The sequence below is a fragment of the Trichomycterus rosablanca genome, chromosome 24, assembly GCF_030014385.1.
Source record: "Trichomycterus rosablanca isolate fTriRos1 chromosome 24, fTriRos1.hap1, whole genome shotgun sequence".
Classification (NCBI taxonomy): Eukaryota; Metazoa; Chordata; class Actinopteri; order Siluriformes; family Trichomycteridae; genus Trichomycterus; species Trichomycterus rosablanca.
Genome location: NC_086011.1, coordinates 6,102,200 through 6,220,200, shown reverse-complemented (window position 1 = coordinate 6,220,200; position 118,001 = coordinate 6,102,200). Strand labels below are relative to the sequence as shown.

The 118,001-nt window shown below is 39.9% G+C and overlaps 9 protein-coding genes across 11 annotated transcripts; 3 read left to right on the top strand and 6 right to left on the bottom strand.

Annotated features, from left to right (window-relative positions):
- The first annotated feature begins 20,610 nt into the window (after positions 1-20,610).
- On the top strand, positions 20,611-33,230 carry LOC134301584 (bactericidal permeability-increasing protein-like). 2 transcript variants are annotated; one of them, XM_062986364.1, is made up of 16 exons: positions 20,611-20,785; positions 27,045-27,165; positions 28,011-28,125; positions 28,301-28,432; positions 28,512-28,667; positions 28,861-28,924; positions 29,000-29,060; positions 29,181-29,272; positions 30,499-30,675; positions 31,335-31,394; positions 31,670-31,837; positions 31,938-32,005; positions 32,092-32,134; positions 32,752-32,815; positions 32,903-32,979; positions 33,071-33,230. In XM_062986364.1, the coding sequence occupies exons 1-16, from the start codon at positions 20,708-20,710 to the stop codon at positions 33,107-33,109; spliced, it is 1,515 nt and encodes a 504-aa protein (XP_062842434.1). In that variant the 5' UTR covers positions 20,611-20,707; the 3' UTR covers positions 33,110-33,230. The 2 variants fall into 2 exon arrangements, with proteins under 2 accessions (XP_062842434.1, XP_062842435.1); XM_062986365.1 differs by having other exon boundaries at positions 20,744-20,785; positions 27,031-27,165.
- On the bottom strand, positions 32,062-38,657 carry cdk5rap1 (CDK5 regulatory subunit associated protein 1). Its single transcript, XM_062986363.1, has 14 exons — positions 38,435-38,657; positions 37,276-37,379; positions 37,157-37,191; positions 36,585-36,685; positions 35,939-36,143; positions 35,289-35,409; positions 34,965-35,198; positions 34,777-34,874; positions 34,627-34,682; positions 34,411-34,541; positions 33,878-34,027; positions 33,521-33,661; positions 32,880-33,403; positions 32,062-32,554 (listed from the first exon to the last, which is right to left on the bottom strand). Exons 1-13 carry the CDS (start codon positions 38,643-38,645, stop codon positions 33,287-33,289), a joined length of 1,704 nt encoding a protein of 567 aa, XP_062842433.1. The 5' UTR covers positions 38,646-38,657; the 3' UTR covers positions 32,062-32,554; positions 32,880-33,286.
- Positions 38,658-40,726: 2,069 nt separating this feature from the next.
- Positions 40,727-47,817, top strand: ghrh (growth hormone releasing hormone). The gene is made up of 5 exons (XM_062987015.1): positions 40,727-40,806; positions 43,362-43,466; positions 44,437-44,541; positions 47,148-47,279; positions 47,703-47,817. The coding sequence occupies exons 1-4, from the start codon at positions 40,727-40,729 to the stop codon at positions 47,269-47,271; spliced, it is 414 nt and encodes a 137-aa protein (XP_062843085.1). The 3' UTR covers positions 47,272-47,279; positions 47,703-47,817.
- Positions 47,818-49,276: 1,459 nt separating this feature from the next.
- Positions 49,277-62,107, bottom strand: rpn2 (ribophorin II). The gene is made up of 17 exons (XM_062986298.1): positions 62,078-62,107; positions 60,723-60,910; positions 60,472-60,567; positions 60,178-60,353; positions 59,477-59,552; positions 59,188-59,322; positions 58,919-59,095; positions 58,239-58,357; positions 58,018-58,123; positions 57,269-57,360; positions 56,264-56,378; positions 53,574-53,768; positions 53,362-53,448; positions 53,113-53,208; positions 51,779-51,854; positions 51,302-51,431; positions 49,277-49,804 (listed from the first exon to the last, which is right to left on the bottom strand). Exons 1-17 carry the CDS (start codon positions 62,088-62,090, stop codon positions 49,789-49,791), a joined length of 1,893 nt encoding a protein of 630 aa, XP_062842368.1. The 5' UTR covers positions 62,091-62,107; the 3' UTR covers positions 49,277-49,788.
- Positions 62,108-63,597: 1,490 nt separating this feature from the next.
- Positions 63,598-73,704, bottom strand: mybl2b (v-myb avian myeloblastosis viral oncogene homolog-like 2b). 2 transcript variants are annotated; one of them, XM_062986703.1, is made up of 16 exons: positions 73,622-73,704; positions 73,432-73,541; positions 72,277-72,364; positions 69,705-69,776; positions 69,089-69,181; positions 68,384-68,604; positions 68,045-68,192; positions 67,902-67,958; positions 67,605-67,805; positions 66,719-66,991; positions 66,090-66,232; positions 65,893-65,992; positions 65,685-65,792; positions 64,840-64,956; positions 64,598-64,756; positions 63,598-64,343 (listed from the first exon to the last, which is right to left on the bottom strand). In XM_062986703.1, exons 2-16 carry the CDS (start codon positions 73,449-73,451, stop codon positions 64,215-64,217), a joined length of 1,929 nt encoding a protein of 642 aa, XP_062842773.1. In that variant the 5' UTR covers positions 73,452-73,541; positions 73,622-73,704; the 3' UTR covers positions 63,598-64,214. The 2 variants fall into 2 exon arrangements, with proteins under 2 accessions (XP_062842773.1, XP_062842774.1); XM_062986704.1 differs by having other exon boundaries at positions 64,598-64,753.
- Positions 73,705-74,753: 1,049 nt separating this feature from the next.
- On the top strand, positions 74,754-75,506 carry si:ch73-303b9.1 (uncharacterized). Its single transcript, XM_062987186.1, has 2 exons — positions 74,754-74,769; positions 74,875-75,506. Exons 1-2 carry the CDS (start codon positions 74,754-74,756, stop codon positions 75,504-75,506), a joined length of 648 nt encoding a protein of 215 aa, XP_062843256.1.
- Positions 75,507-76,144: 638 nt separating this feature from the next.
- ift52 (intraflagellar transport 52 homolog (Chlamydomonas)) lies at positions 76,145-84,461 on the bottom strand. Its single transcript, XM_062986524.1, has 14 exons — positions 84,186-84,461; positions 83,917-84,076; positions 82,212-82,299; positions 81,857-81,986; positions 81,690-81,765; positions 81,518-81,589; positions 79,938-80,064; positions 79,672-79,758; positions 79,521-79,589; positions 78,635-78,789; positions 78,453-78,540; positions 77,748-77,856; positions 76,804-76,949; positions 76,145-76,714 (listed from the first exon to the last, which is right to left on the bottom strand). Exons 2-14 carry the CDS (start codon positions 84,033-84,035, stop codon positions 76,670-76,672), a joined length of 1,311 nt encoding a protein of 436 aa, XP_062842594.1. The 5' UTR covers positions 84,036-84,076; positions 84,186-84,461; the 3' UTR covers positions 76,145-76,669.
- A 6,955-nt stretch (positions 84,462-91,416) lies between these two features.
- On the bottom strand, positions 91,417-96,234 carry srsf6b (serine and arginine rich splicing factor 6b). The gene is made up of 6 exons (XM_062986596.1): positions 96,069-96,234; positions 94,592-94,737; positions 93,031-93,233; positions 92,710-92,912; positions 92,505-92,582; positions 91,417-92,348 (listed from the first exon to the last, which is right to left on the bottom strand). Exons 1-6 carry the CDS (start codon positions 96,173-96,175, stop codon positions 91,925-91,927), a joined length of 1,161 nt encoding a protein of 386 aa, XP_062842666.1. The 5' UTR covers positions 96,176-96,234; the 3' UTR covers positions 91,417-91,924.
- A 1,239-nt stretch (positions 96,235-97,473) lies between these two features.
- acot8 (acyl-CoA thioesterase 8) lies at positions 97,474-100,798 on the bottom strand. Its single transcript, XM_062986754.1, has 6 exons — positions 100,653-100,798; positions 100,091-100,227; positions 99,320-99,545; positions 99,072-99,229; positions 98,657-98,848; positions 97,474-98,071 (listed from the first exon to the last, which is right to left on the bottom strand). The coding sequence occupies exons 1-6, from the start codon at positions 100,790-100,792 to the stop codon at positions 97,956-97,958; spliced, it is 969 nt and encodes a 322-aa protein (XP_062842824.1). The 5' UTR covers positions 100,793-100,798; the 3' UTR covers positions 97,474-97,955.
- Positions 100,799-118,001: the final 17,203 nt, after the last annotated feature.

Sequence of the window (118,001 nt, the reverse complement as noted above, 5' to 3'; positions counted from 1 at the left end):
CCTGCTTTTTCTTTTATGAGCATTTTAGATACTGCTCTAGCTATTTTGCTGGTAATATAGTGGGTCTAAAGGGATCTGTACCACTAAAATAATAAGTGCTTAATTTAATGTATCATCTGAGTCACAGTAGAGCATAGTCTCCAACTTTTCTGGTGCTAAGTAATAAGATTTTGGATGCAAGCAGGAGGCACCTTGGTACAATTTGAAGTGACAGAGCAAACAGGTGTAAATACTTTTGTGAAGTTTTTGATTTGTAATAAATTTTTTATAACAGAAAACCAAGTATTTTTGCTTTATCATTTTAGTTGATTAATGGATAAAAATGGCAGTTATTTCCCATATCAAATGTACAGCTCAAATAATGTGCAAAACGTCAGGAGGTCTGAATAGTTTAAGTACTGTTTTGAGCCTGGAATGTATACTTTTTAACCATATCAAAAACCATTGACCAAAAATGACCCAATGTATATTTTACATTCAAATATTGTAGTATTAAAATAAATATAAATAAAAAATAAATAAATACAGATTTACACTGATCAGTCATAACATTAAAACCACCTCCTTGATTCTACACTCACTGTCCATTTTATCAGCTCCACTTACCATATAGAAGCACTTTGTAGTTCTACAATTACTGACTGTAGTAATTCTGTTTCTCTACATACTTTTTTAGTCTGCTTTTTACCCTGTTCTTCAATGGTCCACTTTGTAGATGTAAAGTCAGAGATGATCACTCATCTATTGCTGCTGTTTGAGTTGGTCATCTTCTAGACCTTCATCAGTGGTCACAAGAGGCTGCCCAAGGGGATCTGTTGGCTAGATGTAGAGAAACAGATGGACAACAGTCAGTAATTGTAGAACTACAAAGTGCTCCTATATGGTAAGTGGAGCTGATAAAATGTACAGTGAGTGTACGTAGAAACAATGAAAAATTTAACATTGGAAAGGCAGGAGAAATCTACACAAACAAGCTGCTCCAGCAGTTTAAGCCTTCAAATTTGAGTGTGTAGGGTTAATGCAGATTGTGTTAGTCAATCATTTCCTTCTATCTATCTATCTATCTATCTATCTATCTATCTATCTATCTATCTATCTATCTATCTATCTATCTATCTATTTTAGTCATGAATCAAAAAAGTGGCATCATATAAATTACTTTTAACAGTTATATAACTGGCCGGGTAGCGCAGCATTCTATTACTTTAGCTATCAGCCAGGGTGTCTACACAGATATGACTGGCTATGTTTGGTTGAATGAAGGGGGGGGGGATTGGGTTTGGTGGCTAAAGCCCTTTGATGGATTGGCACCCATGATATTCCTGCCTTGCACCATCGATTCCCAGTTAAAATTTCATCTTTCACAATGCTTCATTTGCTTGGTTTAGTTTAGTTTAGTTTAGTTTAGTTTACAGTTTGGTTTAGTTAGGTTTGACACCAAGACACGATTGGCTATGTCTAGAGGGATGTGGTCTAAACCCTGAAATAGACTGGTGCCCTATTCCTGCTTTGCGCCGAGTCTTTTCCAGTGAAACCAGATGGCAGATCAATGGCAGATCCAATAGGATTCAGAAAATCTGGATCTATTACTGTGCAACAATAACATAAAGGAAAATAACGTGCATGCTGATGCCTGATAATTTCCATCTATATGCGGTACATGAATTTCAGCTGGGACAGATTGTGCACGGAGCAAACAGTTTCAAGTGTCTGTGTCCAACAGTTTAGCCTAGATGCGTCACCGCATGTTTACCTACAGATGGCTCTTCAGTGGAAAAGTACAGCATGAATTAAGTGAATGTGGCCAAGGCAGTGGACAGAAGAAGGATGTAATAATTCTGGACTGTTCTGCAAACGGTTTTGCATTTTTAGCCTAAACAAGTGCTGCTACCCTTACATACATTTATTATGTGTGTTTATGATAGAGGAGCAGATTTACATGCTTTTAACTGTCCCAATATGGGCAGAAGTGAGAAGATTTTTAAGTGTTACAAGCATGCCAAACTCATACTGTCATAGTCACGCTACATTCACTGCTTACACTCTTACTGCTTATTGGTCAAATAATACAAATATACACTGATCAGCTATAACATTAAAACCACCTCCTTGTTTCTACACTCACTGTCCATTTTATCAGCTCCACTTACCATATAGAAGCACTTTGTAGTTCTACACTTACTGACTGTAGTCCATCTGTTTCTCTACATACTTTTAAGCCTGCTTTCACCCTGTTCTTCAATGGTCAGGACCCCCACAGGACCACCACAGAGCAGGTATTATTTAGGTGGTGGATCATTCTAAGCACTGCAGTGACACTGACATGGTGGTGGTGTGTTAGTGTGTGTTGTGCTGGTATGAGTGGATCAGATATCGATCGCTCATCTATTGCTGCTGTTTGAGTTGGTCATCTTCTAGACCTTCATCAGTGGTCACAAGACACTGCCCACGGGGCACTGTTGGCTGGATATTTTTGGTTGGTGGACTATTCTCAGTCCAGCAGTGACAGTGAGGTGTGTAAAAACTCCAGCAGCGCTGCTGTGTCTGATCCACTCATACCAGCACAAAACACACTAACACACCACCACCATGTCGGTGTCACTGCAGTGCTGAGAATGATCCATCACCCAAATAATACCTGCTCTGTAGTGGTCCTGGGAGAGTCCTGACCATTGAAGAACAGCATGAAAGAATGCAGAGAAACAGATGGACTACAGTCAGTAATTGTAGAACTACAAAGTGCTTCTATATGGTAAGTGGAGCTGATAAAATAGACAGTGAGTGTAGAAACAAGGAGGTGGTTTTAATGTTATGGCTGATCATCTCATTCCAGAACCATTGCATTTGTATGGAGTTGGTTTCCACAGATATCTATGAAAAGCCGTTCCAGTAGAATGAAAACTGCATGGATTTGGAATAGGACATCCAAAAAGCCCATGGAGAGATGTCCATATTGTATTTTTGTTCATTGTTTTAGTCTCTTTGCACCTCATTGTGCACACACACATTAAATCCGTCTCTTCTCCCCATGGTAAAACTGATATATACTTAAAATCTCATTATCTAAGCACAGAGTACTAAATGTACCATCTCGTAGCTATGAAACTGCTGATGAGTGCTCAAAAAAGTCTTTGTTTTTTTCTCAGCTTACTGTAACGTAGCCCAATGACCCACTTTTACGCATACACAATGTTACTCGTGATAAATGAAGGAATATTACTGGGCTGAAATAAAACATTTGGGGTTTTATAGTAGCAGATTGTTGCATCAGCAGCTCTTAATTCCCGTCGCCTCCCCACACAGTCTGACTACGTTAGCCATCCTAATTAAAATCCCCTGAGAACCGAATTCAGGATTTAAAAGAAGAGAAAACAGACACAGCCAGGATTGCACATACAGTAGATCAATGCTCGTAAGAGCAGAAGGTTCGGGTTCAGCACTTTACCATGAATCACACTGTCATGGTAATCTACAAGCCGCACTGAGGCGGCACTTCAAGAACGTGGCAGATTTATTTATTCTCCCGGTAATTGCATTATCCTGGTCACAATAAGTAAGTCTGGAGCAAAAAATGCTGGACACGGTGCTAGTTCATCATTCACACTCATTAAAATACCAACTGGGGATAGTCAGAGTAGCTGGTCTGGCATGTCTTTGAGGGTTGAATGGAGAGCCAAGAAGAAACGCATGCAGACACACAATATACATTTGCATTATGAGGATTATCTAAGGTGGATGGAATGCCTTAATTTGTCATAATATATAAAAATATGGGACAGTGGTAGAATAGTGGGTAGAGCTTTGGGCTGCCAATCGGAAAATTGTGGGTTTGAATCCTGGCTCTGCTATGCTTTCACTGTTGGGTCCTTGAGCAAGGCCGTACAATAGCTGACCCTGCGAATTTCATTGGACTGTACTCATGTATATGTATACATGACATAAAGGCATTATATTCTATAAATATGAATTAATACTCTTCTGGTCGAATATGCTAGCCCACTAGCCTTAAGATCTGGGAAACCATGGTTGGAATCTCAGTCGTGCTATCAGACAGTCGGGCGTCTGCACAGTCATGATTGGCTAATGTTTGCCATAAGATATTTTATATATACATATAGATGCAGTTGTAGCCTGGTGGTTAAGGTACTGGAATAGTAATCAAAAGGTTGCTGGTTCAAACCCCACCACTACCAGGTTTCCACTGTTAGACCCATAAGCAAGGCCCCTAACCCCCGATTGATTAGACAATATACTGTCACAGTACTGCAGGTCACTTTGGATTAAAGCGTCTGCTAAATGTCAGACATTTAAATGTAAATTTTGAACAAAAGACTAAGGCAGAACACACAGTAGTGTTGGTGCTGCACAGCTCCAGGGACCCAGTTCTAATCCCAGCCTCTGTTTACTGTCTATATGGACTTTATTGTGCTCACTCTATGTCTATGGATTTGGGTTGGGAACTTTGATACGCTGGTTCAATTGGTGCAGTGTTAAAGCTGTGCTCCCGCCCTACGTCCAGCGTTCCTGACATAGGTACCAGACACACTGATCAGGATCATTTAGATTGGATAAATTGGCTACTTTAAACTGTCTTTATGTGTAACTAAGGGAGTAAATGTATGAGAGTGTAATATCCTGCACCGGACAGACCCCCTGCCCAGGGTGTATTCCCACCTTATGTGTAAATTAATGAATACATGAATGGCATAATTAAGACTTAGACTTAACTAAAATTAGCTTCCAAAATCACACCTGACAAGTGATGCTCTCGTTTACTGTGACCAGCACACTGATCAGCCTCCCCTGCTTGAATCTTTACTTTGTTCATAATGAATGATAACAGACTGGTAACACATCAGTATTAACAGAAACCTCTTTCAGCGAGGAGCATTTGGCAGTGCCGGATGGGTGCAGTGCACCATGCAGAAGTGCTGAAGCAGGGCGAATACTGATTAAATGCATCAGCCCCCCTCATACCTTTAATATTTCTCCAGTGAAGCTATTTCACTAAACTCAATGACTTTCAATCGCAGGCGTGGATGAACAATCAATGCTCTACCCTTCAGAGGGCTTGGATAACAATTCATGGGCTGTTTAGTGTCACTTTGCACAAAGAAAAAAAGCATGAATGCAATCTCTTCACTGTCCTCTGCCAACAGATTTGATTTGCTATAGAAAACTATGAATATAGATGGAATGTTCCGGTGTCTTCTATTATAAATGTATTATAGAGCAATTATCAACACTGTAATGTCACATTATATTATATATATTACGAAAAGTCAGAGACGATCTAACGAGGCGCTGTTTGCTGGATGTTTTTGGTTGGTGGACTATTCTCAGTCCAGCAGTGACAGTGATGTGTTTAAAAACTCCGCTCAGCGCTGCTGTGTCTGATCCACTCATTCCAGCACAACACACACTAACACACCACCACCATGTCAGTGTCACTGCAGTGCTGAGAATGATCCACCACCCAAATAATACCTACTCTGTAGTGGTCCTGTGGGGTTCCGGACCATTGAAGAACAGTATGAAAGGGGGCTAACAAAGCATGCAGAGAAACTGGTGGACTACATTCAGTAATTGTAGAACTACAAAGTGCTTCTATATGGTAAGTGGAGCTGATAATATGGACAGTGAGTGTAGAAACAAGGAGGTGGTTTTAATGTTATGGCTGATCTGTGTATATTAAAACTATGCAAGCACAACAATACCTGCACATCTCATCTTACCTACTATTAAAATGTTTCTAAAATTTCCAATCAACATATTTTGTTAAAGCCAACATTAAAAGATTCAACTCTTCAGCTCTTATAGAATAGCTGCCTGAATGATTTATAACAGGGTTTTTCAATCACTGCTCGACGTGCCTACACTTAGCAGAAGCCGATGGGTCTAACTGGGTCAGTGACCACAATTTCTGTCATTTATCATACAACAGTGATTGGAAAAATGAAGTGAACAGTGTTATTATTGTGTCTACGTTCACCGAGGACTACTCATACTGCACTCAAGTCTGAGCAAAATAAATTTTTCTTTACTTCTTTAACACAGTAAATTTGACTTTTTAATTTTATCATTGAGAATTTGTTTGACTGGCTGACTGAAATGCCTCAAAGATCCACCCCCACCCTCCAGACATACTCAATCACGTGTGCATGTAGATGCCCAGCTGGCCGATAGCACAGCTGGGAATTTGAACCCTGGATCCCAGCAGCAATGGGCTAGCATAATTTACCACCCATTTACTGACAGTAGTTTCATTACTTTATTATTCTTATTATCATTATTAATACTAATATCAATAAAGCTGCTGTGAAGTCAGAACAACTAGGAGCAACAACAGCTCAGCCACAAAGTGGGAGCCCACTGACATTCACATAACGTGGCTACCAAGTACTACCAAGTCCATAATTGCAGCACTAAATACGGGATTTCAATCTCTGGAAGCAAAGTTTTGATATGAACTGTCAAAACCGTTAAAAGCCTTCTGGATCTAGCCCATTCTAAATCTTGTTGAATGCATAGTAATAATAATAATAGTTATTTTATTGAAATCATAATTGTATGGTTTCTGGGTGGCACAGTGGCTTGGTGGGTAGCACTGTCGCCTCACAACAAGAAGGTCCTGGGTTCGATCCCGAGGCGGGGCGGTCCAGGTCCTTTCTGTGTGGAGTTTGCATGTTCTCCCCGTGTCTGTGTGGGTTTCCTCTGGGAGCTCCGGTTTCCTCCCACAGACAAAAAACATGCAGTCAGGTTCATTGGAGAGACTGGATTGCCCTATAGATGTGTGTGTCTGTCCTGCGATGGACTGGCACCCCGTCCAGGGTGTTACTGTGTGCCTTGTGCCCATTGAAAAGCTGGGATATGCTTCAGCACACACCACCCCAGTTCCAAAAACTCTATATGTAGAGTTCTATATAAATTCACATGGGTTTGGAATGGTGTCCATATGTAGATGTCACAATGTGTATATGTGGAATCCACAAACTGTTAGAAACTGTTCTATGAATGGAACGTTATGTAAGAGCTGCTACTGCCAATTTGACATACAATGGCAGCCCCTAAACTTTAACCCCATCTTCCTTTCATTTGAGATGAATGAAAAAAATCCCCAAAAAACCTAAGGGATTAATTAAGTATATCAGGAAAAATCACTCTGGTTGCAGTAGACACCAGGATGACATTCACCGTCCCCGACATCAGTTGATGTGCAGCTCTTGGCTCTCATCCACAACTGCTGCTACGTTAGGGAATTTTACAGAAACCTGGCAGCCATCGATAAGGACAGCTGGGTCTCCTAATTTGTACTCATTTCAAAAGACTGAAAGGCAGTCTGGTGCATCTGGTGTCCACCCTGTCTGTCCTCCTGCTTTCCTGTGCTTCATGACCTGACATTTCCTGATTCCTCCATTTTCTACCTGTGAATCTCTTTTGGTTTACTGTTTGCTCTGAGAAACCAGATGTTTCCTTTTACAAGGATGAATGTAATATGTCCAAATTTAAAGGACAACACAGCTTTTGTGTGTAGCTATAAAAAGAGCATCGCTGCAAATAAATATGTTACTGGCTTACCAAGTCTGTCCATTTCTCCTGGTGTGGGCTGCAATGGCGTCAGCTTCAGGAGATTAACTCTTTCTAGAGGATCCCTATAGGCACTCCTAATTCAGATGTAGGCTACAATCCCTATAGTGGACACTGTATGAGCTGCAGCTACATTCAAGGTTCTCCCGAATAGCCAAACGTTTCATTCTATCACGTCAAGAAGATACTTAATTTCTGCCATTTGTGCTTAAGGTCTTATTCATTTAGTCTGTTTATCCAGTTCATGTATTCTTATTGTCAATTATACACAAGAAATTGAGGAACCTAAACTCCAAGTGTCATTTCCACAAATCCTAGAGGACAGCATTCAAAAACAGACCACACTCCACCATATTTTACAGATTAAATGACACGTCCAGAAAAATAATCTTTTCCTGGCGTCTGCCTCAATTAGATTTGACCACAAGATGTTAAAGGAGAATGCATTACTTATGATCTAGTGTCCAGTGTGCTTTACACCCTAACACCCAATATAATACATGGTAATTTAAGGATTATGTGCAGCTGATTGGTCATGGAAACCAAGTTTATGGAAACCAAACTCCTGTCTAATGATTCTTGCTTTCTTGGGCAAGTAATGCAGCAGAAAAAATTATTGTTTTATTGTTAGGAGATCAGGAGGTTCAGTCCTGACTATACCATAGTTCCATATCCATTGAAAATCAAATGCACAACGTAAATACGTGTGGCAACCTGGCAGTAGTGGGGCTTGAACCAGCAACCTATGGATTACTAGTCCACTACCTTAACCACTAGGCCACAACTGTCCCACAACTGTAGTTTTAATATAATGTTATTAATTAATAAATTAATTAATAAAAGAGTGTAAATTGTTTTATTACCATGTTTTACTATAATAAATACGTCACAAATGTATAAATATAAATGAATACACTGCTGTTAAGGTGCTAGATTGTTTATCAAATAGTCAAGTTGACACTGTTGGACCCTTGAGCAAGGCCCTTAACCCTTAATTGTTCACCATGTATTCTATTAGATACAATACACTGCTTAACGCAGTGAATGAATATGTTTCTACAGGAACAACTAGGCAGGAAGTCTGGCAGCATGTCTGTCTGGGCATGTAGATTTTGGATCAGTGGGATTATTGGAGCGTGGGAAATCTGACCCTGGAAAAGCTTTAATAAATATCTACCAACATTTGATACAGTTTGACTCATCCTGGCATCCGCAAACGGCTTCAAATTCACACTACAGCCATAACAGCTATTATTTTCACTTCCACATGTGCACACACCTGGCATGAAAACAACTAAGCATATAAACACTTTGTACGTCTGTGGCTATTAATACTACAGAGCATAAGAGACATTAAATATTCAAAAATAAGAACTGAATCCACCCTAAATTGTTGAACAAAGCTGGAGGTCATGGCATGGACACGGCTGTGTATGCAATAGTGTGTGTCTGTGCGTACACTGTACTGGGACACACCCTGCCATGCGCCGGCGCCCATGTGTAACCCAGCAGTGTTGTCTCTATTTCCACACAATGACCTGATGCCCTTACAGCTGAACAGGAAGTGAGCTCATTCATCCTGAGCTCAGTCCTCTTACCTCAGAGCACATGACCTCAGCCAGCATGGCTGGAAAAGTTGAAGTGGAACTGCTGGAATTAACTGGATTCTTGCACAATTCCTTATAAAATATAGTTTGATTTTTATATAAGTCATAAAACAACAAAATGTAAACTCTTGTATTAAATACCTGATAGAATTTCTTTAAGCAGCATATAGTTGAACAACACTACGAGCACTACAAGCACTACAAGCACTACGAGCGAGACTGACACACGTTTTTTCGGATGCATCTTTTCACCTGCACCAGGTGAGTTCATATGCCGATCAGCTTTGTGTACAGAGAGCCCCGCCCTGATCCAGAAGATTTTGTCATATGTTTAGCATATGTATGAAAGAGCTCAAATTTGTGGTAGTGACAAACAAAATATCTCTAATATATAAATTATATCAGAAATAATAAATCAAAGATGGACATGATGGACGTTTGTATCAATTACATGGCCACAAATTTACATGCTAGTTACAGTGTATCACAAAAGTGAGTACACCCCTCACATTTCTGCAAATATTTCATTATATCTTTTCATGGGACAACACTATAGACATGAAACTTGGATATAACTTAGAGTAGTCAGTGTACAGCTTGTATAGCAGTGTAGATTTACTGTCTTCTGAAAATAACTCAACACACAGCCATTAATGTCTAAATAGCTGGCAACATAAGTGAGTACACCCCACAGTGAACATGTCCAAATTGTGCCCAAATGTGTCGTTGTCCCTCCCTGGTGTCATGTGTCAAGGTCCCAGGTGTAAATGGGGAGCAGGGCTGTTAAATTTGGTGTTTTGGGTACAATTCTCTCATACTGGCCACTGGATATTCAACATGGCACCTCATGGCAAAGAACTCTCTGAGGATGTGAGAAATAGAATTGTTGCTCTCCACAAAGATGGCCTGGGCTATAAGAAGATTGCTAACACCCTGAAACTGAGCTACAGCATGGTGGCCAAGGTCATACAGCGGTTTTCCAGGACAGGTTCCACTCGGAACAGGCTTCGCCAGGGTCGACCAAAGAAGTTGAGTCCACGTGTTCGGCGTCATATCCAGAGGTTGGCTTTAAAAAATAGACACGAGTGCTGCCAGCATTGCTGCAGAGGTTGAAGACGTGGGAGGTCAGCCTGTCAGTGCTCAGACCATACGCCGCACACTGCATCAACTCGGTCTGCATGGTCGTCATCCCAGAAGTAAGCTGACACACAAGAAAGCCCGCAAACAGTTTGCTGAAGACAAGCAGTCCAAGAACATGGATTACTGGAATGCCCTGTGGTCTGACGAGACCAAGATAAACTTGTTTGGCTCAGATGGTGTCCAGCATGTGTGGCAGCGCCCTGGTGAGAAGTACCAAGACAACTGTATCTTGCCTACAGTCAAGTATGGTGGTGGTAGCATCATGGTCTTGGGCTGCATGAGTGTTGCTGGCACTGGGGAGCTGCAGTTCATTGAGGGAAACATGAATTCCAACATGTACTGTGACATTCTGAAACAGAGCATGATCCCCTCCCTTCGAAAACTGGGCCTCATGGCAGTTTTCCAACAGGATAACGACCGCAAACACAACCTCCAAGATGACAACTGCCTTGCTGAGGAAGCTGAAGGTGAAGGTGATGGACTAAACCAAATTGAGCACCTGTGGCGCATCCTCAAGTGGAAGGTGGAGGAGTTCAAGGTGTCTAACATCCACCAGCTCCGTGATGTCATCATGGAGGATTGGAAGAGGATTCCAGTAGCAACCTGTGCAGCTCCGGTGAATTCCATGCCCAGGAGGGTTAAGGCAGTGCTGGATAATAATGGTGGTCACACAAAATATTGACACTTTGGGCACAATTTGGACATGTTCACTGTGGGGTGTACTCACTTATGTTGCCAGCCATTTAGACACTAATGGCTGTGTGTTGAGTTATTTTCAGAAGACAGTAAATCTACACTGCTATACAAGTTGTACACTGACTACCCTAAGTTATATCCAAGTTTTATTTCTATAGTGTTGTCCCATGAAAAGATATAATAAAATATTTGCAGAAATGTGAGGGGTGTACTCACTTTTGTGATACACTGTATACCCTAATGGCTCTACAGAGTTTTAAATTCTACAGAGTTTTTAAATCTTTGCATTCTATGCAACCGTGGTGTCACCAGAAACCTTAAAAATAGTTGTAGTCAAAAGAGCAGTGGATTACACAGAGGATTATGAATGCAGCATCCTTCCACACTTCAGTACTAAACTCAAAGGGCTCTGATGTCTCCAGATGAAAAGGAACTGTGCGGTGTAGAATTTAAAGACACAGTACATCTAAAAGGGGACGACCTCACATATAAACTGCAAATACTGAGCCTTCCTGAATCTCATACTGCATTTGCAATGCAAATGGAGCCACTGGGACCTGGAGCAAACACGCCTGCTGTCCTATTTGAGTACTTAAAAATTTTGGAGTGATAATCATGCATGCTTCTGCATTTGCTTTCAACCCTCAACAAACATCTGAACTCATTGTTTCTTTCTTGAATTGCTAAATTATATTATTTAGATAAATATTTAAAACTAAAAATATTTTCCTCCCTTCCATTGAGTCATATTCAGTTCCCTAATTGTAAGTTCCTACCCTGAACAATAATAGACACTTGTGTAGTCAGCCACCACTTCTTTACTCCTGCCAGAGACGGGGTTTCATACCTAGAACTCAGTAGTAGTGGGCTAACTAATTTAACCACCACGCCACCCGAGTGCTATAGATTTTTTGACGCTTGACTTCTGAGGATCATACTACAGTATATAGTCACCCCTCCTAATTACTGAGTTCAGGTATTTTAGTTACACACATTGCTAACAGGGGTATGAAATCAATTATACAAAATAAATGAAATGCTTCGAGAACATGTGAGATGCATAAACGCAGGGGACTACTCAAAGAGCTGAGCTCAACGTCATTTAATTCCTTGATGAATTTAAGTGTCAGTTGTGAGCACAAACCCACAGACACACTCCAACATCTTGTGAAAATGTTTGCCTCTCCAGAAAAAGAGGCTGGAGGCTGTTATGGCTGCAAAGAGGACCACCTCAATATGTTCAAACTCAAGCTGTTTACTAAGGTCGTGAATGGGAGTCAATATTGGCCCACATTTTGGTCCAGATTTGTTGTTTTTTTCTTATATAGTGATATCACATAGACCAAAAGTCACATCTGGGACAACTTCAAATTCCATGTTTCATCTGGGACAACTTCAAGTTCCATGTTTCATCTGGGACAACTTCAAATGTACATGTTTTCTTGATTTACCAAGTTAAAAATAATACATCCTGTACAGGAAACAACATTAAATACGGATTATTGTCTGTGACAACAATGCAGCTCCTGCTAGATGTGATGGAAACCTGGCGTGTTGCACAGAAATCGTCCAGAACTCTCTACGGACTTTATCAGAGACTTGACTGAATAATGAAGAACTCACTATAACTTTAAGTTTATGATTTATAGGTTTATGAAGTCTAACTCATTCAAATTATTCCCCCCTTGGGTGGCCTGGAGGTACCTGCTGAGTTTTTACTTGCTAGTGTCGCCCTTGGCTCGCTCAACAGGGGATTTTTGGTCTGTAGGTCTTGGATTCTATAAAGTTGCTTTGAGACAATGTCAATCTTGACCGAATACAATACAAGCAATTGAGGGTTAAGGGCCTTGCTCAGGAGTCCAACAGTGCCAGCTTGGCAGAGGTGAGGCTCAAACTACTGATGGTGAGGCTTGAATGTTGAGGCTTGCATCCTATGTAGTGCACTAATTAGACATACTGTTTAGTACAGTTGCATGCGATTTGGGACACAGTCCAGTTCAGCTGTCTTAGTTACTTAAGGTCTTCATTCAAGTGGTGTACATTAGCTAATAACTGAGTTTTGTCTTATCCAGTGACCCTCCATGGCCATCAATTGCCCATTCAGCTATCCAGCACCAATGGCATGCCTAAAAACCCACATGTTAATAAATAAATCAGCAAAAGAACCATTTATTATTGCACCTTATGTATGTGATATATGCTGTGTAAATTGATCACATTGAGTCCCACCTCCTCTTTCTGCAGCGACAGGTGTCCTTGTGTGTTCATCAAGAATCCGAATTCCCAGCAGGACGCATTTCTCTGCCTCAATCTCTCTGTCAAAAACACTCACATACTAGTGGTACTCATCCATTTTCACACCCCACACCCCACCCACCCGCCTCTCATGGAGCCATTTTGGTTCGAGCGGAGCACGCGGATCCTCGGCCAACCACAGATCATGGGCACAGAAAGGCCTTCAGCAACACACATTGCTCTCTTTATCCTTCATACACTGAGGCATTGATCATGACTCCACGTGGCATCGCTGCACAATTCAGTGAATCTTAACGCCTCTATGTTTTTTTTAAACCATGACTGTGAATATAAAGATTAGATTTAATATTTATCTAATGATCTGATGACGTAGTTTAGAGGAGAAAAAGATGGTTATTGATTTTTTAAGCTTATTTGAAGACTGGAGAAATTGGAAAAACCAAAAACAAAGCACAAAGCCTGGGTTTCTTAATCTGTCTAACAGGGATTAATACATTTTATGTCTGTTTCTTTCTTTTGGTTCTTTCTTTTGTGCTAATTAGCTTTTGCTTCTTCACAAAGCTTTCACACCATGCCACATCCCTCATAATCAACTCTGGAGATTCACTTACATTCAGCTCAACAGTCCAGCACAAAGTTCCACCCGCTGTTGGCCTTCTGATTCATCCCGGGAGTAAAATCAAAGCTCTGAACAGGCCTGTCAAGTACTACCACTCTAAACATAAGGCACAGTGTCTTTATAAACCTCAGGGCTTTGTCATATGGGCCTTTAATAAGATGTTGCCTCAAGGCTCCAGGCACACAATGTCATTGATTTCTGTAGCATGAAGATTTCCTTTCAGCCCAGATTAACCCATAAAAACAGACCTCACCGTTTAGTATGCTTCCTGGCAGATATCAAAATCCAGATTAATTCATCAGACTGCAAGATTGAGGTGTTTTTACTGCCCCAGAGTCCAAAAGTGGTCCAAGATGTGCTTTGCGCAAAATACCACAATGCTTGGAACTGTTAATCTTATGGTTGTGTGATGCTGCTTAGCTTTTAAAATCCAATCCATAAATATCATAAAAGCAGCAAGGTTTTCATTCCATATATATCGGTTTTCATTTTATATATATCGTTTTTCATTCCATATATATCAGTTTTATTTCATATATATCGGTTTTCATGCCATATATATCGGTTTTCCTTCAATATATATTAGGTTCTTTACATATAGATCAGTTTCATTCCATATATATCAGTTTCATTCCATATACATCAGTTTCATTCCATATATATCAGTTTTCATTCCATATAGATCAGTTTCATTCCATATACTTCAGTTTTCATTCCATATTTATCAGTTTTATTTCATATATATCGGTTTTCATTCCATATTTATCAGTTTCATTCCATATATATCGGTTTTCATTCCATATACAGTATATCAGTTTCATTCCATATTTATCAGTTTCATTCCATATATATCAGTTTCATTCCATATATATCGGTTTTCATTCCATATACATCGGTTTTCATTCCATATATATCAATTTCATTCCATATACATCAGTTTCATTCCATATATATCGGTTTTCATTCCATATACATCGGTTTTCATTCCATATATATGCAATTTCATTCCATATATATCAGTTTCATTCCATATATATCGGTTTTCATTCCATATACATCGGTTTTCATTCCATATATATTGATTTCATTCCATATATATCGGTTTTCATTCCATATAGATCAGTTTAATTCCATATATATCGGTTTTCATTCCATATACAGTGTATCACAAAAGTGAGTACACCCCTCACATTTCTGCAGATATTTAAGTATATCTTTTCATGGGACAACACTGACAAAATGACACTTTGACACAATGAAAAGTAGTCTGTGTGCAGCTTATATAACAGTGTAAATTTATTCTTCCCTCAAAATAACTCCATATACAGCCATTAATGTCTAAACCACCGGCAACAAAAGTGAGTACACCCCTTAGTGAAAGTTCCTGAAGTGTCAATATTTTGTGTGGCCACCATTATTTCCCAGAACTGCCTTAACTCTCCTGGGCATGGAGTTTACCAGAGCTTCACAGGTTGCCACTGGAATGCTTTTCCACTCCTCCATGACGACATCACGGAGGTGGCGGATATTCGAGACTTTGCGCTCCTTCACCTTCCGCTTGAGGATGCCCCAAAGATGTTCTATTGGGTTTAGGTCTGGAGACATGCTTGGCCAGTCCATCACCTTTACCCTCAGCCTCTTCAATAAAGCAGTGGTCGTCTTAGAGGTGTGTTTGGGGTCATTATCATGCTGGAACACTGCCCTGCGACCCAGTTTCCGGAGGGAGGGGATCATGCTCTGCTTCAGTATTTCACAGTACATATTGGAGTTCATGTGTCCCTCAATGAAATGTAACTCCCCAACACCTGCTGCACTTATGCAGCCCCAGACCATGGCATTCCCACCACCATGCTTGACTGTAGGCATGACACACTTATCTTTGTACTCCTCACCTGATTGCCGCCACACATGCTTGAGACCATCTGAACCAAACAAATTAATCTTGGTCTCATCAGACCATAGGACATGGTTCCAGTAATCCATGTCCTTTGTTGACATGTCTTCAGCAAACTGTTTGCGGGCTTTCTTGTGTAGAGACTTCAGAAGAGGCTTCCTTCTGGGGTGACAGCCATGCAGACCAATTTGATGTAGTGTGCGGCGTATGGTCTGAGCACTGACAGGCTGACCCCCCACCTTTTCAATCTCTGCAGCAATGCTGACAGCACTCCTGCGCCTATCTTTCAAAGACAGCAGTTGGATGTGACGCTGAGCACGTGCACTCAGCTTCTTTGGACGACCAACGCGAGGTCTGTTCTGAGTGGACCCTGCTCTTTTAAAACGCTGGATGATCTTGGCCACTGTGCTGCAGCTCAGTTTCAGGGTGTTGGCAATCTTCTTGTAGCCTTGGCCATCTTCATGTAGCGCAACAATTTGTCTTTTAAGATCCTCAGAGAGTTCTTTGCCATGAGGTGCCATGTTGGAACTTTCAGTGACCAGTATGAGAGAGTGTGAGAGCTGTACTACTAAATTGAACACACCTTCTCCCTATGCACACCTGAGACCTAGTAACACTAACAAATCACATGACATTTTGGATGGAAAATGACAAGCAGTGCTCAATTTGGACATTTAGGGGTGTTGTCTCTTAGGGGTGTACTCACTTTTGTTGCCGGTGGTTTAGACATTAATGGCTGTATATGGAGTTATTTTGAGGGAAGAATAAATTTACACTGTTATATAAGCTGCACACAGACTACTTTTCATTGTGTCAAAGTGTCATTTTGTCAGTGTTGTCCCATGAAAAGATATACTTAAATATCTGCAGAAATGTGAGGGGTGTACTCACTTTTGTGATACACTGTATATATCAGTTTCATTCCATATAGATCAGTTTCATTCCATATACAGTGTATCACAAAAGTGAGTACACCCCTCACATTTCTGCAGATATTTAAGTATATCTTTTCATGGGACAACACTGACAAAATGACACTTTGACACAATGAAAAGTAGTCTGTGTGCAGCTTATATAACAGTGTAAATTTATTCTTCCCTCAAAATAACTCAATATACAGCCATTAATGTCTAAACCACCGGCAACAAAAGTGAGTACACCCCTAAGAGACTACACCCCTAAATGTCCAAATTGAGCACTGCTTGTCATTTTCCCTCCAAAATGTCATGTGATTTGTTAGTGTTACTAGGTCTCAGGTGTGCATAGGGAGCAGGTGTGTTCAATTTAGTAGTACAGCTCTCACACTCTCTCATACTGGTCACTGAAAGTTCCAACATGGCACCTCATGGCAAAGAACTCTCTGAGGATCTTAAAAGACGAATTGTTGCGCTACATGAAGATGGCCAAGGCTACAAGAAGATTGCCAACACCCTGAAACTGAGCTGCAGCACAGTGGCCAAGATCATCCAGCGTTTTAAAAGAGCAGGGTCCACTCAGAACAGACCTCGCGTTGGTCGTCCAAAGAAGCTGAGTGCACGTGCTCAGCGTCACATCCAACTGCTGTCTTTGAAAGATAGGCGCAGGAGTGCTGTCAGCATTGCTGCAGAGATTGAAAAGGTGGGGGGTCAGCCTGTCAGTGCTCAGACCATACGCCGCACACTACATCAAATTGGTCTGCATGGCTGTCACCCCAGAAAGAAGCCTCTTCTGAAGTCTCTACACAAGAAAGCCCGCAAACAGTTTGCTGAAGACATGTCAACAAAGGACATGGATTACTGGAACCATGTCCTATGGTCTGATGAGACCAAGATTAATTTGTTTGGTTCAGATGGTCTCAAGCATGTGTGGCGGCAATCAGGTGAGGAGTACAAAGATAAGTGTGTCATGCCTACAGTCAAGCATGGTGGTGGGAATGCCATGGTCTGGGGCTGCATGAGTGCAGCAGGTGTTGGGGAGTTACATTTCATTGAGGGACACATGAACTCCAATAAGTACTGTGAAGTACTGAAGCAGAGCATGATCCCCTCCCTCCGGAAAATGGGTCGCAGGGCAGTGTTCCAGCATGATAATGACCCCAAACACACCTCTAAGACGACCACTGCTTTATTGAAGAGGCTGAGGGTAAAGGTGATGGACTGGCCAAGCATGTCTCCAGACCTAAACCCAATAGAACATCTTTGGGGCATCCTCAAGCGGAAGGTGGAGGAGTGCAAAGTCTGGAATATCCGCCAGCTCCGTGATGTCGTCATGGAGGAGTGGAAAAGCATTCCAGTGGCAACCTGTGAAGCTCTGGTAAACTCCATGCCCAGGAGAGTTAAGGCAGTTCTGGGAAATAATGGTGGCCACACAAAATATTGACACTTCAGGAACTTTCACTAAGGGGTGTACTCACTTTTGTTGCCGGTGGTTTAGACATTAATGGCTGTATATTGAGTTATTTTGAGGGAAGAATAAATTTACACTGTTATATAAGCTGCACACAGACTACTTTTCATTGTGTCAAAGTGTCATTTTGTCAGTGTTGTCCCATGAAAAGATATACTTAAAAATCTGCAGAAATGTGAGGGGTGTACTCACTTTTGTGATACACTGTATATCAGTGTTTGCTATATATTTCCTGTTTGGCTTGCCATTATATATATATAAGATGTGTTTATATCTGTCATGTTTCCTCCACCATGCTTCACAGTTGAAGTTTAAATTGGATTCTTAATAGGAAAGTTTATCCTGGCTGATCAAAAAATTAAAATACAAACAAAACAAGCAACATACCAACAACAAGAGAACAGACTGGTAAATAAACTAAACTTAACAGAGTAATTGTTCTTCTTATTGAATTTTCATTCTCTACCACTTAATAAAGAGTGATTATTGATCTCTACAAGCTGATACTGTGCTTTTATTTTTTACACAACTAAGTAACAAATTTAGAGAAGTTTGCAAGCTGATAAATGATGGCATGTCTATAAAGTCCCAGCATCCTTCACATGCTGCTGTCATTCCCCTCACTCTAACAGCACCCCATCATCCATCAATATGCCCTCTCTTCCTCTGCAGCACTGTGCATTAACTCTGGTTTTTTTACTGCCTCTCAAACAAAAAGACAAAGTCATCCTAGTGCCTCGATTACACTCTGTATTATACTGCACCTCAAAAAGCAATCGATGCACAGGAATTATCAGAGATATTGATTATGTTCTCCACAGGCCTAGCGGGGAACGTTTCAGAACTCAAGTTCAGACTTATGTAGAAAAGGATGTCATTTAGGTGATAGTGGCAATCAAAAAATGTCAAATTCTGCATCCATTTGATAGTAACTGAGCTAAAAAATAAAATTTCTGTGTTTTGATAGTTCCTCAATGGCTTAGCTGGCGCTATACTGCAAGGAACGTCCCCCTACTGCCATCTGCTGGTGCATACATGCTTCCTCATTCCTTTATTTATTCATTAATTTATTCGCCTTCATACACTGATCAGCCATAATATTAAAACCACCTCCTTGTTTCTACACTCACTGTCCATTTTATCAGCTCCACTTACCTTATAGAAGCACTTTGAAGTTATAATTATAATTACTGAATGTAGTCCATCTGTTTCTCTGCATGCTTTTTAGCCTGCTTTCACCTGTTCTTCAATGGTCAGGATCCCCACAGAGCAGGTATTATTTAGGTGGTGGATCATTCTGAGCACTGCAGTGACACTGACATGGTGGTGGTGTGTTAGTGTGTGTTGTGATGGTATGAGTGGATCAGACACAGCAGCGCTGCTGGAGTTTTTGAATACCATGCCCACTCACTGTCCACTCTATTAGACACTCCTACCCAGTTGGTCCACCTTGTAGATGTAAAGTCAGAGACGATCGCTCATCTATTGCTGCTGTTTGAGTCGGTCATCTTCTAGACTTTCATCAGTGGTCACAGGACGCTGCCCACGGGTCGCTGTTGGCTGGATATATTTTTGGTTGGTGGACTATTCTCAGTCCAGCAGTGACATTGAGGTGTTTAAAAACTCCAGCAGCGCTGCTGTGTCTGATCCACTCATACCAGCACAACACACACTAACACACCACCACCATGTCAGTGTCACTGCAGTGCTGAGAATCATCCACCACCCAAATAATACCTGCTCTGTGGTGGTCCTGTGGGAGTCCTGATCATTGAAGAACAGCATGAAAGGGGGCTAACAAAGCATGCAGAGTAACAGATGGACTACAGTCAGTAATTGTAGAACTACAAAGTGCTTCTATATGGTAAGTGGAGCTGATAAAATGGACAATGTGTGTAGAAACAAGGAGGTGGTTTTAATGTTGTGGCTGATTAGTGAATGTGTAGATATACAGTATTTATACAGCAGTGGCTGTCAGCAATATGAGGGATAATTAATAATTAGGAGGGGTGTCCACATACAATTGTCCATGTAGCATGTGACTTTAACTGTATATCCTACAAGGCTGCCTAAACTGACTTTCCAGTTAAAATTGGTGAACTGGTTGATTGTGTAACCAAGTGGGCAGTTACATTTAAAGGAGTGATATTGGAGTTGGATAACCTTCCTATTAATAAAATGATGTCTCTATCTCTTTCTGCAATATCATGTTCATTTATTGATCTCTGTAATCATTCAGTATGACAAATATTCATTTAGAGATATCAGAAAAGGCCTGGAAAAGGACACAACTGTGAATGATTTATCAATTGTTTGTATTAATCTAGACAATGCATTGTTTATGACTGTATACCAACACCAGGATTCTGGAGATTAACCGAGTCAGACATTACACACAGACTGTGAACAACACAGGAACCAGTTGTCTCAGTTGAATTATTGCATTACATGCTTTAACTGGGTTGGAGTGAAGAAAGCACGAGCTGCCTGATCTGCCTCTTCCTGGTGAATTACATACAGGCCATGAGTTTCACTTCTCCTTCACTCACTGATCCTGCACTGAGAGTGAGACCACACAGCACTTTACTTCAACAATACAAGGTAAATCTGCATGTAAATATTTTACTGTGTTATTAATATCATACATTATAAGTATGTATTATTAATAATGCATTGTGGTTCAATTATGGCTGACAAACCACAACATCAAGGTTGTGAGGCTCTCCTGATGAATTTGGAACTTCTAAATCCTTTCTTAAATTTAGACAAGGTAGCATGTTTTTATTTGCAGATTACATTTCTAGAACATGATTTGTTTTGTATGAGGCACTCAGGTGGCACAGTGGTAAATAACACTAACTCATTAGTGCTGTCCACCGGATATGATTGGCTGTGTCTGAGAGGGAATGACCGAGGCTCTGTGATTGATTGGCCTCCTGTCCGGGGCGTACAAATTATTTCTATAGTGTGTAAATTTGTAGTAAATATGGACATTGGAAGTTGTACATAACAAAAGCGAATATGGTTGAATACTTGTGTTTATCTGCAGCCAACATCTGTGTGTATTTTATAAAGCAACTACTCATACAGTGAAGGTCAAGAGTTTCCAGACATTGTAATTATTTCATTAAACTCTGGGATTTTAATTATTTCTTCAAGTGGTCTTTTTCAGAACGCCTGGAGCTTGTAATTTTGCCTGCAGTGGTTTCTTATCAAGGTCAGAAAAAACCCAAATCTCTAACCTCATTAGGGTAGAACATTTGACTGCATGGTCCAAAAATCAACAAAAAACAGGTCTTCCATTAATTAAAAGCTGTGTCAGATGCTGCTGCACAAGAATTAAGCACCTTTGGCCATAATATGCACCTTTTAGAATGAATAATATGGTTTGCATTTATCTAGTGTTTAGTAGAGGATACTGGTCTATGTTAAGCAGCAGCTATCAGATCAGATATCTGAAAAAAATCCTTCACAGACAATCACATGTCATGGTTTACCAGATTATGCTTGTAATCAGATTAACTGATTCAGTTCATTAAGACCAGGGTTAATTCAATATCAAGCCAATCAGCCTGATAAAATTATCATGTGGTTTCTAAATACACCAGTGTCATGCAAGGCTTTTTTTTCAGCTCTAACTATACTGTATATCAAGACTTCTGTTTAAAAAAAATCAATAATAATGTAAAAATTATTGGATTGTGAGGGGACGAACTTGGGTTGGAGTTCTGGACAATTTTACTATGTGCTAAATTGCCAAAATCCCTTCAGAGTCAGTTATAGTTGTGGTGAAGTAGGTGACTTTTCAAGTGTGCTTCTTCTTCCAATCTCCATTTATTTCAGAACCTTTTTTTGCGTTGACCCGTTGGAGAAGCCATGAACAATAAGAACTCAGATTCCACTTTATTTATGCTAGCCAGCCAAAGCCTTAAACATTTCAGAAATATTAAAACAGAAGTAAATTACATTAAAAGTCATACAGCTGTGTCTAAGTATAGCTAGGTTAGGTTTTAACTTGGTGCCAAGGAAGTTGGATGGTCAGCGGTAATACACGCTAGCACACCAGAGCTGACATCTCAAACTCGTCACTGGTGCGGGCGAGGAGCCAGTAGAACATCATGGGTAAACATTGTCACATGGTACAGAGGATACAATGAGAGTACATACTGTATATGGAATGGAATGTTATGTAGAAAGTATTCAGACATGTGACACTGATCTTATAATTGAGTTTAGCTGAATTAGTTTAAGACAGTAGAAACTATGATTGCCGGTCTGCTTTAATAGCTGGAAATTAGCTGTATCAAATTGTTTTTCTCTTACTAAATACAATAAGCAACAAAACAAAAGGTAACACATGTAAATCTTCCTTCCAGCTTTAGTTTCTCTTTGGGGAAGTTTATAATCAGGTGCATGGCTGCACTTACCAGACCTGTTTACAAGCAGGGAAGTTCAACTATCACAAGAGGAAGTTCCCTTCAGTCAAGAAATTCCCAAAGGTCACATACTGGAATAGAGGATGTAATTCAATGACTTTAAAATGAACAGGCTTATTTAATGTGTGAATAATGTACACATATTTCAGGAGAGTTCATTATTAATTGTTGGATGTGGGGGTACAGCTGCGATCTTACTGCTGCCTATAATATACAGTGCCTTGCAAAAGTATTCAGCCCCCTTGAACTTTTCAACCTTTTGCCACATTTCAGGCTTCAAACATAACGATATGAAATTGTAATTTTTTGTGAAGAATCAACAACAAGCGGGACACAATCGTGAAGTGGAACGAAATTTATTGGATATTTTAAACTTTTTTTAGAAATAAAAAACTGAAAAGTGGGGCGTGCAATATTATTCAGCCCCCTTGCGTTAATACTTTGTAGCGCCACCTTTTGCTGCGATTACAGCTGCAAGTCGCTTGGGGTATGTCTCTATCAGTTTTGCACATCGAGAGACAGAAATTTTTGCCCATTCTTCCTTGCAAAACAGCTCGAGCTCAGTGAGGTTGGATGGAGAGCGTTTGTGAACAGCAGATTTCAGCTCTTTCCACAGATTCTCGATGGGATTCAGGTCTGGACTTTGACTTGGCCATTCTAACACCTGGATACGTTTATTTGTGAACCATTCCATTGTAGATTTTGCTTTATGTTTTGGATCATTGTCTTGTTGGAAGATAAATCTCCGTCCCAGTCTCAGGTCTTTTGCAGACTGCAACAGGTTTTCTTCCAGAATGGTCCTGTATTTGGCTCCATCCATCTTCCCATCAATTTTAACCATCTTCACTGTCCCTGCTGAAGAAAAGCAGGCCCAAACCATGATGCTGCCACCACCATGTTTGACAGTGGGGATGGTGTGTTCAGGGTGATGAGCTGTGTTGCTTTTACGCCAAACATAACGTTTTGCATTGTGGCCAAAAAGTTCGATTTTGGTTTCATCTGACCAGAGCACCTTCTTCCACATGTTTTGTGTGTCTCCCAGGTGACTTTTTATAGATATCTTTGAGAAATGGCTTTCTTCTTGCCACTCTTCCATAAAGGCCAGATTTGTGCAGTGTACGACTGATTGTGTCCTATGGACAGAGTCTCCCACCTCAGCTGTAGATCTCTGCAGTTCATTCAGAGTGATCATGGGCCTCTTGGCTGCATCTCTGATCAGTCTTCTCCTTGTTTGAGCTGAAAGTTTAGAGGGACGGCCGGGTCTTGGTAGATTTGCAGTGGTCTGATACTCCTTCCATTTCAATATGATCGCTTGCACAGTGCTCCTTGAGATGTTTAAAGCTTGGGAAATCTTTTTGTATCCAAATCCGGCTTTAAACTTCTCCACAACAGTATCTCGGACCTGCCTGGTGTGTTCCTTGGTCTTCATGATGCTCTCTGCGCTTTAAACAGAACTCTGAGACTGTCACAGAGCAGGTGCATTTATACGGAGACTTGATTACACACAGGTGGATTCTATTTATCACCATCAGTCATTTAGGTCAACTTTGGATCATTCAGAGATCCTCACTGAACTTCTGGAGTGAGTTTGCTGCACTGAAAGTAAAGGGGCTGAATAATATTGCACGCCCCACTTTTTAGTTTTTTATTTTTAAAAAAAGTTTAAAATATCCAATAAATTTCGTTCTACTTCACGATTGTGTCCCACTTGTTGTTGATTCTTCACAAAAAATTACAATTTCATATCGTTATGTTTGAAGCCTGAAATGTGGCAAAAGGTTGAAAAGTTCAAGGGGGCTGAATACTTTTGCAAGGCACTGTATACAGTAGATTCAAAAAGCATTCAGATCTTGACCTTTTGCACACTTCTTTGTATGGTGGATTTGATAAATGGATATAACTGCCATTTGAACCATGATCACTCATAATAAAGTAAAAAAACTTGAATTTTTTATTCACAAAAGTATTCAGACCATTTGCTATGCCACTCCACAAGAACTGTCTATGGATATCAAATTGTGGCAATGATATAAAACAATATCCAAGGCTGGGATGATTTTTCCCAGGACCATATTGGCCCCAATCATTTCAAATCCAAGAAGCCTGGCACAACCTAGAATCTTAATTGGCTGTGCGGGAGGTAAGAAAGAACACAGCAGTCACACAGCTAATCCAGTTGGACAGACAACCATCTTCTCTGCACTTCATAAATTAGGTCTTTATGGCAGAATAAAAAAAGCATATGACAGCTCAATTGGATTTTGCTAAATGGTAGGTAAAAAAAGACACTGGCAACATGAAAAGATTCTCTGGTCTGATGAAAAGATCATTGTTCTTAAAAGGGGGGGGGGGGGGGGGTGTTGGCATCAAAGGATACAATCCAGCAAAAGAAAATCTACTTTTTTTTTTTGCAGGATCAGAAATAGAAACAAGAATAATAAGCATTACACTTTCCTTTCTTAAAATACTTTCTTGCATTGTATACCAAACGATATCAAAAACTATGACAATACATTGTAATATGTTAATACACCTAAACTAGTAGGTCTGCAACAGTGTAATGTATTAGGATTTCTTTTCATCCAAAATGTGTTAATTATAAACAGATAAATCAGTGTTTACCAGCAGAGCCAAAGGTACACATGGCTGCAGCATATGTTAGCCAAGCATGAGTAAAACTGGCTGTGTGATTAACACCTCTGACACAGCCAGACTCATAAGAAACACTTACATACAGTGTATCACGAAAGTGAGTACACCCCTCACATTTCTGCAAATATTTTATTATATCTTTTCATGGGACAACACTATAGACATGAAACTTGGATATAACTTAGAGTAGTCAGTGTACAGCTTGTATAGCAGTGTAGATTTACTGTCTTCTGAAAATAACTCAACACACAGCCATTAATGTCTAAATAGCTGGCAACATAAGTGAGTACACCCCACAGTGAACATGTCCAAATTGTGCCTAAAGTGTCAATATTTTGTGTGACCACCATTATTATCACTGCCTTAACTCTCCTGGGCATGGAATTCACCAGAGCTGCACAGGTTGCTACTGGAATCCTCTTCCACTCCTCCGTGATGACATCACGGAGCTGGTGGATGTTAGACACCTTAAACTCCTCCACCTTCCACTTGAGGATGCGCCACAGGTGCTCAATTGGGTTTAGTCCATCACCTTTACCTTCAGCTTCCTCAGCAAGGCAGTTGTCATCTTGGAGGTTGTGTTTGGGGTCGTTATCCTGTTGGAAAACTGCCATGAGGCCCAGTTTTCGAAGGGAGGGGATCATGCTCTGTTTCAGAATGTCACAGTACATGTTGGAATTCATGTTCCCTCAATGAACTGCAGCTCCCCAGTGCCAGCAACACTCATGCAGCCCAAGACCATGATGCTACCACCACCATGCTTGACTGTAGGCAAGATACAGTTGTCTTGGTACTTCTCACCAGGGCGCCGCCACACATGCTGGACACCATCTGAGCCAAACAAGTTTATCTTGGTCTCGTCAGACCACAGGGCATTCCAGTAATCCATGTTCTTGGACTGCTTGTCTTCAGCAAACTGTTTGCTGGCTTTCTTGTGCGTCAGCTTCCTTCTGGGATGACGACCATGCAGACCGAGTTGATGCAGTGTGCGGCGTATGGTCTGAGCACTGACAGGCTGACCTCCCACGTCTTCAACCTCTGCAGCAATGCTGGCAGCACTCATGTGTCTATTTTTTAAAGCCAACCTCTGGATATGACGCCGAACACGTGGACTCAACTTCTTTGGTCGACCCTGGCGAAGCCTGTTCCGAGTGGAACCTGTCCTGGAAAACCGCTGTATGACCTTGGCCACCATGCTGTAGCTCAGTTTCAGGGTGTTAGCAATCTTCTTATAGCCCAGGCCATCTTTGTGGAGAGCAACAATTCTATTTCTCACATCCTCAGAGAGTTCTTGGCCATGAGGTGCCATGTTGAATATCCAGTGGCCAGTATGAGAGAATTGTACCCAAAACACCAAATTTAACAGCCCTGCTCCCCATTTACACCTGGGACCTTGACACATGGCACCAGGGAGGGACAACGACACATTTGGGCACAATTTGGACATGTTCACTGTGGGGTGTACTCACTTATGTTGCCAGCTATTTAGACATTAATGGCTGTGTGTTGAGTTATTTTCAGAAGACAGTAAATCTACACTGCTATACAAGCTGTACACTGACTACTCTAAGTTATATCCGAGTTTCATGTCTATAGTGTTGTCCCATGAAAAGATATAATGAAATATTTGCAGAAATGTGAGGGGTGTACTCACTTTCGTGATACACTGTACATAAGTGTGTCAGTGTGCTTTTCAAAATAGCCCCAGAGGTTTATAGTGCAGTAGATTACACGGAGCTGATTTTGACCTGACATCAGTGTGTATGTCCCAGATCAGACTGGATATGGTGACTTTGTGGTGCGTGTTGACCTTGCTGAGCTTGCATTCGCTTGAGGCTTCAGGCACCAACGCTGGAGTTAAAGTGAGAGTGACTGAAAAGGGACTCGAATATGGTGAGTATGACACACTCATAAGAATATGTCTGGATTACGTGGGGTGAGGTCAGGGAGGTTAAGCTTTTTGGCAGTAATGCACAGCACTACCAACATCTTATTTCAAATGTGAAGTATGGTGGGGGAGGCATCACGGTTTAAGATTGCGTTGCTGCCTTAAAAGTACTTAAAGCTGGAAACAATCTGGACTAGGCAATGACTTAAAGGCAAGGTATTGTGCAGATCAATTTCCAGTTAAGGTCAAATGTTTACATATACTTGTAAGGGTCATCTAAGTCATGACAGACTTGGAATTATAAAGATGGATTTATTGGGACACACCTCATTATTCAAAGAAACAAACCCACATTCCTAAATGAGTTCTTTTATATGTTTATTGGGTGGGAAGTCAAAAATATACTGTACAGCCATTTTTGCACAGCCTCAACAAGCTATCACGGCCATGATTGACAGTAAGTACACTGTAGCTGGGTTAAAATCCCATACATTTACCACCCTAACCCTAGATTCTTCTGGTAATTAAGGCCTTATGAATCAAACTTTGTGTCTTCTGCCAGATACCCTCCAAAACCATGTCTGTTGATCTGATCAGCAACAAAATTCCGTCAAGCTTGGAAGCAAGTTGGAACCTGAAGTTGCTTGGAATTCCATGGTCAAGAATCCTTAACATCCCAGTACTGTCATGATATTAATATAAATGTCCCTTACAGGTGTGAGTACTCTTGACCTCAACTGTGGGAGCCATGGCATGACCTAAAGCGAGCTGTTTATGCACAAAAAATAGATGTTCTAGCTGCTAAATTATACAGTTTTTGTAACTGTTCTGTTTGGTAACATGATCACAGGTCGCCAGATTGGCATTGCCGCACTACAGGAGAAACTCAAAAGCATCAAGATCCCAGACCTGAGTGGCACAGAGGAGGTGTCTCCTATTGGAAAAGTCTCATACAGCCTTACAGGGTGAGATGAGTCTCACACCATCATTTCTTAATTCGCACATCTAGCTCTACTTGGGATTTCCAAGAAAATTACTGCTGTGCTTTTGAGTACTTACAACTACAGAGGCTGTGAAATAAATGTGCAAAAAAATAATACAGATAATCGGCATTGTAGCTTGTCATTTTGTTCCTAACAGGATCCAGATCCTAAACCTTGGGTTGCCCAGTTCTGCTGTTGGGTTGGTACCTAACACTGGAGTGAGCTTATCCATCATCGACGCCTATATTAACCTTCACGGCAACTGGCGAGTCAAATATCTGAGAATCATGTAAGCACATGCAGTGCAATTATTCAGTTCTGTGTACCTTAAGATAGAACAAGTACCAACCATGCTTTCAATTCTGTAGAAAGGACAGTGGCTCTTTCGATTTGAACTTGGGTGGACTATCCATTGGTGTGACCATTGGCGTCAAGAGAGATGATACCGGCCGTCCGATGGTCAGCAGTACCGGCTGTACAGCAAGCGTTGGCCATGTCAGCATTAAATTCCATGGGGGTGCCAGGTAATCAGTTAACCTTTTATACCTTGGACACAAATACAACAAATCAACTGAATTGACCATAGATCTTTAAAACATCTTGACCTCCTTGACACCTTCTAATATGACCTACCTTTTGACATGTAGGAAAAAAGACGGCATCACGGTTAAAATAGAGTGACAATAAAACCAAACTTGACTTTATTTTTTTATTCAGCTGGCTGTATAATCTGTTTAAGGAGTACATCGATAAAGCTCTGCGTAGTGCCCTTCAGAAACAGGTACCTTCAGACTATAAGGAAATTAAAATGAATTCTATATGCTGCTTTAGTTTCATTAAACTGTGTCATTTTCAGATCTGTCCTCTGGTGAATGAAGCAGTAGATGAAATGAATCCCCAGCTGAAAACCCTAAACGGTTTGAATCTTTAATCACTAGACAAATTTGATGCACGTACATTGTATAAAACCTTCTACATGACTAATTCCCCAGAAGACTGATCCTCCATCCTCTTTTTCTATCCTCTAAATCCATTAGTTTTAGCTCAAGTTGACAAGTACGCTGAAATTGAGTATTCCATGGTGGAGTCTCCGGTCGTTTCTAATTCCAGCATTGATCTGAGCTTAAAGGTAAGTCAAATACAAGTAGCTGTAACTGTATACTTTCAAATTAAGATTTAACAGCATGACTTACCTCAAGCCAATATCACAGGCTCAGCCATGGTCAATTCTATTGACGGAGCGATTTTGGCCAATTTCTTCTCATGAAAGTTCTGCCAGTTCATTCAGAGGTTTGGGAGTCTTGCCACAAAGGTTCGATGGAGTCTAAAACTTGAGAACTTCCATTTTTTTTATTTTTAGCCAGTGTTCTATCGCATCAACATTAACTTTCTCCTTCAGCATGATTATGCCCCTGAATACAAAGCAAGCTCTATAAAAACATGGTTTGACTAGTTGTTTGCAAAGGAGCTCCAGTTGCCTGTACAGACGTCTGGTTAAAATGAATTAAACTTGGACTTCCAACATTAGTCCCTGACCGCACTGATGCTATTGACTAAATGGGCACAAATTTAACACACACTCCAAAATCTTACTAAAAGGCTTCCCGAAAGAGTGTGTCAATATTTCACTAAAAGACCAGATTCCTTTCCAATTAGGCTTTCTGTCAGAAATTGACCTGATTGCTAGTCCCTGCTGTTGATGCTTAAAACACCCCCATTGCATTATGCTACCACCACCATATTTTAAAGGGATGATGCAGGACAGCTGTAGATAGCATTACGGAGCTGGCTGTTGGAAATCAAGTGTATGTTGGCACATTTGGCCAAAAGTCTTGCCAACTTAGTACCAACTAAATTCACAATCTGAATATTTATTCATTCATTTATTCATGAGGCAGGTCCGGATTTCTAGGAAATGCTGAGTGCAAGGAAGGCATACACTGGACAGGACACTAACCCATCTCAGACATAGCCAATCATGTCTGTGTAGACCCGACTCCCCCCCTCCCCGCCGGCCTCTGGCACTGCTGGATTCAAACTCAGATCTTAGTGGTGGTGGATTGAGAACCGGGTTTGAATGGTGGGCTAGCATAATAGATCCAATCACCATCATCTTGCTACCTGCATATTAAGATGTATAAACTGTTAAGACTAGGCTAAGACTCAGCGTGCATTGTACTAAATTAAATTTCAGTTACTCTCCCACCAAGGGTGTCAATTATACTCATAATACAGCACAGCCCCATGAACCATCCTAGTTTGTCTAATTTTTATAAAGGTGCAACTAAAACATCCTACTAATAACACTAAATTCTTTCAGATATCCCATAAGGCATCATTTTGCTTATTTTGTAGGGAGAATTCTACAACATTGGACAGCACAAGGAACCCCCTTTCTCCCCCACACCGTTCTCCCTGCCCCCTCAGGACAGCAACATGCTGTATATTGGATTATCAGCTTTCACCCCCAACTCGGCTGGATTTGTGTACAACAACGCCGGGGTTCTTAGCCTCTACATAACAGATGACATGGTAAGTTATGTTAATGTTATTCAATATTAAAAATGGATTGTTTATATTCAAATTACTGGAATAGATATTTATTAGGGAAGATACACAATATGGTCAAAATATGTGGACACCCCTTCTAATGATTATTACATGAATATAGTTTTTTCTGCCACATTTATTGCTAACAGGTGTATAAAATTATATAAAGTAAATGATATGCTTTAACATTGTGGCAACAGTTTGGGGAATCAACTTTCTTTATCAGCATGATTATGCCCCTGAATACAATGCAAGCGCTATAAAGACACGGTTTGACCAGTTGAGTGCAAATGAGTTTCACTTGCCTGTACAGAGCCCTAGTCTCGAGATAAATTAAACTTGGACTGCAGGCCACGCCTTCTCTTCCAACATCAGTGCCTGAGCTCACTGACCCTGTTGACTAAATGGGCACAAATTCCCACAGACACACTTTAAAATCTTGTAGAAAGGCTCACCGCAGGAGTGGATGACTAAAGCTACAAAGAAAAGACAGAGCAATTCAATATAAGTGCTGATAGTTTTGGAATTGGATGTCCAACAAGCTTATGGTCAAGTGTCCAAATATATTTGGACATAGTGTATTTGTATCCCTGTATATTTCACATTTAATTGTTTTCAACTGTTAAAATGTCTTCTGCCAGATACCCTCCAGTTCTCCCTTCCGTTTGAACACAAAGACATTTGGAGCTTTCATTCCACAGGTATGAAAATTCACTTTCTCTGCAAATATGTTAAGTTTCTATATTTTTCTCACTTTATAACCCCATCCAGTCATTTCCAATTCCTGATAGTGAACCTGCTGCCACCTGCACAACCTCGTGCTTCATTTTCATCATCCGCATTATTCTGGACAGAGTTGCAGGAATACCCTGGACAGGGCACCAATTCATCACAGGGTTTTGGCCTTTCAACACCTCCCTCTCCAAAAAATCATAGCCTTTAATGTCTACCTCTGGCTGGTCTCTGTCTGTGTCAGATTGCTAAACAGTACCCTGGCCTGATGATGAAACTCCTGGTGAAGACGGTGAAGGAACCAAAAATCGTGTTTGAACCCAACAATGTGACGTTGCAGGCGAGCGGCACAGTCACAGCCTACGCTATCCAGCCCAATGCTACACTGTCGCCTCTCTTCGTCCTCAATGTGGTGAGTCATACAGACACCATGGACTGGAGGGCTTTTTTGAACTAAATGGACTAAATGTATAATAATAATTTTAAATGCATGACATGTCTTCTGCTGTCAGGATGCCAGCGTGAGTGCTAAGATTTACGTCACTGGAGTCAAAGTGGCTGGAACTCTGACCCTTAACGAGTAAGGCTCTGCATAGAAAGTAACACAGGACTAAAAGTAATAAAGCTTGCAGAATGTATAATTAATTGTGTTTATTGTTTGTACAGACTTGACATGACCTTAGGAACAAGCTACGTGGGACCATTCCAGGTATGAGAATAAACCAGCCAGTTTAAAAAATGGCTGCTAAAAAAACTCTGGAGTTCTGACTGAGTTCCTTATTGCTGCTGTGGGTGCAGCATATGCTGGTTGGTGGAGGCGCCTGTATGAGGGGTAGGGGAAGTCACAGAGCAGCATAACGTTCCTCACAGTAAGCAATATGGCTCTCTGGGGGTCTGTGTACTGGAAGGTCAGAAGAGGCTGCAGGCGACTGCACGGGTGTCGGAGGGTCCGTTTGAGAGTCTGCAGCTCTCCTCGGCCAAGACAGGGTTGATGCAGGCACAGACAGAGGAGATACAGCTATAAAAGAAATTGGAAACGACTAGATTGACTAGATCATAATGAATATGATCGAAAAAAGAATCTTCTTTACTGGTCAGGGCGCCAATTTATTGCAGGGCTTTTGAATGCCTGGAAAAAAATAATGCATAATGTAATTTTTAGCAATAACATAGTAATTACATGAAATTAGTGTGGCAAAACATGTCAGATGATGATATTAATAATTGAAAAAGGAATCCTGGTAAATTCTTCCAAATGTTGATACATTTTTGCAGTCATTCAATTTTAATAATCTAATAACACTTGATGTGCGCCTAATTCAACAGGTCAAATCCCTTGACAACGTTTTCAGGATGATTTTAAAAGCTGTTGTGATCCCCAAAGTTAATGGTGAGTACACTGTGATCTGAACGAATCTGATGTATGTTGTGGAAAATCATTATTGATTACTAACCTTTTGATATCTGATCTGGTCAGCTTATCTGGAGCAAGGTTATCCTTTGCCTGCCATTGGAAAAATGAACCTGATCAACACACAGCTTCAAATTCTGAAGGTATGATACTGTGAAACCACCATTCGCAGTAAACTAGGACAGATGCCATCTGGATTCATTTTAAAATCCCCACGTGTTGTTTTTATTCCAGGATTACATGCTGATCGGGACAGACGTTCTGTTTTCATGATGACAGTGTGTGTTTTTATTTAACTACTTTCCAGACATGACCAATAGATTTCAATTCTTTGATCGTCGTACCACTTCAGATATGATTTTACATGAATAAATAAATGATTTCTGTTTTTAAACTTTGCTTAAAGTTCATTAAGCACATAGACCGTATTAGTCCTATGAATCTTACAACTTAAGATACAGCTGCTTGTTCGATAAGATGCTGCTCCGAGGTCCATGTGCGGTGGTTACTCAGCGAGGTTAAGTGGAGGGCATCACCTCGCAGGCTCTGAGAGTTCGCTGAAGTGATCTATAAAAGCAAAACAAGCATCACAGTCAGTGGAACCTTGTGATAGTAAATAACAGCAATGCGTTATATATATAACAGAAGTGGTAGATTTCGACAGAAATGGAAGAGAACATTCACCTTCACCAAAACATAGTCTCCAGCTTTAACAGGGACGGTACTGGGGTCTGAGGGCTCAGATGGTATATCCTTTTTGGGAAAAATCACTTTGACGTTGCCATCATTCCGACCACAAAGCTCCTGAGATGATCGTTTACTCTCCTGGAATATATACAGGAATAAATAATTAAGTACAGGAATCAAAAAGTACAAAAGATGAAAATAAAACAACAAAAAGGATAGAAAATAGGAAAAGAAAAGGGATAAAGGAATGTGCGAAGTGGCAGCAGCTTTCTCCCAATGTGCCATCCTAGTTTCCGACCCCCTGAAATTCAGTATAGTTTAACCTGCACATCACTGACTGACTATGATACTCACTCCTTCCACAAGGACGAGCTGTGTGCTGCCAATAAGCGCTGTATTCAGCTTAGCTGCTTCCTCTCTGAACACCGATATGAGCTCCTCCAGGCGCCTCTGTTTCACTTCAGCAGGAACGTCATCATGGAGACGGTGGTACGCCTGAGTTTTCTAGAAATAAAAAACAACTTCTTAATCAAAGTCGCTACTTACAAAATGTGCAGCGGCATGTAATTGGTAAATGTGATGGTTCATCTGGGTGCTAATTTACACACCTAATCATTGACTCTGACACAATTTATAGCAACACTGTGAGGACCCTTTTCTGTTCAGCACTTCTGTGCCCCAGTGCACAAAGCAAGGTTGGTAAAAACATGGTTTAATGTGTTTAGTATGGAGGAACTACAGAGCTCATGATCAGGTGACCACATACTGCTGGTTATATAGTGTAACTAATAAACCACATCAGTCTGGGATTATCCAACACACTACATGGGTTTCTTTCCTCCAGATCTTTGCCTATATTGAAACAAGTGATGAAACTGTGTTCTCACCTTCCTCATGCTGTAGGCAAACAGGAATCCCATATTGTAGCCCACCTCTCTGATCAGGGACAACGTCTGCTGATGGTCGTCCTCCTTCTCCCCGCAGAAACCAGAAATAAAATCGCTGCTTAGACTGACCCCTAGGAGCAGAAATAAGCCCATTTAGAAAACAGCTGTGGGATTGATTGATTGACTAATTAGCTCACTTGCTGAGTGCTTAATGACCTGGAACTATCTTTCGAACGTTCTCCACCAACTCGAGGTAGGCCTCCCTGGTGTAGCTGTAAAAATGCACAGTAAAACTGGTGTAAAGCAGGTTTCTAGGCACAATATGCTGGTTCTGTGCTGTGGCAAGTGTTCGTACTGTAGCCTCACCCACGTCTCATGGCCTGTAAAACCCGACTGCTGCCACTCTGAGCCGGCAGGTGGATCTGTTTACAGATGTTCCTCCTCTCCTGGATCAATTGTAAGACCTACAAAAATGATTCGCATACGCACTCAAAAGTCAAAAAGGATTGAGCACATGGATTGTTTCCTTTCCTCTTAATGACACATGAACATACCTCATCTGGGAAGTCTTTGGGATGTGGGGAGGTGAAGCGTATCCTCATGTCCGGGTCAATAAGGGAGACTTGATCCAGCAGATCAGCGAAACGTAGGCCCCCCTGCTTGGCACGATACACAGTGCTGAAACCCCGACTGAGGTGTGAAACCCCATTTAAGGTGCCGTGCTGCGTCTCTGAAACATCCCGATAGCTGTTCACGTTCTGTCCTAGCAGAGTGACCTCCTTTACCCCCTGTCCACCACCAGAAATTGACATTATTAGATTTTATTATGATTTTTTGTTTTGTTACTATGAGTAAGATCAGTCTTTGAAGTATGTTACCTGATCAGAAAGCATGCGTACTTCTTCCAGGATGGAGGACATGGGTCTGCTTCTTTCTCTTCCTCGAGTGAAGGGGACAATGCAGTAGCTGCACATGTTGTCACAACCTCGCATGATGGATCTACACCAAACAGAAAAGGACAGTGTCACTCAAACAAGAACAACATAGCATTAATGACATAGGGATGCTGTAGTAAGCAAGAATTCCTAATTCAGCTATCTATCGATTTGGTGTATACACACACCATTGGCTATGTCTGTATGGCCGAAGCCCTGCAATGGATTTTAAAAAATGGATTGACTCCATGTCTGTGGTATTCACGCTTTGCACCCAGTGTTTCCTGATAGAAATGCCAACTTAGCAGCAGGAGCAGCCACAGCAGTGTGTAATGGGAAAAATTCTATCTACCCAATACAAAAGCAATTCTGTTCATAAACATGTGGGTATTTGGGCAATACCCAGTGGGTACTGAGTGTTTGAACCCTGGGTTTTCGTGGTAGCATAACTCAATTATATTAATTCAAAATCAAATCCACCAAACACAGTGTGCAAAAAGTCAAAATATTGTTACAGATACCGAAATGGCCTAACTTGCAAACACACTTGCAAACACACCAATGTGTAAAACTAGCAAAACCCAGCCTCTCACACAAAAGCACTGTGTCCGGTGTGATGGACAGGCATGACATCAGCATAGGTTTCCTCCAATGAAAGCAGCACATTGCTGGCTCTCTGTCCTCCATGAGCGAGAGACAGAAGTCGTGGAAGATCTCTGTAGGCGTCGGGTCCTGCTATAACATCAACAAGCTTCTCTCTATCCAGCAGCTCCGTCTTTAGTCTCTCGGCCATGCAGCCTGCACAGACATCCACCGCAATATTACATCACATGATTATGCCCATATAACTTTTAATATCAACATGACCTGTGAGTGTTGTGAGCTTGAATTCTAGTGCTGTGTTTAGAAATTCAACTCGAGTGAACCATTTAATTGCAAGTACACTGAGAAAATTCTTCTCAGCCAATCATGTAGGTTCATTTTCTGGCTATTAGATAAATCACCTAATCATCTCTGCCTGAGGTTGTAAGGTTTTTCTCTGCTTGTGTGAAATACTAAGCAGTAAACAATGCAAACCGATAAAGCACAATACGCTAGCTCACCACCACAGGGATACAGGTTCAAATCTCTACAAGTGGTATCACCCAGTTAGGTGCCTACACAGACGTAACTGGTTATGTTTAAGGATGGAAAAGGAGGCTGGCATATATTAAAGAAAATGGCTCAGGTTGAAGTTACCAAGTACTCCAATTTTGAGGGGCACGTCTCCCTTTAGCCGCTTTTTCTTGAGGCTGGTGAGTTGTTTGAGTCTGTTCCAAATGGTCTGCTCGGCTTTTTCTCTGTGCAGAAAAAAAAACAGCACCAGTCACATAAGAACAAGCAGATCGTTACATTGTAGAGCTCAAAAGAATGCTAAAAAACCTTTTTAGTCTTTTCCTACAATATCACAAAGGTTTCTAGGAGTGCCATTAATTGTGGCACATGTGGTTTTGTTAAAAAATTAATTATTTATTGATGTTTAAATAATAAATACACTTAATTCAGTTAAAGGTTGGATTTGTTTCATTATTTTAGATTGAAAAGTAATCAAGTGGTGAATTTCTTATAACCCTTTTTACTCATCTTTACTAAGGGTGACAGTAATTTTAAGGGAGATTGTATAACTATTAAATATACAACATTTCATAACAATGATTGAAATATTTAAAAACAATCGTTTCCAAAAAATTGTTCCGTTATTGGATCCCTAAAGACTAAATCACGGGATCGGAAATACACCATAACCACCACAAATACAGACTGTGTCCTACCTTACAGAGCAAGTGACAAGCAGCACGACATCAGCCTGAGAAAGAATTCAGAAAAAGCTAAGAATCAAATTCACATTCAAGTATAATGAGTAAGTATTAAACAGAAGGCCTAAAGTTACCTCAGAGAGCTCAGATGTTCTTAGATAGCCTCCCTTCTGGAGAATCGACCACGCAATTTCTGTGTCGTTCACGTTCATCTGACAGCCGTATGTTTCAAAATACACTAAGGAAAAAGTGCTCACAGAAATTACTTTATCGAATGACGCTTTAATGAGAAATGGTGGAACACCCAAAACCAACAACACTGTACCTACTGTTGAGCATGGTGGTGGTTGCATTTTGCATTTTGAAAAAGATTCTTAAATGACCTTGATTGTTTTAGCAGGACAATGATGCATCCGAAATAGCTATATCAGACTAAAAATGGGCTTTTAAAATGTGTCAGAAGTTTGTTGATGGATATTAAAAGTGACTGACTGAGGTGAAAAGAGCTTGGTTGGGTATTTTCTTACAATTCACAATAAATTTATAAATCTAATTACAGTGGTACCTTGTAACTCAACGCCCCCTAAACTCAAAATCTTTGAAACTCGACGCCCTTCATTGAGAAATTTGTACCCTTAAACTCAACGTTTCCTGTGAACTCAGTGTGTTCATTTTGTCACTTTGTTCAGCGCTCAGGTTGAGCGGTGCAGTAATACGCCATCAAAGCGTGCATATGAGACGAATCTGCATTTGTGTGGAATAACAGTCAGATTCACTCTGAAAGCGTCCATATGTATCTGTGTTTATCTGGACTTTCCTCACTGTTTCACTTTTAAACTTGTGTTACAGCTCGGGGTTCTGAGAAATTGTATGAATCAGCTTTTTATTTCAGTGTTTTTAGATTATATTTGTGTTATTTTCTGTGTATAAGTGTCAAAAACAACCCCATTATTTTACAAGAGCCTAAAATAAATGCAGGTCCACTGAACCATGGAACACAACAGGTTTCCTATACATCCTCATGGGAAAAAATACCTTGAAACTCAACACCTTTTAAACTCAACACCACTCCCAGAACCAATTGACGTTGAGTTTCAAGGTACCACTGTACACCAGTTTTGAGTGATTGGCTCAGTATGAACAGCATGCTACAAACAGCTAGTACACTATTACATGACGTAACACACAGTGCATACTATTACTATTCTGTTAGGTAGTATGTACTACTATTTGGTATGTATACAAGTCTAAAAATCATAGTTTAATTTATTAAGTATAGCAGTGACCACAAACCTTTGCGTAAATTTGCCAGAGTTGGATTTTCTGGCACATATGGCTCGTCATATTGTTCATCATTAGTTGGAAGCCATTTTTCACCAGAAGAAACCTTTATAAAATCCTGAAAACTCGGACCTGATGATAGTTTGTTCTTTAATGCCCTTACTTTAGTCTCTTTAGCAGCATTAACAGTAGTTGAGCAATAATATTTTTGTATTTTGAACATAAAGAGTCTGAGACTGCACACAGGTCTCATTTTGAATAAATAATCTAAACAACTAGAAAACTAAAGCTAAGCTAAACCTGAGTAACACAAGGACAACATTCGAATTCACGCGCATGCTGTCATTGCTATTGAGTTGATCTTTAAGAGTCGATTCTCCGATTCTTTATTCGATTCCACATTGTACACATGTAAAGAATATATGAGATCGGGAAAACATTGTTTTTTATAATATCATAAACACATAGTAACACGTCTCGTACATAGATAGATCGTATTTCATTTAAAGTGTGAATTATAGACATTTCATTTGACAAATAAATTAACTTTGAAGTGATTGAGTCAGAATCTGTTTGGAAAAGAACATTAAGATCAACTCCTCTGGTCAAATACTTGACAGAGTTGGAGTCGACACCACAATTCATGGAATCGAAACCTCTGCTTTATAAGAGTCGTGTTTGTGGTTTTCAAAATAAGAGTTTTTAAGTACTTTCGTTGCCAATCACACAATGTTGGTAAAACGACTTCATAAATAACTACAGTTTAAAAAACATGCAATTTAAATTTAATATGTGTAAGTCATATAGGTTACGCGAATCAATGTTTTTACGCTATTATACTTGTTCAAATACCTGTCATTAAAATGTGTAATACCTAATGACCCTATGTTCAGTCTATAGTGTACTACTTTGTGTACACAAGGGGGCGTATTTTTTACTTACTGTAGTGCACTTGTATAGGTGTCAATGAGTTGTTTGAAATTTAGCCACACACGTTGATTTAACGTGTAAGCCTATAGTTATATAGAATATCTATATTTTACAGAATTTATAACAGTTCTTTGATCATTCACAGTAGTTGAACAAGGCATAACTGCAAAATAAACATGTAACCTATAACTTGCAACATAAACCTGTGCTTCCTAGCAGAAAATGTCAAATATATTCCTAAAATAAAATGTGCACCTTCTAATGTAGATTAGCAGGTCTTAGTGTTCACCAGCATTTGTGATGTTTTAATGAGATGGATGTTGTTTTGTGTTGGTCACCTACCAGCATGTGTTGTGTTTTTAAAGTGTTCACATATGCACAAGCACAGCATTAAAAGAGGGTAATACTAGGCTGGGTGAATGGATGGATGGGTGAGGTTTCTGGGGTTATAGGGAATAATATTAGGTTAGATGAATGGTTGCACTGAAGGACAGATGGAGATGTATCTATCCAAGCAATAGGTGTCCATGGTTGTAGGGGTAAGATGGAGAAACGAATTGATATGGGTGGAGGAATTGAAGTATATATAAATGGATGGCCTGAAAGATGGATGGATGAAATGACAGAGGAATAAAACTGGGTTATTAACAAGTCACCAGTCAAATCTGAAAGAATAGACATATATAGAGTGAAAGACAAAGGGTAAAATAAAACTGTCAGCAATTATGTAGCCACTGTCAGAAGAACAGGTAGGCTTTATGAAACACTCGTCACATGGTGGAGCCGCAGAAGCCTGTTGCTGCTGATTCTCCTCCACTCATACATTCTCTCATCAGCAGCTCTTCTGGAGAAAACTGAGGATGAAACAAGACTGTGATCAGGAGTAACCTGGCTTTGCTTTGTGTGATTTTTTTTTTACACCAAGACTATAGAAGAAAACACTCAACACCTACACTTCAGCATATATCCGGGTGAGCTGATTATGTTTAATCTCATTGATCTCATTCAGTCTGTGCTTTCTTCATTTTAATTGCCTTTTACATGGATGCTTGTTTTATATTGTGTTGTATCAATGTGAGAAGCGATGATTTGGATGATTTGGAGTAAGTTTAGAAAAAGATGTGAAATACCTTTATAACTTTTATTTAAAAGTGTAGAAAATGTTATGCAAATTTCCAGCAAGAATAAAAAGGTGCCAAATGAAAAACTTAAGATCAATAGAAGGATGTTATTTTTAGCAGCTTTTGCAATTTCCACTGCAGTGATCAAAAACAAGCCACAGAGTGTCAGATCAGCGTTTTTTAAATGTAATTTTTAAGCTGGCTTTCTCACTGTCACTGTTCTCACTGTCTTCTGTATTCAGGAGAGTTGAGGATGATGGAAAGAACTGTAGTGTTGGCACTCTGCTGGATGTTAATGCCTTTACCATGCATGCCACTCTATCCATCACTACGGTAAGTCATTAAAAGCATAATTTCAGATTTTATTTATTATAAACAAAACTTTGTTTTTATATATTTTTATATTTAAGTGTACAGATCTGCCTTACCTGATCATATTTGTATATAGATACTTAAAGAGCATTAGATTGCATCTAAATATCTATGCTACCATTTCGAAGCTTGAAGTCTCTCCTTTCTAATTAGTGATTACAGCTTTTCTTAGTTTAAGTTGGGTCATTTTGTAAAATACAGTAAAAACAAAAATTTGTAATTTCTTAATTCTGTGGAACTATTTCTTTTTCTTTTGTACTGAAAGTAAAAAGAAGTGAATTTTAATGTTTTGCCTGACCAACCTGATTGTAATTTGTAAATATAAATAAATTTTGATTGTTGGGACAGGGCCAGAATAAGAGTTTATTGATAATTCCACGTCAATTGGTAATTTGGAGGGTATCATTATTGGGTATCAAATGATTCAAGTATTACAGATTTGTATAATACAATGTTTTCAATTAATTAAGCTTTATATAGTCTTTTAAATATTATTTTATTAATTTCATATTAATTAGCAGCCATTTATCCTGGTACCATCTCTCCTGCAAGTAAATCTTGCACCCAGGCCAAGTCGTACACTTGGCTTCCATTGTTCCGATGTCCAGTTTCAAAGTCTGTGTGCCTACTGTAGGTGTTTTTGAAAGGGGGCAGGTGTTACCATGAGTGCTGTGACTATGCAGCCCTGTACACAGAAGGGTTCTATGCACTGTGTTGTGATGCATTCAGCTCAGTACCAGTATTAAAATGATCTGCAATTAAAGCCACAGTAGCTCTTCTATTGGTCTGTACAAGGCACCGTAACCTTTATGTCCCCTTGGCCACCTGACAACCTGTGAGTGGTTTGTGTCTTGTACCTTCTTAGACCACTGTCGAGGGTCCCCACCCCGACTGCCTGTGAGAATTTGCTATTTCTATAATACTTTAACCCAGTCGTCTGGCCAGAACGATTTGATACCTATAAGGTCCTTATCAAAGTCCTTCAGGTCTTTGACCATCACATGCATAATTGTTATTTAATGATATGTGAGTGAGACATCAACGAGCAACATGGACTGTTAGCAAATTATGTTGCACATTCTTTTGCATGTTAATCCAATAAAACACTTGAACCCCACTCAACAAGCTGGCCAAGGTTTTCACTACAGCAAAACCTACACAAAAAAAAACCAGCACTGTGCTGTACTCCAAATTAGGATGTTCCTGGTCGAAAGGTGCCTAATTACTGCTATGTGACTCATTTCGGATGTCCATATTATTCTGCTCTTACACTTCCATTTCCAGCGTCCTCATACAGTGAGGTGAGAATGAGGTAGCACTGGCAGACAAAGCCTTGTTCCCTCTTACAGGCTGGAGAGAAGCTGCACAACACAAGTGCTGCTAATTAACAACCAGAGTCTCACACGGGTCACATTACGTGCCAGAGGCAATGTTCGGCTTTTGTTGCAGAGACTAGCGTCTGGCAGTTTGATTACTTTATAAAAGCTTTTAAAAAAAATTTTGTGCTTTTCGCTGAAGCGGTGACATGTGACTTGTTGGAAGTCAGAAGAATGAATGTAGTGAGGATGTCGGATGTGCGAATGAAGTTGTTAGCACATAGATTTCCCAAAGGGATCATTACCAAGTTCTAAAATCAAACCCCTATAAGGACATGAACAGTACAGTTAATTTAATTCCTAAGCCCATGGAGCCTGCTTGACTGTAAAGCTTGCTTGACTGTGGCTATTGTCACTTTTTCCATCAAATTTGGATTGATGACAGATCTGCTTGGTGGTTCTTGTAGTACATCTGATTCTCTTGAGACATTTTCTCTCAGCATAAGGTGACAGTTTACGTCAATGATTTCCGGTCAACTTTCCTTCCTCAGGCACAGCCGATTGTACCCGTTTGGATGCCTGACCAGGTTAATAGCTTTATCTGGGATTCAAACTTACAGACCTTGAAATCCTGGTGGAACCTGAATCTGGCACAATCCTTAGGTAGAAGTCATTGTTGAGGTGAATCCTCGTCTTGCTTTCCCTCCCTCAGACATGGGCAGCTGGGTCTGTTGAGAGCCCGGCCAGGCTGGTGGCACTGCTGTGATTCAAATTTGAGACTGCTGTGCCACCCGAACACCTATTTATGAGCTATTTCAAGTGGAAGTAAATGAGTGCATGGATTAGTTAACACAAACAATGTGTCACAGTTACAGGTATGGTTGGTGCAGAGCATCTCCACTGACCCAGGTTCAATCCTCATTGAAATGATCAGTGTGGAGTTTGGTATGCTTGGAGTGCATCATTGTTGGTTTTCAGAAAGTATTCAAACTTCTCAGTTTTTACAAAAATATGCTAAAGGTTGGATTGTCTACACCAAAGGTATACGTGAGTAAGTGTATGAGGCCTTGCAAAGCCATCCACAGCACCCAGTCGTCTTGGGATTTGACCCTCCACTGCGCTGATCTGAATGAAGCAGATCCTCAAGAAGAATGAATGATTTTTTTTTTTATTCGATGTTTTATTGAAACGCTTTTCTAGGTTTGGTCAGAGAGCTACGGCGATTCTCATGAGCTCCTCTGTGGAGAATCCCCTGCAGCCCCCCACAGGCTACAGATCCGCCCGGAGCCAGCAAGTAGAGTTCAGGTTTGTTACTATGACCTACTGTGATTTTTCCCGCTGTTTGTAGGATTTAAAGGTATTCTGCTTTACAAACTGAGTCTAATCCTCTGACGAAAATCAAAGGAATGTAGACATTCATAAAGCTAGAACAGGCTACACAAGTATTATCAAAGGCCTGGGTATTTATTTATTAGGAATAAAATGAATTCATGTTTCACTCTTGCTACGTTCCCTAGGAGTGGAGAGTAAGTGGTTAAGGTACTGGACAAGTATTCACAAGGTTGCTGGTTCAAGCCCTACCACTGCCAAGATGCCACTGTTGGGTCGCTATTACATTTACATTTTTGCTATTCATGAGATGCTTTTACCCAAAGCGACTTTAAGTACTGTTACAGTATACATTGTCTAAGCAATCGAGGGTTAGGGGCCTTGCTCAAGGGCCTAACAGTGGCAACCTGGCACTGGTGAGGTTTAAACCAGCGACCTTTCAATTACTAGTCCAGTACCTTAACCACTAGGCTACATCTGCCCTGGTCTCTTAACTCTTAGTTGCTTAAATTGTATTGAGTCACAACTTTGGATGAAAAGGTCTGCTAAATGCTGTTAATGTGAAAAGATTACAACAAGAGCACAAAAATAGTGGACGTTCTAATACCCCCAACTAAGACTTAAGATTTAAGATCTTAAGTTTAAGTCCAGGATGTGCTCTGCCTGAAGAAGGAAAGGCTTGGTCAGGGATTCACCAGCTATGCCTGTCTTCCTACGTGCCAGTGTTCCCATCCTTGGCCAGCAAGGTGTTTTAGTAAAATGACCTAGCAGACAAAACCACCAAGCTAAGTACAGTTTCGAATATCTCTATACTGTCGTACAAGTCTGATCAGCAGCTACAGGAATAGTTCCTACTGCAAAAGAAGGTTGTCTTTAAAGAAACATGTTTCCTTAAAACCTTTTACTAAAATGTTTTACTATTTATTATTACTATTAACTTTTTTAGGACTGGAAGACATGCTGATGCAGTCTTCACCAACAGCTACAGAAAGGTTCTTGGTCAAATATCTGCTAGGAAGTTCCTACAAACAATCAGGGGTAAAAGACTAAGGTAAAGTACTTATTTTATTTCTTTTTAGCCAATTTCCACAAAGTATTTTGTTACATTTTAGTCCTCTCAGTTGCATAACAGGTACAACTTTGTAAGAAGCTTCTTTTTGCATTTGAAATGCACGTATAAATAGTGAAATACTAAATGATATGTCCAAATAGTAATGACACAAACTGGCCATACAGTAGTGTTCAAAAATATAGCAGTGACTTTAAAAAAGTGAATAAAGCACAAAATCATTATAATAACTTTTATTTCCATAAATGCAAACGCACTGAAAATACTACACTTTCAATTCTAAATCAAAACATTAACTAAATGTAGCCAGTTTGTGTTAATCCTTTACAGAAAGTTAAGAAAAATGAATATTAGGCTGTTCCAAAAAATAGCAGTGCCAGCATTTTTCTTTAAAAACTAAAAAAATTTATCTATAACATGAAAAAATGTTTGAGGTTTTACTTTACTTTAAATTACTGAACTAATATTCAGTGGCATAACAATTGTTTCTGAGATCTGTGTTGCATGGAGTCGACCAACTTCTGGCACCTCTGAACAGGTATTCCAGTCCAGGATGATTAGACTACATTCCACAGTTCTTCTGCAATTTTGGGTTGTGCCTCAAAAAAACGTGTTTCAGACGTCAGCCCACAAGTTCTCTCTGGGATTGAAGTCAGGGGATTGGGCTGGCCACTCTATTACCTTAATCTTGTTTGTCTGTAACCAGGATGTTTTGGGTCATTATCATGTTGAAACACCCATTTTAAGGGCATTTCTTCTTCGACATAGGGCAACATGATCTCCTCAAGTATTCTGATATATTTAAATTGATCCATGATCCCTCGTATGTGATAAATAGGCGTTACACCATGGTATGAAAAACATCCCCGTATCATCATTTTGTACCACCGTGCTTTACTGTCTTCACAGTGTACTGTGGCTTGAATTCAGTGCTCGAGGGTTGTCTGACATACTGTCTACGGTCACTAGACCCAAAAAGAACAATTTTGCTTTCATCAGTCCACAAATGTTGAGCCATTTCTCTTTGGACCAGTCAATGTGTTCCTTGGCAAATTTGAACCCATTCAGGACATGTCTTTTTCTTAACAACGGGACTTTGCAAGGAGTTCTTGCTGGAAAATTGGCTTTACTTAATCATCTTCTGTACTTACTGGTAACTTCAGATGTTCCTTGATCTTTCTGGTGGTGATCATTGGCTGAGCCTTTGCCATTCTGGCTATTCTCTGATCCATTCGAACAGTAGTTCCACGCTTCCTTCTGCGTCTTTCAGGTTTTGGTTGTCACTTTAAGGCATTTTAGCTGAGCAGCCAATAATTTGCTGCACTTCTCTGTATGTTTTTTCCCTCTACAATCAACTTTTTAACCAAAGTTCGCTGTTCATCAGAACAATGTCTGGAACAACCCATTTTACCCAATATTTCAAAAGGAAATGAGCTATGACCAACCTGTGCAACATTTGCCCCCCTCCTACATTAAATAAGGGCCAAAATTGACACCCGTTCTTCTGCAGAATGAATGACTTCACCAATTGAACTCCTCACTGCTATTATTTTGAACAACCCCCTTTCAATCAATGCTTCAATTACTCAGAATGAGTGGGATACATGTCCTAATTGTTGGGTTTGTTTTGTTTTCATTACTCTACTACACTTTCAAGTGAATTTTTTGCTATATAGAAATATCACTTCTACTAAAAACAGTGATTTATCAAGTTAATGGTGTTGGACTGCTCTTTTTTTGAACACTACTGTACTTCCACTAATTTCAAATAATATTTAGTACAATAGCCTGAGGTTTGCACCACTGTCGGTCTACCAAATTTCTTTAAATAGAAGCGAGATCTGGTTAATGAATTTGCTGTGGATGATCTCCAGTGGCCTGCACAGTGCCCTGACCTTTGCCCCAAACATAAACATAAAAAGCAAACCAGGCCTTCTAGTTCAACATCAGTACCTGGCTTCACAAATACTCTTTTTGACAGCGTGAGTGCAGCATAGTCAATTCGTCTTCCACAGCTGGAGACACCGGTCGTGTCCGAGACGGGTATTTTTTGCCTGCCTCACGCTCCCTCCGACCCCTTCTTATTCGCCCTCACATTCGGTTAATTCCCGCATGAGGCCAGTATTTGCAAGCCACGCACTGATCTCCATGCTCCTTCACTTTCTGTACAGGCGCCTTGGTCTACTAACCAGGGTCCTACACAGCGTCGAAGACCCCACCCAATTTCAGTCCGGTCTTTTCCAACACAGCAGACTTTAATGGCCAATGTTGTATGCTGCAGGCTAGGGGTACCCGGTTGATTGTATCCTCCAGGCCACCCAAGAAGGATGGGCCCTGCTGAGTCTGGTTCCTCTCAAGGTTTCTTCCTGTAATTTTCAGGGAGTTTTTCCTTGCCACAGTCGCCCTCGGCTTGCTCAACAGGGGTTTTTGTATCTGTTGGTCCTGGATTTTGTAAAGTTGCTTTGAGACAATGTCTATTGTAAAAAGCACTATATAAACAAAGTTGACTTGACTTGACTGAGGAGTTCAGAATCCCAGCGCTGGTCCCACCTGGGCGTCAGATTCAAATGCTTCTATTGTTTTTTCAGACGCAGGCCAGAATCTGAACAGTATGTAAAACGCCAGGCGGACATATTTGAGGACACTTTCAAACAGGACCTGATGTCTATTGAAAGACAACACAGTTACAGCAAACACCAAAGAGGACTTTAACACACTAGGTAACAGTGTTCAGTTGGAATGTAAGGCTACGTTCACACTACAGGTACAAATACCTTATTTTCATTTGCATTGTACTGGCCAAGGAGAGCTGAGACTATATCCCAGCTGGGTTCGGCTTTAGACTGTGATCTGTTCAGACTCAGGTTTTTATTTCATTGAGCTGCATTATCCTGGACAGGATTGCGACAGGTCTGGTTCCGACAGGAAACATTAGGTGCAAGGGGGAACCAAGACACAGGTACTTCTTTGTAGAAGCCTGGATGGTTGATGGCACCGGTGAGATTCAAACCCGGATCCAATTGTTGGTGGGCTAGCAAAATAAACAGGATTTAAGCACTTAATCTTGCAATGTGAACGTGGCCTAAATGTTATCATCATGAAGACGTTTCACTTATTGTTTTACTCTCTTATTGTTCTTCCAGTCTCCAGTGCAGCAAGCGTGATCGTTGACACTAACGATGAAGAACGTTAAGACTCAACAAAGAAAACAACCCCTATACTGCTAAGTCTATTTAAAGTCACGCAGCATTTGCTTTCAAGAGAAACTGAATAAATCTGAAAACCTATACTGCTTACCTATACTGCTTTTTAATCAGTTGTGTCAAAATACATGTATCCAACCACCTTTATCACCTGGATTTCTGCAGATATTACTCATACAGTGTGGTCTGTTTTTAATTCAAGTGTCTTTAGTGAACAAAAAAACTGAATATCCATTTATGGTCAAAGCTTAAAAAAGACAGACTGCTAGAACCCTTCACGCAGCAATATCAATTCATGTAGCATTCGGTCAGACTCACATTGCAGTGAGAAGAAATTTATGACCATTTTAAGATTTCACGCATGAACAGCCCTTTTCAGCCAGGGTACATCATCCCAATAACATTAATCTGCTTCATTTCATTGTCTTGTCACATTATCTGACCTTTTAAAAGCTTGATACAATATGTTAAGATTAGTTTCTTTAATGGCGCTCTGGTGGCACAGTGGTAAAACACACTAGTCCACCAGTGCTGAGATCTCAAGCTCTCAGGTTTGAATTTTACCTCTGCTATCAGCCAGCCAGGCACCTACACCGACATATGATTGGCTGTGTGTCTATAGGGGAAGGGGCAATGGCTGAAACAAGGTTCCATGGCACTGACCAGTCAAGGTGCCTGCATGGGGGAGGGGGATTGATCACAGATGTAATGTTGTGGTTTGTGAGACTCAGCCGCTGGCAGGTGAAAAGAAGCGATCGGATGTGGATTAAAGACTAGTTAAAAAAGACACAGGCAATCATGACCTTATCATGACCTGATATGCGATTGACTGTGTCTCTGTATGAAAAAGGGGCAATGGCTGAAACAGGGTTCCATGGTGCTGGGGTAATTATGACCATTGATCATGATCACAGAGCATGGCTCCTTCTGCGATAATGCGTTTTGTGACTCCGTCGCTGGCAGGTGAAAAGAAGCGATCAGAGTTGTGGATCAATGAAAAGCCAAAAAAGATACAGACAATCATGACTTTTATGGACAATCATAACACTTCTGCAGCCTGGACTGTAGACTCTTACTAAGTCTGGTCACAAGTTTAATTATCCACCAGTGCTAAGATCTCAAGCTCTCAAGTTTGAATTTCAGCTGTGCTATCAGTTGGCCAGGCACCTACACTTACATACGACACTGAGGTAATTATGACCACTGCTGACTAGTCAAGGTGCCTGCATTTGGGGGGGTTGATCACAGATGGCAGAGCATGGCTTCTTATGTGATACTGAAGTTTGTGAGACTCTGCTGCTGGTAGGTAACAAGAAGTGATCAGCGTGGATCAATGACCAGCCAAAAAAGACTCGGACAATTATAACCTTTCTCCAGTCTGGACTGTAGATTCTGACTCAATCTGGTCACAAGTTCAATAGTTTGTGTGTTAATTACTTTTCTCAGACATACAATCATAACAATCTCAGCACTTACTCTGACTTAAGGGGGGGAAAAATCAAAACCAAGAAACGTGTGGTGTTGTTTTTTATTTTCTTTACAAAACCAATGATTGCTGGGTGTTCATGGTGTTAAAAGCTGGACGAATGGCACAATCAATAATCAGTAATCAACATAAGTATCAAAATTTGGGAATAGAGTGAAGTTGAACAAATGCTGTTTGTCACTAGAATTCAAATAAAAACGTAATTGATCACATCACCTTCAGAAAACACCAGTTTTTAAACAAAGGACGGGGACAAAACATCAGACAGCTTTCAGTGGGAAAAGCACCTGAACAGAACCAGCTTAATCTTACAGTGCATTCAGTTTTCCAACAAAAAAAGTTAATGAAATTGTAAAACTGCATTCGTGTTTTCAGATTTGTAGACGTCGTCCTTTATTAGAACAGTGGGGTGAACTGTCAAGTGTCAGAGTCACACCAGTTTACTTCCACCAACCTTTGCTTTGCTTGCCGGATTTCTTCACTTAAATAAAGACATGAACAAAAATGAAGCGCCAGTCTTCTCAAGACAGCTTTCCATGATCATTTGCTCTCTTGTCTGAAAAAGAAATCAAAAGCTGTTTAGAACTGTGCAATGAAGCAGTCTTGTTTGTTTTCATGCACAACACACAGTTGACACTTTCTGATTGCAGGACACTGTTGGTATTATGTTTTTGGTTGGTACATGGTTCTCCTCCCAGTACTGACTCTGGAGTGTTGAAAGCTTTGCTGCACACGATACACATATAAAAACTCAGACACAGAAGATTCTTCTCAGCTGGATTGAAGTACAATTGAAGCACAATTGAAGCACAATTGTGGATTCTTACTGCGGTATGCCTTTACGTTGTATGTAAGAATCCACAATTGTGCTTCAATAAACTTCAATCCATTTGAGAAGAATCTTCTGTGTCAGAGTTACCTCAGAGACTGGATTGTGAGCAGAAAAGAGTACTTACAATCCAGTCTCTGAGGTAATACATTAAGGGTTTTTCCACCACAACACACAATACCATGTTATGACCATGTCATTGTCAATGCAATGAATGTTAAGAATGGTACACCACCCAAACATTACATGTTTAAGAGGGACCCTCTCGAGTGATAAATGGGGTATGGGAAAGGGAGGGTGACAAAGTGTACAGAGTGATGGGTAGGCTACAGACAAAGGTCATCTGTATGGTAGACAACCAATGAATGTTTGGACCAGATAGGTATACCTAATAAAGTGCTCAGTGAGTGTACATTTGTGGTACTACATTTAAATTACCTGTAAATACCATGTCATTAATAGCAATAAGACATGCATGCCAACAAGTCTTTCAATGAGCTTGTTTATAAAGATACTCAACAGGGAGTATATGGGACGGCAATGAGGCACCACACAAACAAATAGTAATGACATGGGGGTGCAAACACACAGCCATGCACTTGACACCAAAATTGGCATGCTTTCGTTTGGATGCGGAGTCTTACTTCAGTCTGGAAGACTGGGCTTTGGTAAAAATTAAGGGCATTCACCGCAGACTTCTATACTTAGCCAACCTACTAGTCTGCTCAGCAACAACCCTGGAAGAAGATGATGTGGAAGGAAGGGAAAAGAGAAGCGGACAGGAGGGTTAGATAGCTAGAAAATACTGTAACATTACAGAGGAAGTCTGAGGGAAATATTGTCCTTTCTGTAATTCCATTAAAATTCAGCATGAAAGACGTAGCAAAGAAAGTGAAAGACTGCAAAAGCCAACTTGAGGTAGAATAAGAATGTCAGTGATTAACTAGCAGCTGGATGTGTCATTTAATTTTTTTTATTCATTTTAGGCTTGATTTTGAACTTCAAGATGACATACAGATCTCCACCCAGACACCTAAGGGCTCAGACCACTAATTTGAGACTCACCTTTAGTGTGCTTACATCAGTTTCTTTCACAAAGTGTAATGAGGCATTAAAATCATAAACAGTATCTGTTTTGTGCCGGTACGGAGTCAGACAGCATGTTAAACTCAGTGTAAGACTAATCCTTCAAGATGATGAATACAAGGAGGATGCGCACTGTACCTTTTGACTGCTTTCTGGGCCAGCATGCGGTTCCCAGCCAGGAATGTGAGGCTGCCAAGGATGGCTAGATATTTCAGAGTCTGGAACATGTCCAGTTGAGTCCAGTACACGTACATCAGGCCCAGCATGGCTGAAACGGAGAGAAGAAATAATCTAGAACATCTGGAAGACGTACTTAAAATACTGCATTGTATATAACCAAACATGGCTGTGGCATGAAGAAGAACAGAAAGTAATATACCAGGTATTGGACAAAATGAACACCCCCAACTACCCCAGACAAAAACAAATAATGTCTATATGTAGATGTCCAACCGGCCAATATTACTGGATCCCATTAGGCTAGCGTAATTTACCACTGTGACACCCAAGAGCCCTGATTTGAAGTTTTATAAATAAACATTAACAGCATTAACAGAATTCAAAATGTTTATCCAGTCAGTGGGCAGTTTAACAAGGATGTTTCTTGGCACTCACCTGCATGACCGAGGTGGAAGAGGATAGAACTGGGAGACAGACTGAAGTTGGAAATGTTGGCACCCAACTTGATCCACTACACAGAAATAAAGGGGATGTTTAGTCATTACAATATCTTTCAGAAAACTTTGCTAACACTTAAAACAAACCAAACAAAACCAGTTGGTAGGTTAACAAGCTCGCAACCTTTGAGGCTCCTGGTTGCAACACTGCAACATATTTGCTTTAGTTGTTTAATAAACTATATATAACCATATTTAAAAACTACAGTAGCCGTTAAGGTACTGGACAGGTAATTGAAGGGTTTCTGGTTCTACCCCACCACAAGTTGCTGCTTGGCCCCTGAGCAAGGCCCTTAATCACTCCTATTGTATTCGGCTTTGGATTAAAAGCATCTACTAACTGCTTTAAATGTAAATTATACAACAGGTAGTTCCGACCTTACAATCTGATTGGTTGAGAAGCGTTCTAAACGTGCTGATATTCGTGATAACAGCACGGTCTTTTCACACCACAATGGTATTACTCCGCTGACGCGTTGCCCTTAACGACAAGCTTCATGCACACAAACGCGCACGCAGGCGACACAGACTTTTTTTCCCGGTCACGTTTTAAATCCGTTATCTGATATACAATCTAGCGCACTGTGTAGGGAACATAACCAGTTGTCTAATGCACTCTCTAGTGCACTATGTAGGGAACATATATCCATGATCTGATACACAGTCTAGTGCACTATTTAGGGAACATTAATGTGTTTGTAACGCGAACAGTTAGTTAAGCCAGTTAGCAGCTCCTAGTAGTTCTGTTTTCATCCAAAGCCTTTGGTGTGTGCGAGAGGTTTTTTTATTTCTTTTTTTCCCTTCGGAGGTTCTTGCTTTCTTCTTTTTCTTCTTGTTCTTACCTCCCTGAAATGAGTTTTTGCAACTTGGGATGTCTGCTTTGTAGTGTTAAACTTTATATTCGTTGTGGAACTACTTTTTGGCGGAAGGTATTGTCAATATTAAAGCATATTTAATATGAAATTCAGGGCTTCTTTGATTTATTTTCTTTCTTTATTTTGTAAAAACTGTTGTATAAAAGCAATAGAACACTCAAGGTCATGTGTTATCGCACGATACACACTCCCTCTCGTGTTCTATTGCTTAATTGACCCGCCCATCCTCTGTGTAGGCGCCAGGCTGTCTGATAGCAGAGCAGAGATTCGAACTGAAGAGCTCGTGATCTCAGCAGAGGTGGGCTAGACTGATAGACCACACCACCACCGGAACTCCAAATATTGGTTAAAAACAGTAGCCATATGAGGTGCAAAGCAATAATTGTAAAGCTCATACCACAATAATCAGTAGCAGAAGGGGTGAGAGAACAAGTGCAGTAAATGTGTTGGACAGGACAGTGGGAGGTCTCTTCTCGGGCTCACGGAACAGATGCTAGAAGCACAGAAAACAGGTTTTTCAGTACTGTAGTAAATAAAATCACTGCCATTCATAAATTCAATTGATTATTCTCCTTTTTCCTTCCATACAGGCAGAGCCGATTGGACACCCGGCAGATTGTGTAACATTATTAATGAGGTTACCCACCTGGATCACTGGTTTGGGAACGTACAGATTTTTGGACTGAACAGCCGATGGAGCTTCTTCCTCAATAAACTTGAGAACAATGTCAGCCTTTAAAGAAATGCAAAAATAAATAAATAAATAAATATTTAATTTCTAAACTGTGGGACACTCTGGTGGTCCATGAGATTAACAATAATTTGATCCTCATAGAGAAGTTAACAAGGTTTACATACCACATTCCATAAGACCGGGTTCTCCAGTGTGGCATCTCCCACCATCAGATGGAGCGCGTAGGTGCCAGACATTGAATCAAACTCGGCCTTTCTTTCAGCTGTGTCCAGCTCGAACTTGTACAGCTTCTTGCTGTCTGGCTCAGCCACAAACACCACTTCCTGACCGGTCTTCTGGTTATGAAGCCTTACAAAGGTCTGAGTAGAGCACAGAGGAAAAAGATCACTTGGGAAGGCTGGTGTGGAGTGTAAGACCTGAGCTAGAGTTCGTTTAACTTTGGAGATGTTTCAGGTTTATATTTAAAGCCTATGATAATCAGATATACAGTGTATAACAAAAGTGAGTACACCCCTCACATTTCTGCAGATATTTAAGTATATCTTTTCATGGGACAACACTGACAAAATGACACTTTGACACAATGAAAAGTAGTCTGTGTGCAGCTTATATAACAGTGTAAATTTATTCCTCCCTCAAAATAACTCAATATACAGCCATTAATGTCTAAACCACCGGCAACAAAAGTGAGTACACCCCTTAGTGAAAGTTCCTGAAGTGTCAATATTTTGTGTGGCCACCATTATTTCCCAGAACTGCCTTAACTCTCCTGGGCATGGAGTTTACCAGAGCTTCACAGGTTGCCACTGGAATGCTTTTCCACTTTTCCATGACGACATCACGGAGCTGGTGGATATTCGAGACTTTGCGCTCCTCCACCTTCCGCTTGAGGATGCCCCAAAGATGTTCTATTGGGTTTAGGTCTGGAGACATGCTTGGCCAGTCCATCACCTTTACCCTCAGCCTCTTCAATAAAGCAGTGGTCGTCTTAGAGGTGTGTTTGGGGTCATTATCATGCTGGAACACTGCCCTGCGACCCAGTTTCCGGAGGGAGGGGATCATGCTCTGCTTCAGTATTTCACAGTACATATTGGAGTTCATGTGTCCCTCAATGAAATGTAACTCCCCAACACCTGCTGCACTCATGCAGCCCCAGACCATGGCATTCCCACCACCATGCTTGACTGTAGGCATGACACACTTATCTTTGTACTCCTCACCTGATTGCCACCACACATGCTTCAGACCATCTGAACCAAACAAATTAATCTTGGTCTCATCAGACCATAGGACATAGTTCCAGTAATCCATGTCCTTTGTTGACATGTCTTCAGCAAACTGTTTGCGGGCTTTCTTGTGTAGAGACTTCAGAAGAGGCTTCCTTCTGGGGTGACAGCCATGCAGACCAATTTGATGTAGTGTGCGGCGTATGGTCTGAGCACTGACAGGCTGACCCCCCACCTTTTCAATCTCTGCAGCAATGCTGACAGCACTCCTGCGCCTATCTTTCAAAGACAGCAGTTGGATGTGACGCTGAGCACGTGCACTCAGCTTCTTTGGACGACCAACGCGAGGTCTGTTCTGAGTGGACCCTGCTCTTTTAAAACGCTGGATGATCTTGGCCACTGTGCTGCAGCTCAGTTTCAGGGTGTTGGCAATCTTCTTGTAGCCTTGGCCATCTTCATGTAGCGCAACAATTCGTCTTTTAAGATCCTCAGAGAGTTCTTTGCCATGAGGTGCCATGTTGGAACTTTCAGTGACCAGTATGAGAGAGTGTGAGAGCTGTACTACTAAATTGAACACACCTGCTCCCTATGCACACCTGAGACCTAGTAACACTAACAAATCACATGACATTTTGGAGGGAAAATGACAAGCAGTGCTCAATTTGGACATTTAGGGGTGTAGTCTCTTAGGGGTGTACTCACTTTTGTTGCCGGTGGTTTAGACATTAATGGCTGTATATTGAGTTATTTTGATGGAAGAATAAATTTACACTGTTATATAAGCTGCACACAGACTACTTTTCATTGTGTCAAAGTGTCATTTTGTCAGTGTTGTCCCATGAAAAGATATACTTAAATATCTGCAGAAATGTGAGGGGTGTACTCACTTTTGTTATACACTGTATGAGTGCTTTGTATTTGTGTTGATCCTTGCATTAAAGGCATGACCTATAATCTAAAACTCCACAGGGAATGTGAGAGGTTTTCGCAGATGAGAACTCTAAAATTAATATGAAGCGGAAGGTGCCCAGATATGGCTGTAATCTTCCTGTGGTTGCTATAGTGATGCACCTAATTATTACCTTTAACTTAGCTTGCCTTAAACTCCAGAATAGGCACTCTGTGCAGCACCAGATGAATTAAGACATATTTTAATTAATGCTTTAAGCTTTCTGTACGAATCACTTTCTGAGGTATTTTTTTAACTTCCAGGTACTTTTGGGAGGCCATGATTCAATCATTAAAGAATAACCGGACTAAACCAGCCCAAAGCATCAAAGATCCTCTGGTATACCGGAAGGTGGGTATTATATATACTTTTCTTTATGACCATTCTCTCAATCCAGTAATTTCTATATCCGGACTGTAAACCCGCTACCGCTTACACAACCCCCTGTCGGATCATGGTCCAATCTGTGGTCGCTTTTTTCCCCACACACCGACGTATCGTGTACAGAGAGCCACGCTAAGCTCCATGTGACCAGTTCCAGTAGTATATAGCAAGCTTTGGGTACATACATAGAAACATTTTTAAGAATGTCTGGAAAAACCAAAACAGCACAGATTCACATACATTCTAACTCATCTTATAATAAATCATTCTGGAGCTATGAGGTTGTGGTGCATACCTGGTGAGGAGTAAGCTCTACTCCGGTGGCTTCATCAACCAACTGAAAGGTAATAGCAAAGTTCTGGTGGCTGTCAGCCATGAAGGAGGTCTTGGCCTTGTTGGGATATTCCACTCTAAAATATGTAATAAAAAATACATTTACATTTTTGGCATTTAGCAGAAGCTTTCATCCAAAGCGACTTACAGTGCTGTGACAGTATATCGCTTAAGCAATTGAGAGTTAAGGGCCTTGCACAAGGGCCCAAGTGTCAACCTGGCAGTGGTGGGGCATAAACCACTGACCTTTCAATTACTATTTCAGTACCTTACCCACTAGGCTACAACTGCCCACATGAACATAAATAAATATATAAATGAATATAAATAAAAACAAGAATCAGTGATTTATTCATTTTTAACCCTTAATTTAAGAAATGACTTCATGTTGTGGCTGACCAATTTATTTGTTTTTTGTAGATTTACACAATCCATGAATCTGATGCCTGAAACAAACTAAGAAAATAAGAATGAACGTTTTATAGAATATTTAAGTAACACTATAGCTAGATAATGAACAAGCAAAATAGTAAAAAGTGAGGTTATCATAACTAGTTATAAAAGGAGGATCCAATAACAAAGGCTCAGCAAACCATTAAAATGTGTAATTAACAGGAAATGTGATGCAACACAGGGTAAAAATGCCTTATTTGAGTGTGTTGTAAGCAATTCTAAATTTGTTAATATTTACAAAATACAATTTGGTTTGCAGAACTATTCTTTTGGCTTGTACTATTATGTAAAACTGATCATACAGAAACAAATCATATCCAGCTAAGACCTTGGTAGCATCATATCTGATGCAGGTGTTGCCCATATGCAATCCGATGAGAGTGTTACTAGGGTGCAGACTGTACTTCAGCATCATGTAGTGAGATTGTGAATGTAAATCTCACTTGTCAGTTAGACATGATTGTTTTTATTGTATTATACAAAATGTCCCAACTAGTTTGTACAAGGATCTCACCTGGTGGTCTTGGCACCGATGCTCTGGTCCTTGTCGACCACAGACAGGTCCATGTTGTTGATGGCTACCTTGGTGGAGACTTTCACCTTAAGCTAAGGATATGTAGAGAAAAAAAACTAAACTCAAAATCACACTAAAAACAAAAGGTTAAAGCATACTGAAAGACATGACATGGTATTGTTCAGGGTTCAAAAGCCTTTAAAGTATTAGAGCCTGACCTCAAAGAGAAGCTGAATGCTCTGTTTGACCTCACAATTAGACCAAACACAGACAGAATAATGCTTTTTAAAAGCTGCTCACGTAATTTGACTACATGGAAGAATAAATCATTGGTTATTTTAATAATTAAGAGCAGGTTTCTGACCTTTAGTGAGACAAACACAGCAAGTCAGCTACGCAGTACAAACCTACGTTGCTAGTAGTACATGCGTCACATGTCAGAACTCATCTAACTGATACTAGAGGACATGAATTGTAAATGGTAGCATTAACCGCTCTAACAATGATTCTAATTACGTATGGGTCAAATTAGTCATCCAAGCACATTTAAACAGACTTCTGACAAAACATATGATTCAGGGCACATTTATGTTTTTAGCTTAAAGAAGCATGATTAGACACTAAAATGTGTATGCATTTGCTATACAATTTAACTTCATCAGTATTTCTGGAACTGGCTGGATCTGGATCTTGGATGCAGATCTTATGTTTATAAATGTTTTAAGGCTGTGTGGTATACTTCTACTTACATCAATGTGGTTGGCCACAAAGCGACTGTCCCCAGTAACTGACACAGAGCACTGATAGTAACCGCTTGCAGGCTGGCTGGCCATAAAGTTCAGCTCGAAAACACCACTAAAAAGCAAAAAAATTATGACAAAACAGATGAGTAGTCTACAGAGTACAGTCCTTACAGAATCTGCCAGTGCATGAACTACAATTTGATAATCAAGTGATCAGGGTGTCATACTCGCTCAGGGTGAAGGGAGTCTGGCTGAGTATTGGGGTTTTCGAGGTTGCAGAGTTGGCCGTCTCTAATAGCACATTGGCTGAGCTTAGAGGCTGACAGAGAACATCAGTCACCTGGAGCTGTGGTACAAACAAAGAAAACATAGACCTGAGCACATGATCATACAGAAACAAATCAAATCCAGCTAAGACCTTGGTAGCATCATATCTGATGCAGGTGTTGCCCATATGCAATCCAATCCGATGAGAGTGTTACTATGGTGCAGACTGTACTTCAGCATCATGTAGTGAGGTTATGAATGTTTCCCTAAAAGGGTTAGCATATTACTCACTAAATAATAGATTAGGCACAATATTTAGCTACTAGTTAAACAAGTTTTTAGAATGTCATCTATTCAAAATCAAGTAACCTAGCAGCAAGTAAAAAACACCGTATTTATTTTTACTACACGCAGTTATATTAAATTGTTGTTCTGACTCTGTCTGGGACTTTTTACTATATGCATCCCTCTGCTTTAAAGATGTAATAACCAATAGATACTTTTACGATCATTACTGCATAAATTGCACCACAATATGAATTCTATATTACAAAGTAGATGGTGTGCAGGTATTTACATGTTGGCTGGCTGGCAAATTTTAAACTGGCAAGCAGAGCTGGCCACAAAAAGCGATACATACCTGCAGGAGAGGATAACCATGTGAGATTGATCCAGAGCCCAGAGCAGTAATGACGACGGGCTTGTGAAAGCGGTTGTTGGACAGAGCAGCAGCAGCACTAGCTACGCTAAACGCTTCAGACAGGGATTCCCATGACTTCTTACTGAAGACGGAGTTCATCAGCTGGATTACTTGGTCCTAAAAAGAAGACACAAATGTCGCAATGTAGCAAAATCATTATCTAAGCAAACCTGTAAGACTGGACAAACAAGTGCTGTTAAGAGTTTTACCTCTTTCAATGGAGGCTCCATGTTCACGTGGTCGGACAGAGCATATGCTGCAGACACAAACAGTGCTGTGGCCTCTAGTCCTTCCTCAAACTGCAGGTACACGCCACCCAGGTCATCCAGTCGAGCAGCCAGATCCTACGTGTGGAACACAAAAGTTTGGCTTGGAGAACAGAACAGATATTTAACATTACACTAGTTCAATCAGCAGTGATGACAATGAGAAGAACTGAATTGTGGGCTGTTAAATGTTGAGCCAAGTTGGATCATCTGCATTAATAAATTATCTTACCTCAATTTCCTCCAGGATCTCTCCCAGTTCAGCATGCTGAGAAAGGCGGGAGGCCGTCTGCAGTGCTTGGATGATGCTGTACACACACACACACACACATATACATATAATTAACTACAACTTTCTTCACACTTAACTAGTTAACATTAAAACTGTATATATTACTAGCCTACCTGGGCTAGTACCTAAGCTAAAAAGAAACACATGGTGATCAAATGTAAAAGGACTACCCCAACCCAAAAAATATTTAGTCAAATAATCCAATTTCGAGTTTGAATCTCAGCTCTGCTAACAAATGGCCAGGCACCTTCACAGACATGGGTGTCTATGTCTGAGGGTCAAAGGTATTTGTTATTGCTGCTGGCTGATCGATGGGACCTGCACAGAGATGGGGAGTAATGGGAGATCAGTGTGTGACTCTCTGTACGCAATACTGCTCCCTGAATGAACCCGCCTCATGCAGGTAAAAAGAAGAGGTTGGCAGGGGCGTGTATAGGTACGGCCCTCCTTGTTCAGGGCACTGCAAGGGTTCTGCCGTATTAGAAGAGTTACAACTGAGTAACTAAATAGAACACAGAAAAATGCAGAAATAAAACATGACCAGTATGAATACAGTTATACTGAGGCTAGTATTTAAGAGACATAATCACTAAACTTTCCTAACAATAGAGGTACACAAAATACCAAGGTTTATTACTTACGCCAGAACATTGTCCTCCTTGGAAATCCGAGCTTTAAGGGCACTGACCACCTCCTGTGAAGCCAGAGGCAGTCCGAAGGAGCTAAGAGCACTCACAGCCTGGTGGATCTGAGAGACGGTGGAGTCCTCACTCACAGCAGCAAGCAGCAAATCGCGCGTCTCATTTGAAACTGCAATCTAAAGAACAGAAGTAACAACAATAATACTAATCAACCAACAGCACAAAACAAACTTAATCTACCATCCCAAAACTGTCCAGCATTCTTCCCTTACTACATGACATTAAATCTTATACCTGGCAAGATGAGATTGCTTGACTGGCCTCAGCAGCGTAAAAGAGAGATTCAACATTTGAGGTGTCCAGATTGGACTTGATGAATTTGCAGGCCTCCTAAAGAAAATAGGTAAACACATAAAATGCATTATCAGACACGCAGGCCAAAAGTTTTCCTTTTTGTTTCATGACATGTTACTATCCAGAAGTTTTGTCATTGCATTTCACATTTATAGTCACAGTTAGCCCTTCCAGTGTGAGAGAATCCTTACATTTGAATCGGCCACAGACACTCCCAGCTTGCTCAGGCCAACGATGGAAAAATATGCAGACTTCAAGTCCCTAAAAGGCTGGTCCAGGGCAGCCTGAAGTCTGTCCACATCTGTAGGTGTTAGGTGATGTGATGGGGTCAGTGCCTTGGCTCCGAGAGCCAGGATGAAGACCACTATGCCGACCAAACCTTTAAACACACACAGACATTAATAAGCATGCAAGTCAAATGTTTGACACTAAGAATGGACATTGTAAACAAAAAAGATCCATTATTTATAAAAATTAGTATATTCCCCTGATTGGGCAATTGCAAGGATGTGGTTGAATAAGCATCAATTAGTTCAAAACGCAGCATCATGCACCCTTGTAAGAATCAATAGTCAGTGCACCCTACTTTCTAACCAGGTGACTCCAAATTTGAGCTTATGACTTTTAAAGTGCTAAATATCTAGCTAGGAAAAAATCTTGACCTTTTGAGGCAGCATAGCCGCTTTCACACAAAATAAAAACTTGATTTATATTTCTGTTGGTTGTGTAGCTCCACTACTTAGGGGTTGCCAAAGTGGGTCATTCTGGTCTGCATACTTGATTTGGCAACCCTTCTTTTTTTATCTGGGCTTGGGACAAGCATTGAGAGCGCACTGACATAATTAATAACAAGGAATCAGGGTTCCATGCCAAAACATGAATGGCATTAAATAACTTCCTAACCATAAGATCACAATAAAAGTCACAATAAACTCAAGAGAAGTTTGTGTTCAGATCATTAAGTTACAGAAAAAGAACAGCCCCAGAAACAACGAGAGCCCAAAACACACTGGCTTCTAACGAATGAATGACACGTATCAGGTTGTCAAATTTTTGGGCTTAAAAAAATAACTCTCCACCCCCTACAAAGGTGCCCTACCTGCATAGCACAATACTAGCGCTTACACACTACCTAGTGAGTACTACACACACCTAGGGAATGAATTGGAACACAAACACACAGGTATGAACCTGCTGTAAGACAATACTACCACGGCGTGAAACTGTATAAATGAACTCTAAACGCAAATACATCTTAGTTTTGTGTAATATCTAAGATAAATAAAAGTCAAGAAATACTCGAAAAATGTTGCAAACACGCCAACAAATCAGTATCACCGCCTTACAGTAGTTAGCCAGTTAGCACGCTAGCATCCTGCAAAAGCCGTTTACAGAACCTACACTGTTCACAGACACTGTCGACAATTTAAAACATTTTATTTGAAACCCACGTAAAAAACCCACATAACACTTGCTGTTTGAAATGAACACCTAATTAAAACGCTATTATTTTAATAAAGTTGTAAAAGTAAAATAAATGACTTACGGAGCAGCGCCATGTCGCTGTATGCAGCGTCACCACAAACGCAGGGAAAGCTACAGGCGTCTAACCTGAACTCAGCACAGGGGAGGTTTTAGTCTGCTACATATAAATTTAACACTCAAATTTAAACCGTAATAGAATAATTTAATAAATATATTATTAAAATATACCGTTTAGTAAATATATGTTTTCACAAACTTTAAAAAGGCAAAAACGCATTTAAAAATCCAACAATACAAAACCAACCACCCCTACAGAACAATATGGTACGGCCCAACTATTTCTTTGCTAGTAGGATAAAAAGTCGCTATATGTAATGTTTATACTTTTAGATATACACCGTAATTACATAATGTGTTTTTAAATTCTTTTAATAATAATTTATTTTAATTGAATGTCGAAGGCATAAATAAATAAGTAAATATTTTATTGACGATAGTAAGGCGTTAATTTGACATTGTGTCCGGTTTCAATTGGTCGACCGTGCACACATTCAGACCAATCAGAAGCGAGTTAAAGAATGAGGTAGTTCATACAGTCAGGAAAGTAGCAACACGATTTCATTCATTCATTTCCCGGTGGATCCGGGCCGCGGTGGATCCGGGCCAATCAGTGCAACTTCATGGGTTCACATTTATCCAACCTTGCAATTTAGAGCACTTACTATACGTATTAGTATGTATTTCTATGCGAGAAAATCGAAGTCGTTCAGTCCTTTTCAGACACCATCCCGATCAGAGTCGCTGATTCAAGGGCACAAGCCATTAATACACCATGGGCATGAACAATTAAAAGTTAACAAGTGTTATCTTTGTTACTTGAGGGCGACACGGTGGCTCAGTGGGTAGCAATGTCACTTCACAGCAAGAAGGTCCTTGGTTTGATCCGCAGGTGGGGCGGCCTGGGTCCTTTCTGTGTGGAGTTTGCTGGTTCTCCCAGTGTCTGTGTAGGTTTCCTCCGGGAGCTCCGGTTTCCTCCCAAAGACGTGCAAGTGAGGTGAATTGGAGATACAATATTGTCCATGACCATTACTTACTTATTTGTCAAGTGAAAGGTACCTTTCGTTGTAATGCCAGAAATGCAATGTCTTTCATCGGTTCAAAACCAAGATCTTAGCTGGATATGTGGCAAGACTTTACCAATAGTTCCCACACTGAACACACCTTCATCGGTTTTGCCATAATTGAGAACAAAGCCCCAGCACCAAATATATTTTTACAGAAATTAAATAAAAGAAAAAATACATTTAGCTCCAAGTGAGGTTCTTTTACATGACTAGGCTATAAAAATTAAATGAAGTTGTTTTAAATAAATAAGATGCGGGCACAGCTGGTTTAGGTGGTGCCAAACAGCAACAAGGATCTCCCTCTCAATAACTGATTGTTTTAATTTGCTATGTAATATTAGTAAGTGAATGTGTGGTTTGATGGTGCCCTGCAATGAATTTGACCTGTCTAAGGCATATTCCTTTCCCATGACCAGTGTTTTGAGTGGCACCAGACTTAAGGCAACTCTGACCAGAAATTTATATTTTTTATTATTAATTACAGCATGTATACAATTAATGCAGAGAATGGCTTAACAAGTATGTATAAACATTGATACAAATTCTCAAATGTGTGGAATATTTTCAAGATGTACATTTCTACAGGGTGTGAATGTTTACCGGTTGATTTTATTAGAATAAATGTTTAACTTTTATCATTATTGGGATGTTCAGGAGAACCACTACCTATAAGGCTTTCTAAAGTTGGAATCGACTTGATGGGACTTAATAACAACAAACTAGACATGAAATTTGAAACAAACTAAATTCAACAAAACTTGACCAGTATCGATAAAGGTAGCACCAGTTAATCATGTTTCTGTTATTTCTAAGGCATGAAAAAAAGAACTCTGAGATAGACTGACCCAAACAAAACCTGGTCCACAACCTGAGATTGAAAGCACCATTACTCATTTGTCAAGCCATTTCCATTACATGTAATTTTTGTTTCTCGCAAATAAATTTTACACTTACATTATTAACAACATATTTTACATATTTTTTTTAACACAAGACTCTGCAGTAACAGAAACTAGAAGCAATAATTAATAACTGAGTTTCCAGAGGAGTGCGAAGGCTAAGGACAGACTAGTTTCAGGACAGGATCAGAGCTCGTGTGTGTGTGTGCGTCTTCAGAGACCGAAGATAACGCCGGGCTTTTTCCGTCATTATCAGCTGATCTTTAGTTCGTCCACATACGACTGTTTCCCAAGCTGGTGACATCTGGGGGAAAAAAAAAAAAAAAAAAAAAAAAAGAAAATGGACAAATAATTACTAAAATTATACTAACAAAATTAGAGTTGTGGTCTGGGAAAGTTTAAGTCATGCAGTAATTCGTAAAAGCTTCTGTTGTCAAACCAAACAAATCGCACACAGTCTGATTAAGTCTAACTAAATAGTGCAGGTGTGAAAACCATACAATTAAACCAACGTTAGCAGAACATAATATTCCTCCATTTATGTGCTCCATAACTCACAGGTGCAGGTGGGGCAGTTTGCGGGTCGGTCTGTACTTGTTTGCTGGTTAGTCCACTCTCGCTAGGTCCAAGGATAAAACCCTGGTCCAGAACGTTCTCCTCCTTCTTCACCGAATACGACAAGTTGAGAGAGGACGTGTTGAGTGACCGGTCTGCCTGCTAAACAAGAATCAAGCTCGTTATATACACACTTTGAAAACAAAAACAAAGCCTGCTTTATAGGTGTAGTGACGATTTTGTACTTTTCTGCTGGATTTGGCAGCCGTTTTGGGGTGCAGGCATCGAGGAGGTCGAGTTTCCTTACAGTCGATGACGTCCAGGGCCAGCGATTTGCGCACTTTCTTCATAGGGGGCCGATGCTGATAGAGAGAGGGGTAAAACAGAAAGGATATTAACAAGATGTAGGGTCCACATATAAGGAAAACATGTATGACACTACAGTCTTGGGATTTTTAAGGATTTGATATTCTAAGCACTGAGATCTTTATATTTACTTCTGTGCTATTTTGACAACTAAGGTTAACTGAGAAATAGTGGCTGGCGCACTATTCTGGTCCCAGCATCAAAAATCCCAACAACGCAATTGCACCTGCTATACTACTACCAGATTAGCACATACTACATGTCAATATGTTAGTGTCATTGCAGTGTAGACTACAGTTGTAGCCTAGTGGTTAAGGTGCTGGACTAATAATCAGAAGGCTGTCGGTTCAAGCCCCACCACTTGAGCATAACCCTTAATCCTCAATTACTTAGACTGTATACTGTCACAGTACTGTAAGTCGCTTTGGATAAAAGCGTCTGCTAAATGCCGAAAATGTAAATGACTACAGAATGAGCCACCATCCAATCACCGCTTGGTCAATGGGAGTCTGTTTTAATGGATATATACAGTACAAGGAGGTGAAAGTTTAAAAAGTGTCAGTAATTGTCTACCCACGAAGGTAATCTATTTGGTATGTTTAGCTTTAAAAAATAATCAAAGGATGTACATGCCAGACAGGTGTACCTAATAAAGTTACTGTATTCCAGAGCCAAGATTCAAACCTACAACCTTCAGATACCCCAAAGCTCTTTCTCTACCTACCACTTGTCTACGTTTCTGTCCCGGACTTTCTTCCTTTATGATGAGCTCAATCCCTGCTTCAGTGCGCAGAACCTCCTTCAGGTCCTCTTCAAGGTTGGGCGTCTGGGGCTGCACCAAAGAACCATCGTATTTCACACACACGCACACATTTACACATGTAACCAGCATTGCTTTTAGCTTTGCTAAAAAGTGGTCTGAAATTCCTTACCAGAGGTCTTATGGGGCCATACTTCTCCAGGGCATTTTTAAAGGGGGTCGGGGTGCGGGGCATTCTGTCCAGATCAGCTTTGTGATTGGGCGTGATGAAGCTAGTTAAGAAGGGAAAAGTTGCAAGTTAAAAGAGAGTTCCGTTATTCAAACCAGATTAACTGCATAGGATGAATGTATAAAGGCTGAAGAACATACACAGAGTTTTCCTTCTGAGTAAGGGGGGTTTTGTCCCGGTGCAGGGGTGTGGTTACGATGGCCTTCTGGCTACACACAGGAGTGGATGTCAGAGAAGGCATTTCCAAATCGAATGCGTCATGTTTGGTCCATAGGTTAAGAAACTGGATAAACAGAAACACAAAAGAAGAAGTTTGGGAAACGGATTGATTGATGTGTTATAGGAATGTCTATGATGTCAGATTGAGACATAGCCGTTACGAAAAGCCATGCTATGCTTTATGTGACAAGCCACCACCCCCACCCGCTCAGAGCCCAGACCAGACCCCCCTCCCGTACAGAGCCCAGACCAGACACGCCACAGTGGTGTGTTTACGCATTAGCACTGTGCCACCCGATCAACAACAAACCTTGACTTTAAAGAAAACATACCCTGCATTCACACTAACAAGCAAACAAGGCAATGACCAACCCTTCGTTTTCTATTCAGCTTTGCACCAAGGAACCATAAATCACTAGACGCCTACAAGCTAATTTCCTCCTTAGCGACTCATAACAAGTAGTAGCATGCCAAACGCTATGCTATCCCTTAAGTTATAAAAGGACACGCCATGTTCACATAGCAGACTTCGTCATGTTGCATGTAGTACCTGGGAGGGAGAGAAGGGCAGGTTCTTCACTGGCGTACTTTTGGGAGTCATGGAGTCGTTAGCATCCGGGGAGAGAGCAATGCGACGACGGGTGCGGCGGCCCAGGATAGACGGTGGTGTGGCACCGCCGGGGGAGATGGGGATGAGTTCCCCCTTGCTGCCTTTGCTAAGCTCTTGTAAGGCGCTGCCCTCCAGGCGGAACTGAAGCACTTCGGGACTCTGGTTCTCTTCAGGAAGCTCAAAGTCAGCCAGGTTACACCAGCCCTCGAGGTCCTGCAGATGGAGAATTAAGCCAAATATGGACGCAGCTTTGTTTGATTACAATTGTGGCCAAATACAATAAGTACATCAAGTATGTGGACACCCCTCCTATTTATTAAGGATTCTCAGCTACATCCATAGCTAGCAGGTGTAGAAAACCAGTTATATGCATCTGACTTGTGGCAGTGCTATGAAGAAGAACCTTTCCTGTTGCGCATGATACAAGGTACATACAAACATAATTTAATAAGTTGTGGCTATGCAACCTTGACCTCAAACCCCATTCTACACCTGCAGTATGAATTGGAATGTTTACCGTGAGCCAGACCTTCTGGACCTCACAAACAATCACTCACTCACTTTTCTTAACCGCTGATTCAATTAGGGTCGCATTGGGTGTGTGCTGAAGCCTATCCCAGCTTTTAAATGGGCGCAAGGCACACAGTAACACCCTGGACGGGGCACCAGTCCATCGTAGGGCAGACACACCCAACAAATGTAGCAGCAGTATTAACCCAACATGTCAACACGCCTGATTTATGCTTTTGACATACTATATGGTTAAAAATGTGGATCCCTTTGTTTAAAATCGCAAGACATAAGACAAATCCACATGTTTGCTCACCCCTTCCATTAACTCCATCACCTCCTTCAGAGTGGGTGCTGCGGAAGGCGAGAGGAAGCCAGAGCCATCATTAACCCAGGCTGGAACGCTGGTGTTTGCCCCACTCTCTGGCTCATTTGTGGGCGTCGTTGGCGTTTTTGTTGCCGTAGGAGATGGGGATTCAGTTGTTTCAGCCTTCTTTGGTTCAGACTCTGCAGGCTCCTGGAGCAAACGAAGGTTTATGAAAATTTTATGAGAATAAATGGCTAAAACAGGTCTTAAATGCTCAGTGGTCATTTTAACTTAAGTGTGCTGTACCTGTGACTCCACCTCTACTGAGGAAACCTCCAGACCACCACTGTAGCACAACGCCTCCTGTTGGAATATACAAAAAAAACCTCTAAATGTATCTAAAAAAGCAATGGGGTTGATTAAATTCAAACATTCTTTACTGTACATACCAGCAGGTCAGTGTTGTTCTGGACGGTAGTGTCTTCCTCTTCAGGTTGGGCTATGAGGGGAAGAGTTGTGTCCACTCCGGCATAATACCCTGACTCAACTTTGCGCTTGATGGTGGAGTTCCAGTGGTTTTTCACTGCATTGTCCGTTCTATGAGGAAAACAATGCAGTCAGTACATACTATATTTTTCCACTTAAGGTACTTCATGACTGTGCAAACCCTGATTTGTCTCTGCCACCTTTTTGCTATTAATAAAGCAACTTCGATGCTTGCTTTCTAAAACATCATTAAAAAGATACATTTTTCATTCTACATTCAGCCAAACCCATAAAGTCTTTACCTTCCAGGGAGCAGCTTGGCAATCTCAGCCCAGCGGTTTCCCAGCACACAGTGTGCTTTGTATATAATCAAGTCTTCGTCTGCAGTCCATGAGGACTTCTTTACATCTGGGTTAAGGTGGTTGTGCCAGCGCTCTCTGCACTGCTTGCCTAGTCGGCCCTTAAGGTGCTTTGCCACCATGGCCCACTGCTTGTTGCCGTATTTACTCACTAACTCGATAACCTAGACAAAAAGGTTAAAAATAATAACATAAATTGCAAATGTATTGTGAGATACACTGTAATACAAGCTTGATATAAATGAACAACAATGATCATCCTGTACCACACTTTAGCTTGCTTCAATTGTAAAATTGATTTTGATGTATGATAATGCCATCATTTATGACAGAAATCATATAAATGCCTTAAAAAGAACAGTTTCTCTGAACGGTTTGTACACAGAACTTGTACATGAGGGTAAGTATCAAATCAGTCCAAAGCTTCACTCTAGAGCTCTTTCTATAGCTACACAATCAACTACCAGAGTTCATAAACACAATCACATATGGCCAAAACCAGCTGGTAAGTAGGTGACCTCACCTATTGCTATCAGGTGTATAAAATCACTGTTCCAGCATGAAGGGAGATGGAATGTTCAACAAGCTCATGCTCAAATGTCCACATACCGTCTGACCTACAATGTACTGCCAATTTGAAAGGCTTACCTTTTCATCTTCCTCTTTAGTCCAAGGCCCTTTCACAAGGTCTGGATCCAAAACCTTGTACCAGCGGTGCTGACACTGATGTTCTGACCGGTTCTAGCAAAACAAAGATAATTTTTTAATTTGCTACAAATATGGAAAGTTCAAGAAGGTCCAAACGTAAACAGGGTGGGTACCAGAAATGTAAATCTGTAGTAATAGATATATACAATAAAAAACAGGTAATTGCTAAAAAAAAAAAAATGGTAATTTCTTACAATGGGTATGTAAATATAAGGTGTTAACAGGTTGGTTGATCATTCGGTTAGTAGTGTAAACCTCTGTTCCAACTGTTTAAAAGCCAAAACATCATATTATACCACCAATTTACTCAGATGATCAGTGGTTGGTAAACTTGACATATTTGGAAAATTAACTTCAGGGTTTCCAGTGTTGCAAAAGTTGAGATGAAACATGTAGATTAAGGGCATACACTGCACATTATGGCAAAGATTTTGTATACAATAAACAAGTGTACTGCATGCATCAAGTGGCAAAATACAGGCTCAAACTTTATCACAGTTTATGGACAAATTAAGGCAGCCCTACAAAAAATTTTTAATTCCACACACAGACTTACTGGTAGAAATCCAGCAATGTATTTCCAGTCACTCGTTCCTAAATTCTGGACCAACGTTCGCAGATTATCATCCTGAAAAACAATGCAACATTGTTAAGTAATGAGAATCCCAATTTGTACTCAGTATTGTGACTCTTTTGATCAGGAGTAAACCAATTGTTAAGATTATACAGTGTATCACAAAAGTGAGTACACCCCTCACATTTCTGCAGATATTTAAGTATATCTTTTCATGGGACAACACTGACAAAATGACTTTTTGACACAATGAAAAGTAGTCTGTGTGCAGCTTATATAACAGTGTAAATTTATTCTTCCCTCAAAATAACTCAATATACAGCCATTAATGTCTAAACCACCGGCAACAAAAGTGAGTACACCCCTAAGAGACTACACCCCTAAATGTCCAAATTGAGCACTGCTTATCATTTTCCCTCCAAAATGTCATGTGATTTGTTAGTGTTACTAGGTCTCAGGTGTGCATAGGGAGCAGGTGTGTTCCATTTAGTAGTACAGCTCTCACACTCTCTCATACTGGTCACTGAAAGTTCCAACATGGCACCTCATGGCAAATAACTCTCTGAGGATCTTAAAAGACGAATTGTTGCGCTACATGAAGATGGCCAAGGCTACAAGAAGATTGCCAACACCCTGAAACTGAGCTGCAGCACAGTGGCCAAGATTATCCAGCGTTTTAAAAGAGCAGGGTCCACTCAGAACAGACCTCGCGTTGGTCGTCCAAAGAAGCTGAGTGCACGTGCTCAGCGTCACATCCAACTGCTGTCTTTGAAAGACAGGCGCAGGAGTGCTGTCAGCATTGCTGCAGAGATTGAAAAGGTGGGGGGTCAGCCTGTCAGTGCTCAGACCATACGCCGCACACTACATCAAATTGGTCTGCATGGCTGTCACCCCAGAAGGAAGCCTCTTCTGAAGTCTCTACACAAGAAAGCCCGCAAACAGTTTGCTGAAGACATGTCAACAAAGGACATGATTACTGGAACCATGTCCTATGGTCTGATGAGACCAAGATTAATTTGTTTGGTTCAGATGGTCTCAAGCATGTGTGGTGGCAATCAGGTGAGGAGTACAAAGATAAGTGTGTCATGCCTACAGTCAAGCATGGTGGTGGGAATGCAATGGTCTGGGGCTGCATGAGTGCAGCAGGTGTTGGGGAGTTACATTTCATTGAGGGACACATGAACTCCAATATGTACTGTGAAATACTGAAGCAGAGCATGATCCCCTCCCTCCGGAAACTGGGTCGCAGGGCAGTGTTCCAGCATGATAATGACCCCAAACACACCTCTAAGACGACCACTGCTTTATTGAAGAGGCTGAGGGTAAAGGTGATGGACTGGCAAAGCATGTCTCCAGACCTAAACCCAATAGAACATCTTTGGGGCATCCTCAAGCGGAAGGTGGAGGAGCGCGAAGTCTCGAATATCCGCCAGCTCCGTGATGTCGTCATGGAGGAGTGGAAAAGCATTCCAGTGGCAACCTGTGAAGCTCTGGTAAACTCCATGCCCAGGAGAGTTAAGGCAGTTCTGGGAAATAATGGTGGCCACACAAAATATTGACACTTCAGGAACTTTCACTAAGGGGTGTACTCACTTTTGTTGCCGGTGGTTTAGACATTAATGGCTGTATATTGAGTTATTTTGAGGGAAGAATAAATTTACACTGTTATACAAGCTGCACACAGACTACTTTTCATTGTGTCAAAGTGTCATTTTGTCAGTGTTGTCCCATGAAAATATATACTTAAATATCTGCAGAAATGTGAGGGGTGTACTCACTTTTGTGATACACTGTATATTGGAAACAAAAAATGGGACTTTAAAAGTCAGGACTGTTGAGGGTCTGACGAACTGTTAACATGTAAAAAATAAACACTAGAATATTATGTTTGGACAACTTAACAGAAAACACTTTTAATACTTCATGTTGTACTCTGATAATAGGAAATTCTGAGTCTGAGGGGAAACCCAATTCAGACATTAAGCAAAACGTTTAGTACAATTCCAAACATTTAAAAAATTAAATAAAAAAGAAAACAAGTAAACAATTAACTTTATCAATTTGTATAAAGCTGGTGTTTAAAAGTTAATGATTTCAGATGCAGACTCTTTAATAGACAGAAGACTTTAAAAGCCAGGACTGTTGAGGGTCTGCCGAATTGTCAACATGTAAAAAATAATCACTAGTTCTGTTTGGTCAACATAACAGAAAACACTTAATACTTCATGTGGTACTCTGATAATGGGAAATTATGGGTCTCCTGTGGGAAACCCCATGCAGACATAAACTCAGTGCTGGACTTTCATCTGGACATCTGATGATGAAAGTACACACCAGGTATTCCTGTTACTATATACAGAAATGTATAGTTTATTTTAGCTAAAATAAAAATGAGTGATACAAAGATTTTTCACCTGAGTTCATTTTCATCAATGGCTTTATATTGAGGTCTAGAAACCTTCCCCTTACAGCAATTTGGTTTTATAAACTGTTCATTTGTATGTAGAACAACATCAGTTGGATGGATTTGTCTTGCCTCACTGTATATTCGTACCTCATCTTGTGTCCACTTTACTTTGACTCTTCCGCAGTCTTTTGGTTCAGCTGCATCGGAGTCAGTGTCCTGACATTCTGCATCCTCACTGAAAACAAACAAACTCATCAGTATATCACACAATAAAGCTCTGTTAACATGGGAAACACTGTTGTCAGGAGGGGTGACGACAATCTAAACTGACGAACCTAAACTGAAGTAGCATTACTGCAAACAGTGAACATGTTGGGTTCAACATGTTTTCCAGTAGTGAGGTGGTAGCAGTATTTTATTAAGAGTTACAGTTATATATACTTTACATGATTAAACATATAAAGTGAAACTCTGCATCCACACAGGAAACACCCAATGGACATCTGTTAAGATGGGAGACAATGCTGGTCAGTCAGGGGGAGTAACAACAATGTGCTGAATGACCTGACGCCATTTAGCTTTGTGTTGTTTACATGTGTGCACACACAACTAGCAAGTCTGTGTATTACTAGAAACATATCAATGTGTTTAGGGATTTTTCTCCATAACTGTGTAAATACGTTCATTTAAAAAAACTGACATTGAAACCAGTTTAGTTTAAATACTTTTTTTTACATACACTTGTATGAATTGGGTGTTATATGCATTGCTTAGAAGTAAAACAACAAGCCTGAAACTTAATTGGCTAAACACACCAAAAATATTATTTTTTAACCTATTTTGTTGTAGTTTGTGTCCTGTATTTAAATATCAGGTTAAACATTTATTAAATCAATGAATTAAAATCAACAACTTTCTTTTGTTGGGCGTTAAGCCAGCTGGCTTGCTAAAGGCCACTAGCCATCAAGCAAAACTCAGTACAATTCTAAATGTCAAAAAAAAAAAAGAAAGAAAAAAAGAAAAACAAGTAAACAATTAACTTTATCAATTATTATAAAGTTGGTTCAGTGTGTGTTGTTTAAAGTAAACAGACTCTTTAATAGATCACAGCTACATATAGTATTGGCATTGGGCGCGCACAAGTACACCGCCATCAATCTGTTCCACCAACAATCAATAACAACTCACAGTTCTGTTCCATACCACCATGCACATTTAATAAAACATGATTTAACACATCAGACAGATCGGACATGTTTGTATAATAAAACACACGTTTAATAAACCACTTTCTGCACTTACCCGCGCGACCACCAAGACATTCCACTGCTCTTTTAACAAATCCTGCTCTTAAAACCTGCTTCTCCACACCGCACATGTGCTTCACTGCGCTCTTTCTACACCAGAAACATCTAGATAAAGAATAACAATAATCAAATGAAGTTTTGATTCGATTTACATTAAAGCAGCAGAAAGAAGCAGCAGCAGTTACCAGCACTCAGACTTCTGGCTCGCGCTTCTTTTTCGCATACGATACCGCCAATTACGTCACAAGACTCCGGCTGCGCGCGCAGCTCAACAAACGCCCATAGAGGTGAGCACAGTGTTTATCAGAGTCATAAATAAAAAGAAAATAGGATTAATTTTATTTCTATTAAAATACTATAATAACAAGTTATAACAGTTATTACAAAGCCATAATAAAAGCTCATCTCAGCGGTGGTGGGATAATAACCACCATAATAATAATAACCACAATAGTAATACAAAAAATATATATATAATAATAATAATTCTTATTATTAATAATAAACTATAATAACAAGTTATAACAGTTATTATAAAACCCTAATAAAAAACTAATCTTAGCAGTGGTGGGATAATAATAATAATAATAATAATAATTATTATTATTATTATTATTATTATTATTATTATTATAAATAATACATAATAATTAGTAGTAGTAGTATTAAAATACTATATTATTATAAAATCATAATAAAAACTAACAAATAATAATTATATTGATTTCTTCTATTCTATTTATGCATCTAGTTCAATTTCCCAGTTGTATCTCCTCTGCTGCTGCAGACCCTGACCAAGGAGTTATATTATAATTATATATAATCATAAATATTATAAAAAATAACATAAACCACAACTACTAAAACTAACACTAAAAACATCCAAAAAAAACCACCAAAACAAGTAGGTTGGAAAATTAGAGCATGGTAGTTTTAAAAATTTATTTTAATTTACAAAATACAAATACATTTTAATGCCAAATATAATAAAGTTATGTATTATATATTATGTTTACTTTTTTTTAGTTGTTTTACTATTATAATGTGTATATAATGTATTCTAAGTATATCAATTAGTACTTAAAAGAAACTTACAATAAAATTAATTATAGTAAATTACCTTATATGTTATAACAATAGATAAAAGTATTTTATTATATAGTACTTTAAGCTATTTTATTTACTTTTGGACCGTTTTTTCTGCAGTTAAACCCCCCTAACAATAGATGGTGCTTTAGTTTGTATTTACAGGAAATGACCTAATTAATCCTGTCTATAAATACAAGCTGAACCTAATTCTCATAATAAATCTAAATCATGGAGGAGGAGCATGGTAGGCCTGGTAAATGCAACACTCAAATAGTTTGTACAGTTGATCCTTGTTATTGTTTTCTTTTACTTTGTATGATTTACAAACCCTTTTTTTTGTTTTTTTTAGATGGGGTTAGAAACTTTAAAGGTCTGTCCATGTCAGAACTGGATCGGGGCTTTCTGGCAGATTGCAATCTGTCTGCTTTATCTGTTGAAGGAATGCTGAAACCACCTAAAGGCATCGTAGTGGAGTATGCAGAACTCAATCCCACCCTACAGTCTTCATTTAACCAGTCTTCTACTGTTCTGTCCCCTTTAAATATCCCAACCAAGGCTGCTCTCCTGTCCCCAAGCATCAACGTGTCTGGTACTGGCATTACCAGTCTGGTGGAAGGGAAATCCTCCACACCTTATGAGAAGATGACCTTTCAAAAACCAGTCGTGGCCAGCACGTTGGACCTGTCCTGTATAGATCTGACCACGTCACACCCCTTGTGGGAAGTCTCGCTCATCAAACCCTCAGTGGAAAGCCCCAAGCTGTGCTTGGACTCCAGTAAGATGTCATTGTGGAGTCCCAGTTACCAGTCTGGACCGCCAACACTGGCAGAGATTTCCTCTCTGAACTGGTCTGGAACACCACCACCAGAGGGTCAGAGAGCATGCCGGGAGTTTATGTCTCAGGATTCTAACCTGCGCCATGCTGTATTAGATCTGACCGACGAGCAGCAGAAGTGTCTGTCCAGAAACCTGGCAATGTAGGGGGCATTCTGATGAGCACTGTAGGTAAGACCTGCCATAATGAGGCACATGTACGTATGTTTCAAAGTCTTCAAACAGAATCCTCTTATACAACACAACATTAGAAATGAAACCAGCTATGACTTGATTCTTTCCATGTTTGTTGGACTATGTAACATTTAAGTGAAAAACTGAAACGTATGGACAAAAGTCTTTCAATGTTCTCAATATATTTGAAGTTGATGTGTTTCCCAACATGGTTAAAAGATAAAATGGCAAACTAGTGTGTCTAGAATTTTGGTATAGAGGGAATGGGATAAGTTTTTGTTAAACACTGGGGTTATTTGTACGAGTGGTTGAATAAACCATCTGACTTTTTGGAATTCCAAATGCAAAATGCATCAAACTGACTTGGCGAAAATGTGTTTTATATGTATTGTAGAATCTCTTATAGAATTGTGATACATGTAATAGATTTATTAATATATCAAACAGTGAAGCACCCAAAAAAGTGAAAAATAATCATTGTGATTTAATGTTTGCAGATGCCGTGGAGACTCACTGCAACGTCCTAATTAATGTAAATGTTTTATTGTGATTGAAAATGTATGTATATTTTTGTACTTTAAATAAAGATATATTTATACACGGAGTGGTGATTTGAAGGAAAGAGTTAAAAAAGTTTATTTAGAATTTAAAACCTCTACATATCATCTGCTCAGGAATATAAACATTTAATTGTACAGGAAAGTATGGACAGACTATTTACATTCAAGCCTGTATGCATGTTTTTAACATATCTGAATCCCCAGAATCATTGGATGCTGTGCAGTAAAACACCCTGGACGCGGGGCCTCGGTCATCCACCTCTTTTAACACAGCCAGTGATGTCTGTATGTAAATGAGCACTTGGGTGGTACAGAGTTCTATTACACTAACCTACCACTGCTAAAACCAGGATTTGAATCTTAGCTGTGAATCTATCTGCCGGCCAGGTGTCTATACAGACATAATAGGCTATGTCTAAGAAATATGCCTGAAGCTGTGCGATGACGTGGCCAGGATATTCCTGCCTTGCAGCAAGTGTTTCCCAGTGAAATCATACGATTAAATTAATAAGATTTAAAGTGTTGGTAGATCTGTATTCGGTTTTGTTGTGCATGGATACAGTTGAAGTTATAGCTTCAGAAAGGAGAAAACCCTGTCTGTGCTGTGTCTACATCATGCTCCTGTAGAAAAAAAAAAAAGCAAAACAACAAAATATAAAATCATTTAAAATAAACATTGTGAAAAATTATTTTATGGTAAATAAACTCACCTGATTCAGTTTTTTAAACTCCACCACCTGAAAAAAGATGTGCTCCAGGATGTATTTGGCATCTCTGTTGTCTTTGTCTAACTTGCCCGTAACCCCCAAGATGTCTCCGCATTTCCGCACATAAAACTCAAGATCATCATCAGTGCCTAGAACACATTAGACCAATGTGATTTCAGTCTACTAAACAAGAATTTCTAGACATTTCCAAGTAAACAAACTGTCTCATAACATCATGCAAGTCTAAGGATGGATTAGTGGGCAGATAAACAACTTGTCTATGGCACCACATAGATTCAAGGTCTCTGCAGTAGTGGGCTAGCAGTCAGCAACAACCAAAATATTTTTGTATTTTCATAGATCTCATCTAACCATCTATCTGATAGGGATGGCTGAACAGTCTAGCCACTGGGAGGTGCACTTGTCTGTGTGCTCTCAGTGCAGGTCCCAAACCCAAATAAAATAAAGAGGGTTGCATCAGGAATTACTGGTGTTACAAAATCTGGTGTAAAAACTGTGCCAATTCAAATAGAAGGACCAGGATGATTCATGTGGCAATCCTAAATAATGGACCAGCCTGCTCCTAGGTTTCCATTTCAAATAAGATAGGATTCTTCATTCTTTATCTGCTCCAGCAGAGTACATACAGTTAGATTAAATAAAATAGAGTAGAATAATTGACTATATAATGACAATTACTATTATACAACAGTATGAGAAATTACAACTATATAGGAAAACACCATATATATATATATATATATATATATATATATATATATATATATATATATATATATATACAGTATATATACAGTATATACAGGTATATACTGTATATGTGTGTGTCTAGTATGTAATGTAAAGTCAAGCGCATTGAGTTGTGTGGGGAGGGCTGTAATTAAAATGCATAATTAGGGGTATAAATGTCTCATGTGGGAACTCACATTTGTTCGAAAGCTGAGCAAGTCGCACTTTTTCAGATGAGAAGGTCTCGTCAAGGTCAAAGAGGTCAAGCATGGGAGGGGGCAGGACCTTGAAGACAGGCTGGAAGACCTGGACAGACAGATCATGCATTGTTTCAGAGACATGGCTAGGAATGTTAGGGCTGAGAAAGCTTCAAGCATTAAGACTTAGCACATAGAATCTTCAACCAAGCTGTTTTTGTTATAGGAACTTATAGTAACCAGATAACTTTAATAATACATCATTTATTACCACCATGGAAAAGGAAATTTTGGAGTTTTTTGTAGTATTTATACCAAATAAGATGATTAAAAATGTTTAGTGAGGCAACCTGCATGTCACTGCTGATATCTGGCAACCTAAAACTCAGCATGTGGCACAAGTGTTGAGAAGATCTGGGCATCCTACACAAATGCCCCCAAGATGGCTTGGTAATTTCTAGTGATCCCCTAGGAGGAGCAGGATAGAGACGACTGAGCTGACCTTCTCAGCTTGTCGCCACTGTGACCCTGACCAGGAAAAGTGAATGATAACTAAACTTAATAAATAAATTTATCATTTTTTGTGGGCCCCTGTTTGGTTCATGGATCTGGGAATCATCTACACCTTCCACAGCATTCTGTATGTACCAGTTCTGACTGTAACCAAGCATTAGAGAGTGAAAATCTCAGTAGCAAATGACTTACAGCAGGTTGCAGAGGTGGTAGCGGCGTTTCAAACTGCGGCGTGATCAACTGCAGCGGCTCATGCTTGACGTTCAACTGCTTGTAGGAACTAAAAAGGACAGTTCAGATTAACATTTGTTCCATTTACTGTCCACAATAAAATCAGTACAAGAGTGTTTATTGGAGCTAAGGAGGTGAGATACCTAATAACACTGGGGAGGGAGTCTGTGGACAGCCTAAAGACAGACATGTCGAAAAGAGAGGTGAAGTCTCGTGGTGGCTCGTCGCCCTCTTGAAGACACACTCTCAGACGTTCAGATAGAAATCCAGTATCTGGCAGCATGGTGTAATCTGTAATCTGGTGAAACAGAAAACAAGCCATCTGTGTATTCTCCACTACTCCTGCTGGCACCTTGACCAGACAAAGCTTTTTTTTACAGCAGCAACGGAGCAAAACAGCATTCATACTTCTCTTTCTCAGACATGTTTGATCGTATCTCTTGAGCACCTGGCCAGGCTGGTACTGTTTTTTAACACCATGTCTGCCCTTGGCAGGAAAGGTTGTGATATGTCTTTTAGTCGCTATTCTGTTTTATTTAGTGAAGTTGTGTCTGTTGTATATGTTTGTCTATTATATGTGTTGCTTTAGTTTTGTTCTTGACAGGAATTTTAAGAGCATTTTTGCTTTTGTGTTGTTAAATAGTTCCGTAATGGTCTTTTCTGTTAGGATCTGTCGTCTCTCGTGGTTATAAATGATACTTTTCATGATTAAACGTTTTACTGTAAGCTGTGTTTGCCGAGTGGTCTAGCGTGCTTAATTGCTGCGTCGTCTGAGTGCCTAGTTTGTGGGGTCTGATTAACAAAAATGATCAATGTAATTTCTTAACAGCCACTTTATTAACCAAGGGGGTTATTTGTCAAACAGGGCCATTTGGTGTTGGATAACTGTTTCGTTTTTATGAATACATTTATATTTAAAAACTGTACTGTATGTTTACTTGAAGATCTGAAATCAAAATAATAGAAATCAATAAAGGGGCAAATACTATTTTAATGGCACATGCTGCCCTGCAGCAATCTATAACTCACCTCTGGATCTTCAGCGTCTATTTGGTTAAGATGAATGTTTTCAGTCATCAGCCATTGAAACACAACATCCTGCACCAAAAAAATAACGTTACATATGTGTGCAACATGTGATATTTTCTTAACCAATAACATGCGGTCACTATAAGCTCACCATTATTTTACTGTTCTCCTCCTTGTCCAGGTACTGGTCACTAAACATGTGGCATGAGCCCAGCACTCCCAACTTGCCTGCATTTTTCTTTCAAAGAAATGCAGAGATACATGTAAACTTCAATTGAATTAAAATAGCTATCAGATGATGAAAAAGTGTGTAAGAAAATTAGGATAATTGCAAAATACAAACACTTTCAAAATGTGCAAAACGAGGATGCTACAACATATACTCCACTTTGCTAAAATGCTTTTATTGCTACCAACCCCGATGTGAGAGAGGGCCAGAACAGGTCTGTTGAGAGGGAAGCACACAGAGCCGGTGGACAGAACCGCCACAGCAGGCTTAATGACACTCAGCGTGGCTCCATACGGGTACACAAAAGTAAGAGCCCTGTTAAAAGCACAGAAAACAGCATGTTTTAAAGACCTTTTTACAGCAGCCTTCAGTAACCTTTATTACACAGCCAAATGTATGTGGACACCTAAGCATGAGCTTGTTTGATATACTGTTTCAAAAGCATGGGCATAAATGCACCTATAAAAGCCAGCATTCATCTGGGAGGGCTTTCTACAAAATTTCAAATGTGTCTGTGAATATCTGTGTCAATTCAGTAAGAAAAGCATCAACAAGGTTAGCCTGCCAAAGCTGTTCAGTGAGCTCAGGCCACTGGAGTTTCTCTACACTGAAGGGGCACATACATGCTAAAACAGGGAAGTCTTTCCCAAAATGTAACAAAGATGTTGGACGCAGATACTGATAAAAAATCTAATATAATTCATGTTATAATCCTGCAAGCACTAAACGTGGCAGAAACACCTCACCTTAATATTAATATTAGGAAGAGGTATTTATTTGAACACCTGACCATGAGCTTGTTGGACATCCGATTTAAAAAACAAATGGTATTCAAATAGTGTGACCTTTACAATGATCTTTTTTCAGCTATAACAACAGCCACTTATCTGAGAAGGCTTCTCACAAGACTTTGAACTACATCTGTGGGAATCTTTGCCCAAAAAAAGAGCATCTGTATAACTGGGCACTGATGTTGGTCAAGAAAGCTCCAACTGATGTTCCAATTCATTCCAAAGCTGTTCAGACCCTGCTTTGTGCACAGACGCAGAGTCATGGTGGAACATGAAAAGGCCTTTCCTTACCTGTTGCTGAAGCGTTGGAAGCATATATTTTACATTTTTATTACATTTTCGGCATTTAGCAGACGCCTTTATCCAAAGTGACTTACATTACAGTTACAGTCTGAGCAATTGAGGGTTAAGGGCCTTGCTCAAGGGCCCAGCAGCAGCAACCTGGCAGTGGTGGGGCTTGAACCAGCGACCTTCTGGTTACTAGTCCAGTACCTTAACCACTAGGCTATGGCTAGTGTTATTTTAGAATTATTTTCTATGATATAATTCATTTATTACACAATTGTCGCAGCTGAAACACATTAATCCAGTACGTAGAACAGGTGTACCAATACTTTTGGCCATATAGTGCACATTTATGGTGTAAAAATGTGGACATAGTAGAGATAAACATCTGACTCTTGGCATAATTCAGAAACGATTAGTCAATATGTTTAAGATTTGTTGTGACTATAACACATTCAATAATTAGAAAGGGTGTCCCAATACTTTTGGCCATATAGGGCACATTTATGGGGAAAAATGTGGTAAAATTATGCAATATTGCAGGTGATTCCACAGTGTTCACAAACTTTTTCATTCCACGGTATTCTTGTTTGGACTGCACATATAGCATTCAGTACCCCAAAAACACTGTGTTGGCTTTTCTACATGACTATGTTGTGCTAAATACAAACCGTAAAAGATCCAGAACTTACTGTGTATTGTTGGCAGGACTTTCATCATCAATCACCCCCGTTACCGCTTTGCCGGCAGCACGGCTGATTTCCCTGCCAGACACAAAGAATTCATTAACATACCCATCCTTTCTTAAGTGGCCAATCAGACAGTATTTTAAAAGCTTCAGTAAGGACTTTGTCTGATAAAAACCTGTTAAGGACGCCGTTGGACACGAGTGCTTCTTTGGGGTGGAAGTATTTGTAATAAACGTTTCTCACGACAGCATCTGGAATGTGAAAGAAATGCTGATTGGACGCCTAGTGTATTAAACATTGAAATGCAAAATAATAAAATGCATCGACTGTTAAATGGCTTACCGCTGTTCACCATGATACCAAACTCCTCCAGAAGGAAGTTGATATTTGTGCCATTTTTTACTTCTCCTCCTTCTCCGAGCATCACAAGAATATTCCCACCACCATGGAGGTATTGCTTCAGGACTTGCAACTAAAAATCACATCAAAAACTGAAGCATCAACATAAACCTTTGACACTTGCCAAGCACTTTATTAGGAACACCTATCTTATATGTGCATTAATTGATCCATGATAAGCTACACCTACCAATCAGATGAACCTTGTGATTGTAATTACTGACCGTAGCCCATTTGTTGCTCTGTACACTTGTCTCTAAACAGTTGTAGTACATGGTACGTGTGTCTACCAACTCACCTCTGCCTCAGTAAACTTCTCTCGAGGGCCGACAGTAATCCACAGCTTTACACCATGCAGTTTCTCTGCAGTGATTTCCTCTTTAATGCTGAGGGACATTAAACAAAACATTGATATTCTTAATGCTTATACACATTCCACCCATACAGTCCAACAAAGCAATTTTAGGCAAATTGTTTGTATATAGGACATGATTAGATTGAGACATGAAGAGGAAAAACCCAGTAGAAAATTAAAATGTACCAGTTAACCAACACAGCAAAACCAAGAATGATACTACCACCACAATGTTTTACAGTATGTACAATGTTGTTAAGTTTAAATGCCTTACTTCTTCTCCATCACACATAACTCTGGTCATAGTAACTGATTTAAACTTAGTTTATTTACCTTATTTTACTTGCTGCACAGCCTGACAATAAAACAAAAATAAAAATTGCAGTGCGCAGCAGGCTACACTAATGACAATTCGCATTTTTATTCTACAACTCTAATTAAAAGAAAAGGTTGGGACAGTAGGGTGCACTTTTTAAATAAAATACACCTAATTTAAATGTCTGCAACTCATGAGACAGGGACATGTTTACCTTGTGTCAAGAAAGTTAAACTTTCTTGCTCGACATTACACTTTAAGTGATCAACAATGCTGGACCTCTGTTGTCATACACTGTGCTTTATAACGATCCGAACGTTTTCAACAGCAGACGGGTCTGGACTGCAGGCAGGCCAGTCTAGCACCCGAACTCTATTACTATGCTGTGACAGAATAGTGCAGAATGTGGCATGACATTGTGTGGCAACCTCTCTTCATATTAAACGTAGGGTGGCCACATTCATAGTCACAAAAAGGAGGACATTACACCCCCAAAAGGAGGATGTCATAACAGGAACAGGGGGACATGATACTGCAACACACAGAATGAAGCCATAACCCATATAACAGAGTTTTTGACCAACAAATTACTGTTTTACTCACCAAATGATGTGTCTACTTTTGATATATTTGGCATTTTCACAGCGTTCCTGAGCATGAGAGCTGACTAACTGACTCAGGTAGAGGTGTATGCAGAACAGAGCGAGCGGGCGAAATTCAACCACCCAATCACAGACTAGCATTTAGAGGGTCCGCCCACGATAGGTAGCACTATAAGCAGTCAATGAGGCTGTTAAACCAATGAAACACAAAGCATTTGTTTTGACATGTACCTGAGCCAATGACAGATAATATTGATCAAAAACGTAACCAGTTCACTCCAAAAGGAGGATTTTTAAGTGTCCGTCCTAGCGTTGCATGGGCGGAGGACTGGCAGCTGAAAAACCGGACTGTCCGACCTAAAGCCGGACGGCTGGCCACCCTAAAAACGGCAGTAGACATTTCTTCAAAACTGGTAGTCATATTTAGTGTATATTGACAAAAAAATCTAATAATCTAAGAAGACACCACAATAAACACTGTTCTGTGTGCCTATGAAACACAGATCACTGCTGTATACAGTAAAGTACACATTGCAGGTATTATAATTACAAAAATCTATGTAAAAGCTTTTATTATCGTTTAAACGTTTTAGTCATAGAAAGCTCTCCCATGTATTGAAAGTCTAAAAAAAGAAACTAAAAAGCTTTGATATAAAAATGAAATTTTAAAAAAGGGTGCTAACTATCTTCATTAGTTTTTTTGTTTTTGATATAAACAACACGTTTGTACCTCTGAATCTTCCACTGTGTCCTCAGTCTCTTCTGTAGGGACTTGTAGCCGGTGTTAGCAGTGAACAGTTCTCTTTTAGAGGAGTTAAAAATAATAGTGCTCCGTGTTTCCTTCTCCATCTTGCATTCATCAGCTTTCCGTTCTATCTGAACACGACATTCTATAAGCAATAAAAGAGATTTTAATTCAGAACAAAAGCTGTTTGAGACTGTTTGTATGTACTAATAATGTGTTCATGTTAACAGTTCAGGACCAAAACAAACACTTACTAATAAACTGTGATGAGGAATGTCACTCTCTTCACAAGTACCTAGCTAGTTGGCTAATGCTAGTCAGTTAGCAGCTAACGGATCCATAAGGGTAACCAGCAGTGCGAGTCGGTCACTGCTCGAACAGTTCTGAGTTATTACACATTACAATCCAGAACTCATCATTAGATTATTACAATAATTATATTTATTTAAATAAAAATCGTACCCACTAGGTATCAACCTCCTCGCCGTGCATTGTGGGTAACATCTAAAGCGCAACAGTAGCCATGGACGCTTCTGCCATAGAAACACAAGAACGCTCCACACAGTGCAGAGTGAATCTTACCTGTGAACCGATTCTTTTTAACGAATCAATTGAGTCGGATTATAAATTCAACCAATAGAGTCGCATTTATTTCGTTAATCTTGTCGTTCACGGACCTCTCACTTATTCATTCGTTCATTCTCTTTATAATAACTGCTTTATAATGTCACGGTCGCGGTGGATCCGGTGTTCTGTCGATTTGTCCTACCCTATCGAAACTTCCTACCGTAGCGCAGATTTATAGATCTATCTGTCGATTTGTCCTACCCTATCGAAACTTCCTACCGTAGCGCAGATTTATAGATCTATCTGTCGATTTGTCCTACCCTATCGAAATGTATTCCTGTAGTAAATATTTAAGTTTTATCGATCTATTCTTATTAAAATTATGTCTATCATATTATAAATTATAGGTATCTTATTATAACTAGTGGTAGCACATCTCGATAGGTATGTATCTTATTATAAACAATAGGTAGGACATCTCGATAGGTATGTATCTTATTATAAACAATAGGTAGGACATCTCGATAGGTATGTATCTTATTATAAACTATAGGTAGGACATCTCGATAGGTATGTATATTATTATAAACTATAGGTAGCACATCTCGATAGGTATGTATATTATTATAAACAATAGGTAGGACATCTCGATAGGTATGTATATTATTATAAACAATAGGTAGGACATCTCGATAGGTATGTATCTTATTATAAACTATAGGTAGGACATCTCGATAGGTATGTATCTTATTATAAACTATAGGTAGCACATCTCGATAGGTATGTATCTTATTATAAACAATAGGTAGGACATCTCGATAGGTATGTATCTTATTATAAACAATAGGTAGGACATCTCGATAGCTCTATATCTTATTATAAACAATAGGTAGGACATCTCGATAGGTATGTATCTTATTATAAACTATAGGTAGCACATCTCGATAGGTCTATATCTTAATATAAACTATAGGTAGCACATCTCGATAGGTATGTATCTTATTATAAACTATAGGTAGCACATCTCGATAGGTATGTATCTTATTATAAACAATAGGTAGGACATCTCGATAGCTCTATATCTTATTATAAACAATAGGTAGGACATCTCGATAGGTATGTATCTTATTATAAACTATAGGTAGCACATCTCGATAGGTCTATATCTTATTATAAACTATAGGTAGCACATCTCGATAGGTATGTATCTTATTATAAACTATAGGTAGGACATCTCGATAGGTATGTATCTTATTATAAACTATAGGTAGCACATCTCGATAGGTATGTATCTTATTATAAACAATAGGTAGGACATCTCGATAGCTCTATATCTTATTATAAACAATAGGTAGGACATCTCGATAGGTATGTATCTTATTATAAACTATAGGTAGGACATCTCGATAGGTATGTATATTATTATAAACAATAGGTAGGACATCTCGATAGGTATGTATCTTATTATAAACAATAGGTAGGACATCTCGATAGGTATGTATCTTATTATAAACTATAGGTAGCACATCTCGATAGCTCTATATCTTATTATAAACAATAGGTAGCACATCTCGATAGGTCTATATCTTATTATAAACAATAGGTAGGACATCTCGATAGGTCTATATCTTATTATAAACAATAGGTAGGACATCTCGATAGCTCTATATCTTATTATAAACAATAGGTAGGACATCTCGATAGGTATGTATCTTATTATAAACTATAGGTAGCACATCTCGATAGGTATGTATATTATTATAAACAATAGGTAGGACATCTCGATAGGTATGTATCTTATTATAAACTATAGGTAGGACATCTCGATAGGTATGTATCTTATTATAAACTATAGGTAGCACATCTCGATAGGTATGTATATTATTATAAACAATAGGTAGGACATCTCGATAGGTATGTATCTTATTATAAACAATAGGTAGGACATCTCGATAGGTATGTATCTTATTATAAACTATAGGTAGGACATCTCGATAGGTATGTATCTTATTATAAACTATAGGTAGCACATCTCGATAGGTATGTATATTATTATAAACAATAGGTAGGACATCTCGATAGGTATGTATCTTATTATAAACAATAGGTAGGACATCTCGATAGGTATGTATCTTATTATAAACTATAGGTAGGACATCTCGATAGGTATGTATATTATTATAAACTATAGGTAGCACATCTCGATAGGTATGTATATTATTATAAACAATAGGTAGGACATCTCGATAGGTATGTATATTATTATAAACAATAGGTAGGACATCTCGATAGGTATGTATCTTATTATAAACTATAGGTAGGACATCTCGATAGGTATGTATCTTATTATAAACTATAGGTAGCACATCTCGATAGGTATGTATCTTATTATAAACAATAGGTAGGACATCTCGATAGGTATGTATCTTATTATAAACAATAGGTAGGACATCTCGATAGCTCTATATCTTATTATAAACAATAGGTAGGACATCTCGATAGGTATGTATCTTATTATAAACTATAGGTAGCACATCTCGATAGGTCTATATCTTAATATAAACTATAGGTAGCACATCTCGATAGGTATGTATCTTATTATAAACTATAGGTAGCACATCTCGATAGGTATGTATCTTATTATAAACAATAGGTAGGACATCTCGATAGCTCTATATCTTATTATAAACAATAGGTAGGACATCTCGATAGGTATGTATCTTATTATAAACTATAGGTAGCACATCTCGATAGGTCTATATCTTATTATAAACTATAGGTAGCACATCTCGATAGGTATGTATCTTATTATAAACTATAGGTAGGACATCTCGATAGGTATGTATCTTATTATAAACTATAGGTAGCACATCTCGATAGGTATGTATCTTATTATAAACAATAGGTAGGACATCTCGATAGCTCTATATCTTATTATAAACAATAGGTAGGACATCTCGATAGCTCTATATCTTATTATAAACAATAGGTAGGACATCTCGATAGGTATGTATCTTATTATAAACAATAGGTAGGACATCTCGATAGGTATGTATATTATTATAAACAATAGGTAGGACATCTCGATAGGTATGTATATTATTATAAACAATAGACAGCGCATCTCGATAGATCTATGTCTTATTATAAATAGTGTTAGCACATCTCGATGGGCTTATATTTTATTACAAATGATAGGTAGCACACTTGATTTATTGACCTGTCTCTCAGACATTTATCTTAATTTTTAATTTATTTATTAGGATTTTAACATCATGGTTACATTCATGACAGGGCAGGTAGTTACTCATTACACAAGATTTATTAGTTCACACATTTAATATCAAACACAGTCAGAGACAGTTTTGTATCTTCAATTTACCTCACTTGCATGTCTTTGGACTGTGGGAGAAAACTAGAGCACCCGGAAAAAACCCCCCACATACACATGGGGAGAACATGCAAACTCCTCACAGAAAGAATCCACCTGTAAATGGAGCCCAGGACCTTCTTGCTGTGAATCAACAAAGCTACCCACTGAGCCACTATACAGCCCATACATCTCAAATAATTGTGTAATTTTTAAACTAGTTTATTAACAACAACACATCCTGAGTCTCTGGTGGATGTGTCTACATTTTTTACATATGTATTTTGGGTGTGATTTGTTATATTCTGCACATTAAAATGTACCCATCTACTGTCACACTGCACCTGAGTAAAACAGGTAACAATGCTGTACAAATCAGTAAATAATGTTCACAATAACTTTTTAATAATAAAGGTAAAATTAGATAAAATATATCTGTATATCTGTATAATATAGCTGCTCTAAATATCTATCATTTCAATCATGCTCTTGTCAGCTCTGTCTTGCAGCATGGAGCAACTTATGCAGTAATCCTCTGCATTGTCTTAAATCACCACTCAGCCCTGCTGTCATGAAGTTCACTTGGCTTTATAATTCCTATTAATTAATGGAGACAGTGGCAAAATCTGGTTTAGCAAAATTCTAACTAGTTTAAAATGTTCAATAACAATATTACCTCCAGCTATTTATACATGCATATGAACTTGAGTTCATCCTGAAAAACTTATCATGTATAAGCACTCTGTAGTTCTAAAATTACTGACTGTAGTTCATCTGTTTCTCTACATACTTTTTAACCTGCTTTCACCCTGTTCTTCAGTGGTCAGACCCCCCACAGGACCACTACAGAGCAGGTATTATTTGGGTGGTGGATCATTCTCAGCACTGCAGTGACACTGACATGGTGTTAGTGTGTGTTGTGCTGGTATGAATGGATCAGACACAGCAGTGCTGAGTTTTTAAACACCTCACTGCTGGACTGAGATTGGTCCACCAACCAAAAATATCCAGCCTACAGCACCCTGTGGGCAGTGTCCTGTGACCACTGATGAAGGTCTAGAAGATGACCGACTCAAACAGCAGCAATAGATGAGCGATCGTCTCTGACTTTACATCTACAAGGTGGACCAACTAGGTAGGAGTGTCTAATAGAGTGGACAGTGAGTGGACACTGTATTTTAAAACTCCAGCAGCACTGCTGTTTCTGATCCACTCATACCATCACAACACACAATAACACACCACCACCATGGCAGTGTCACTGCAGTGCTGAGAATGATCCACCACCTAAATAATACCTGCTCTGTGGGGGTTCTGACCATTGACGAACAGCATGAAGGGAGCTAACAAAGCATGCAGAGAAACAGATGGACTACAGTCAGTAATTGTAGAACTACAAGCGAGTTCTTTTGGCTATGTAGTGTGTATATGTAGTGTTGGCTATGTAGTGAGTATTATATGTATATACAGTATATGTATGTATATACAGTATGTATATATATATATATATATATATATATGTGTATGTGTGTATGATGTATGTACATTTTGATTTTGTAGTAAATAATATTCTAACCCGAAGAACATCTTAATCTCAAATAATTAGAACTAAACTGACAGGGGAGCAGCAAAAAATAGTTGTACATATACAAATAACTGAGTACATAAAAAACGTAATAAATGCTCAACATATTCATTCAGTAATTCACTTTAAACTCAACTTTAACTTCAAACAACCGTTACTGTACATATTGAACTGCTAATAAAGCACAAAACTGAAAAATAACCTAATACATTTTGTGTTGTCATAATGTTAAGGTCGCAGATGGTTATTTAAAAATGATTGGCTTTTCTAGATGTATGAAAAACGCATCTAAAATTACCAAAGGCATGTATAAACGTGGTTAAATACAACGTTAACACAGCATTATTAAGATACACAGTTATTTAACTGTAATCAATCAAGTACAGCTCATTTAAGCACTTTGAATATTTTTATATAGCTTTTTTTTTTAAAGTCACATAATAACATCATTACATACACTTAAACTTTAAACTTTTTAAAGAATTAAAACGAAACCATACGTTACTAACCGCTAGAACAAATAAATTAGGCAAAGGTAGCACAGAATTATAGGCGTTCCCCGCAACGAGTCAAAACCGATGTGCGCATGCTCAGTAGGACAAATCGATGGGTAGGATAAATCGACAGAACACCGGCAACACCCGGGAACCCTTGGCACACATTCACTCACACCTAAAGGTAATTATAAAAAAACAGTGCAAATTCTGCGAAAAGTACAAGCAAACCGGAATACCTTGACAGGTGTTTAAACCTTAAAGGGAGTTTGACATGTTCTCCCAGTGAGCCGGCATAATTTACCATTAGCAGACATGTGTGGCTGGTTTTAATGGCGTGACCTGTCCTTTAATGAAGTTTTATGATTAATACAACCACCATATACAAAATAATGTATCAATTAATTGGAATAAAGCATACAATATCGACGTGAAGACTTTTATATTTGTATGTGCAAAATCATTTCCAATTTCTTTTAAGGTTCCACATATAAACACATTTACACTTGCAGCTTTTACAGACTCCAGCAGTCGATGTTTAAGAGCCTTGCTCAGGGGTCCAACAGTAGACCTAATTCTTGTGGATTTTGAACATGTGTAAATGTTTTTGCCACCTACTGATTTCTTTAGTTTTTGCTAGTTCATCAAATGCAAATGATTCAGATGTGAAAAAGTCATTGCCCCCTTTAATATTTTTTTAAACTTAAGTTAGCATGGTATTATTTAAATTATATACATTTGATTAACAGTAGTACTTCTGTTGATCTGTACCGGATGCTATAGCCTTCATGTCCCTCAGGTCCTTATTTAGAGTTTAACACGATTGTTATATTTACAGCATGATCAGTGTCATGTCCTCAATTCCGTTTGTCCATTTTCACTTCTGCCAAGAAGTTTAGGACTGCTCCTATGTTTTCTTGGTTGAGCGCTTCTTTGACAGATCCAGGTATGTGCAGTTGTCTCATGTGACCCATTAGATGGCTAACCATGACTTGCAATTGGTCATGATAAACTTTGGATGAACACATTTTAAATATTTCGCCTTCATTCCAATATTAAAATCTGTTCAATCTTTGCATCCTTATTTGCTGCTCTGCCTTCTTGCTTCATATCTCCACCAGTGATAATTTAGAATGTGTTCTCACCTGCTTTACAACCAGTGGATTTTATTTATGCAATTCATTCACTAAAACAACTATAGGCTTATTATCTTGATCATTCTCAGCCAGAAACAAATTCTCTTCTTTTTGCTTTCTAGGTCCCACCTTGGTTTCTGTGGCTCATAGTCAGAACTACTGTACATACATACCTTCAGGTTAGTTTAAATCTTCAATTTTCGACCTGTCTAGGATTCAAGCATTCTTATGTTTCAGTGTATTGGATAATCAATGGTAGACTTTCAACACTTGGTGGGAACAAGTGTCTTAACTTCAGCAAATAGCATAAAAAGACACATTTTGCAAACAAAGTAACCAATCATGTTTATTTAACTAAAATACTGCAGATTGCTTATACACAGGTAAAAATGAAACAAGACTTTGTCTTTAGTTCCACCAGAGTGATGCACCAAAAGCCAGTTCTCAAAAGGCAAAGTACAAAAAAAAAGAAACAAAAAGTTACTGTACGATGGCCCATCACAAAATACTTAACCTAAAGCATTCCACAGTACTTTCAGAAATAGAAGCATTCCTATGCAGCCAAACAAGATTCAGTCTCAAAATGCAATAGTTTTAGTTAGCATAGGAAAGTTCCTAAAACAGCAAACATTTCAGTACAAGCAACTAACTTTAAAAAACAGACCCAAATCAAAATGGAGAAAGTTGGAGGCTATTTAAGACATACCAGGTACACAATTAATATTTACACATTAGCCGTCCATACAATGTTTCTTACGTGATATTCTGTAGCACCTTTTTCAAGTGCTCTACAACCAAAAGCTACAAATCAGCATTCACCAAGTCAATCATCTTCTCAGCTTCAGTCCTGGGATGCAGACCTGGAGCGAGATCTAGAACGAGACTTGGACCGAGAAGGGGAGCGGGACATTGAGCGTTTAGCAGGTGATTTGGAACGGCGCTCATCTCCGCGTGGGGAGGGAGAACACGAGACAGACTTTTTGTCACCGTTCTCCATTGGGGAGGCAGACCGACTACGGGACTTCTTGCTCACAGACTTCTCTTTGGAGCGGCTTCGGGAGCCACGCTCGGACTTGGGCTTCGAGCGGCTCTTGGAGCGGCTCTTGGAGCGACTCTTGGAGCGGCTTTTAGAGCGGCTCTTGGAGCGAGACTTGCGGCTAACAGAACGGGAGCGGGATTTCTTAGAGCGTGATTTGGATGGGGACTTGGATTGTGACTTTCTCTTGGACCTGGAGTGTGAGCGACGCTTGCTGCGGGACCGGGAGCTGTTGAGAGAAAGAAAGTTATAAATTCAAAGAGCAATTTAAGTGCACATGCATTTAAATAGTAAAAAAAAGCTTTTTTTCTACATTTATTAAACATTGAATATCTAATTAGGATTTTACACTCGACATGACTCCACTAGTAAAACAAACCCTTACCGGGAGCGAGACTTGGATCGGCTTCGGGAGCTCCTGCTTCTACGGCTCCTGCTACGAGAACGGCGTCTGCTACGAGACCTGAGAACCAGAGCATTTGTTGCAATTATTGCAAGGAAAGCTTTATCCAACTAAACCTATCAAAGCTTTGGTCAGTTTAACTACTCTTTGAAAAAGCTTTCAGGAAACAGTTGAGCGTCCAACTAACCTGGACCGGCTGCCTGAGTAAGAACGACGACGCTTGGGCTTATCCTCCACCAGGCGGATTTTTCTGCCGTTAATATCAGTCCCATCCAGTTTCTCCAGAGCTCTTTTCATATCAGAATAAGAGCGGAACTCAATCACCCCCTCGTTTGTGCGTTCCTTGTGAGCATCAGCATAGGTCACTTCACCAGCCTGCCGCATGAAATCCTAACAGAATAAGGAGTCATTCAAATATTCTAATTAGTGTTGTGTACATGCTGGCACACTCAGGATTAATAATACCATCAGACAAAATACCATGCTTCAGTTTTTGGACATTGTTTACCTTAAGGTCCTGCCAGCTGCAACGACTAGACAAGTTCTCCACAACGAGCCGGTATTCTGTGCGCACAGGTGGCCCATACTTGTCTCGGCCAGAGCGACTCCTGCTGCTGTAACCACCACCACCACCACCTCCGCCGCCGCCGCCGCCACCACCACCTCCTCCTCCTCCTCCTCCTCCACCACCACCACCACCACCACTACTACCTTTACACACAAATAATGGAGAACAAAGTCAGATAGGGAAACTGGCAACTGACAAATGCTGCATCAAATAAGTTTGGAAAACTCTAAGCTTCCTGACTTAAATACCATTAACATGAAAAAAGCTCATTAATATAATTTACCTCAGAAGATACTCTGAAGAGAAAAAAGACAAACAAAAGGTGTTGGCAGAGTTTGATGCATATACATTCAACCTCATAAGGCTAGTATACTAATTCTCTTCTTAACCTAATAGACTAGCAACTGTCTGATGCTCTGTATGGAGCCCACAAGGGGAACAGCAGAATTAAAACGGATTAATCTGGACATCGCTTGTATGCATTTCACATTATCATTAAGCAATACCAATAACCAATTTAAACTGGTTAGCAGTCCCCTGTTGGACTCCATTTACCAAATAAACCCTGTCTAGGTTGATGCTACATAAAAAAATTAAAAAAATAAATGCAAAATCAAAATGACAAACTACAAAAGCTTTACCTTTCTAGTGACCACGCAAAGCAACGGGAGCCCATTGCTCTTTAATTAAAGACTAGATGACTGCTACATATTTTACAATAACCTCTGCAATATTTTCGTTCAACATAAAAACCAATGGGTTTCCTCACCATCACCCTGGTCTATTGGCAAAAGGCTGCTGTCATCATGGCTTCCGGTTAGGTCAGCCAAGGGTCAAAGGGCAAAGGTCACACACACATTGTAAGGTGAAAGCCAAGGCCAAACGGGACAGGCAGTCATCTTAGCCTCAATGGACTCGGACCCAGCCCGCACTGGACTCTTTCAAATTGAAACATCAAGGACTTGTTAATGTTAACTTCAAAAGCACACACACAGCATGATCACACGTCACAACATTCATTTACATGTCAGTGAGGTGGCATCATGTGAACATCCATTAGGGGAAAAACAAAAAAAAGCCTAACCATCCTCTGACATGTAAATGCTGCTGTATTGCCAAATCTTAATTTAATTTTAAATAGACCAGTTATAAAAAAAAAATTTAACAGCAAAAGTAACAATATCGTCTATGTTGATGTCGTTTTGTGTAATCCCAGACATTTTACCATCACATTTGACTTAACTAATTAGCTTAATTAACTATCTACTGTGCATCTCCGGCCTGATTTTGTAGACAAGAAGCACGCTGATCTGTGTGTGCCCGTAAAGAAACTTCCGCAGACTCAATTTCTTTCCATCTTCCCAAACAAGTAGCCAGGAATGGAGACGAGGGACAGAATTGGCACATTTCGTCAGCCCGTCTGAGAAACCTAGGAATAAATGCTTTTACAGTACAGTTAATATTTGTAGAGTGGACTTACTGCGCCCTGAACCCCAATAACCCCCACCATATCCATCTCGGTCTCTATCTCGCCGTGGCCCTCTGGCATGCTCAACCAGCACTCGCTCGCCACAAAGCTCCTTTCCATTCAGCTCATACACGGCGTCATCGGCATCACGGGTATCCTCGAACTCCACAAAGCCATACCTATAAAGCAAAAAAGACCAGTACATTTAATCAATTGTAAACTGTGTCAACTAAGTTTAAGTGTTATGTAATTCAAACACTCCTAAATGTGTAAATATTAGAACGTTAACAGAACCTTGTGCCTCTTACCTTACTGCTTACATAAAAGCTGCATATATTGGACAACTTGGTTCCATTTTTCTGATAATTTAAGACTAAACAATTAGGCATTATACCAACAGGCATCAGAATACTGAAATGCCAAGTTTGTAAAAATTCAAACAGGGCAGCACATTTGCAGACAAACAAGGTGCAAAAACATCCTGGATTTAGAACTATTTCTTAGTGGTTCTTTAAGCATTGGTCTGGTATTTGATATTACCTTCGTGGCTAAATTTAAGGGATGCAAACTACTAGAAAAGAACCGTATTAGTAAAATAAATATGTGAAGCTTTTTGTGCATTACTGGATTAGAGCCAATGGATGAGCAGAAGCTATTGCATATTGCATTGTTGGTATTACATTACACTCCTGTTAATGTTATGTATATTACATATCATGCATTACATACTACATTTGTTTATTCTATTCATTTGTACTTTAATACTTTTTTTGCTTTAAGGTATTTTGAGCTGACTTTCCCGATGTGATTAATAAAGTGATCTATCCATTCAACCATCAGCAGCCATTGTTGTTCGTTGAGAATAAGATCGAGCACCGCTGCTTTGAATGTATTCAAAAACGTGTTACAGACAATGTAAAGAAGAACCCACATGCACCCCCGATCATATTTAATAATTATTACGTGTCTGGATTGGAAACCCATGCTTATTTGTTGAATCCCATAATAATACGTGACCTACATATCTTCACCAAACGCCATTACTCTGCAGCTTAGCCTAAATGCTAACAGCATGGCCTACAAGTGCGTGACCGCCATATTGTAAAACAGCAAAATAAACAGAAACAACGTACTATGTTCAAAATATGTGTTAACTCGCAACACAAAACAAATACTGTTGTACAACAAACCACCCCGCTATTGTAATTCGATAAAAAAATAAAACACTAATGGCTGAAAACAAAAACGAATGGCAAGAAATTACAGCGCATTGTTTGTCTGTAGCGTCCGCCATATTGACCACGCGGCAAAAAAATCTACATTGCATTAAAACGTGCAAAAACTACAAAAAATATTTATTAGCAAATTTATTCGACCTATAACAAAAAACTGTGACGTTAATTGCGTAAATATAACTACGACCGACTCAGCGTAACACGGTTGGTTAGAATGGTCTGGAAGCTGTTAGCTGTCGAGCTAACGCAACGACGAGCTAGTCTGGGAAACTTACCCGTTTTTCAGGTCAATCTCCAAAAGCTTTCCATAGCCACTGAAGAATCTCTGCAGATCCTTTTCGCGGACATGATAACTCAGTTTGCCTACGTATACACGAGGCATTTTGGATTTTTACTCTGTGACCGAACTAAATACACCAGCACACCAACATCTACCACGACCGCTCGGTCTGTGAGCTGGAAGAGCAGCTGTGGTAGTATTTATACTACACGTGATGTCATCATTCACGTTAACCAATCACAAACCACATTTGAAACCCTTACACCCCACCCCCCTGAATCATGTTCTCATGAGGACTGGCTAAGCTACACTCGTATAGTTACTTGTTATTACAAATTCATTTTCACTAACTGCTTTATCCTGATCAGAGTCGCAGTGAAACCAGAACCTACCTAAAACACTAGGTGCAAGGAGGGACTTTACCTTAGACACCACGCATTTATTTACTCACTTACTTACAACTAGGCTAAATTTAGAGTGGACAGCCACCTTCTGAATGGTGGCAGCATTTATTTATCTATTTATTAAGATTTTAACGTCATGTTTTACACACTTTGGTTACATTCATGACAGGACAGTTAGTTACCGGTTACACAAGATTAATCAGTTCAATGTTCAAGTTTAATGTCAAACACAGTCATGTGCAATTTTGTAGCTCCAAACCGGAGCTCCCAGAGGAAACCCACGCAGACACAGGAAGAGAATGCAAACACAGAAAGGACCTGGACCACTCCACCTGAAGATCAAACCCAGGACCTTCTTGCTATGAGGCGACAGTGCTACCCACTGAACCACCGTGCCGCCCTCGAATGGTGGCAGGAAAACACAGTATCCACACGAAGTCTATGTAGACGCTAAAAGAGGATGCGTGAGTTCTCAAAGATCTAGACTTGGAGGTAAGGATCTAAGGATCCAATCCAGATATCTGTATGGGTGCCCCCAACTGTAAATGCAAGAAGGAATAGATGTGATGGATTGGCACCCTGTCCATGATGCATTCCTGCCCTGCACTTAGTGTTCACAGGTAGCTGCAGACCCACCACAACCAAAACCAAACTTAAATAACAACAATAACAAAAATAATAAATTCTACAGTCATTCTATCCTTTTGAGAGATTGCACCATTATGAATTGTAGGGCGATCCACCCCACAAGGAAAAGAAGTTTAAGGACCTGCTAGTACCAGATACCACATGAATTGTGGAGTCCATGTGTTGGCAAGTCAGAGCTGTTTTGTTTTGGTTCATCAGTGTAGACTGCACATATGATTATTCATTTCAGCCACCGAAAGAATTAAATAAATTCTGAAGCATTTTTAATTTTGAAAAAAATGGAATAGCTACATCAAGTAATTAGAATTGTATTTATTTATAAATTACAAAGTAGTAAAAACTGACAATAATTATTATTAATAATATTAAGTGCATTCACCTGTACAGATTGTGAATTAATTTAATAGCTGCAAATCAGATTTAAGTAACAACAAAAAAGCTTAAATAATTGTAGTGTGCTGTTTAATATAAACACCTAAATTTGGTAAGTAAATCAAATGACAATCCTATTTTAGCAAGCCTGTAAATGCATTAATTTTATAGTTCCTCGTGGTTTCAATGAAGTCCTTCATTACAGCGTTTTATAGAGAAATTTAAGTTGCACAGACAGTCGTTTCAGGTTGTAAATGTGCCATTTCAGTTCCCATTGAGTGCTCAAAGAACACAATGTCTGGCTGTTCTGACTGAACACTCTGTAAACGGTCGATCACCAGCCATCCATCAGAATTGATTATTAACATGTAAATCTATGGTAATTATAATCATGATTAGTCTGTTTTACTACAGAAAAGGAATGTCATCAGCTCAAAGAAACTTTTACAAAATCTCATCTACAGTTTACTAGGAATCGTGTCTTTAACTCGTAACACTCCTTCTTGTGCACAAGAAGCTGCGAGAACCCCATCCTGTCTCCATAAGCGGCCTTCCACCAACCCTCTGCTGCCTCCTGCCAAAGAAGATCAAAGAAATAGTTCAATTTATATGAGAGGTTCACAGCACATCTCTACACATATCTGCCATAGTTGCAAAGCATCAGGGCTGGTTATGCAAATATGACTGTCAGGTGTACATAATATATATAATATATATAATATATAATAATAGATATGTAATATACAAAATGTGAAGATTATTTCCCATGCTGTATGTTTTACTGTTAATTGTAAAAGTAATTCCTGGCTTTAATTTTAAATTTAAACAAAACTAGGTCTGAAAATGCAAATGCAAACCTACTTCCAGCCATTGGGACTGTTGTTTCAGCACCTGTGTCATTACACTGATGTGTGAATACGTAAATAGGAGAACAAGATAAACTAAAAGATTTTTAAAAGAGATTTCTGCATTAAGATAATGAAACATTTCAGATTAAACCCATTGGCTCAAGCAAAAAAAAAAGTTCAAAAGTGCAGTCACACCTAGAAGTTACTAGTACTAGTAATTACACATTCACTATGTTGCATTAAAACTCATATTTAACTTTCTTCCACTTGAATATTTCAATAGACTATAATCAAGTGCAATTGTTACTTACCTGCCCAAGGACTCTCACACTCATACAGCATCCACTGATCTGCTCTAAATGTGTTGTGGAACCACATGGCATGATCCAGAGAGGCTACGAACTGGGCTCTGAGATGAGGGTAAGGCAACATCGCCGTGCCAAGGAATAAGAAGTCTGATACATATGCAGCAACACAACAGTGCAGTTTCATGTCCGCCTCCCCTGGAAAAAAATCACACATTACAGAACTTGTATATGGGCATTGGATGGGCATTGGTAGCATAGTGGTTAAGGTAGTGGACTAGTAATCAGAAGGTTCAAACTCTATTACTGCCCTTAATCTTTAACTGCTTGGATTGTAATCAGTCACAATTGTAAGCTGTTTTGGATGAAAAGCATCTCCTAGGTATAATAAATGTGAATGAATGAATGAATGTCTACTTACCAATATGCCCTTTTGCTCGGACCCAGAACAACTTTTTAGGCTCCATTGGTACACGCTTGTAAAAGTCACTTGGATTCACTGGTTTGATCTCGATGGGAACCTCGTCAGCCAGGATCTTATTCAATCCCTGCTTGGCATTATCAGCTACTTTTGGATCACTGCAAAAGCAAACGGATGAAAGAATCAACGAAAATGCAGCAATTCCATCCATTATTTTGTAATAGCAAACAAATGACTGATAGTGATACCTGAGGTATTGTTGGATAAGCTCCTCTCCTGTAAGCAGGGCTTCAGGTGGGGGGACGCTGGGCATGGTAAACTGATGCTCGAGTGGACTGGTCTGCTGCAGGTGAAACGATGCCTGACATATCAGTATTGGCTGACCGTGCTGGATGGCCTTGACCAGTCGAACTGAAAAACTACGACCGTCACGAATCCTTTCAACCTGATAAAGCACTGGAACTTTTGGGTCTCCTGTAAAGCAGGTAAGGTGAGAGAAAGTATTTCTACTTTGTAACAATACAATATTCGAAATATTTTAGCCTTCATTAATACAGTTTCAGAACTTTGTCCCAGACATTTTAAGAGCATTTTGGTAATCCTGATGTTTGTTTAGTTCTCTAAAACTACATTTGCACTGTGCAATTTTTGTGGTGTTATAAGATAATTACCTGTTAGATTATTCAAAAATCTTGACACACTGTTCCCTATCATGTGCTCTAACTTGGTGTCAGTTTGTGTCTGACAGCATTCCAGGACTAAGCCACAGACATATATAAAAAGTCCCAGTCATACAAAAATAAAACATGCTGTGATGTACTGTGAAACCGTCAGAATCTTAAAAAGTACTTATCCAATTAGGGTTAGGACCATGCAAACTCCGCACAGGAAGGACCCGGAGCCCCGCCTGGGGATCGAACCCAGGACCTCCTTTAAAAAGTATAGTGATACAATTTTTTTGTCATGCCGCCCAGCCCTGGGTGTTCCCAATAAAATGGCAACTCATCTTAAGTGCTTACCAGCTCTTACGAAGTAACAGTGGAGGGAATGAGCATTTAGATCATCATTCACAGATTTGGCAGCTGCTACCAGAGCCTGGCCAACAATCTGGCCACCAAAGAGACGCTGAGACCGAGGTACCCAGTGATGCTTCCCTCTATTAACACACAAACACAGCACAAAGTTACAGGTGAGTGAGTACAGGTGTAATACATCATATGTCATTAAGATCTTTCCATAACTTATATACATTTACATTTTCAGCATTTAGAAGACGCCTTTATCCAAAGCGACTTGCAGTACATTACAGTTAACAGTCTGAGCAATTGCTCAGCAGCAACCTGGCAGTGGTGTGGTTTGAACCAGCAACCTTCTGATTACTAGTCCAGCACCTTAACCACTAGGCTACAGCTTGCCCAATACAATTTAATACATTTAGATATTTTTAATCCAAAACGATACTGTGACTGTACTCAAGGGTCCCGATCAAGGGCCCAACAGTGGTAACCTTTTAATTACTAGTCCAGCACCTTAACCACTAGGCTACTACTGACATCAACATTACTGTAACCACAACTTTACCGGTACAGGTCAGTGTCCAGCTTCTCCAAATTCAAAACACTTGTAACCAAAACGCTTCTGAGATCTGAGGTTTCTGCAGAGCTTGAAGGATCAAGGTCCACTGCTTTATCAAGGCTCTGAGAGTCACCGGCTTCTGCCATGTTGAAAACAGCAGAGAAATGAAAGTTGGTGAAGATCACGTGATTGGAAAGGCGGAGCCAACGCAAAAAAGGGCGAATTCTAAATCGCTTATTGTTTCCTTCATAAAAGCAGTACACAGTGTATGGAACAGTGGCTACTACAGCCGAAATAGTGCACTTCTTGTACAAATTAATGCATTTGATAGTATCCAATTCCAACCTATTTGATATACTGTATATACTGTATATATATACAGGGGTTGGACAAAATAACTGAAACACCTGTCATTTTAGTGTGGGAGGTTTCATGGCTAAATTGGACCAGTCTGGTGGCCAATCTTCATTAATTGCACATTGCACCAGTAAGAGCAGAGTGTGAAGGTTCAATTAGCAGGGTAAGAGCACAATTTTGCTCAAAATATTGCAATGCACACAACATTATGGGTGACATACCAGAGTTCAAAAGAGGACAAATTGTTGGTGCACGTCTTGCTGGCGCATCTGTGACCAAGACAGCAAGTCTTTGTGATGTATCAAGAGCCACGGTATCCAGGGTAATGTCAGCATACCACCAAGAAGGACAAACCACATCCAACAGGATTAACTGTGGACGCAAGAGGAAGCTGTCTGAAAGGGATGTTCGGGTGCTAACCCGGGTTGTATCCAAAAAACATAAAACCACGGCTGCCCAAATCACGGCAGAATTAAATGTGCACCTCAACTCTCCTGTTTCCACCAGAACTGTCCGTCGGGAGCTCCACAGGGTCGATATACACGGCCGGGCTGCTATAGCCAAACCTTTGGTCACTCGTGCCAATGCCAAACGTCGGTTTCAATGGTGCAAGGAGCGTAAATCTTGGGCTGTGGACAATGTGAAACATGTATTGTTCTCTGATGAGTCCACCTTTACTGTTTTCCCCACATCCGGGAGAGTTACGGTGTGGAGAAGCCCCAAAGAAGCGTACCACCCAGACTGTTGCATGCCCAGAGTGAAGCATGGGGGTGGATCAGTGATGGTTTGGGCTGCCATATCATGGCATTCCCTTGGCCCAATACTTTTGCTAGATGGGCGCGTCACTGCCAAGGACTACCGAACCATTCTGGAGGACCATGTGCATCCAATGGCAGTGCCGTGTATCAGGATGACAATGCACCAATACACACAGCAAGACTGGTGAAAGATTGGTTTGATGAACATGAAAGTGAAGTTGAACATCTCCCATGGCCTGCACAGTCACCAGATCTAAATATTATTGAGCCACTTTGGGGTGTTTTGGAGAAGTGAGTAAGGAAACGTTTTCCTCCACCAGCATCACGTAGTGACCTGGCCACTATCCTGCAAGAAGAATGGCTTAAAATCCCTCTGACCACTGTGCAGGACTTGTATATGTCATTTCCAAGACGAATTGACGCTGTATTGGCCGCAAAAGGAGGCCCTACACCATACTAATAAATTATTGTGGTCTAAAACCAGGTGTTTCAGTTATTTTGTCCAACCCCTGTATATATACAGTATATATATATATATATATATCAAAGGATATGTATATATATATATATATATATATATGTATATATATATATATATATGTATATATATATATATATATATATATATGTATATATCAAGGAGCAAACAGCAATTAAACAACAAATAAAGCTGTTAAATAATAATAAAGTGCATGAAGCAGAACGCTGATTAAAATGCATGAAATGTTGTAATAGTTACACAGTAACATTAACAATTAGTTCTGCCTGTATTACAGAACTGAGTTCTATACGGTAAAAAAATATTCATGTAAATGTTGTGGCGACATATACTGTACATAATAATGTATAAAGTCCAAACATGTGAGGGGGGAGCGAGAACGCTATATTTAATGTCACACAAGCTCAGTGCAAAACAACAGAAGAACACGAGCACAGACGGAAACGATAAATTCTGATACCTTCCCTACACACTCGCTCCCTGCGCCCTATAGTGCACTTAACATTCTTAAAGGGCCAGACAATATATTTGTAATTGCTATCCGGTATGTACCAGCATGCCTCATGGGGGGCAACATTTTGGCGTTGAGGAAACGTTCGTGGGGGAACATTGGGGGAATGTTTGTTCAACGTTGAGGGAACGTTCGTGGAGGAACATTGGGGGAATGTTCGTGGAGGAACGTTGGGGGAATGTTCGGGGGGGGAACGTTGGGGGAACGTTCGTGAAGGAACGTTGGGGGAACGTTCGTGAAGGAACGTTGGGGGAACGTTCGGGGGGAACGTTGGGGGAACGTTCGTGGGGGAACGTTGGGGGAACATTGGGGGAACGTTCGGGGGGAACCTTGAAGGAACATGAGGGGGGAACGTTTGGGGGGAATGTTGAAGGAACATGAAGGGGGAACGTGAGGGGGGAACGTTGAGGGAACGTTTGGGTAGATTGTTGGGAATGGTTGGGTGGATCGTTGAGAAAACGTTTGGGTTTTCAACAATTCACCCAACCATTCCCTTAACAATCCACCCAAACGTTCCCTCAACAATTCACCCAACCATTCCCAACAATCTAGCCAAAAATTCCCTCAACTGTTGAGAAAACGTTTGGGTGGATTTTTGTGAAAACGTTTACATTACACGACAGGAGATACCTTAGAAACAACTTTCTTTTTCTTAGAATAGCTCTTTTTTTTTTTTTAAGTAAAAAGAATTCTTGTGTGAAACTTCCCCAGCATGAATTTTAATAAAAGTGCCTGTAAAAAATTTGGAACATGTAGCTTTGTCTCAGAAGTGTCTTTTTGTTATTACCTTATGAGATAAAAAAAATATCGAGATATATATCGTATATCGCCGTTCAGCAAAAAAATATCGAGATATTATTTTTGATCCATATCGCCCAGCCCTAGTTCTAGGTCTAGTGCGTGATGCTCTAAAATGGATTGGTGAACAGTCCACACCGTCCCTTCACGACCGTGACCAGAACAGCACAGTAACTGAAAATTAAGTAATCATCAGTTGTAATACAGCAGGTCGAGTGAGTGCTGCACAACATCATGGGTCTTAAGGGCCTGTGTTTAATTTTAGCCCTGCTATATATATATATATATATATAAAATAAATATATATACATGCTGCTACTTGTTGGGCCTTTGAGCAAGGCTTTTTTAATCATCTGCTCCAGGGGCGCTGTACAATGGCTGACCCTGTGCTCTGACCACAGCTTCCAAACAAGGTGGAATATGCAAAGAAAGCATTTATATTCTATATTATGCAATTGGTCACTAAAGCCACATGATGGCAGCACGACTGTGGAAATGCAGTTGTGTTGCAACCTTTTCTTACCTCAGTTTGACATTTTCTAGGATGCAACATGCAAACACTGCTTGTGCAAACAGTAGAAACATTGGTTCATATGGGATAGACATAACTTACTGTACCAGACTCATATAAATCACATTTATGCAACCTTTCAAATGCCTTAAAATGTTGAAACAACATGGATCATCACCGAGAAACCATTAGGTGCCGTTTTCACACCAGGCTGGCGCGCGCGCGCGCGCGCTCGCACACACACACACACACACACACACACACACCGTAGTGTCCGTGCATCCTCGGTTCTAGTGCATGTTCTGGTCCAGCCGCATTTGCGTCCAGGACCCCACTGGCTGGTTGCATCTGCGCCCGTTTTTAATACTTCATTATTTATTTCATTCTTTCTCGCCGCATCCCGCACCGTCTCCATGGCTACAGTAGCCGGCGCGGAGGAGCGCGTGCCGCAGCGAGGCAGATCACAGAGCGACCCGAGCGTCCTGTCCGCAAACTGCGCAGGTAAGAGGGGCATCTTATCGGCTGGGTTTCATTGCTGATACCAAACCGGTACCATAGTGCAAGGTGATTCTTTTACTGCAGGGTACCAACACGCACGCTGAAATCAGCACTTCAAATATAGGAGTATTTTAAGAGCATGCATATATAAGCAATGCATTTAGGGTATTAGTCAAATCTTACAGGGTTATACAGTAGTAGGATTTTTTTAGCATGCATGCTTTCTGGTTGCAGTTGCTTTTGGGGGCGACGCTGTGTATTAGTGTCTGTCATTGGTAATTACCTCAGTGCAACCTCATTTGTTGGGGGGAACTCCAATTCTGTATGCTTCCATCACCATGATGGCTGAAATTTGTGCATGTACAATGTGCTTGGCTTAGAACGTAACATTGTTTTGCTACTGCAGTTTCTGGTCAGTTTGTTTGTTTTGATATGCAATTTATTAAAACGAGCAAGTGCATTACCATCATGCATTTTCTTTTACTCAATTGCTTTTTCGGGTATACATGCATTACTTTAATAAGTGATTACAGTACTTGTTCTCAAGTATAAGGAGCTGCATTGATTTAGCATTTAGCAAAATTTAATGAGATTTGCAATGGATTAAATGTACATTATGCATTAGGGTTATTGGTTATTAGTCAAATTCCCTTTTCTTGTTTAATATGCTCTATCTTGGCAGGGCATGGTTTCTAGTAGCAGTATTGCTTTAGCAGTAGTGCTGTGTCTTCATTCCTTACACTATTAATAAACTCCCTGGATTTTAAATGATGCTTGATCCATTTAAGTTGTTGTCTGTGTGCAAACAGTTGCTGCTAATGCATCAGTGCATATGTAATGCATTGGGCTTCCCCGTGACTAATGCACCCCCAGAGACTGTACATCTGTACTTGCAGATTGTTGTTGCGTACCTATATGGTTCATCTAGCATGGATATACAGTATGTGCTCCATCATGTTTTGTCATGCACACTTTATTTAAAGTGTTTCTTTTCACTTTGCATTCGGTCTGGGGTGAATATTTCTGATTTGCCTTATTAAAGATGCTTTGCGGTGCAATTGGAAGCCATTTAAAAAAGACAGGAATGTCCTATTGGACCAATTAGGCATTGTCACGCTTTATTAGAAAAAATGAATTGTATGCTAATGATCCAGGTCTGTGTGCTGAGCTGTTGCCATGGTGAGGAGATGTATGTAGGTAGAATGTATAAGACATGGATTCGCCTATACTGTATATAGCTCTCTAACAAGCCTGGGGATTCTTGCTCTAATGATACTTAATGGCTATTTATCAGGAACACCTGTTTACCTGGTCATTTATATAATCTTTTAACCAGCCAGTTATACGATAGCAGCAAAAATACAAAACATCACACAGATATAAAAAATCAGAATAGAAAATAGTTGTCACTGTCAGTTGATATGCATTGAATTAGAATAAACAAGTGCAATAGATGATAAGAATTACACTACTATTATGCGTTATCTTTTACTCAACTGCTTTGTCATGGTTGTAAGTGCCAGTTGGGTTGGTTTGAGTTGTTTATTAACGGTAGTTACTCATTACACAAGATTCATCAGTTCACAAGGTTATATCAAACACAGTCATGGACAATTTTGTATCTTCAGTTCACATCACTTGCGTGTCTTTGGACTGTGGGAGGAAACCAGAGTAAACCCACACAGACATGGGGAGAACATGCAAACTCCACACAGAAAAGACACAGGAATCAAATCCAGGACTTTCTTGCTGTGAGGCAACAGTGCTACCCACTTAGCCACTGTGCCGCCCTGGTTTGAGTATATCAGAATTGTGTAAAAAAACATCCATGGAGTGGCAGTTCTGTAGTTTTTTTTCCCCTCTTTGCTATATGGAAATGCAACCTCTGCTGGCTGGCTGAGGCACACTTTCGGATTTGGATTTGGATTTCCATATGGCTCTCTGTGAGTGTCCACCTTCATCTGGCAGGGTTTTGTTTCACTGGACCTACTAAATGTGACTGTATTTAAATACTATAAATTGGTACATTTGATTCTGTTATAGATTTGATGCAATTAATAAAGCTGTTATTTGAAATATGTTTAATCGAAGGAGATTTACTCTCTTTGATTCCTGTATGAATGAATAAATTAGGGTTTTTAGTGTCATGGTCTTTTCAGAGTACCAACATGGTATTGTTTTTAAGTTAAGTAGAACATATGTAGAACTTATCCTCTCATGGGATCAGTATTTTACCATAGATTTGCACTGCAGTAGAAACATGCATACATATAATTCCCACAGTGTGGTACACTAGCAGCCCTCCTTTTCTGAAAGCTATGATCTAATGACTGGAGTGTGTTAAAAGCTGGGTGTTTGTACAGCTGGGAAATGTGTATCCTTGGGTTTACTGCTAATCACTTAACACCGTCCCAATATTGTGGTTCATCTGTGACGTTCATCGATACAGTGAGCTGTGTACTCATCCATCCTCATCCCAGGACTTTTCTCGAAAACACTCGTAGGTTGTGTATTTGGATTTAGTGTTGGCACAGTGTTTCATGAGTATGACGTTACCAGTTTCATGAGTATGACGCTTACCTGCTTGTTATTCTTCTTATTTTTCTTTATTATTTATTTTTCCTAAGTTTCCAAAATACACAGATCAGCCATAACAATAAAACCACCTCCTTGTTTCTACACTCACTGTCCATTTTATCAGCTCCACTTACCATATAGAAGCACTTTGTAGTTCTACAATTACTGACTAATTCATCTATTTCTCTACATACCTTTTTAACCTGCTTTCACCCTGTTCATTAATGGTCAGGACCCCCACAGAGCAGGTATTATTTGGGTGGTGGATCGTTCTCAGCACTGCGATGACAATGACATGGTGGTGGTGTGTTAGTGTGTGTTGTGCTGGTATGAGTGGATCAGACACAGCAGCGCTGCTGGAGTTTTTAAATACCGTGTCCACTCACTGTCCACTCTATTAGACACTCCTACCTAGTCAGTCCACCTTGTGGATGTAAAGTCAGAGACGATCGCTCATCTATTGCTGCTGTTTGAGTTGGTCATCTTCTAGACCTTCATCAGTGGTCACAGGACGCTGCCCACGGGGCGCTGTTGGCTGGATATTTTTGGTTGGTGGACTATTCTCAGTCCAGCAGTGACACTGAGGTGTTTACAAACTCCATCAGCATTGCTGTGTCTGATCCACTCATACCAGCACAACACACACTAACACACCACCACCATGTCAGTGTCAGTGTCACCCACCACCCAAATAATACCTGATCTGTGGTGGTCCTGATCATTAAATAACAGGGTGAAAGCAGGCTAAAAAGTATGTAGAGAAACAGATGGACTACAGTCAGTAATTGTAGAACTACAAAGTGCTTCTGTATGGTAAGTGGAGCTGATAAAATGAACAGTGAGTGTAGAAACAAGGAGGTGCCTCTTCGGTGTATATTGTTATTGCACCTCAGATGATAAAATTGTATAAAATGAGTCGTAAATGCTAGCAGCATGTTACAATTTAGTGGCCAGGCAGTTTATTTCCATGTGCATTATATTTTTGATGCAGCTGTTATATAAAAGTCCCAGCTCATGCTGCAAGACCTCAAAAAAGACATGATTGGTTTGTCAGATGTCACCTGTATTCCCAACATCACTGGGTGATAATGCACACCGACACCATGCAGAACTTCTTGTGTTGATGCCCGATTTGCCTGTTTACTTCTTAGCATAGGTAGATGAGATGTGACATGAGCTGGGCCTCTGCTCCAAACAAACCCTTTTATCCATGTAGCGCACCCACCATGCTTTGATCTCGCCTCTTCAGCGCACACTTGAAGAACAGAACAGAAGCTCTCGTTCTGACAGGAAGAGCAAATAGACAGATGAGCAGAGATGAAGAAGGAAGGGGCTTACTGCTTGGATAACTTGAATTTAGGCTGCATTATGTAACTGTATATGATCTAAGTATGTGGACACCCTTCTTAAGTATTTAGAGGTTTTAGCCACACTCGCTGCTAACAGATTTTACATTTACATTTTTGGCATTTAACAGACGCTTTTATCCAAAGCGACTTACAGTACTGTGATAGTATATTGTCTAAGCAATTAAGGGTTAGGGGCCTTGCTCAAGGGTCCAACAGTGGCAACCTGGCAGTGGTGGGGCTTGAACCAGCAATCTTTTGTTTACTGGTCCAGTATCTTAACCTAGTCTCCAACTGCCCCACCTGCTCCAACAGATGTATCAAAGTAATTATATAAAATCAACAACTGACATCCAACAATTAATTAGGAAAGTAAAGCTGTGCCTCTGTAAACAAAGCGAGGTCCATAAAGATATGGTTTGTTAGTCTGGTGTGGAGAATTTTCAGTGGCCTGAACAAAATTATATCCTCAATCCCATGGAACACATTTAGGATGTTTTGGCCAAACTAGTGTGATGAGCCACAAAGACTCAAGGAAGACAGGCATCAATGCTCTTTTCTATACCAGCACCAGGTGGTAGCATGGACTTCTCCTGTCACTTAAAAATTACTTATTTGAATGGAAGCTTGCATTCACTAATGCACTTACTTAAAATATCTGTATGTTCTTTAGTTGGGACTTCGGAACATCTTTGTTCCTAGACTGTTGACTACCTGTACTGGAGTAAAGAAATGCTTTCTAAGGTGGCATTTCTCAAATGCTGTAAAAGTAAATGTCAGAGCCTGACCTCACAAATGTTCTTTTGAATAAAAAGGCACAAAGATTCGCAAATGCACTCCAAAATGTTGTGGAAAATGTTCCTAGAGGAATAGAGGCTGTATTGGCCAATTTGGCACCTATTGGCTTACCTGCTCATTTAACCCCCTCTCCCACTCACTGGTAACACTTGATCAGACGCCCATAATCGCAGCCACAAAGGAAGACAGTCTCTATGACTCTATGTTAATACCCATGGTTTTAAAATGTGATGTCCAACAAGCTTATGGTTCTATGTCGTCTTTTAAGATAAGATAATCCTTTATTAGTCCCACAATGGGGAAATTCACATTGTTGCAGCAGCAAAGGGATAGTACAGCACTCAGTACAAAAAATAGACGATAAAAAATAAAAAATAAAAATAGTACAATGTATAACAATAATAATAAAAAGTCAGAAAAACTCTAAAAATATTTACAAATATTTACAAATAACTGCACGTGAGAATATTGCACATTGTAATAGTTACACATGGGAAAAAAATTGCACATTTTAATGAATAATAATTTAAAGTGTGTGTGTGATCTATCTGGAGCAGTGCTGGTTGTATAATCTAACAGCAGCAGGAAGGAAGGACCTGCGGTACTGCTCCTTCCCACATTTAGGGTGAAGCAGCCTGTCACTGAAGGAGCTGCCCAGTGCTGCCAGAGTCTCATGCATGGGGTGGGAGTCATTCTCCAGCATGGATGCCAGCTTGGCTAACATCCTTCTGTCTCAAACCACCTGCACTGGGTCTAAGGGGCTCCCCAGGACAGAGCCGTCCCTCTTAATGAGTTTGTTCAGTCTCTTCTTGTCCGCTGTAGAGATGCTACTGCCCCAGCATACCACTCCGTAAAAGATGGCTGATGCCACCACTGTATCAAAGAAAGTCCTCAGGAGTGCCCCCCGCACTCCAAATGACCTCAGTCTCCTGAGTAGGTAGAGTCTACTCTGACCTTTTTTATAAAGTGGAAAATGTGGAAAATTTTGGTCATACCCTCAACCGTAATACATTGGTATTTATCTGGGAAAAGTATAAGTCACAGTCATCACAGATCCAGACTGAAAGATTAACAGTGTTATATACTCACTGGGCTGCAGGAAATGCACTGTTTGTGTCCTCTCCATGGGTAATGAAGCAGCATCTACAGTCTGATCAACACGGCCAATGATTTTCAGGGTGGTTTCACATACAGGGGTTTGGCTTTCCTGACAATTGAGAAAACTGAGTTAAAGACGAAGTTTAAAAGACATAAACTATACTTCTGTCAATTATACCAATTATACCTGCCAAGCCATGCAAGGGCAAGAACATGAATAAGGCTCTTCACACACTTCAATGAGACCTAAACAATGTCTTAAATCTAATAAAAATGTAGCTGAAATGTCCCACAACATATTGAAACACTTGATATGGAAAAGTCAGTTATTCATAAAGGGAATGTGAATCATCAGAAACAAATGTAACACCCAGGCACCTCGCTGGTAGCAAGGGGTGGTTGTGTACCATGTTAGTCCTGACCAAGGTCATCAATGCCTCCCACCATGCAGCCTGTCCTTGTGTGCTTTTGTACTGCCACAGTATTTTAATACCAAAAATGAAAGGTAGTGTTCTGTTATTCTGTACCTATGTAGCTTATATATACACTGATAGGCCAAAACATTAGGACGTTCCTGCAAAAATGTGCATCACAATGCCTATTTCATGCACGTGCATGTGACGGTCAGGGAAATATTACATGTTGGGCTGATGGTAGCTACTCGTAGTACATATGTTGATTGCAGCTGATAAGGGCATCATTAGGGACTTTGATAAGGATCAAACTGTTACGACCAGACGACTGGGTTGAAGTATCTTTAAAACAGCAAGGGGTGCTCACAGGCAGTCATAGCGAGTACCCACCAACAGTGGTCCAGGTAGGGACGAGCCACAAACCACCAACAGAGCACCATCATGCTGCCCGGGTTTAAACCAATGACCTTCCTATTACTAGTCCAGGACCTTAACGACCAATATATCACTGTCCTTTTTAACATTATCTCTGTAATGTTTAAACAAAGAAGAAACAAAGCTGGTAGAGCTGGTGCCACAGAGCAACGTGTATTATGAGGAATCAGGTTCGATTCTTGGCATGTTACCCCAGTGTCTGCATGGGACTCCGGTAAACCATCTACCTCTATGCAGTGGGTTTGCTGTCCTGCAATGAATTGGTGCTCTGTCCAGGGTGCACTCCTGCCCTGGGCCTAGCATTTGCGAGTGATGGTGGACCTACTGCGAACTGTGATATGACTTTTTTGGTTATTACATTTCTAACCAGAATGCAATACTTGCAAGTCCCATTGAAGAAAAACTGCTCTAAGTCAAAATGCCTTTCCAATCAATATATGTAAACAGGATGTAAAATTACATTAGGCATTCAGAGTCTGGTCTAATTGAACTACACTGTAAATCAGATTTAAATCAATACACAGAGTTCATTTGTATATTTACTTTTCAAGCTAAGAAGATCGATGATATAATTAGTACTGGAGTTGTAGAAGGACTGTATAAGGAAGACCTAGAATAAGCTGGATTGACAACATCTACAGCCAACATGGCAGAGAAAGCTGACCCATCTGTGCAACCAACTATCGCTATGACCAAGCTATGACAGCATCGTGACATGATGTGATACACTACACAACACAGACATCATCTGGCTTCCTTCCACAATAATCTACACTTACTACAACCTGGTCTTCTGCTGTTGTAGCCAATCCACCTTAAGATACGACATTCTGAGATGCTGTTTTACTCCCTGTGGTTGTAAAAAGTGTTTTTAAATGAGCATAGCCCGACTTCACTCAAGAACAAGGAGTTTCTTCCCACAGAACTGCCACTCACTGGATGTTTTTGTTGTTTTTTAGCACAATTCTGTGCACAGACACCTTCATGTTGTGCATGTAAATCCCAGGTGACCACCAGTTAGAAGCATATACATTTTTTTTTTTTTTTTTTTTTTTTTTTTTAAATTTAATTTTTACCCCTTTTTCTCCCCTTTTAGCGCATCCAATTGTTCAATTAGCATCGTGCTTCCTCTCTGTCTATGCCGAACCCTGCCCTGACGGAGGTGATTGAAGCTAACCCGTATCCCCGCCGAAACACGAGCAGCAGCCAGAAGCATCTTTGCCACCCACACATTGACGAGTTTGGCGCCACCTAGCGTTGCATGCGGAGAGACACACCCTAAGGGCACCCTCTCCCATCTCTGTGTAAGCGCCTCCAATCAGCCGGCAGAGAACGCAATCGCATTCTGACAGAGAGAGACCCACATCCGGTTCTTTGTCCCACCCCCCACATGAGCAACCGGCCAATCGTTGCTCATATAGCTACTCAGCTTCGAACCGGTAAAGCAAGGCTGGATTCGATACCACGCTCTCAGAATCCAGCCCTGGTTAAATTTTTTAATATAATAATTTTTTACATCCGCTAGCAGTAGGTGTGGCTCAATAATTAGGTGCGGGGTCAACATACTATACTGGCCAGATAATGTATTATTGGCCAGATATTCATTATTTTGGGTTGTACTTGAGCCATTGAAAAGCTGGTATAGGCTCCAGCAACCCCCTGCCACCCTTGATTGGAAAAGCGGTTAAGTGAGTGAGTGGGTGGGTTGTACTTGATTAGTTTTCATGGTAGTAATTTTTGCCGTTCCTAATATCTAACTCCAGTCTCCTGCCCTTTATCCCATTGCCGTTTTGAAATCCCTGCTGAAACGTTGACCGCTGAGCGTTTTGCTGTGTCCCTCGCCATCTGCGCCCTGATTTTGCTCTCCTCTACACGCCGGGTTAACAATGCAACATTTCTCTGAAATGACTGTACTTAGTCATGCTGACAGGACGGATTGTAAAGCTGAATATGCACCTTGTAGTGAGTGTGAACGTCTCAGCCTCCAGTGGCTGACTTCGTATTTCTGTGTACGATGTAGAGACGTTGCTGATTTATGAGCCACAGACATCAGCACGCCAGCTATGAAGTCACTCTCAGCCAGTACCGTCCCAGAAAACTAGGAGCTTGTTTACAAACCATTAGACTTGACCTTGTTTAATTTCTTGCATATTAACTTGTGACAAAAGTGATGTTTTTTTTTTTTTTTTTTTAATATTTTCTTTATGCATTTTCTCCCCCTTTTTATTTAGCGCGTCCACCAATGCCAATCCCTGCTCTGATTGAGGAGAACGAAGCTAACCTACACCCCCTCTGACACGTGGGCAGCATGCCGTATGCATCTTATCACCTGCACTTTGACGAGTGCAGTGCAGCTCAGCGTTGTGTATGGAGAGACACACCCTGAGAGCACTCTTTTCTCATCTCTGTGCAGGTGCCATCAATCAGCCAGCAGAGGTCGTAATCGCACTAGTCTGAGAGAGAGTCCCCATCCGGCTTAATCCCACCCCTATCTGAACAACAGGCCAATCGTTGTTCATGTGGCCGCTCAGCCTTAGCCAGCAGGCAGAGCTGAGATTCGATACGATGTATTCGAGATCCCAGCTCTGGTTCCAGCGTGCGTTTTTACCGCTGCGCCACCTGAGCGGCCGACAAAAGTGATGTTGACAGGTTCATACAATCAAGTAAACAGCTATCCAAACTCCAGACAGTCACTGGCAGTATAATGGGTCAAACTAAGCAGCTCAGTGGCAACAAGTCATTTTTTAAAGTTAGTGTTGCACTGATTTAATTTAATTCAATGAAGCTGTTGACCACACAAGGACAGAGAAGATCTTTCTTTTTTTCAGTACTAACTACCAGGTTTTACCTCTGGAAGTAGGATGGCTCTTGCCTTTTGAGGGCCCTACATAATGTTTTTGGGATCCCTTCTTTCCCAACAATAATCTCAATAATCGTGCCTTCCAGCCTTGCACCCAGTGTTTCAGGATGTCGCCGAACCCACTGCAACCCTGATCAAGATAAAGCAATTAGTAAAGCTATGTGGACGACCCATTATTTTAAATAGCAAGATATTTATTTCATATTCTGTGTTGGTCTTGTTTTTTTTGCACAGACTGTAATTATAAAAACTGGATGAGATTTTTCATTAGCCAGTTAAAATGCCAGGGCTATAAAATAAAGGTTGTTTTTTATGCTGAGGGTAGACGTGCCTCTTCTTTTCATCCAGCTGTAATTAGACTAGACGGCTGCCACCCAATAACAGCTGCTGCCACAGAGGATAAGACGACACAAGAAAGATGGACAAAATAAAACACAAAATAAAAACAGGTAGAAATAGATAGGAATAAAAGACCTTCTGAATCTTTTTGACTTTGACTCAAGATGTTTGTGTGCGTTGTGCTGGTATGAGTGGATCAGACACAGCACCGCTGATGGAGTTTTTAAACACCTCACTGTCACTGCTGGACTGAGAATAGTCCACCAACCAAAAATATCCAGCCAACAGCTCCCCGTAGGCAGCGTCCTGTGACCACTGATGAAGGTCTAGATGACCAACTCAAACAGCAGCAATAGATGAGCGATCGTCTCTGACTTTACATCCAACTAGGTAGGAGTGTCTAATAGAGTGGACAGTGAATGGACACGATATTTTAAAACTCCAGCAGCACTGCTGTGTCTAATCCACTCATACCAGCACAACACACACTAACACACCACCACCATGTCAGTGTCACTACAGTGCTGAGAATCATCCACCACCTAAATAATACCTACTCTGTGGTGGTCCTGTGGGGGTCCTGACCATTGAAGAACAGGGTGAAAGCAGGCTAAAAAAGTATGTAGAAAAATAGATAGACTACAGTCAGTAATTGTAGAACTACAAAGTGCTTCTATAAGGTAAGTGGAGCTGATAAAATGGACAGTGAGTGTAGAAACAAGGAGGTGGTTTTAATGTTATGGCTGATCAGTGTATATGATACTATGCTTTTGTAGGAGTCTCACTTCTTGGGAGAGTAGATCAGCACTAAATTTTCTTTATGTTTTCATGCTTTCAAACCGTTTTCTAGCCTTCTTCCAGAGGTATTTGGCTGGTGGTTCTCATACTTCTTTGTAACTTTAAAAAGCTATTGTTTGGATAAAGGGTAAATCCAAATGAGTCTAGGTTTCTTTCACATACGCAGATAAATCTTGATGAAGCAATCAGGCCAAGATGTTAAGTTAATTCTCATTGGATTAGTCCCTGGGTGTGTATGGGTGTGTGTCTGTGAGGTCTGTAAGGTCTAATTTTCCTGTAGTTGTGCAAATGTGAAAGTCTTAAAGCTAGCGTGCATTTTGAAGTGAATTTTGAATCTTCTATGTACGACATTATATTAATCATTAAATGGCATTTAAACTATTGGACATGCCTGGGCATACTTTAATGACCTCTTGCTGAAATGGCATTGAAGCTTTGTTATGTAATCTCCCTAATGTGCATCAGCTCTTAGCTTTGCTGTAATGCAGCACTGCAGTACTTTTGCCTCCCAAAAATCACTCTGTGCTCTTAGCTCAGGGGTCAACACATGAGTTTAAGAGCAAACCCACGCCATTTTAGCAACAACAGCAAAAATAATACACATTACGGCCAAAAGAACTGTATATGGACCTAAATAGTTATTAAAATAAGGTCTGTCAGGTACACCCATTGCTAACAGGTGTATAAAATCAGTGATATAACATTTTGAAAAATGCAGTTTCTTTAACCCAATGAGTCCAGACATTCTCGTCCATTGAAAATCAGTGCCTAACATCAAAAAATGCCCTTTTTAATAATAAATAGGCACAGAATTCCCACAAAATCCCCAAAAAGGTTAAAATTGCATATTAATGCTTACAGTTTTGAAATGGGACTTTCAGTAAGCTTGTGGTGTCCACATACTTTTTTAATGCATTTTCTCTCGATTTTTTTAGCGCATCCAATTTTTTTACCCAATTGCAGCATGCTTCCTCTCTACTGGTGCTGACCTCCGCCAGGACTGTGGAGGGCGAACTGACACATGCACCCTCTGACACGTGTGCAGTAGCCGACTGCATCTTTTCACCTGCACGAGGCGAGTTCATATGCAGATCAGCTTTGTGCACGGAGAGCCACACCCTGATCAGCATTATTCCTCTACTCTGTGCAGACGCCATCAATCAGCCAGCAGAGGTCGTAATTGCATCAGTTATGAGGAGTTATGAGGAGCCCTCCCTGGATGAACAACAGCCAAACGTTGTTCATACAGCCGCCCAGCCCAGCCGGATGGCAGAGCTGAGATTCGATACGATGTATTCAAAATCCATTAAATGCTGGTATGCTAGCGTATTTTACCGCTGCGCCACCTGAGCGACAGTGTCCACGTACTTTTGACAATACAGTGTATGTATGTACTTCATCTGTTACATATGAGTAATTACCATAGACGTAATTAAAGTTTATATTACTGACCAACAAATATAAAAACCTATTTACTTAAACTAGCAGTTTATTAATGGGTATTACATAAATAGTCGTAATAACAAGCACACACACTTAAGGAATATTTGTTTTATTTTATATCATTATCCTGCTGCATAACTCAACTGCGCCTCAGTTTCAGCTCATGGAGAGATGACTTCATTTCCAGTTTCTGATGCAAGTGGAATTCATTCTTTTCATTTTTATATCTTTTACTTTTCGGTGTCGTTGTTGGGCATCTAACCAAGGAGCTTAACCTTTAATTTCCTGCATTGTATTCAGACACAATAGTAAGTTGCTTTGGTTAAAAACATCCTTAATTAAATGTCATAAATGTAGAAGCTGTTCTGTTTTTAAAACACTGTTACTGTATAAAAATGATGCTGTTATGTTCAGGTGGGCTTTAAGACTTGTTGTGTAGCACAGCTGCATAGTTTGTTCTCTCGACCCTTCTATTCAGGGCCTTCTCTGTAATTGTATTCATTTCTGTATATGAAACCCTTGTACTGAATATAGCCTGTCATTCATCGTTGTTCTTCAGACTCGTCTCAAGAGACAATATCAGCCTTTCAATTCATTTAGCTTAAACACATTTGATACCTCTCTGTACTGTCAGTAACACGACTTTACTGCCTTAAAACCACTAAGCATTCCATTTCAAATGCAGCATTGATTGCTGTCACTGTAAATATTCAGTTAATGTATGTGTCAAAGTGTAGCGGTGTTAGCGAAGATCAAGTTACATAGCAATTATGCATGTAGAGCCATGCAGAATGCCAAATGAAAAACGTACACAAATCGATCCACAGCTAATCACTGTTACAACACGGACCAGTTTGTTAACCAGCCCACTTAAGCTAATGTGATAAGGCAAATGTTGACAAACCAAATCAACAGTTTATATCTGTTCCCACTCTTTTTTAATAATCATACGACTGTACTGAAGAGCGAATTACATTAAAAACCTTTTTACATAAATGCCACAAATGAGGATTTCTTGCACTTAGCTCAGGGGTCAACACAAATAGGTTCTCAGTTAAAAAAAGCAGCATTGGTGGTATCTGTGTTCAAGAATTGTATGAAGTAAGGCTACATTTTACACATTTGAGCTTGAGTAGATGTTCGGAGCTAGACTTGGTAAGAGTGCACAGGTTTAATGTGACTATTCTACTGGGTAAAATAGACTATATGGGCAAAAGGAAATGGACATTGATATCTTACCCGTTCTTTTGTAGCTATAACAGACTATAAATAGCTTTTCCCAACAGTTTTAGTGCGGGTGTGGCTAGAACACTTGA

Excerpts from the sequence above, each read along its gene's own strand:
- rpn2 (XM_062986298.1), bottom strand. Across the intron at positions 60,354-60,471 it reads AAGCAATCTCATCTTGCCAG|ATTGCAGTTTCAAATGAGAC; the intron begins GTATAAGATTTA and ends TCTGTTCTTTAG. Across the intron at positions 51,432-51,778 it reads CTTCCACCTCGGTCATGCAG|CCATGCTGGGCCTGATGTAC; the intron begins GTGAGTGCCAAG and ends TCTCCGTTTCAG.
- acot8 (XM_062986754.1), bottom strand. The coding sequence starts at position 100,792 with ATGGCAGAAGCCGGTGACTCTCAGAGCCTTGATAAAGCAGTGGACCTT. Across the intron at positions 99,546-100,090 it reads CTGTTACTTCGTAAGAGCTG|GAGACCCAAAAGTTCCAGTG; the intron begins GTAAGCACTTAA and ends CCTGCTTTACAG. Across the intron at positions 99,230-99,319 it reads CTTATCCAACAATACCTCAG|TGATCCAAAAGTAGCTGATA; the intron begins GTATCACTATCA and ends TTGCTTTTGCAG.
- ghrh (XM_062987015.1), top strand. The coding sequence starts at position 40,727 with ATGATGGAAAGAACTGTAGTGTTGGCACTCTGCTGGATGTTAATGCCT. Across the intron at positions 40,807-43,361 it reads CCACTCTATCCATCACTACG|GTTTGGTCAGAGAGCTACGG; the intron begins GTAAGTCATTAA and ends ACGCTTTTCTAG. Across the intron at positions 44,542-47,147 it reads ATCAGGGGTAAAAGACTAAG|ACGCAGGCCAGAATCTGAAC; the intron begins GTAAAGTACTTA and ends TTGTTTTTTCAG.
- mybl2b (XM_062986703.1), bottom strand. The coding sequence starts at position 73,451 with ATGTCTTGGTGGTCGCGCGG. Across the intron at positions 72,365-73,431 it reads ATGTCTTGGTGGTCGCGCGG|TGAGGATGCAGAATGTCAGG; the intron begins GTAAGTGCAGAA and ends GTTTGTTTTCAG. Across the intron at positions 67,959-68,044 it reads AGAACAACACTGACCTGCTG|GAGGCGTTGTGCTACAGTGG; the intron begins GTATGTACAGTA and ends ATATTCCAACAG.
- cdk5rap1 (XM_062986363.1), bottom strand. The coding sequence starts at position 38,645 with ATGTTCAAAATACAAAAATATTATTGCTCAACTACTGTTAATGCTGCT. Across the intron at positions 36,686-37,156 it reads CTTGTCACTTGCTCTGTAAG|AGAAAAAGCCGAGCAGACCA; the intron begins GTAGGACACAGT and ends TTTTCTGCACAG. Across the intron at positions 35,410-35,938 it reads ACCGGACACAGTGCTTTTGT|ATCCATCATGCGAGGTTGTG; the intron begins GTGAGAGGCTGG and ends TGTTTGGTGTAG.
- LOC134301584 (XM_062986364.1), top strand. The coding sequence starts at position 20,708 with ATGAGTTTCACTTCTCCTTCACTCACTGATCCTGCACTGAGAGTGAGA. Across the intron at positions 27,166-28,010 it reads TGAAAAGGGACTCGAATATG|GTCGCCAGATTGGCATTGCC; the intron begins GTGAGTATGACA and ends ACATGATCACAG. Across the intron at positions 32,006-32,091 it reads GGAACTCTGACCCTTAACGA|ACTTGACATGACCTTAGGAA; the intron begins GTAAGGCTCTGC and ends TTGTTTGTACAG.
- srsf6b (XM_062986596.1), bottom strand. The coding sequence starts at position 96,175 with ATGCCTCGTGTATACGTAGGCAAACTGAGTTATCATGTCCGCGAAAAG. Across the intron at positions 93,234-94,591 it reads CCGAGATGGATATGGTGGGG|GTAGTAGTGGTGGTGGTGGT; the intron begins GTTATTGGGGTT and ends TTGTGTGTAAAG. Across the intron at positions 92,583-92,709 it reads TACTCAGGCAGCCGGTCCAG|GTCTCGTAGCAGACGCCGTT; the intron begins GTTAGTTGGACG and ends TCTGGTTCTCAG.
- ift52 (XM_062986524.1), bottom strand. The coding sequence starts at position 84,035 with ATGGAGAAGGAAACACGGAGCACTATTATTTTTAACTCCTCTAAAAGA. Across the intron at positions 79,759-79,937 it reads TGGCCCTCTCTCACATCGGG|AAAAATGCAGGCAAGTTGGG; the intron begins GTTGGTAGCAAT and ends TTTCTTTGAAAG. Across the intron at positions 78,790-79,520 it reads TAGACGCTGAAGATCCAGAG|ATTACAGATTACACCATGCT; the intron begins GTGAGTTATAGA and ends CTGTTTCACCAG.